Below are 144179 nucleotides of genomic sequence, written 5' to 3' on the forward strand. Positions count from 1 at the left end.
AATATGTTCTCTTTCTACAAACTGTCTAGATATAAAAGAATGAGAGGCACCAATATCAAAAAGTACTCTAATGGGTTCTTAAAAAAAAAAATTAAAGATACCTTCTAGCCATCACCTTCAAGTTAAACACACAAAAAGAATTTGTTCATAAATACTTAGAATAAATTCAGCCACCAACTTAAACCAGCTAACCCATGCCCCACAATCCAAGGATCACCTAAACTCTCACAAGTCTAGGGTAACCTAGAGCTCTGATACCAAACTGTCACGCCCCAAAATTTGGATAATTAAATATTAAATTAGGACTAAACCCCAATTAATATTCCATCATCCAAATCCTAGGGGTGAAACAGTAAAACTAAACGCCAACCAAACCATCCACCATAATCTCATAACTAACCAATACCTCAACATTAAGGTAGCAACAACTAGTCAAAACAACTTAAATAAAGTACGGTTACAAACCATGCCAAATTATTCCAATACTAAAGTCAAAAACAAATAAATAAATAACTAAGCTAATTTCAACCCTAACTCAAGAAAAAACAAAAGAAGTCCAAACGACAAGTCCAACAACTAAAGTAATTCCACGTCACAACCGTAGCCTCTACTAATCTTGCAAAGGAAGCTCGACAGCGCTCAAACAGAACGCACCCGAGTTACCAAGAGACAAAACGGGTCAATATACAGGTATACTGGTATGAGTACAAGATTTAACACCTACGTGTCCACCAGACACAAATAAAAATACATTTAATTCTTATTACGGGACAAGACAAGTAGTTCCAACTGCACCGAGACGAATGGATAGTTTCCCGAGATACGGTGGCATTTAGTTTCTTGTCTATACACAACGAAATATAAATTGATTATAAAATAAATAAAATAGAAATAAAAATATGGTGGGTTAGCCCTGCATAAAAAAGTTAGTAAGACCCAACATCCTGAAAAAAAAAAAATTAGTATAATTTAATCATAAGTAACTTGCTAAAGAAGTATAAACATATACCGTTTCATGCTTAAATAATTTGAATTGACCAAAACTCAAAGAACAAAAGTTGTACAGAATCAAATTTCATAAAAGACAACGCAAATGAATTTAACAAAAACTGAACAAGTTGAGAGAAAAACTTGATAGAAAAACATAGATGGAATTCAATCGAAAAATTTGAAGCTAAAAAAAAACAAAAAATGCCCTAAGATGATTTTTTCCAGAAAAGTTCAAAACACGAAAAGTGTGCAAAATAATGTTTTATTTCAGTTTACACGAAACCAATCAAAATAAGTTCATTTTGTGGGTTAAAACAGCCTCTAAAATCTATATTGCTAAAATGAATCAAAACTACAATAACCAAGGCCATCCGATTATAGGTTCTAATCAATCTTTTTAATAAAAAGTTAAAACACAAAAGTTGTCTAGAATCATGTATACATACCTCTGATCAAATTTCATAATTTATCGAGGTCGTTTACTATTTTTCAGCATATACAAATCAATACAATTCACACTATAATAATAAACTCATATTTAATTCTTTATGCCTTAACTCCACCACTTCGGCATCCACCTCCGGCCTACACATATATCTCATGTGTCTCCCGTATACCTAACACCGATCTAAAGCCAAACTTGCATGGGGATATCGTCCCGAGTTTGACCCACACTCCCCGGATGGTTAGCATATACGTACGCGCGTAAATCAAAGCACTCGTCTACTCGTGAGAACGAGGCAACAATATACATGTACAAAACATCTCACTTATGAGAATAAACATAACAATGTCAAGCCTAAGGCATTCAAATAAATCTCATAATCCTCATTTTTTTTATACACTCTTTCTTACCATCACTCAAATAAAATAATAATTCATGGAGTCATGATGGAGTATAAGGAATTTATTTATGAGTTCCTAATTAATTTTAATTTCATATAACCATGAGTGTGATTACAACCATAAAATAAATCCATATAAAAATCCTAAACCTGACATACACAACTAATCAGAATAATTAATATCAATCAATCAACTAAAAATCCTAAACCTTACATACACAACTAAACAAAATAATTAAAGTCAATCAATTATCTAAAAACCTTAAACCTTACATACACAACTAATCAAAATAATTAAAATCAATCTATTATCTTTATATAAATACAAAATCAACCTAATATCAAATAAATAAAAATAATGAATTAAACATAAATCAAGAGAAGTACTCATAATATTTTTTTTAAAGATCAAAAAAATATTTAAAGAATTAATGGAGTCACCAAAACAAAACCCTAACTCTTTCTTTTTCTTTCCTCTCCTCTTTCTCCCTCACGGTTTGCACTCTTACACAGCCGCAGACAGAGCTTCTCTTCTTTTTGATAAATCTCTCTCTCTCTTTCTCTCTCTCCTCTCCGAAACTACTATTAGATTGAATATTCTTTACACAAACTTTTGTGATTCAACCCTAATATATTATATAATAACCTATTCCTATTCTAACTTAATAAATTATTATAATATATTATATTATATAATACAACATAATTATAATATATATAAATATAAATATAAGATTAAATATATATATATATATATATATAACATCTCTTTTTTCTTTATATAAACAATATAAATATTTAAATATTTAGATTAATTATATATAATTAAATAACACATTAAATTAATTAATTACCACTTTAAATTCATTAAATATCACATTAAATTTTCATGTGACCACACAATTAATAAAGCCAAAAATAAAATAAGATAATAATAATCATAATAATAAATAAACGACTTAAGAAAATTAGGGTCGCTACAGAATTAATATTAAATACAATTGGAAAAAAAAGTTTACTCCTTACATGTAGCTCACCACATTTGGGATCAATCCATTCGTTTGTTTTTTTCGATTTGTGTGATTTGAAATAAATTCCGAAAAATCCAACTCCCCATTTTCATCTACATGTTACTTTCAAATAACAAAATTAATTTGTCACAATAGTGTAGACACCCCATTTTTGACCGACTTTAAGACTCAAACGTCATCGTTTGTGCACTTGATGATTATGCATGTTTGTGCTCGTTTTGAGTGCCCGAAGTTCTTGGCGGAGCGTCTTGTCTTTGGGCCTCTAAACCTCTTTGTTTTGTGCTTGTTTTTTGACCAAACCTTGGTGCCTCTTGCCTGGAGGGGTGGAAGGCCTTGTCGGCCACTTTTGGCACTTGTTGGCCACTTTTCCTCCTTGTCGGCCACTTGAAGTGGTCGGTCGTCTAGGGGAGGTGGTCGGCCGGCCACCTAAAGTGGTCGGCCGTCATTTTTCTCCTTTTTTAGATATTTTCTTTGCCAGTTGTGCCAGTTGTTGATCACTAAAGTCCTCTTCCATACACGTATATGGAGGGATGGAAGCAAGCTTTGGCTTGCATTTCTATATAAGGGGAGGTCTCTCCCCCATTTGGGGGGTTACAAAATTTTTGTGAGCAAAATTTTCCTCTCTCTCTCTCTCTATATATATATATATATATTGTGCTTGAAAGTGAGTTTTCTCTACACTTTTGTTCTAAGACCCTTAGCCAAACACCTTCACCTTAGAGTTGAGGTTCTTTGAGGCTCGGTTTGAGGTCATAAGTTGGGTTTTGGCTAAAAAATTGTGCTATTTGTAGCTGTGCTTCAAGGGTATTAAGCTTACCTCTTTAAAGCTTTGTTTTAGTTGCTTGTTTGGCCACCTTTGCATGCTAGTTTTAGGCTAGTTTTAACTTCTAAAAACCTCTATTTTTATGGTTAAAATAGTGGTTTGAAGTTTGTTTTGGAGTTAGGAGTGGTCCACCATCTTTTGTAGCTTGTTTGCTAAGTATTGTGCCATGTTTCAAAGCTTCAAAACAACTTTTTTTTGGCCTTTTAACCACTAAATTCCAGGGAAATTTCAGTGGCAAAAACTTGGTTTTGAGGTCCAAAATAGGAGGGGGTGGCCTCCCTCCTTGTGTCTTGTTTGCAAGTGTTAATGGCCTAAGATGTGACCATGTTTTTCTACCCTTTTGTAGCTTAATTCAGGCATGTTTTAGCTTCTAATTTGAAATGATTTAGCTCTATTTTGAGCTGGTTTGGCTACTTAGGGCTTGCCTTGTATGCTTGTAGTGTGCTTGCTAGTTGAGTTTGTGTTATGTATTAGCCTCTCATTCTAGCTCTTTCTAGCCTACTTCAAGCATGTTTTAGAACTTTATTTAAGTTATTTTAGGACTGTTTTGGACTGTTTGTCCCTTATGAGTCTTGTATTGTATAGTTATAGTGCAAATGCCTTCATTAGCTTAGTGTTTTAAGGCCTCTAACATGTTTTGCATGAGATGGTTGCATGCTACAGTATCTTTTAACATGTAATTTTAGTGCATATATCTCTATCACACTCTCATTTATTTCACTCTTTCATTGCTTTTGAGGGTTGTGTTTTGAGTCTTGCTTGCGAGCCAATATGTGAGCATGTTTTTCTTGCTTTCTATGCTTCAATTCCAGCATGACTTAGCCACTATTTTGGAATGTTTTAGCTCTTTCCAGAGCTGGTTTGGTCATTTGAGCTTGATATTGCATGCCTCTAGTGTAATGCTCTTCACTAGTTTAATGTTTTTGGCTCTTGACATGTTGTACATGAGTTGCTTGCATGTTGTAGTATTCTTTGGCATGCCATTTCAGCACTAAAAAGTCTGCAACCTCCCTCATTTCTTCATTTTTCTATTTGTTTTGAGGATTGGTTAACCTTATGATTGTGTTTAAGCTTGAGATAGAGCTTATGCTCAATGGCTTTAACCCTCTTTTGAGGGTTTCTCCTAGCCAAAGGCATAATCTCTCTCATGTCTTAAATCATCCTTTGGTTGACCCCTCTCTCATTAGAGGACTTTCACATTGGACTAAATTGATTAAAGGATTAATCGGTAATATAAAATGTGTAAACAAAATGAGCAAAGTAAAACATGAGCAAGATAAGCATTTGTGTTGCATTGCATGTGTTTCAATCGGACGTTAATCCAAGCACAAGAAATGTGGGACATTTCATACTCAAAGTGATGAAACGTGTCACGTTTCTTGGTCATCGACACCCTTGATCATGCGTGATAAGGTGGAGGCTCTTCGAGTCTTGTTTGTGCATTCATTAATATTGTACAAGCTTGGCTCTTTGGCTATCATGCATTGAAAATGCTTGATTTGTGGCTTGAGAGCCAAGTGCCACACTCCTTTGAGCTTGAGAAATGATAAGGAGGGTGGCAGTACACACATTCCCTAAAAAATGCATTGCTTTGCCTCTGTTGTTCTCTGTTGCAGCAAAAACAGAAACTGGAAAAATGGGTGGCCGACTGGCCACTTGCACTAGCCGACTGGCCAGGTGAGGTAGCTGACCGGCCACCAGTTCAAAGGTAATCCAATGTGTTCATGTGTTGGAGCAGAGGCAATTTGGAAGTTTGTACAGTGTTCAGAGATCATAGCAAGTGCAAACAAAGGCAACCGATGGCAAGGCGATGGATTTTTGGAAAGAAGCCAACCGAGCATGCATATATCCCTCGCCCGCGAGGCCACTTTATCGCTTTATGAGTTAGTTGTAGCTAATTAATACATGTGTTGTAATTAATTAGTTTAAATGTGTTGTAATATTTTAGCTAGCTTAGAATAGTTAGTTGATTTATTTCAATTGTGTTGTAATAATTAATTAGCTAGAATAGTTAATTAGTTTCGTTTTGTAATAATTAGCTTAGCTTATTTATTCAGACCCTCTTTCGAGAAGGCGCAACGTTGTAATAAGTGTGCATGTCTGTGTGCATGTCTTTCAACCCCACGTCTTTCTCCCTTTTATTTATCCGCTTTCGATGGTTAGATTATGGATCATTTTCAATTAGCATACCTTATGCTTGTATGTTTGCATCATCCATTTGTATTGCATGTACCGGGCTCGGCACATCATTCAAACTACATTATATTTCAATACTTTTTTGAATACGTGTTTCAAAGTATGTTATCAAATTGAATCATATGCCATCTTAGTAACCGAGCCTATTAATTTCATGTTACATATGTTGCATTAGGCATCTTGTATAGTTAGGATCATGCATATTTCTAACTAGTTTTTGTTTTGGCTTGGAGTACTCGGTAAAATTTTACGCTTTAGCATACTTGCATGAGTGTGAGTGTTGCCATGTTTAGCATGCTTGCCATGAGGCTATGTGCTTATTTGATTAACTGCATGAATGCCTATGGATGAAGGCTTTATTACTTAAATTGGAACAATTCATCAAATGTGAGTTTTAAGCCCACTTTGCGAAGTGGCAAAATCATGTTTTAAGCCCACTTGAAAGTGGCAAATCCGCGTTTTAGCCCACTTGAGGGTGGCACTGTCACGACCCAAACCCGCCCCTGTAGGTCTAGCATCGTAACTGGCCAGTAATCTTTGGATTACCAAAGGCCTCTTGACAGATTAGTAAATAATAAGGGGCTGCGGAAGCAAATATATAAATAGACAAGGTCCAATGAGCTGTGGTAACGTACATGAGATAGTAGATTTCAAAACTTATATATATATATGAGCATGCCAGTCAAAGGACGCCAATATTTACAAAGTATTTACAGAAGTGTACATCCCAAGACCTGACTTTACAAAACAGTCACATAGACTAGCATGAAAACAAAAATAGCCATGGCATTAGACTTCGATCGGAACCTCCTCAGGAGGCACAACGGTTGGCTGACAAAAACAGAACAGAAGGCCGTCAACTCTGGCCTTGGTCACATGCCGGCTTACCTACATACATAATATAAACTGTGAGCGAAAGCCCAGTGAATAATAACAGAGTAAAGGGGTTTCAATGAATGAGTCCGTACAGATTCAGAAATCATAATTCAGTTTCGTATCAAATCCATAATTGGTCCAGATCATATACAGAAATAATAAGTCATGCTTGAGTTTACGTGATACATCCATTAGCAATAACAGAGCAGATACAGAATAGAGGCAGACACGTGAGGGTTACAAGTAACCAGTTCCTTAAAGGAACCTCCGGATCCGGGTAACAGAACAGAAGCTGAGCCCCCATGACGGGGCCTCCGGTACGGGTAACAGAGTGCAGACGGATATAAGTTCAATAAAGGAACCTCCGATACCGGGTAACAACCAATAGATATCACATGATGCTAAGGATGTCACGAATACATATCAGAAATTGAACAATCATTCATTGTACAGAACATATCATTTCAGAAAACAGATCTTATTTTATCACACAGAAAATAGATACAGTTGAACATAACTTTACTAAGTTATTACTCACAGTTGGCCTCGAGACAAACAGACGGAGCAGATTAGTCAGACAGAACGCGGCACGTGACCTACATAACACATAACAGATACACACTTGAAACACACGTTCTAATAGTACAAAACTTACGTCATTGGCTCTTAGTGTGTTTCTAACCTTTAATCCTCATTAAAGGGTCTTAAATATGGCCTAGGAATGCCTAGGATGGAATGAGGATGCAAAAATGCCTTGAAAACCATTTCCTAAATTTTGCTGAAGATAAGGTCCATGCTCGAGCGTGGATTACCCCGCTCTAGCGGACATGCAGATATTGAAGCTCCATTCGAGCGTGAACTTCCTCACTCGAGCGGACTGTAAAATTGACAAAAGTACTGGATGCATGATTTTCACGCTCGACGGGCACTCGACCCCCGCTCGAGCGCGAGACTCAGAGTCTCGCTCGAGCGTGGGTTCCCCCGCTCGAGCGGACTGCAAAACACAAACTTCTGAGTATACGCATTTTATGCTCAAGCGTAACTCTCGACGCTCGAGCGGAAGTGCATGTACTCAGGATTCACGCTTGAGTGTGAAAGTCCCCGCTCGAGCGTGGGTCAAATTTCTGGAAAAATCCTGATTGACCTTCAAGCATGAAACTCAACCTTTAAGCCTTCAAAACTCATTTTTCTGGGCCAATATTTGAGGAAACATATAATAACTCATAAAACAACATGTATTAAAAATCATTTCAAGAAATCATGGCCCAAGAGCAAACTAATTTGTGCAAAATCAACATGAACTCTATGAACATGCCATTAATACAACATGCAAGAACCTCATTGAATCCAAACCCTCCAAAACATGATCAAACTTGATAATTTGATGGACAACAAGATGAATGACCGTAATGTGAGTGAAATTAACACATGCATGGAAGAAATCTTAGAATTCAAACTCAAAGCATGGAAATTTATGCATGCATGCATGGATGGACTCTCAAAACCACACTTTGAGCTAAATCTTGACTTTAAATACCAATTTCACCATGGACCTAGCAAGAACAACTCACATTCATAAGCTTAGTAGCCTAATCTTCCAAGTTGCCTTCAATTCTTCTAAGTTCAAGCAAAAATCTAGATGAATTCAATCTTGTTCTCCTACTCTCTCTCTCTCTCCTATGGTTTGGTCAAGAAAATGGCTGAGGAGAGATGCTTCTAAGTGTAATAAGGTGTGATAAAGTTGGTCTCAAATCAAGCCACTAAGTGGCATTTGTGTAATTAGGCAAACTAATGCAATTCAACATTATTTAATCTAATTTACACATTCCAAATCGAATTTTAATTAAGCCTACCATAAAATCACATAAAATCTAACTAGTATAACACACTAATCAATTTCTGAATCAGTCGCCGATAAAGCTTTGAATTCGCAGTTCAAAGTCAACACATAAACAGATCACTTTATAGCAAACAGATAGAAACACAGAATTAATGCAATACATATGCAAATTAATCCCAGATTCCTTCTAAATTACTATTAGGCATAATTAAGTGCGGATTAACATTAATCAGAGGTCGGGGTTATTATAGGCATTTTCAAACCATTTTCGAAACAAGCATGAGTTGTTTTGTTTCAATTCTTGCGATTTTAGTCTATACTTGTATGCTGTGCGCATCACATAGTAAATTAGCTAATAACCGGAATAAGAACACGTGTTTATAAAACAACATATCATGCTTAGTAGAGGCCGGTCTTTGATCGGGCGAGCGGGGGTGCTCATTTCAGGACCTTCCCTTCTCGTACCCAAGTTCTTGAGCCGAGGCAACTTTGGTGATGACGGACATGTGGGCTTTGGCACGAGTTAGGGTTTCCTAAATTTTCCAAAATAAAATATTTAGGTGGCGACTCTGTAATTTGGCAAAGCAGTCCAGTTTGGCATTATTTTATTTTAAAATCTGATTTTCCAAAATGACTTGCCGGATTTGACTCTTTAGTGTTTATCAGTCTCACATTGCATTTTGTGAGATTAGATTTAGAACCGTGACAAGAGTCCGAACTATAGGACCAATCTGCGCCTCTCCGGAAGGGGGGCACACGAAAAAAGTCGAGTTTACAAATAGTTACCATGACTTTAGGTTACATATATAAGTGATGAGAAATATGTTCCAAATGTATCTAGCTCACCATGAGCGGCATTGCTATTGGAAATGAGTGAGATCCACTTGTGTGATTGTATGGTAGCAAACTCCTGTTTGCTTTATCAGCTTTAGCGTTTCTAAAAAAGAGGAATTATTCAAGAATTAGTACATATCAATGCATAATACACAAATAAAGCAATAGAGTCGTTTATATTTGTTTGTTGCCAAATGAGACGCATCCTTCCAAGCCACATCAATCATATGTTTCCAATCATCCAAGCAAACTCCTGTAGGTGTATGACTATATGGGTCATCAACACCCTCTTCTACAAGTTTTTCGAAGTGTTGCTTCAAGGTGTATCTCCAATCCTTGTACAAGATATACGCCTTTGTATCATTGATCTCTTGAGCTTGTTGAACAATATGAAAATCCTCACCAATTTCAAACTTGTCCTACAAGCATAAATGTGTGACGTATTACACAAATTAAATGTAGCAATTGTAACTTTACATAATGAAGACATTTAGTTTAAGGTCAGAAATTACTAGCACAACTTGTATAACAGCATCTTTGATACTCTGATCAATTTTCTTCCATGACTTCACTTCCTTGAGAGGGCACAACTGCCTTATCTACAATCCCAACTCATTTGTTATAGGGGTGGCATTCCCTCCAGTGAGTGCATTCAACATGCGATTGACATAAACATGTAATTTCTCCCCTTTTTTGCTCGCAATCCTTTTTTGCACTCCTTTTCTGAGTGTAGGACCGCATACACAAGTTGACGTACTTTTCCCTGGTCAAGAAGGGGCAACACGTGTAAGGCCTTCAAATTATGAATAATGTCCCAAATGTAAAATCGACAATAATTAATATTAATTTTATATTTTATCAACAAATTTTCTTGGGGATTATAATTTTTTTATTCATGCAAGAAATTTTCTTTCTAGGTGAAGAAAAATCATTTGCTTAAGTTCAATAAATTGATCTTTATGGGCCAAAACACACTTACAAAACTACCAAGAAGAAGAATAAACATTGTAGTCCTCAGTCACTCAACCTTGAAGATGTAACAAAAAAGTACAACGGTCTTACCTACGCCATGCGTCTGTGTCTCTTCCACAAATGTTTGTGTGTCATTCGGTGGTTGTGTCTCATCGGATAAAGTCTGTGGGGTGACAATGACATGTGCAGATGTTCCTAAGGGTGATGCTATGGGGTCAGTTGTTGTTTTCTTACGTCGTCCTGTCTTCATCCCAGGAACCATGCTGGTAACTACAAAATAGTTGCAAACATGATATATTAAGTAAAAACATCATATGCATCATCGATATTATGACTAATATGAATTGTTTACAGAAGCTATAGTATTCACAAAATTACAACAAGACAACAATAGGAAAATAATTGATAATGATTGTCAAATAAAAGTGTTGTATATAAACCAATGTTAAGCATAAATGTCAAATGAGGAGGTTCATCAATTTAAGAGGTTCAACATTGCGAAAAAATTTACCATATAGCTCAGCATGATGACATGAAGAACAACATAAACAAAAGGGCAAAACTCTCATCTAATTACATGACACATAAAGAACAACAATCTCATTCATCATTTTCCCTATTACATCAACAAAAGGACCAAAAGACAAAAAAACAACTTCCAAGAACACACATCCAAATTTAGAACTCATGCATCAAGACTCTATCACACATCCAAATTTAGAACCCATACATCAACACTCGATGTCTATATTTATATCAAAATCACTGTCAAGCTCATCTTCTTCTTCATTGTCACCCTCCATTGTCGATTCATCTTCATCATCACAGATGAAGTCATCATCATCACAGATGAAATCATCATCCACACCAACCTTGGGTTGTACACGGTTATCAAACTCCAAAGCTTCCATTGGAATAATTTCAGCGTCAATATCATCTCGACGCAAAACCACATCATCATTCATAAGCTCAGTTGGTACAACATTAGTGCTTTCATCTTGTTGGAACACATCATCAGGTTGTGGCACATCTACCTTGGGCACATTCCAAATTCTTTGATGCTGAAACTTTTCTACCACTATCCAATTGGCACCTAACTTCGTATCATGCACGTAGAAAACTTGTTGCACTTGACTTGGTAACATAAACGGGTCATCTTTATACCATCGACTTCTTACATCAATAGTAATGAAATGTGGTTCGACATGCAAAGTTCTGTTACTACCGGTGTTATACCATTCACATTGGAATAAAACAACACGATGCCTAAACAAATATGTCATTTCCCAAACTTTGCAAATATTGTCATAGAACTTTATGAATTGGCCTTCATGGTCCCCTTCCACTACCAATCCATTATTTTGAGTTTTACGACGATTGTCACGGTCGCAAGCATGGAATTGGACGCCATTACAAACGCATCCCGAATATGTGTTCACTAAGCTGTTAGAACCATTTGCCAGTGACCACATCTCATCGGTTGCTTCGGGTGACTTTGTGCACCACAATTGGTTCATCTACATAAAATAAATAAAAAAACTGTCATGTTGTTTTTTACATAACTCAACTTCATGTGTAAACTACACTGTAAGGAATTTTAGCATACGCGATCTTTAAACCATTTAGGAAATTCTTTGTATTGTATCTTGGCAATGTCGCATGCATTTCCATGTTGTTGTTGCAACAACATCTTGTGTTCCTTACGTAGGACAATGCAATTCATAAGTAATTTGAAGAATGATTACTAAAAAAAAAGCATATAGATCACATATAGTACGTCACAGGTTCGAGTCGTACTCTAGATATTCTTTCACTTCTAAGATGTTGTGTAGGACAAACCAATGAGCCCTTCACGGTCGGCTACAGACACATCAGTTTCCCTTGTTAGTAGACCAAACGGACGAATATTTTGAGTGAAAACTGCCAACCCTGAGCCATTTTCACCCCCGTCATAGCTCATTTCTTCCTGATTAAACACCGTTTTAACGCCGTCTAAATACATTGAACAAAACGTCGTACACTCTTTTGAAATGTAAGCCTCCGCAATGGAACCTTCTGGCCGAGCTTTATTGCGAACAAATCCTTTCAGAAGTCCGAACATCCTACATGGTAATATGATTCAAATGTTAATGTTTACATTATCTACTATATATAAATAGGGATGTTCAGGAACTCATGGTATTACCTCTCAATGGGATACATCCATCGATATTGCACAGGCCCTCCAAGCATAGCCTTGTGAGGCAAATGAATTGCCAAGTGGACCATGACATAAAAAATGCAAGAGGAAAAATCTTCTCAAGCTTACAAAGTATAAGTACGATTTATTCCTCCATTTTCTCCAAATCATTCACCCTCAATGTCTTTGAGCACAACTGTTTGAAATAATTTACTAACTCAAAAAGTGTGGTCCCAATCTCCTTGGAAAGGTATCTACGCATCCCAATTGGAAATAGTCGTTAAAGAAAGACATGACAATCATGAGTTTTGAGGCCAGCTAATTTTCCACCATGAGCGGTGACACAGTTGGATATATTTGCTGCTTAGCCATCAGGGTACTTAATCAATTTCAAGAAATCACAAAAACCTTGTCGCTCTACCAGGGACAAAGTGTACGATGCCGGAGGCTTCTTCAAATAAGCCATTGGAATGCCTCTTCAAGTGTAACTCCTTTCGTATCTGCATATCTTTTAGATCTAAGCGTGCTTTATCTGTGTCCTTGTTCTTGCCATCAATGCTCAGTACTGTCCCAACCAGATTGTCACATATATTGTTCTCTATGTGCATGACATCAAGGTTATGTCAAAGTTTTAGCGTTTTCCAATAGGGTAGGTTGAATATAATGCTTCTTTTTGTCCAATTGGAAGGTTGATTTTCATTCCATTGTCTTTTTCGGTTGTTTGGATGCTTGTCATACGGCCTGTATGTCCCCGAATCAATTTTTTGTAGTTTTTGTTCTCCCAATAACTCCACAAGTTTGAACCGATGCTCATTTTGACCATTGAAGAGCTTACTTCTTCACCAAATATAGTTCTTGGGCAAGTGGCAGCGGGTACCCATATACCGTATCTTACTTCGCAGACACTGAGATAATGCATCCATGTTACAATTAGGGCAAGCCAAATAACCTTTTGTAGTCCAACTAGACATGGTACCATATGCGGGGAAGTCATTAATGGTCCACATGACTGCTACATGCATTTTAAATATTTGACCGTTTGAGCCATCATAGGTTTGCACACTGTGCTCCCACAAATTCATTAACTCCTCCACTAATGGTTGCAAGTAAACATCGATGTCTATTCCAGGGGTGGATGGACCGGGAATAAGCATTGACATCATCAGAAATGGCTCTTTCATACACTTCCACAGGGGAAGATTATAAGGCATTAAAAGTACGGGCCACATGCTGTACAATGTGCTTATATTTCTAAATGGATTGAAACCATCCGTGGCAAGCCCTAACCTTACATGCCGAGGTTCCACAGAAAACGTAGGATGCTTCATATCAAAGTCCTTCCATGCCTGACCATCAGCTAGATGCCTTAACATTCTATCATCCACACCCTTCTTTTTGTGCCATCTCATATCTGCGGCGATTTTTTTTGACATGTACAATCTCTTCAACCTCAGTGTCAAAGGAAAGTACTTCAATATTTTGTGAGGAATCTTTTTACCACTCTAATTGTTGAACTTGTATCTAGACTCCTTACATGTAAGGCAATTCTCCAATTTTGCGTTGTTCTTCCAAAACAAAATACAATCATTCTTGCATATATGAATGGCCTCGTATCCCAAACCCAATTCACGAAAGAACTTTTTTGCTTCATAAAGTGTCCATGAACAGTTTCATCACACTTTGGGAGAATGTCTTTGAAAACTTGCATAACCATATCGAAAGATTTGTTGCTCTATTTATTGTACACCTTAATATGAAGCATCTTAATAACGAAGGACAACACAGAAAACTTTTCACACTCCGAGTACACTTTGCATCGAGCATCATCAAACAACCTAATGAAATTCACTAAATTTTCTCTCTCTGAGCCATTAGGTTGTTCGTCGATATGATCATCCATGAGGCCACTCATGTAAATCTCTTCCAACATGGTAGGCAACTCACCCAAATTATCGTCAATGTCAAAAATTGTAGCTCCGTATCTTTCACCATCATCTTTTGACACACTAGGCTAATCATGACACAATGGAACATGTTCCCCATGGTGCACCCAAGTTCTATAAGAACACGTGATTCCTCTTCGAATCAAGTGCAGTCATACCACTTGTCGACTATGTTTTGTGCCATTTAAGCAATCGACACACGGACAACAAATGTCATCGTGTGAGCCTAAATCCTTCGTAGCAAAGTCAATAAATGACTTAACACCTTATTAGTACTCTTTACTTTTCAACCTATCTTTTATCATCATCCAACTCTTGTTCATCTTTTGAACCCTACAAGTCAAGCAAACATTAATGTAGGAATGGACAACAAATAAACAAAAATACTTAACAATGGAATTGTGTATCTTTTATCATCATCCAACTCTTGTACATATTTTTCGACAAAAGTTTTAGTTTTCACTTATTTGCAACATAGATTAAAATTTGGAAACACATGGTTTAAGGATTGTATTCAAAAGTTAGGGTGAAACAACTAACTATTTGGACTATACAAGTACAACGTAAACAAGGAGAGGTAAAAAAGAATGAGAAAATTCACCAAACACAACCATCGTAAGTAGAAGAAACAACTAAGCTATCATCAAAGATTACGAATTATTGTAAACAACCAAAGCTTAAATGCTTGTTCCACTGTGAGTGAAGTTGTACAATGTTCCTTAGGAGCAAATATGGTTTACCAGAAGCAAACTTACTTTTGTTGAAGAAGCAAACTTACAAAAGCGTGATGTTTGCAAGGGTTTGGTCTCATAAGCTAAAAATTGTGATAAGTTAAAGAATCCACATTGTGATAAGCTAAAAATTTATGTCATAACTCAAGCTAATGAAAGACCGACTAGGACTTTTGAGGATGGCCATAAAATATGACAATTTGGATGAAGTAGGATTATAAAGAAAATACAAAAAAAAAAAAAAAAAAAAAAAAAAAAAAAAAAACATAATGATGTATCTTATTTATATTATTTAATAAAAATTAATCTACCAATTTAGTTTATAATTATAAAAATAACATTATTTCATCAATTTTGCCTTTAATATCATTTTTGTTTTAATAATGGAGCATCAATCTCCTTGTATTGTCTTTCAAGTGTTAGATGAGACTTTTGCACTATATTTGGCAAAATTTATGAAAAGAATGATACAAGACATGAGCAATGTGGAGACCAAATATCTCCATTTATTTATGAATGGCACATAACTTGAGAATGGCACATAACTTGAGAAGTATATTTGGCGATTGCAATAATTGTCGATTATTCTTGAGGAAGCTAAGCTTGTGGCCATTTGCTCAGTTTACCTATATGTGGTTTACACCAAATATTTTAGCTACTTTCTGTGGGGACATATTTTGTGAATGCCAACACGTGGCCAAGGTGACGCCGAAGTGTCAGCTAAGGTGCCACGTGTCTTGGTCATGACGCCGAGGTGATCTCGACTAGGTCGGGGTTATCTGCGGAGATATCGAAATCCGAAATGGGCAAATGAGGGACAAGAGTCCTAGAATGGGGGAGGACCTCAGTCTAGATAAAGATAGAGCTTTTAGGAAGTTTATCTCTATCTAGCTGGGAGTCCAAGATGAGCATTGAGCCAAAGTCCATTGAAGCTAAGCTTCTACAGGGATCAGGTTAGTGCAAGTTATAAAAGTAAGGCACCTTCATGTGTCTGAGGTACTCTTTTTGTATTCTAGCTAGTGAGTGAAGCACTATTTGCTATCTTTGAGAGATAAGCGAGTTCTGACTTGATCGTTGAAGTGCTCCCGAGTGGACGAACCACCGCCGGAGTCTTATCTTTCTGTGACAGGTTGTTCGGGCAAGATCTATTCTGCTTGTGCTTTCCTACTGAGTTCCTATTTGGCAGTGTGGTTAGAAATCAACACCCATAATTTGGCGTCATCTGTGGGAACCGTAAGAAGAATAGATGGCCAACGACGGGCAAAAAGAAAAGATTGGGGGCGACATCCCTAGTGGGAGTGGTAAAAACGTCGATCCTAACGTTAAGGAGGACAATTGTAATGAAGAACCTCAGGATAAGAATCCCAAGGAAAAAGACATCGACCAAGACGGAGACGTATCGAAGAAAGCATATCAAGGCGGGTATTACAACGAAAGCGACCTTCAGGTATAGAAAAATAGATGCTTGAGAAGGGACAACGAGATGAAGGGAATGGCAAATAAGTTGGCAGACCTACAATCGGTTGTCAACTTCATGATGCAAAACAACGTCATGCAGTCGCCGTTTCCATTGGAGGACACGTCGATTCCAGCGGCCAAGAACGATGCCCAGAAAAGGGGGACAGAAAGCAATCCCTACAGTCCCTCAACATGACAAGGCAAAGGAGCATTCGTATCAGCCTTCACGGGAGGTCGAGCGAGGAGAATCGATGAGAGGAGAGTCTCAGAAGACACCTCATGCCAAGGAAACTTATGTCAGGGAACATCGGCATGTTCAAGGGAAGGAGCTTTGTTTTGACACGATGAATGAAAGGAGGTCCAAGAGGACTCATACCAACACCGAGAGCAACGCACCAAAAAGGCTGAAATCCATTGACAGCCGAGCTCCTGGCTGAACTAAGGAGGATTTTAGGGACTACCTCTAGAGGAAGCGACAAGATGCTGAGATCACATCCCCGGTCAAGCCGAGAACGCCGTTCTCAGTAGAGTTAGATAAGTTTGAGACCCCAAAATGGTTTCACATGCTGAGGTTTCAGATATATGACGGTAAGTCTAATCCAAACTTCCACATCAGCTTATATTTGAACTCAATGGCACTATATACCGGGAATGAACCGTTGCTCTGCAAGGTGTTCCCCTCATTCTTTGGGAAAATCGCATCAGATTGGTTTCACAAGTTGCTAAAAGGAACTGTGAAAAGTTAAGAGGGCCTGACCGAGATGTTTGTGGCCAGGTTTGTTACAAACAAACTGTAGTCGTTAAGGGTGGACTCCTTGATGGCTCTGAGAATTGGCAAGGATGAAAGCCTCAGGGCTTATGCCAAAAGGTATTATGAGGTTTTTAACCGAATACCAGGGTGCAACCAAGAGTTGGCGAATCTTTTAAGAATGGCCTGAACGATGACTGCCTACTTCGAAAGTCACTGGCAAAGACACAGCCAAAAAGTATAGAGGAACTCATAGGTAGGATCGAGAAATATGCGAGAGCTGAAGAAGACACACCATGGATAAAGGCGTCGAAACAGAAGAAGAGAAACGGCTCGTCGAAGCGAGGCCGAGGTAATACTAGATATAACAGACAAGAGACAGAACTAAGGGCCGCATAGGCAGTCACCACCATATTCCGGATTCCGATTTATAAAGTTCTGGAAAGAATCAGGAACCAGCCGTATTATAGAGCACTAGAAAAGATTCCTGGCGAATTCATGGGAAGAAGCTTGGGAAAGCACTGTGCCTACCACAATAAAGATGGGCACCTGACACAGGGTTGTAGAGCCCTAAAAGCACATTTGGAAGATCTGGTAAGACAAGGTCACTTAAGGAACCTAGTAGATGAGGCCAGAACAAGAGAAGAACAAGCAAGGCTACCCCAGACATCGACAACACCACCTCCACCAGTACCATAACCACAAGCAAACAGGCCTCGAGTGATCAATGTAATTCACTCGAATGTCAATGAAAATGAGGTACATGGGGAGACTTAGAGGTTAAAGCACTTACAGCATGTGTATCAGGCCCAACAAAAGAGGCCTAGGGCAGACGACTACCAGGGACCAATGTTGTCCTTTGTTGAAACCGACCTAGACATGGTGCAACATCCACACAATGATGCTCTGGTGATATCTCTCAAGATTGGAGAATGCCAGGTAAAGCGCATTCTGATTGACCAAGGCAACTCTTGTGACATCATGTATGTCAGATGTTACAAGGAGCTCGACCTTCACTGAGATGATCTGGAGCAGTCCAACAGTCTAATGGTCGGGTTCAATGGAATGCTGACATGGCCCTTAGGAGAAAAAAGTTTGAAGGTGCAGGCAGGCACCAAGAAGGTAAGTACAGAGTTTACAGTAATTGACACCCTCTCCCCTTACAATGTTATCTTGGGAAAGCCATGGTTGCACACAATGAGGGTTGCTCCCTTAACACTGCACCAGCTATTGCGGTTCCCAATAGAGCATGGAATTGAGGAGGTCAGATGGGATTAGGTCTCGGTAAAGAATTACTCCATGGCAGCAATGAAATCCATCTACAACGTACGAGAAGTAGAAACAGTAGAGACTGAGGACGAGGACATGGAGGTCTTGGATGACATCGGCAAAGAGTCGGCCGATAAAAACGGAGAAGTTTTAAAGAGGATCCTGGTCCAACAAAGGGATGAAGAGCGCTTCTTCCTTCTCAGCTCAAGTTTGGCCGAGGTAGAAGAGAAGGCGTTAGAGTCATTCTTACGAGCAAACATAGAGGTGTTTGCCTGGATGCCATACGAGATGCCTGGCATTGATCCGAGGTCACTTGCCACAGACTAAATGTAGATAGGTCGGCCAAACCTGTCATTCAACGAGCAAGGAGGCCGATGTTGGTCCATGTAGAGGCCATCAAAGAAGAAATAGGCAAATTGTTGGAGGCTAGAGCCATTCGTGAGGTAAACTACCCTATTTGGCTGTCTAACACTGTGGTTGTGAAAAAGAAGAATGGGAAGTGGAGGGTCTGTGTGGACTTCACTAGCCTGAATAAACTTGTCCCAAAGACAGTTTCTCACTCCCCAAGATCGATCAATTAGTGAATGCCACTTTAGGGTATGGAAGGATGAGCTTCTTGGACGCTTACAGGGGTTACCATTAGATAGCAATATACCCCCTAATGAAGAGAAGACTGCATTTATCACCCCAAAAGCGTTATATTGCTATAGAGTGATGCCTTTCGGGTTGAAAAATGCTGGAGCAACGTACCAAAGGTTAGTGACCAAGATGTTCAAACATTTGATTGGCAAAACAGTGGAAGTATACATTGATGACATGGTTGTGAAGACCAAAGAACCTGAGGATCATCAGGCCGACTTGAAAGTATTTTTCGACATCCTTAGAAAATATTAGCTCTGACTCAATACTTCGAAATGTGCATTTGAAGTTGGGTCTGGTAAGTTCTTGGGATACTTGGTTACTAGAAGAGGCATTGAGGCAAGCCCAGATCAAATCAAGGCCATCCTGGATTTGAAAAGCCTAACGTTGGCAAAACAAGTGCAGATGTTGACTAGAAGGGCCGCAACCCTGAACAGATTTATAAGCCGAAGTTCAAATAAGTGTAAACCATTTTTCAGTCTGTTGAAAAAGGCCATAGATTTCTTGTGGACAGAAGAATGTGAAGTCACCTTGGCCGACTTGAAAAGATACCTGGCCATAGCTTAAGTTCTCGCAAATCTAGTACCTGGAGAGGAACTATTCTTATACTTGGCGATTTCGGAGCATTCAGTGAGTGGAGTGGTAATCAGAGAAGAGAAGGGAGAATAAAAGGCAGTATACTATGTGAGTACAACCCTTGCAGGCGCAGAGACCAGGTATTTACCCCTGGAGAAATTGACATTGGCCTTAATGATGGCCTCTAAGCAAGCCTACAAGATTGTGGTATTAACTGAACACCCCTTGAAGTCCCTGCTACAACAAAGAGATCTGATAAGTAGGGTAGCCAAATGGGCAATAGTATTGGCCCAATACGACTTGGAATTTAGGCCCAAAACAGTAATCAAAGGCCGGGTCCTGGCTGACTTCGTGGCTGAGTTCACACCTGGTGCTATCCCACATCAGGCTCCAGTGAGCCACAGCTTAGGATGTCCAGGGGAACAAGAAGAGACCCAACTGGGAATCAAAAACCCCACAGCAAATCAAAAGAAAAAAAAAAAAAAAAAAAAACTCAAGCCCTGCGACATTTATATCGGCTACTCCTTCCGCCTATTTGTTTATGGGAGTTCAAACCTTCAAGGAACGGGGGCAGGAGTAATGCTAGTATCGCCAGTTGGGCGGATGTTAGAACAATCTATTCGATTAGGGTTTAAGACCTCAAACAATGAAGCAGAATATGAAGCACTGATAGTAGGATTGAAGTTGGCAGCAACAAGGGAAGCCGGCGAGGTGGTAGTGTTCTATGACTCCTAGCTTATTGTGAACCAAGCAACAAGCGAGTATGCAACCCGAGATAAAAGAATGATAGCCTATGTAAAAGAGGTTGTTAGAGTGTTAGCCTTGTTTCAAGATTGCCGACTACAACAAGTTAGCCGAGATGACAACAACCATGCTGATGGCTTGGCTAACCTAGCTAGTGCAATAAAATCAGGGGAGGCAAGGAAAATAATGATTGATTATTTGTCAGGCCCAAATGTGGAACTAATCATAGAGTATGAAGCAATGTATGTGGAGATGGGTCCAAGTTGGATGGATGCAATAGTAATGTTCCATAGAGATAGGAAGCTACCAGATGATCGTATAGAAGCACACAAGACCAGACTGAAGTCAGCTAGGTTTAGCCTGACAGCAAACGGACATCTCTACAGAAGGTCTTTTACTGGTCTCCTTTTGAGATGTGTGCATCCCTCCCAAGTTAAAGACTTCTTGTATGAAATACATGAAGGAGTATATGGAAGCCATGCTGGGGGCAAATCACTTGCCTATAGGGCCATTACTCAGGGGTACTGGTGGCCCCACATGCAGAAGGATGCTAAAACCTATGTCAGAAAGTGCAAGAAGTGTCAAAGGTTCACACCTTTGATACATCAACCAACAGTAGACTTGAACCCAGTGTCCAGTCCTTGGCCATTTGCCCAGTGGGGCATGGATCTTGTTGGATAACTACCTCAAACAACTGGACAAAGGAGGTTCCTGCTGGTAGCAACTGACTATTTCACAAAGTGGGTAGAAGCTGAACCCCTTGCAAAGATTCGGGATATTGATGTGAAGAACTTCATATGGAATAACATCATCACCAAGTTTGGGATCCCAAAGGCAATAATAGCAGATAATGGTACACAATTTGACAGTAAGCTAATCAAAAGCTTATGTGCAAAGTACAAAATCAAGAACTATTACTCTACTCGAAGTTTTCCTTAGAGTAATGGTCAGGCAGAAGCATCTAATAAAACTATCTTAGAACCCAGAGAGTAGAGAATGAAACTAACGAGGCATTCGTGGCCTGAGATTTGGACCTACTAGAAAAAAGAAAGGAGAGAACAGCAATTCGACTGAGGGCATACCAATAGGAGCTTGCTAGGGCTTATAATAAGAAGGTCAACCCAAAAGAGTTTCAAGTTAGAGACCTCGTCCTGAGAAAGGTCATCGATAACAAGAAGGATCCCAAAAAAGGAAAACTTGGCCCAAATTGGAAGGGGCCATATAGAATTTTCTCGATCGTCGGCAATAGGGCATCTCGGCTTAAGGATAGTGATGGCAAAGAGTTGCCAAGACCCTAGAACACTTGTAACCCAGTTTTTCTATCATTAGATTTTTGTTTTTCAAAGTTTATATCATAATTTTATTAGCTGAGGTAGTAATAAAATTTTAGCCTGATTTTTTAAGAATTTGAAATTTGTGTGGTTGAACTGACTAGTCCTATGGCGATATTTCTGATTGAAGCATGACGAATAGCTTAGACGTATTATATAGCAGAGTTGAATTGTACTTGCATATAATAGAGTTGAACTAAGTTGGCGATGTTTTTGATTGAAACATGACAAATAACTTAGACTTATTATATGGCAGAGTTAAATTGTACTTGCATATAATAGAGTTAAACTAAGTTTGTGAGATTTTTTATTGAAACATGACGAATAACTTAGACTTATTATATAGAATAGTTGAATTGTACTTTCATATAATAAAGTTGAATTAAGTTGGCGATATTTCTGATTGAAACATGACGAATAACTTAAACTTATTATATGGCAGAGTTAAATTATACTTGCATATAATAGAGTTGAACTAAGTTGATTAAAGCTAGACTTGTCATGTCGGCAGAATTGAACTTAGAATGGAACTAAGTGCATTTTAGTTAGATTAATAAAGAAACCAAGGTTGAGAACCTCGGCTAGTCTTTGTTTGAATTTGACTTCGGCGAAAGCTATTCATGCTTAATGTGAACATAAGTAAACTTAGGTTTACATTAGGAGGCAGAGAGCTGAAGAATGATGAATAAGCTCAAAGATTTGAAGTGCTTGGGACTTGTTGAAATTTTATAGACAAAATTTACAAGTCAGAATGGGCTTAACACTTGTTGAAATTTTAAAAAAATTGACAAGTTAAAATTAGCCGAGGTAATATCAAAAGAAGTATCCGAGATACATATTGGCTGAGATGGCCAACCAGGTTACCAAGCTTGGAAACGGTGAAGTCTTGAAAAAAGATAGCATATGAAAGTAAAAGAGCAATACTAAATAACACTTGTAAAAATATTTTGATATTTTTAAGTGTTAGCCGAGGAAAACATTCAAGATTTATATCCGAGGTATCACGTCCCGAAGGTATTATACAATTAAGGTATACTTTGATGAACTGCAAAAATATTCTAAGTATGGAAGCATGAAAGGCATGAAAGAAAGCAGTAAAACATATAAGCATACAACACTTGAAGGAAGAAATCAGACTTGCATTCAAAAGATAAACTTGTCCATGGGCAAAAAGGCACTTCAGCCTACTAAAAGATTACTTGTTCGAAGTACAAAAAGAAACGTCGGCCAAATTAGAGTTAAAACATTGTCCAAAAGGTTACAAAAACTACAAAGGAAAAAAGTACAAGGTACAAAAACAGAGAAAAGATTCTAAACAAGCTATTCTGCATCGGCGATTGGTTGTGTTTTGACCTCAGCAGACAGCTGGGCAAGCTTCTCGGCATCAATTTCTAGAAGAGTCTTGTGAAGGCAGTTCTCAGCAATCTCGACCTCGGCCTCAGTGGTGTTCTTGGGGACCTCATTCTCATCGTCCTGAGTCAAGTCAACAGCTTGCTCATTCAAAGTTGGGGACTTGGCCCCAGCAGAACACTCAGTTCCTGCTTCGACCTCGGCTTCTTCTTCTTCTTCTTCCCCCTCAACCTCACCCTAGAATTGGCTTGGAGCGGGGGGGAATGGCATGACAAGTCGGTTCTCATTTCAGAGGGGTGAGTCCTCGGGAATAGCCAGCTCTTTCAAAGCAGCCATCCAACCAAGGGTGTAACCCCTATTGCATGCCTATCTGACTTGCTTTTTGTATTCCTCGCGGACGTCGACTGCCCCCTCGATATAAGCCTTCTTGTTCACCTCCTTGATTTCGGCTGCCTTTGTGGACAGTGCCGTTTGGAGCTCAGTTTGGGCCTGGGCTTCTTTCTCTTTGTCCTCTTTTGCCTCGGCCTAAGCATCCTCAGCAACATTTTTTGCAACCTCGGAGTGGTCCTCGACTGTTTTTAGGGTTAACTCAGAAGCCTTGGCTTAATCAAGAAGACCTCGGATGCGACCCTCAACTTTGTTAAGCGAAGTGAGAAGTTTAACTACCTTCTTAGTCTTTTGGGTTAGTTTTTTCTTAAAACCCTCGGCCTTAACTGCGAAGGAGTGACCCTGCTAGATGGCCTACAAGAAAAGAGAACAGATTAGCAAAAGTTTGGCTAGGTGTTGAAAGACTTCAGAAAACAAGGTAAAAGACTTACCAAGACGCAATGTTGCATCATCAAGGCATAGTTTTCATACTCTGTTAGCTCAGCCATTCGGTTAATATCGGCTGGCAAGAGAACGACAGTGGAGATGGCGACGCCGACTTCAACACTGTCCAACGTGCTGTCACTAGCTAGCAGAGGTTGGTCACCCACCATGAATGTCAAGGCCCAAGGGGAGTTGGATTTAAAGATGCCAGGCTGATCTATACCCTCAAACCTTGGCCACTTCGAGGAGGGTGCCTCGGACGAACCAGCCTCGGCAAGCCTCTTCTCAATAGCAGAGGTGCTTTTCTCAACCTCGGCTAGTTTAGAGATCGACAAAGTGTCCTCAGAGTCGATCTGAGTCACTGTTGCCTTGGCTTTAGCTTTCTTCACCCTCTTTGGCTTAGCCTTGGGTTGGGATTGTGATGGGGAGGATTGAACTGTCACGACACCAGGGAGGTCGGCCAAGAGGTCTTCAACGACAACCTTGTTACGTCCCATTTCGTCAGTAGTAGAAACAACCATTACTTTGGTACCAAAATGGATTGCTAGAAGTGCGGTATGTGGGTTTGCAAGATCGTAAGCCGACGTCTTAGAGCCTTGACGTTTACGGCTATGAGTTCCACCTGCTGGCACGTTTGGCAGAGCTCTATGTCGGCGTTGGCGCTGTGATGTCGGGATAAGTTGGGAGTTAGACATTGATGCAACCTCAACTCGATCAAAAGATGAGGCCTAGTCTGGCCTTGGTAAGGAGGCGACTATTGGAGTTGTAGCAAAATGAGAAGTCCTGCTCCTTTTGGGAACATCGGGCAAGGTGGATTTGTAAGTTGGAATGTAGTTAAGCAGTAGAGGAGCTTTGCGCTGGTCAACCGGCAAGCCCAGTAGCTTTTTCAAGTCCTTGCTGGGAAAGAAAGACTAGTGAAAATCTTTTGAGGGTTGGGAGAGAGTTGCAAGAACAAAATTCATACATTAGAACATATAAGGAGAATAAAGTGATAAATCTTAAAGCAAAAAAGTTGACACTTGGTTCTTACCCTCATCCTCTTTAAACACCGATCAGCGCAGAGGATAGAGATGAAGGTCATCGTCAGGTGCAAATTCCCAGTTGCCTACGAAAATGAAGTAATCATCTCCAGCACCTTTGTTGGAGTCTGGGAGGTCGGCTATGAGTTTGTAGGCTGTGGATCTCTGCTTGAGGTAGTATGTGTAGCCTTTCTTAGATTTAAGGCCACACATGGTGTAGCAATATTGGATGTTGGCTAGTGTTATCCTAGCGTTTTCTCGGCTAGCTAGAGCAATTATGCCATTGATGACCCTATAGGAGTTAATGGCCAGTTGCATCGGGTTGAGCTTGTAATAATGAAGGATTTCTCGAAAAAGAGTGTCTAGAGGGAACCTATGTCCACACTCTATGAAAGCAACTACTAGGAAGGGCATGGAATCCCCATCAAGCACGATGGAGTCCTCCTCCCCAACCAGCCTAAGGTGAACATCGGCTACGATGGAGAACTTTCCACGGAAATACTCTATTTTTTCTGGGATATCTCCCCTCCACCTGAACATACCCATAATGTCGGCTAAAGGAAGAAAGTGCAAGATTTCGAAAGAGAATAGTTGGTGTGGGTTTGAAAGACCTTGGCTAAACCCTAAACAGGAACTGGGTCAAGGGTTTTTCAAGGTCTAGGGGAATTTGTTTCAATTTCCCTAAGGAATGTTGTTTCTATCAAATCCCAAACCTAAATCTATACGAAAAATAGGAAATCAAGGGAAAGATCTAGAAATAAACAAGAAAAAATAGAAAAGGACATGATTCAGACTCAAGAAAATAAACAGAAATTCAAGAACACTAAGTAAGTCTATACATGTGTGCAAAAGCCAAAGCTACGAATCACAAACAATGTAAATAAGACAGAGGGTCACATTGAATAGCATACAGTAATGATTCAAAAACACAAACAGAATTGCAATGGCATCAAACAACGTTTAAACAGGCAGTAGATTTTGAAATAAATCAGAGACTGAAAATGGAGGAAACTATGACTACTAGAAGTAATGAACACCGATATGAGGCTCGCCAAAGACAGACGACGGGAGTATTCAAAACCAAATAGCTAAAAGCTTGATGGAGGAGGTAATCGAAGCAGTTGCAGAAAGCTCGAAGAAACAGCAATGGAGGTTGGGGATTTATTAGAGAGAGAAAATCTTGAACATAGAGAGAAAGCAAGAATGTAAAGTGAAGAGGTGGAGAGAGAGGGAGATGTTTTGTTAAAATGCAAAAAGGCAGCAAACCATAATGATATGCCTTGGTCGACATGTCCATCAGGCAGCGTGCGCAAAAGCAGCACAGCCTGATGGCGCGTGTCAGGTACAAATCAATGAGGGAGTGACGCGTGGAGAAAACGGTTAAGTAAACCGTGCGTGACAGCTCATGCGCAGGTAAAACTCTTGGAGTTCTTGATTTAATGAAGCAAAACCTCGATTATAGGAGTGATCTTAGTTAAGGAACTTGAAGAACTTGGTTCTTGATTCTTGGTCACTGATAAAGTAGACTGCAGAGTCTTGGTCATGAGAAGCCGATGTGTGATGATATCGGCAATGAAGGATGGAGTAAGTCTTAGCCGACGTACTATGTGGAGAAACGGTGTAGGTCGCATCATCTCAGGATGCCGAGGTAATAGAACCTAGGGGGCAGTTGTGGGGACATATTTTGTGAATGACAACACATGGCCAAGGTGACGCCGAAATGTCAACTGAGGTGCTACTTGTCTTGGTCAGGACGCCGAGGTGATCTCGACTAGGCCGGGGTTATCTACGGAGATATTGGAATCCGAGATGGGCAGATAAGGGACGAGAGTCCTAGAATGATGAAGGACCTCAGTCTGGATAAAGATAGAGCTCTTAAGGAATTTATCTCTATCTAGCTAGGAGTCCAAGATGAGCATTGAGCCAAAGTCCATTGAAGCTAAGCTTCTACAGGGATCAGGTTAGTGCAAGTTATAAAAGTAAAGCACCCTCGTGGGTCTGAGGTACGCTTTTTGTATTCTGGCTAGTGAGTTAAGCACTATTTGCTATTTTTGAGAGATAATCAAATACTGACTTGATCGTCGGAGTGCCCCTAGGTAGACGAACCACCGTCGGAGTCTTATCTTTCTGTGACAGGTTATTTAGGCGAGATCTATTCTGCTTGTGCTCTTCTGCTGAGTTCTTGTTTGGCAGTGTGGTAAAAAATCAGCACCCACAATTTCCATATTATTTCATGCATCTCAGATTTGTTTTAAGACGGCATATCAATTTTATCATCCATCACCTTCTTATGGGAACTCTCTTCTTTTTTTATATTTTATTTTTTATAATTATATTTAATTTTTACTCCCTGTATATCACCAATCAACTTCCTATTTCTAAACTTTCTACATTGGAAAGTAATTCTTGAATACTCAGGTTGTCATTTGGAAGACTTAAGTTTTGGGAATGTTCATGTACACTTAAATGGATGGTGCTCCTTTTGTTATTTTTGATTTTATAATTTATGCTTCTAGTGTTTCTTTTATCACTGGTGTTCAGTAGCGAGATTCTATATTCAAGAGATAAAAAGAGACATCTCTATGAACTAAGACTAGGACCAGCGTAGGTTTCTAAGCATATCTCATCAAACTAGCTTCCCTAGTGATACACAAAAAGGGTTTGATTTAGAAATTCATCGAATGATAATATTCTAAAGTTAAGGCATAAGGAAATTTGTAGGGTGACGGGTGACAATACGTTTTTAAATTCATCTCATTGTACCACCTTCCCTGTAGAAGCACAATTAGAGATGGACTTGATGCAATAGTGGGACATACTGGGCTTCATGTTGTAGCTCACTATGATTTTATACAATAGTGAAAGTTTGAAGCTCGTATGATGATTGAGCCAAAACAGAAGTAGCTCTTATGACGGGGTTTTGTGCAAACCATTTAATAAGGAAAACAAAAAACCTTTGCCTGATAGGCTTTTTTTTTTTTTTTCCTTCATGTTTTAATAAATATTATTAAAACACAATAATACCCACTTCATAAAAAATTTCAGGATACAAACTCGGTACCTTATGTAGTGTAGGTTGAATGATCCAGCTGCTGTTGAGTGACAATAATTGTAGTGATTGAATCACCTGCATATGTAGGCAGAGCATTATATATATACACATTAAATTAGGGCCACATACATTATATATTAGACATCTACATATATCCACACAGCATTATATATACACACAAATTCACCTGCATATATTACACATCATCTTTGAAATTTATCATAAATTACAGAGGAAGAGAGAGACAGAGAGAGACTGTGTGAGAGAGCTCAAGTGACAGCGATATTTTAGTAGCGATATCTTGAACCAACACTGACAAATTTAAATTTTAGTCGCCAAAAAATGTACTTTCGGCGACCAAAAATTGTCTAGTCACCAAAAATGGTCACCAAAGGTGCGATTTCTTGTAGTGAATTAGTTCAATGAAATAAATTGACTTGGTCAAACAAGTGAACTGATGTCATAAAGCTAGATTCATATAAAGCTGAAGCAGAAGTCTAATAGTTTCAATACTAATGAAGTGACCTTTGAGAACCACTTGTTGGAATAAGAGCTGAAGTTCTTGTACCAGCTATAAAGACAACATGCCTCCAGTCCAACTTGAATTGAATCTAAACAATTTGCAGCCCATTAGCACCATTAGCACTAAAAAAAATTTTACACTTGAATAAAACCTAACTTCAATTAGATAAAGAAGTGATAGAGGTAGGGGTAGCAGTCAACATTTTCCATGCACCATTTCTACCATTCTGAGCTTCACTACTTATTATGAGAAATAATATATATGCAAGGAATAGTACAAGTATCAGAAAATGAAGAATGAACACAAGTACAGAACCAAAATGATGCACCAGTTTAAGAAGAAAATCATAATCATATTTGTTTATGATTCTAAGAAAAGAATTATCACCCTAAAATCCTTATTTCTAGCTAACTACAGATGGGTTATATTAAGAATGACATCAAATATAGCAACATATGTAAGCAAGAAATTGATGTGGTACTTTTGAATCTCTTGGTGTAACGCCAACTGCTTTGTCAATAAAAGATTTGACACCAATTAAAAAGAAGATCAGCACATTTACGCTACGTGTGACTGGATGGAAAACATTTTTTGGAAAAAAAAAAAAGGAAAATGTTATATATAAATGCATATTTTATCTCATTTTCTTATTATTGAAATAAAATAACCTAGGAAAGCTATCCTCCAAAGTCCATAGTTAGTCCCTCTGTTTTTCCAAAAAACAAAGCCCCAAGTCCAAAATATATATATATATATATATATAAAGGAAATCTTGACTCTTATCCATCAAATTAAACTTCATGAAATCCATACATTAATATGCAATAAATCAGGAATGAAGCCATCTACCAAGTGACATAACAAACTCCATTGCATATTACCTGGAAAACTTGGGCAATTTGCAATAGATATGGGTTTGGTGAGGGTTTTGTGGTTTGCCCATTTGAAGCCAATATTGATTTCCCTTCTCAAAGTGTTTTTTTTTTTTTAATGAACCTCTTCTTGAAGTTGAAAACCTAAAATTCACAACCAAAAAAAAAAATCACAAATCAAACAAATTACAATCTAACTTACTATACCTTAAACAAAATTAAACCCCAAACAACGAAGCATAACATGAAAACAAAATGGGAACCCATGGCTTACAATCTATCTAATCACTTTAACGGACTGAAATCAATCATTAATTGAACCACAAAGAGTCCAACAAAATCAAACAATTTACCTGAAAAAATTACATAAATTTGACCATCTTTATAAACACAAAGACACGAGTCTATGGATACATATATGCAACAAAGAAAAACTTACCCTAAAATGTGAAGGAAGATCAAGTCAAAACCTTATGGTGAAGAGATTAAGGGAGAACCAGAGTAGATCAGCGATGAATTGTTCATCATCGCGTTGTTGTTCGTCGATTTGGAGATACAACAAGCGAGAGAACGAGAGTGAAAGCGAGAGAGAGCGCGAGACCAAGAGGGAGAGCGAAAGATAACCTGGTATTGCGGCGATGGCGGTTGTGGTGGCAATATGCGATATCAAATGCTTCCCGGTGGTGAGCGCTGGCGATAAAGTGAGATGTGGTGGTGACTAATTGTGTGTGAGAGAGAGAAATGTTTTGTATTCCTAAACAAAGAAGAATACCTAGGCGAGTAACAATAGCTTTTTATTTTCCCACCAAAATTTTGGCACCTTTGGCGACTAATGTAAAATTTTGTCAGCAAAAATTTAAGTAATAACGACTAAATTATTTAGTAGCCAAACCAACTCTAACAACGACTAAAATGTTAGTCGCTAAAAGTAGACATTTGGCAACTAGTTTTTCTTTGATCGGAAAAAATGAATGTATCGTGACTAAAATTTTTTTTAGTCACCAAAACTATATATTTGCTGACCAATTTTTTTGTCGCCAAAGGGTAACAGTAAAGTTATGGCTATTATTTGCCGACTAAATTATTTTAGTCAACAAAACTTAGCATACCACAACTAAAACAGACTTTAGTAGCCTAAAAACCAGACTAACGCCGACTAATATTTATTTCGGTCACCTATTATGGTATATTTAGCGACCAAAATTTTTTTAGTCCCCAATAAATAATATATGCCGACCAATGCTTTTTTAGTCACCAAAAATTACACTTTTGGCAACTAAATTCCTTTTAGTCACCAAATTTAGTTGCCAAAAGTGTAAATTGTTGTAGTGGTGTATTTTTTCCAAATGTGACAATGTGACGGGTATGGTGTAACACTCTAAAAAAATTAAAAACTCTTTAGTGCACTTTTTTCAAATGTGACAACGTGATGGGTATGATGTGACACTCCCAAAAACTAAAAACTTATTAGTGTATTTTTTTTCTAAATGTGACAACGTGACGGATATGATATAACACTTCAAAAAAAACTAAATACTCATTAGTGATGTGACAACGTGACGGATATGATGCGACACTTCAAAAAAACTAAAAATTCATTAGTGTACTTTTTCCAAACGTGACATATAACACTCTAACATGGCGGGTATGATATGACACTACAAAAAATTAAAAACTTTTTAGTGTATTTTTTCCAAATGTGACACTCCAATATAGCAGGTATAATGTGACATTAAAAAACTCTTTAATATATTTTTTTCAAATATGACACTGCAATGTGATGAGTAAATGACTCATTACACATCAAAAAGGACTAAATGGATCACAAGAAAAAATATGGGACTATATGAATTATAAGTCCAAAATATGAGACTTATTGGTCAATCTCCTTTATTAAATAGGGTCAATATATAATTAATCAAACAATTTTGTTGTAGATAAGCTCAAAACCAAAGAAAAAAAAAATCTAGAAAGCACGTGACCAATACCACGTGACTAATGGCCATCCATCCTAATCCAATTGACTAGAGTATGAGCCCTAATCAAGAACTCCTATAAATAAGACATGTATTAGGAACACATATGAGTAAACAAATGAACAACAATGAGAGAAAGGAGGAAAGGCATAGCTAAAGAAAATAAGAATTAATGTTAAAGTGAATTATACAATATATCTTGAGTAATCATAAATTTTTTTATTGTTTTATAAATTATATTAACATTTTAACTATGTTGTTTATTTTATGAACCCTATTTACTTAAAAATAGAAATTCATGGATATAACAGTTTATTAAATGTGTTTTTGAACAATTATTTTATATGTACCATCACGGAGGTTCCATGCCTTGGGAGACTTAAATAACTATTGGCCCTCTGAATTGTCACTTTAATGACCCTATGGTGGTCTTATACCTTAAAGGACTTAAATAACTATTAGCCCTCTGATTAGTCACTTTATGTGACCTTCTGTTTGTCATGGATCCATTGACTCTCTGTTCTGTCTATTCTATTGTCACTTTTAACAATATAAAAATCACCATGGATTTATTTAAGCTAAATAGAGAATAGTTTGGTTCGAATAAATCATTTTAAATAATAGAAACAAAATGCAAAAATCATATAGCAAAATAATCATAACCACGGTATGGAATAGAACAGAATAGAGAGTCAATAGATATTTAAGTCCTCCAAACATGGAACCTTCAGAGGGCTAGACATTTAAGTCCTTGTTGATAAGTTGGAAGTAGCAGGACCAATGCGTGGGGCAGGCACAACGCACTTTGTAATTATAGTCTAGCTCTGGCAATGTGAATAAATAAAAGCTCCACTGTATATGTTTTAATTAAATAAATATTTGAGTACCCTTTTATTTTACTTCGTTGCATTATTAAATTGTTATAACCTCAGTTTTTGACTTGTCGCGCCAAACCTCTTGGTACCGGGTTTGGGTCGTGATAGATTTAATGCAACTAAATATATTTTTATATGTTAGACAACTAACTTAGATTTACAATTAGCGACTGGAAAAATTATACAATAGTCTCGGAGTATCACGTGGCTATGCCCTCATTTTTTAAAAATTACACTTTTACCTCTAATTAAAAATAAAAATAAAAATTCATTTAACCCCTTTTAATTTTTAAATATGTTTCAAAATATTTATATCTCATCTTTCTATGGGTGTTGATTTTTGACCACACAACCAATAGGGAAACTCAGCAGGAGAACACCGGCAAAATAGATTAAGCCCGAACAACCTGACACAGAAAGGTAAGAATCTGGCGGTGGTTCGTCCACCCGGGGGCACTCCAATGACCAAGTCAGTAATTATCTCTCAAAGATAGCCAATAGTGCTTAACTCACTAAACAGAGCATAAAAAACATACCTTAGACTCACGAGGGTACCTTACCTTTATAGCCAACACTAACCTGATCCCTGTAGAAGCCTAGCTTTGATGGACTTTGGTTCAATGCTCATCTTAGACTCCAAGCTAGATAGAGATAAACTCCCTAAGAGTTTTTTCCTTATCCAGACCGCTGTCCTCCCCCATTCTAAGACTCTTGTCCCTTATTCGCTCATCTCAAATTCCGATATCTCCAAAGATAACCTCGGCCTAGCCGAGATCATCTCGCACATGACCAAGCCACGTGGCACTCTGGCTGACACGTCGGCGTCACCTCGGCCACGTGATGTCATTCACAAAATATGCCCCCACAACTGCCCCCTAGGTTCTATTACCTCAGCATCCTGAGGTGATGGAACTTACATCGTTCATTCAAATACTATGTCGGCTAAGACTTACTCTATCCTTCATGACCGAGATCATCACAGGTCGGCTTCACATGACCAAGACTCTACAGTCTACTTTATCAATGACTAAGAACCAAGAACCAAGTTCTTCAAGTTCCTTAACCGAGATCGCTCCTCTAGCCGAGGTTTTTGTTTCATAAAATCAAGAACTCCAAGAGTTTTATCTTCGAATGAGCTGTTACGCACGGTTTACTTAACCGTTTTCTCCACGCGTCGCTCCCTCATTGGTTCATACTTGACATGCGCTATCAGGTTGTGTTGCTTCTGTGCACGCCGCCTGACAATCACGTCATCCAAGGCATTTTAATAATGTTTTGCCGCCTTTTCGTGTTTTAGCAAAAACTCTTTCTCTCTCTCTACCTCTTCACTTTGCATTCCTTCGTTCTCTCTTTGCTCGAGCTTTGTCTCTCTAAAGCGAAAGACAAACTCCCAAACCACCATTACCGCTTCTTCGAGCTTTCTGCAACTGCTCTGATCATCTCCTCCGGCACTCTCTTCATTGTTCCGCTCCCGTGTTTACTACCATCTTACTCCGGCGATCATTACTCCTGCTATGGTTCCTCGGCTCTATTTGGTAAGTTTTCAATTTTTGTCCTCTTTAAGTTCAGTCGCTGATTTATTTCAAAATCTATTGCCTGTTCACGCATTGTTTGCTGCCATTGTAAATCTGTTTGTGTTCTTGAATCTTTACTGTATGTCGAATCTCTCATTTGTCTATGATTCATGTTGTTCAATACACCCTTGTGTCTTGTTCACATCATTTGTGATCCTCGCACACACGTAGTGTTCATAAATTTGAAGTTTTACCAACTTTGCCACTGTTCTTGGCTTTTGCACATCCCACACACCTACTTAGTATTTCTTGAAAAAAAATGTTGTTTTCTTGATTCTGAATCATGTTCTTTCTTGTTTTTGTTTGACTTGTTTCCAGATTCTAGCCTTTGATTTCTTGTTTCCGCTTAGATTTAAGTTTAGGACTTGATAAAAATCACATTTCTTTAGGGAAATTGAAACAAATTCTCCTTAGATCTTGAAAAACCCTTGCCACAGTTCTTGTTTAGGGTTTAGCCGAGGTCTTTTAAACCCACACCAACCACTCTCTTCCGAAATTTTACACCTTCCTCTTTTAGCCAACATCATGGGTATGTTCAGGTGAAGGGTAGATACCCTAGAAAAATTAGGATACTTCCGTCGAGAGTTTTCTATCCCAGCCGATGTTCAACTCAGGTTGGCTAGGGAGGAGGACTTTAGCATGTCGGATGGGGATTCCATGCCTTTCCCAGTAATGGCCTTTATAGAGTGTGGACTTCGGTTTTCCCTAGACATTCTCTTTAAGGAGGTCCTTCATTACTATAAACTCAACCTGATGCAGTTAGCTATCAACTCCTACAGGGTTATTAATGGTATAATTGCCCTAGTTTGCCGAGAAAACACTAGGATAACATTGGCCAACATTCAGTATTGTTACACCATGTGTGGCCTGAAGTCTAAAAAAGGCTACATTTACTACCTGAAACCCAGATCTGCTACATACAAAATCATAACCGACCTCCCAGACTCCAACAAGGGTGCTGGAAATGATTACCTCATCGTCTCAGATAATTGGGAGTTTGCTTCTGATAATGATCTTTATCTTTTCCCTCTACGCCAAACGGTGTTTAAAGAGGGTGATGGTAATGACTGAATCATTCTTTTAATCACATTTCTGTTAGGACTTGTCAACTTCATATATCTTCGTTTGAATACCTTTTCTTATTCTTTTTTTACAGCTCTTCCCCAACTGGCAAAGGACTTCTAACAGACTTTTTTCCCTAGCAATGACTTGAAAAAGCTTCTCGGGCTGCCTATAGACAAGCGCAAGGCCCCTGTGTTACTCAATTACATCCCAACGTACAAGTCGGCTTTGTCCGACGTCCCTCAAAGAAGTCTAACTGCATCGTCTAACTCAACCCCTCCAACTAATTCCTCACCAAAAATTGATCAGGCTTCCTCTTCTAATCCAGTTGAATTGCCTTCGACATCTGCCCCCCAACTCATCCCAACATCATTACGCTGACGCTGACACCGAGCTCCACCAAACGTTCTTACGGGTAGAACCTGAAGTCGCAGACGACGAGATTCTAAAAAGCCGGCATTTGACCCAACAAACCCACCAATTGCCCTGCCAGCAATTCATTTTGGTTCCAAAGTCACCGTTGCTACAACCGCCAAAAAAATAAGCCGCAGCAAAGTCGTTGTAGAGGACTTCTTGGCCGACCTTCTAGGATTTGTCTCTATTCAGCCTTCTCCATCAGAATCCCAACCTAAGCAAAAACCAAAGAGGGTGAAAAGGGCTAAGGCAAAGGCCTCTGTCACCCAAGTGGAATCAGAGGATACCGTGTCGATCTCTAAACTTGCTAAGATCGAGAAGAATGCTTCTGTTGTCGAAAAGAGGCCTGCCGAGGCCGAGCTATCCAATACTGCTCAGCCGAAGAAGCCGAGGTCCGAAGAAGCAACTACCCCAAGTGCTTTCAGAGCTGATGAACCCTGGGGCCCTGCTATTATGATTGGTGATCGACCAATGAAGGCCGGCGACAGTGCTATCGACAGCATCGAGGTCGACGCTGCTCTCTCCACCGTTGTCCTCTTGCCAACAGATCTGAAACGCATGGCCGAGGTTACTGAGTACGAAAACTTTTCTTTAATGATGTAGCACTCCGTTCTGGTAAGTTTTCAACACTTTAGAACTTTCTAACTTGTCTTTTGAGTTCTTCATACGAATTTGTTAGTTTTTTTCCAAGCTATCCAGCATGCTCAATCCTTCGTCATGAAAGCCGAGAAATTCAAAGAAGAGTTGGTCTGCAAAACCAAAGAAGTTGTTGGCTTCCTCGCCTCCCTCAACAACGCCGAGGCAAAAATGAAGCTGCTGCTGGATCAAGCCAAGGCTACTAAACGGACTCAGGATCAAGCCGAGAAGAAGGCCGAGCCCGCTGAAGCGGTGGCCGATGTTCTTAGGGCCGAGGCAAAAGAGTCTAAGGCTAAAATCGCGAAAGTCGATGAGAAGTTACAAGAGGCCTTAGTGACCAAGGTAGCCGAAATAAAGGCAACTAATGAAAAGGCCTATGCTAAAGGCTAAGTCGACGTAGGTGATGCCTACAAGGAACAAGTAAACCAAGCCTGCAACCAAGGTTACTACCTCGGTTGGATGGCTGCACTAAACAAGCTCTCTATCCCACTAGATTCCGACCTTCGAGACATCACCAAACTTCAAGTGCCCTTCCCTCTGCCTCCCAAAGGATCGAGCAGCGAGGACGATGAAGAGGAGGCCGAATCAGAAGATGCTGAAGAAGAAGAAGAAGAAGAAGACGCTGCTAAAGGGGCTAAGTCCCCAACATTAAATGATAAAGTCCTGGACTTGATCGATGATGAAGAGGAAGACTTGGCTTCTAAGAGAGCCTCTCCAAAACAAACCATTTCTGAGGCTAAGGTCCAAACAGCTAAGAAGAGCTTGGACCAGACCTTGCTGGATATCGATACCGAGATAGCGGCGGAGAAGGAAGTCGTATCGCCAACCGAGGCTGACACACTGCCAATAGCCGAGGTTGAGCAATCTGAGACCAGTGCTCATAACTCCAATACTTAGGAATTTTTACTTTTTACCTTTGAACAATTTGTAATTTTTAGACAAGTAATCTCTTTCGCCAGGCCGAAGTACCTTTTGCAACTTTGAACAAGTTGTCATTTTGCCAGGTCGAAGTGTCGTTCTGTATCTGAACAATTTTCTTCCTTAAATTTATGATTTTCTTTTTAAGTGTTTAGATGTATGCCTTTTTTTCTTCTATGTATGTTTACCACCTCCGTACTTAGAATAATTTTGCAATTCTTCATAGTATACCTTAGCTGTATAATGACTCCCAGATATAATACTTCGGATATAAACGTTGAATGTTTTCCTCGACCAACCATTAGCATACCTTGGCTAACACTTCAAAAATATCAAAATATTTTTACAAGTGTTATTCAGGATTGCTTTTTTACCTTCATATGTTGTTTTCTATTAAGACTTCACCTTTTCCAGGTTTTATCAACCTGGGTGATCGCCTCGGGTAATATATATCTCGGATACTTTATTTGCAGTTACCTTGGCTAACTCCAATTTGTAAATTTCTGAGAAATTTCAACAAGTGTTAAGCCTATTCTAACTTGTAAATTTTTCCAAAAATTTCAACAAATCACAAGCACTTGCTCTCAAGTTTATTTTATCACTCCTACCTCCTACCCCCTAATGTGAACCTAAGTTTCACTTAAGTTCACATTATATAACCTTTCACCGAAGTCAGATTCGAACAAAGACTAGCCAAGGTGTTCAACCTGGGTTTCTCTGTTAATCCAACTGAAATGCACTTAGTTCCATTCTGAGTTTGACTCTGCCGACATGGCAAGTCCTGGTTATTTCAACGTAGTTTAACTCCATTACATGCAAGTATAATTCAACTTTGTCATATAATGAGTCTAAGTTATTCGTCATGTTTCATTCAGAAACATCACCAACTTAGTTCAACTCTATTATATGCAAGTATAATTCAACTCTGCCATATAATAAGTCTAAGTTACTCGTCATGTTTCACTCAGAAATATCGTCAACTTAGTTCAACTCTATTATATGCAAATTTAATTCAACTCTGTCATATAATAAGTCTAAATTATTCGTCATGTTTCACTCAGAAACATTGTCAACTTAGTTCAACTCTATTATATGCAAGTATAATTCAATTTTGCCATATAATAAGTCTAAGTTATTCGTCATGTTTTATTCAAAAACATCGGCATGGGACTGGTCAGTCCTATCACACAAATTTCAAACCAAACTAAAATTTTATTATTACTTCGGCTAATAAAATTATGACATAAACTTTTAAAAAATCAGAAAATCTAATGATAGAAAAATTTCAAGTTGCAAGTGTTCTAGAGTCTTGGCAACTCTTTGCCATCACTGTTCTCAAGCCGATATGCCCTATTGCCAGCATTCGAGATGATTCTATAAGGTCCCTCCCAATTTGAGCCTAGCTTTCCCTCTCTAGGATCTTTTTTGTTGCTGACCACTTTCCTCAACACAAGGTCCCCCATTTTGAACTCTCTTGGGTTGACCTTCTTGTTGTAAGCCCTAGCAAATTGTTGCTGGTATACCCCCAGCCAAATTGTTGTTCTCTCTCTTTTTTCCTCCAATAGGTCTATATCTCAAGCTAGAAATGCCTCATTAGTACCATTTTCCACTCCCTGGGTTCTGATCCCTAAAATGTCAACTTCTAGTGGGATAACCGCTTCAGTGCCATAGGTCATGGCAAGTGGAGACTCCCCAGTTGATCTTTTCAGCGTAGTCCAATATGCCCAGAGTACATTAGGCAACTCCTCCACCCACTTTCTCTTTGCTGCTTCCAGCCTCTTTTTGATCCCATCCAAGATAGTCTTATTGGATGCTTCTGCCTGACCATTACTCTGTGGGAAGCTTGGAGTAGAGTAATAGTTCTTGATTTTGTAATTTGCACAGAAGTTTTTGATTAACTACTGTCAAACTAAATACCATTGTCTGCTATTATTGCTCTTGGAATCCCAAACCTAGTGATGATGTTCTTTCATATGAAGTTCTTCACATTAATATCTCGAATCTTTGTAAGAGGTTCAGCTTCTACCCACTTTGTGATGTAATCAGTTGCTACCAGCAAAAACTTCCTTTGCCCAGTTGTTTGGGGCAGTTGTCCAACAAGATCCATGCCCCACTAGGCAAATGGCCAAGGGCTAGATGCTGGGTTAAAATCTGCTGCTGGTTGATATATCAAAGGTACAAACCTTTGACACTTCTCGCATTTTCTAACGTAGGCTTCAGCATCCTTTTACATGTAGGGCCACTAGTACCCCTGAGTAATGGCCCTATGAGCAAGTGATCTGCCCCTAGCATGGCATCCATATATCCCTTTATGTATTTCATACAAGAAGTCTTCAACCTGGGAGGGATGCACACGCCTCAAAATGGGGCCAGTAAAAGACCTTCTATAGAGATGTCCTTCTGCTATTAGGCTAAATCTAGCCGACTTTAATATGGTCTTGTGTGCTTCTTTGTGATCATCCGATAATTTGTCATCACTAAGAAACATTACTATTACATCCATCCAACTTGGACCCATCTCCACACACATTGCTTCATACTCTATGATTAGTGGTTCCACACTTCGGCCTGACAAATAATCAACCATTATTGTCCTTACCTTCCCTAATTTTATTACACTGGCCAGGTTAGCCAAGGCATTGGCATGGCTGTTGTCATCTCGGCTAACCTACTGTAATCGACAATCCTGAAATAAGGTTAGCAATCTAACAACTTCTTTGACATAGGCTATCATTCTTTCATCTCGGGCTGTATACTCGCATGTTGCTTGGTTCAAGATAAGTTGGAAGTCACAGAAGACTACCACCTCATCGGCTTCCATTGTTGCTGCTAATTTCAACCCTGCAATCAGTGTCTCATATTCTGCTTCATTGTTTAAGGTCTTGAACCTCAAACGAATTGATTGTTCTAACATCCGCCCATCTGACGATACTAGCACTACTCCTACCCCCGCTCCTTGACAGTTTGAACTCTCATCAACAAACAGGCGAAAAAAGTCACCAATGTAGATATCGCAGGGCTTCGGCTTTTCTTCTTTCTTCTGCTCTGCTGTGGAGTTTTTCATTCCCAACTGGGCCTCCTCTTGTTCCCCTAGACACCCCAAGCCTCGGCTCACCGGAGCCCGATGTGAGATGGCACCAGGTGTGAACTCGACCACAAAGTCGGCCAGAACCTGACCTTTGATTGCCGTCATGTGTCTAAACTCTAAATCATATTGGCCCAATACTACTGCCCATCTGGCTACCCTGCCTGTCAGATCTCCTTGTTGCAGCAGGGACTTCAAGGGGTGCCCAGTCAACACCACAATCTTATGGGCTTGGAAGTAATGATTTAGTTTTTTTAAAGCCATTACTAAGGCTAATGTCAATTTCTCTAGGGGCAAGTACCTGGTCTCTGCGCCTGCTAGGGTTTTACTTACATAGTATACTGCTCTTTGTTCTCTCTTCTCTTCTTTGATTACCACTGCACTCACTGCATGTTTCGAAACTGTCAAGTATAAGAACAGTTCCTTTCCAAGTATTGAATTTGAGAGAACCGGAGCTGTAGTCAGGTAATTTTTTCAAGTTAGCCAAGGTTTCGCACTCCTTTGTCCACAAAAAATCTATAGCCTTCTTCAACAAACTAAAAAATGGTTTACACTTATCTAAACTTCTGCTAATTAACCTATTCAGGGTTGCGGCCCTTCTTGTCAGTATCTATACTTGTTTTGCCAATGTCGAGCTCTTCAAGTCAAGGATGGCTTTGATTTGATCTAGACTTGCCTCAATGCCCCTTCTAGTAACCAAGTATCCCAGAAACTTACCAAACCCAACTCCAAATGTGCATTTTGAAGCATTGAGTCGGAGCTGATATTTTCTAAGAATATCGAACACTGCCTTCAAGTCGGCTAAGTGATTCTCAGGTTCTTTGGTCGTCATGACCATGTCATCAATGTATACTTCCACTATTTTGCCAATCAAATGTTTGAACATCTTGGTCACCAACCTCTGGTAAGTTGCTCCTGCATTCTTCAACCCGAAAGGCATCACTCTATAGCAATACAGCCCTTTTGGGGTGATAAATGCAGTCTTCTCCTCATCAGAGGGGTACATTGCTATTTGATGATACCCCCTATAAGCGTCCAGGAACCTCATCCTTCCATGCACTGAAGTGGCATCCACTAATTGATCGATCTTGGGGAGTAGGAAATTGTCTTTGGGAGAAGCCTTATTCAGGCTTGTGAAGTCCACGCAGACTCTCAACTTCTCATTCTTCTTTTTCACAACAACTGTGTTTGACAACCAAGTTGGGTAGTTTACCTTCCGAATGGCTCTGGCCTCTAACAATCTATATACTGCCTTCTCTACTGCCTCTATATGAACCAACGTCGGCCTCCTTGCTCGCTGAATGGCAGGTTTAGTCGACTTATCTACATTTAGTCTATGGAAAGTGACCTCGGGATCAATGCCAGGCATCTCGTATGGCGTCCAGGCAAACACCTCTGTGTTTGCTCGTAAAAATGACTCTAACTCCTTCTCCTCCTCGTTGGCCAAACCTGAGCCAAGAAAGAAAAAACACTCTTCATCCCCTTGTTGGACCAGGATCTTCTTTAAGGCTTCCTCGCTCTTGTCGGCAAGTTCTTTGCTAACGTCCTTTAGGACCTCCATGTCCTCGTCCTCAATCTCTATTGTTTCTGCTTCTCACACATTACAGGTGGATTTCATTGCTTCCATGGAGCAACTCTTTGCCTGCACCTGATCCCCTCTAACCTCCCCAATTCCATGCTCCGTTGGGAACCACAACAGCTAGTGCAGTGTTGAGGGAACAGCCTTTACTGCGTGCAACCATGGCCTTCCCAAGATAATATTGTAAAGGGAGGGAATGTCAATTACTATGAACTCTGTGCATACCTTCTTGGTGCCTGCCTACACCTCCAGATTTATTACTCCTAGGGGCCATGTCGGCGTTCTATTGAACCCGGTCATTGGGCTGTTGGACTGCTCCAAATCGTCTCAGTGGAGGCTGAGCTCCTTGTAACATCTGACATACATGATGTCACGAGAGCTGCCTTAGTCAATCAGAATGCGCCTTACCTGACATTCTCCAATCTTGAGGGTTACTACCAGAGCATCATTGTGTGGATGATGCATCATGCCTAGGTCAACTTCAATAAAGGACACTATTGGTCCCTGGTACTCGTTTGTCCTAGGCCTCTTTTGCTAGACTTGATATACATGTTGTAAGTGCTTCACCCTCTGAGTTTCCCCATGTACCTCATTCTCATTGACCCTTGAGTGAATTACATTGATCACTCGAGGTCCGTCTGCTTGCTGATGTAGTGTTAGTAGAGGTGGTGCTGCCGGTGCCTAAGGCAGCCTTACCAGCTCTTCCCTCGTTCTGGCCTCATCTACCAAGTCCCTCAAGTGGCCCTGTCTGACCAGATCCTCCAGATGTGTCTTCAGGGCTCTACACCCCTGAGTTAGATGCACCAAGGTTTTGAAAACCGGACCGGACCGGCCGGTTCGACTGGTTGAACGGTTGACCGGTCGGGGTTCCGGTCCGAACATACCCTCTGAATCGGCCAAAACTAAAAACCGGCGTATTTAGTGAGAACCGGGAAAACCGGCGATTGAATCGGTGAACCAGTCGACCCGGAGCCGGTTCTCTGGGTTGTCCGGCTCGATTTTTTTTTTTTTAGTTTTTCTTTCTTTGTTTTTTTATTTCTTTCTTTCTTTCTTATTTTATATATATATATATATATATAATATAAAATAAGAATATAAGAAAATTTTAATTTGAAACTCTTTTTCAAGGGTTTCCTCTTGTGAGGATTCCCATTAAGAGCTTGATGAAATTATTGTAAAAGCCTTCACCTATTTACAAGAAAAAAATTCTTTCAAAAAGACTCAAGAAATCCATATGGGATTCAAGCAAATGTATTGGAGGGAATATTGAAATTTTGATATCCCTCCAAAAATTTTGCTCTCATTTCAATCAAATTATTTGAATTAAAATCATATGGCGGGAATATTAAATATTTGATTTCATCTTCCAAAATTGAAATTAATAATATTTTAAAATATATTAATATATTTTTCAGTAAAAAAAATATTAGGACAAATATTTAAGATAATTTAATATTTTTAATTTATAATTTTATTGCTTATATTTTTATTTAAATATAATTTTAATATATTTATTACGTCACGATTCGATTCCGTCGGGTTGAACCGGTGACCCGTCCACCCGATCCATTTTTCGGTTCGCTCACCGGTCCAGTTTTTAAAACATTAAGATGCACATCCTCATTGTAGTAGGCACAGTGCTTCCCAAGACTTCTTCCCATGAATTCGCCAGGAATCTTTTCTAGCACTCTATAATACAGTTGGTTCCTGATTCTTTCCAGAACTTTATAAACTGGGATTCGGAATACGGTGGTGACTGCCTGTGCAGCCCTCAGTCCTGTTTCTTGTCTATTAAAATTTGTATTACCTCGGCCTCGCTTTGGCGAGCCATTTCTCTTCTCCTGCTTTGAAGCCTTCGTTCCTAGCGTGACTTCTTTAGCTTTCGGTAGAGTCTTTACTAGTGACTTTCAAAGCATACAGTCATCCTCCAGGCTGTTCTTAAAAGATATGACCGCCAGCTCCTGGTTGTACCCTGGTATTAGGTTGAACACCTCATAATACCTTTTGGCATAAGCCTTAAGGCTCTCACCTTCGCCGATTTTCAAAGGCATCGGGGAGTCTACCCTCAATGGCTGCAGTTTTTTGGGAACAACCTTGGCCACAAACATCTCGGCCAGGCCTTCCTAACTTTTCACAGTTCCTTTCAACAACTTGTGAAACCAATCTGATGCGATTTCCCCAAAGGATGAGAGGAACACCTTGCAGAGCAACGGTTCGTTCCCGGTATACAGTGCCATTGAGTTCAAATATAAGCCAACGTGAAAGTTCAGATCGGACTTACCGTCATATATATGGAACCTCGGCATATGGAACCTTTTTGGGGCCTCAAACTTATCCAACTATATTGAGAACAGCGTTCTCGGTTTGACCAGGGAGGTGACCTCGGCGTTCAGCCGCTTCCTCTGAAGGTAGTCACTCAAATCATCCTTAGTCCGGCCAGGAGCTCGACTGTCAACGGACTTTAGCCTTTTTGGTGCGCTGCTCCCAGTGTCGTTGTGAGTCCTCTTTTACTTCCTTTCATTCATCGTGTCAAAACAAAGCTCCTTCCTTTGAATATGCCGATGTTCCTTGACATAAGTTCTCTTGGTTCGAAGCGTCCTTTGAGACTCTCCTCTCATTGATTTTGCTCGTCCGGCGTCCCGTGAAGGCCGATGTGAGCGTTCTTTCACTTTGTCATGTTGAGGGACTGCTGGGATTGCTTTTTGCCCTCCTTTCTGGGCATCGTTCTTGACCTCTAGAATCGGCGTGTCCTCCAATAGAAACGGTGGCTTCATAACGTTGTTCTGCATCATAAAGTTGACAACTGATTGTAGGTCTGCCAACTTGTTTGTCATTCCCTTCATCTCGCCGTCCCTCCTCAAGCATCTGTCTTTCCACACTTAGAGGTCGTTTTCGTTGTAATACCCGCTTTGACGTGCTTTCTTCGGCGCGTCTCCCTCTTGGCAGAAGTCCTTTTCCCTGGGATTCTGATCCCGAGGTTCTTCATTATAGTTCTCTTCCTCCACATTAGGATCGGCGTTCTTGCCACTCCCACTAGGGATGTCGTCTCCGACCTTTTCTTTATGCCTCTCATTTGCCATATATTCTCCTTACATTCCCACAGACAACGCCAAATTATGGGTATTGATTTTTGACCACACAACCAAACAGGGAAACTTAGCAGGAAAGAACCGGCAAAATAGATTAAGCCCGAACAACCTGACACAAAAAGATAAGAATCCAGCGATGGTTCGTGCACCCGGGGACACTCCAATGATCAAGTCAGTAATTATCTCTCAAAGATAGCCAATAGTGCTTAACTCACTAGATAGAGCATAAAAATATACCTGAGACCCACGAGAGTACCTTACCTTTATAGCCAACACTAACCTGATTCCTATAGAAGCCTAGCTTCAATGGACTTTGGTTCAATGCTCATCTTGGACTCCCAGCTAGATAGAAGATAAACTCCCTAAGAGTTTTATCTTTATCCAGACTGAGGTCCTCCCCCATTCTAGGACTCTTGTCCCTTATCTGCTCATCTCGGATTCCGATATCTCCAAAGATAACCTCGGCCTAGCCGAGATCATCTTGCACATGACCAAGCCACATGGCACTAAGGCTGACACGTCGACGTCACCTCGACCACGTGCTGTCATTCACAAAATATGTTTCCATACTTTCTTTTCTCTTTCTTTTTAATAAATTCCTTATAATTTATCATTATAAATGTTTAAGTTCATCAAAATATTCTTTTATAATTGTTTCTATCTCTCTCATTTCTCTCTTATTTTTCTCAACATCTATCTTCTTCTTCTTTTTTTTCTTTTTTTTTTATGTATGCTATTACATTTTAAATTGTGATTATCATCATATTTAGTAACTAAAATAGCAAATAATAAAAAATATCAATTAATTAAAACATATCTAAGGCACATGATTTTCAACATCACGTTGATTTGTAGTCATTCTATCACCAAATAAAAATTAAATTTAATTAAATTTTATAATTAATATCACTAAAAATTAATAGTGTTCTCTATGAATCAAAATCCTAATCTCGTCACCATTTACAATAACTAAAGTAGAAATTAAAGCACCACAACTATCACTTGTCACGTTTGACGAATCGTGAATATGTTTGGTAGTATTGGTTAGGGGTGTTCGCGGATCGGTTTTATGCGGTTTGCAGTTTGATTTTGATCCGCCCGCATCTATGCAGTTTGGGAAAAAGTCAACCCGCAACCGCCCGCAGTGCGGTTTGCGGTTTGTGCGGATAGGGTTTGCAAATGTGCGGGCGGTTTGCGGTTTACACTTTACACTTTTTTTCTTTAAAAATTAATTTTCGAGTTTTTTTTTCCCAGCGAATTTAGGCATCAAATTCATTTTATATATTTGTGATAACAATTTTTTGGTGAGTTTACAAATAAAAGTTGAATATCAATCCATTAAATGAAAGTACCCAAAACAAAGAGACCCTACACTAGCATTTTTGCCATGAAAAAAATGTATATCAATGCATTAAAGGTTGTACTCAATTAGAATTGTCAGTTCAGTAATCAATAATCAAACTATAAGTTCCATCGACCATTAGAAGGAAAATTTTATTAGGAAAAAGTGGATGAATCACCAATGAAAATCATATAAGAAACCAAGTTTAGGACTTGATAATTCTACAACATTAAGAAAGTTGAGAAATACTTAAAAATAAGGATCCTATAGTGTCATAGATAATATAATAGTGCTCCTGTAAAAGTTACAAAGTTGGTATATAAAAAGTAAAAAAAATAAAATAAAATAAAATAATAATAATAATAATAATAATAATAATAATTAAAGTGCGGGCGGTTTTTGCGGGTTGCGGGTTTAAACCGTGACCCGCCCGCAACCCGCAAATTTGTCATATTTCAAACCGCATCCGCCCGCATTATGTTTGCGAAACCGCCCATTTATATGCGGGTTGGGCGGATTAGACGGTTTGAACGGTTCGGATAAACCGTTGCCCACCCCTAGTATTGGTTGTCATTGTTTTTATTTTATTTTATTTTTTAACTTTAATTGCGTGTACATAGAGATTTCTTTCTTTTATAAAAACTTTCTTTACGTGCGTAGATGTCTATTTTTTTTTTTTTTTTCTTACATGTAAAACGTATTAAGAGTTTTATTCAAAAAATTAATATAAATTATTATATTATTATCTTTATTTTTTTATACGTGTTTTGATAAAAGAGTTTTTCTTAAATCCACTCAACAATCGCCACTGCCATAAAAAAATATAAAACAAAATACATTTTGCTTTTAAGCTAAACTACTCTTTTTTCCAATTTCATATGCTTTAACATTCTATACTTTTCAAAATAGAATGTTTTTTAAAACATTTTCTCATCGTACAAGTAAATGTCCTTTATTTTTAAATAACATTTCACAGTTTTTTTAAAAAATTTAAATATTATTTATTTTCAATCATAATTAAATTATAGGGTAAATTACAAATACACCCTCTGAGATTTTCTTAAAATACGAATTACCCCTGTGGTTTGAAAAATTATAAATATCTCTCTGTCAAAATTTTTAATTTAACAGAATTAATTAAAAAAGTAAAATTTCTAACTGTTCACCTATATAATAATAAAATTATTTGAATTATTAATTGAAATAAAATTTTAACATTATTAAAAACTGTTAATTAACTTAATGATTTATTAATAAAAAGACCTATTTGTTATGAAATTAGAAACCTTAGGGGCATAATGTAATTTCTAAAATCATAAAGATAATTTGTAATTTAAGTAAATTTTAGGAGGTGTGTTTGTAATTTACCCTAAATTATATGATAAAAAAATAAATTTTAGAATTATAACAAATATATAAAATAAAATAAAAAATTATAAGATCAATCAATAAAGGACGATGAATTTATTTAAAAACCAAATGCTACAACATTGTCGTTCAATGTCACTATTGCATATTAAGATTCTAAGGATTCAAACTAAAGAATATTTAGGGAAAATAAAATTAGGAAATGGCATTTAAAAATAAAGGACATTTACCTTTATGACAAAAAAATATTTTAAAAAAATAGAGACTTATGTATAGATCCTAATAGGTGGATTTATTATTCAATAGGTCTTATGAAAATTAATGGCGTTTTTCATCAAATACTATTAAAAAACGTCGTTAATTGTTAATTTTTAACAACAGTTTGAAAATTTTGTCTTAAAAAAATCACTAATTATAAGTTTTAGCGACAGATTAAAAAAATCGTTACAAAAAAAGTCATTAATTTTTAACTTTTAGAGACAGTTTGAAAATTCATTATAGAAAAACGGTACTAATTGTAAATTTTAGCGATAATTTATAAAAATCGGAACAAAAAAAGTCACTAATTATCAATTTTTAATGACATATGTAAAAAATCATCACAAAAAATTATTTTTAACGATGATTTTATTTGGATTTATTTTCAATAGGATTTGATGAGAATTAAAGGGTTGTTTGAGATGTTCTAAATAAGTGCACTTTTTTATTTTTTATAAAATATGAGTTGGGTTTGAAGTGATGTGGTAGAAAGATGATGTGACTTAAATATGATAATGACTTTTGACTTTTTGACTTTTTTAGCATATGCCAAACAAGACCTAAGTCTAATTATTAGGATCTATTGATAATTTATCCTTAAAAAAAAAAAAATCTATTTTGAAAAATATATGAATTTAAAAGTGAATAATTTAGGGATTGTTTAGGATAATTTAAATAAGTATACTTTTTATTTTTTACGAAAAGATATACAAAAAAAAGAAAAATAATATAACTCAAATAAATACACTTATCTAAATAAGTATACTTATTTAGTTTATACCAAATAATGCATAATTTATAAGTTAGATGTATTTATAGTGTTTTATATTTTCTATGACAACGAAGGTTGTTAACAAAAATCCTTCATGAAAAGTTAATCAGTGTGTTTAGTTTCAATTTTTTGAATTCAGTTTTTTAAAAATTGATTTTTTTGTTTTTTTTCATATTTTTTGTTTTTAATGAATATTTTTTAAATTTTAAACAATTTTTTTACTTTTTTAGATACACCTTACTTAGATATATCTAAATAATAAAATATTTGTAAAAAATTAATAAATACACAAAAATATATTTAAAAAAATGTACTAAATTTTTATTTTTTTTGTATTTTTTGATATTTAATGTATATTTTAAATAATTTTTTCATAAATATTATAATTTTAAGTGTATTTATATTAAGTATGTTTAAAACATTACTTAAAATATTAAAAAAAATTATTAAAAACATTAAAATATCGAAAATTTAAAAAAAAAATCCGAAAATTGTTTTCTACAAACCAAATAATCAATTCTTTAAGTTTTGTGATTTTTTATAATAAAAAAATAAGTAATGAAAACAAAACTTAGGGCGCAAATGTCGCCAAGTGCGCACTCCACTCACATGTAAACAGTTTCGAACCAAATGGGTCCCAGTTCCACGCGTCAAACATCGGGAACACCAACGCTTACGTGGACCAATCAGATCGTTAAAATTGATCGTATTTCAACCCTCCCTCTCGTCCACGAATTCTCATACCCATCTTCTCTCCCCCATCATTACTTTGGTCTCCACGCCACGTGTCACGTCCTCCGTGACCTTCCTTTATTTTAACTTTAAAAAAAATTAATAAAATATTCGTTTTTTTTTTCTTCTTCTTCCAAAGCTCCCAAAGCCTATCCCTCTCTCTCTCTCCTCCTCAGTCACTCTCTCTCTCTCTCTCTCTCTCTCTAGAACTTTCTCGATTTCTCTCTCTAAAGCATCTGAATTAGGGTTTTTGTTCGCAGTTTCTTGATCTGAACTCTTGGGATACCTGCGAGGTATCCATTTTCCGGTGAGTTTTCAAACGAGATCTTAGTAGAAGTATTGATTTTAGCTGAAAAATTGAATCTTTAGTTGGGTGTTGTTTTACATTGTTCTTGTACTTTTGGTAAATTTGCGGTTTTAATTTCGTTTGTGCTTTGTTTGGATGTTGAGAAACCACGGGGAAAGGAGAAGAAAACTCGATTTTGAGTATTATTGGATTTCTATTTTTTGCAAGAAACTGAGAACTTGACTGAACAGAGCTTGATTGAATCTATTTTCAGTTCTGAAAAAAAAAAAAAAAATTGAATTTCTACACATGTTCTTTTGTTTCCTCAGCAGCCAAACGGGTATTTTTTTTTTTTGGGGGGGTAGTTGGAATTGACTGCCAGAGAAGAGATTCTTGATGTTGATTTCTAATACTTTTTGCTTTTATTGATTCAACAAATGGAGGCGAAGGGAAGATTCTTGTTTTAAATATGACATCTGATCAGGCAAGTGCAAGTGCTTTTAGTGCTGGATAGAGCGAATTGAAGGAATGTCTGAGTTGTGTATGTATGAGGTAGAAATCTCTTTTCTATTATCAAGAAAGGCAAGAAGACTCTTTTTGATCATTATTATTATTATTTTTCCCAGTGTGTTTTTATAATTTCTTGTTGGGTAAGTGGCTGATGGAATTCTGAATTCTTATCATTTGTTCATGCTCTTCTGGTAATTGCTTAAAGAATATTTTCATCGTAATTTGCTGCTACTGAATACAGTGATTGCAATATGATTCATGGTATCTGTCTTTGTCTATGACATAATTTGTCAAGGGTATTTTTCTGAACTCCTTATGAAGAATGATGAATAAAGCATACAATAAATGGATATTTAAACTATGCTGTAGTTCACGTATACAGTTTAAATAATTTGAATTATCCTTTCAGAAGCATCCAAATCATGATTACCCACAATTTGTTACATACATGAATGTGCATGAATAATTAGTCAACCAGGTAATATAAGGAGCCCTATAATATAGAATTAATTTTTACATATAAAAATATATAGATATATGGGATAAAATTTGTTATCTATCCATTAGTGTTTTGTATGCTTAATGATTAACAGATTTGAGAGAACAATGATGTCTGGCAATTTTAGTGAAGAAGTGACATAATTGGTAGTAAAGGCATTTTAAAATGCAAACTTTCCAATAGTTTGCTCTAAATATTTTGTTTCCTATCTTAGACTATAGGAAGCCAAGTCTGTCTCCTAGGATATATATATATATATATATTTCACCCTGAGGGGGAGGATGTCATTGTACTATTTTCCTATTTGATCTAAAATACTGATATTTACTGTACGGCATGGTATGGTAGGATATTTTATAGACGGTCCCAAATTTGGAAACATATCACTCACCTTGTAAGTTTGTAGATGTCTATGCTCAGGCATGCTGCTTATTAATTTGTCGAATAGCTCCAAAAGACTAAAACTGAGCCTTCACAGAAAGCCCTGTCATCGGGATTTCAGCAAGAACTTCGATACATCATGAATGAGGGAATGAAATAAATGCTAATGCATGAAAACATTTAATGAGGCAAATCAGTTGATTGGAACATGTAAAACCTGCCCAATTTGTCTCTTTGAAAAGCCATTCTTATCCAATCATTGGGCAGGTTTAAACTGCAAAAGTATTGTTACATTCAGGTATAGATCCTCCAGCATAATACTATGTTATTGGAGAACTTAAGTGTGTTATTGACATGTTCTAAGAAACATGGACACTCCTGCGGAGGAAGCTTGTTATGTCCGACACCGACACTCCTCGGTTTGGACACTCCTAAAGCATGTACAACACTTCTTCAATGTGTTTTCATTAAAAAATCAAATCCATAATATCAGACACTTTACTGGTAATTCGCCACTTCAGCAACACTTGTTGAGTCATCCGAACATATCCTATGTGATGTGATGAATCCCTTCATAATCACATTTTTTTTTGCATTCTTAAGAACACTACTTATAAAATCTAAGTATGTTTTGGGGGGAAAAAAAATTGCACCATGTATATTACAATGTTCTATAGTTGTTTTGCATTATGTAGTATGTAATTGTTACATAAATGATATCATTATGTTTAAATTATGAAATATATAACTTCCTTATGTGATTATTATTATTATGTTACATATTTTTCTTTATCTTTGATTAAATTATTCATATATGTGACATATAATAAATTTGTAAAAATATAAAATTTTGATGCGTCCCAAGTGTGGTATGTCCTGCATTTTGTGAAAATTGACATGTTGGTGTCGTGTCATGTCTATGCTACTTAGGCCATGTCTATAAGGGACGAGTGACACTATTTTAATGAACAAAATTTCATTTCATTTCCATGAAAAAAATTCAAACATTTTTTGTTTCCTACGAAACAACACTAAACATTAGTGGAAAACTGAAACTCAAATATTTCCATCAAAACATATGGAAACTCATCGAAATAATTAATTGTTTCGAAGATATCAGGATCCCAAGACAGAATAGTTTCTGTTTTCCTCATTTTGTGTGAAAAATAAAAAGATTTGAAAAAAAGGAGAACACTCCAAATTCGAAGGAGAATATGAGAAAGTGGAATGGAAAAATGAGAGATAAAGAAAAAAGAAAGAAGAGACAGTTGAACCACTTATTCTCTTTCATTGTTATAACAATTTTTTTTTTTTCTTGTTTTCATTATTACTTCTATAATCTAACCTTTATTAATTCTTTTTTTACAATAAAAAATCCCACACAATCTAGCCCTTTAAACCAATGTTTAGGGATCTTCTAATATTAACCTTTCTTAATATATATATATATATATACTATATATAATAAATAAAAAAATTCTGTCGCAAGACTTTTAGTGCCTCCAAATTGGAAGTCCAGAAATACTCCTTTGAGCTAGGTTTAAAATAATCATTATATTTACCTGTGTTATTTTGTTGGGTTGTTTTGGTAATTTAATTTGGATATATCATGATAAGCAAGGCCAGTTCTATAAACAGGTATGTCGAGATGGCTTGCCTTTTCACAATATGTGTAGAGTTCATTCTTTGGTCCTACCCATCAGGTTCAGGTGTGCTAAAGGTGCACTAGGGTACAAAATGGTGCAAGAAGATTTAGGGGATAAGTCTGGGACTTGGCATATGTCTTTATCAAGGCTTATAACACAATTAAGGCCTCATTTGGGAACAGGCTATTTTAGTAAAGTTGTGTCAATATGTGTTTGTTGACTTTTATTTTAACCTGTTCTCAAGCTCTTTCTATCACCATATTTGATGTAAGGCTAATAAATTTCTTAATTCTATTCTTTATTTGTTTTCCTAGATGTTTCATCTTGAAAGAAATGTGTGCTACCACAAACATAAATTTTGTTGGTTTGTTTGTATGTTCTGTAAAGTGTATGCTTGTCACATCTAAATTTTGGCTATGTTTGGCATGAACTTTTTGGGCTAAAATAGTCACAAAAAGACAAAATAGGCTAGAAAGCCAATAAAACCATACTCATTTCATTTTTTCTCTCACAAAAGTCAAAAAGCTCATCCCAAACGAGGCTTTTTAGCCCCAAGCTAAAATAGCCAAAAAGCCAACCCACATCCCAAATGAAAGCTTTGTTTGTCTGTTCGTATGGTCTGTAAAGTGTGTGTTTGTTTCATCTTCAGATGTACCTGTTTGACTATGGTTATTATTATCCAAAAAGTTGTTAACATTATCCTTCATTTATTTCTAAATAAAATTTGTACTTATACTATTATATTATTTATGAACCTTCATTCGCTCAAATCATTTTTTCATACCTTTTTCCTTAGCAAGTGGTCAACTTAATTGCTGAAGTATGGCTTTTTGCCTTGAATACTTTTGCTGCAGAGAAGCCTCTTATTTTACAAGCAGTGTAACTCTGTATTCTATAGTCGCACAGCTGTGCTATAGAGCATTTGGTGTGATATTAGATGTATCGTAATTGACCTATCCGCTTCATAGGTTGTTGTTCATGGCCAACTCCTATTTACATTTTTACTCTGCCATAAGGTAGTAGAACTCTTGCAGTTCCACTACCTTGCATCCAACATTTTCTTCATTTTCTAGCATATTAACTGAATCCCTTTTCTCTTCCCACATCCTCTCGGGGGCTGTTAAAATCCACCTACTCTCCACCTACTTCACCCACTTAAACCTACTCCACTAAACCTAACCCACTACACCACTACCACCTCACCTACTCCACTAAACCTAACCCACTACACCACTACCACCTCCACTTCACCTACTCCTTACCTACTACACACTCACCCTCTTCTATATATAGGAATCATGAATCATTGTAATAGATATGAATATATATCAATCAATAATACATCTATTTCTTACATGGTATCAGAGCAGGTTTAGAACCTAATATTTTTTCGCTTCACCGGCGGGCGGCAACCTCACCTTAGCCGTCCGCCGGACTTTCACCTAGTCTGCAAAAATTCTCTCTTGTTTTTGATGAAGGCTCTTTCTCTTCTCTCTGTCTGCTTTTTTGTTTGTTCAATTTTGGGGGCTAACTATTAGCAAAAAGAAAGAAGAAATGGGAGAGACGAAGCCAAAAGCCAGTGGTGTTTGGCCCACCGTGAAGCCTTTCGTCAATGGCGGAGCCTCTGGAATGCTCGCTACCTGTGTCATCCAACCTATCGACATGATCAAGGTCAGAATTCAATTAGGTCAGGGATCAGCCACTGATGTGACAAAGAACATGTTCAAGAATGAGGGTATTGGTGCCTTTTACAAGGGGCTGACTGCTGGGCTGCTTAGACAAGCTACATATACAACTGCCCGACTTGGATCATTTAGGATTCTGACAAATAAAGCAATTGAGGCCAATGATGGAAAGCCCCTACCTTTATATCAGAAGGCTTTGTGTGGCTTAACTGCTGGAGCAATTGGAGCATCAGTTGTTAGTCCAGCAGATTTAGCACTCATTCGTATGCAGGCAGATGCTACCTTACCTCTCGCACAGCGCCGGAACTACACGAATGCATTCCATGCCCTTTATCGTATTGTTGCAGATGAAGGAGTTTTGGCACTCTGGAAAGGTGCAGGCCCTACTGTAGTGAGAGCAATGGCACTGAATATGGGAATGCTTGCCTCATATGACCAGAGTGTGGAGTTCTTCAAGGATTCTGTGGGTTTTGGTGAGGCTGCTACAATATTAGGGGCGAGTAGTGTTTCAGGATTCTTTGCTGCAGCCTGCAGTTTACCATTTGATTATGTGAAAACCCAGATACAGAAGATGCAACCTGATGCTGAAGGCAAATTCCCATACACTGGTTTTTTAATATAAACAAGAGACCCACACACTCACACATGCACCTCTGGTTTTTTAATCTTTCAACCTTTTCCTTTTTTTTATTTTTTATTCTTCAACTCACGTGGCATGTCTCTTCATGTTTTTTATTTTCTTTTATCATCATCACATTACACTCATCATTTCTCCCACATTTCTTTTAATATTTCCCATCATTTCTTTTAAACTTTTCTTCTGCCAACCTGTTTCCCATTGATTTTATAATTTCATTTATTTTATCACATATCTATTTAAAAAAAAAAAAAAAAAAAATCATAAACCAAAACACACCGCACATCGTTTTATTCATGACAGATAATTAACCCCCATCACATTTCTACAAAAAAAAAAAAAAAAAAAAAAAAAAAAAAAAACAACAACAACAACAACAACTTTGTTTTCTTTTCTGCAGCGGCCACACATCGACCTCACTTCTTCTCTACTCTGCCGCCGGTCTTTTCTTTTTACCTCCGTCCTGGGCGGCCCTTGACGGTGCTGCCTCCGTGTTTCCCACTCCACTGGGCATGATCACTCCTCCCTGCTCCTCCACTACAGAATATGGCGGACCTCCAAAACGGAACATCACGGTGGCCTTCCGCTTCAGCTCCTTATTTTCCGCCTTTAGCACACTTATCTCTGCTCGCGCATCCTTATACATGCGTTGGAGCAGAGCCAGCTGGGAGTTTAACTGCTGCACCTCATTTGCCCTACTCTGCAGCCGGTTCGACAAGTTTGTAACCGCAGTCATGGTTTCCACACATGACTTCAATGTATACTGATTGGCTTCCACATCCGACTGCACTGCCATTCTTTGCTCCACAGACCGCATCGGAAAGTTCAACGGAGCAAACTCCGGGGCGCTTGGTTGAGGTTCCAGTGCCACCGCACCAGTTCTCTCTCTTGTTGACTCGTTGAGGTCGGGAAAGAGGGTGAGCAGACCGCGGGACGACAAAGCCATTTTCTGGGCAATAGCGTGTTACAGAATATTACCGAGTTTCTCTCTCCGACAACGAAGTGTTTGTTTTTCAGAGTTTTTTCTCAGTTTCTTGTCTCAGCCTCTGTCTCGGCCTCCGCCTCCGTCTTGGTTAAATAACCGGGGCAGCCACGCGTATCGTGCGCCACTTGACGCCAGACGACAAACGGGCGCGCCAGCCAAGGCACTCACGTGCCTCGCCATCATATCTGGCACACCTTTTTATGGATTGGGCACGTCTTTTGATGGCACGCCTTTTTATGGATTTGGCACGCCTTTTGACAGATTGGGCACACCTTTTGAGGGTGCGACTTTTTAGGGGTCCGACAAGACTCTGTAAACTGTCCCGACATTGATTCCGGTTAGCTCCTTTATGGGTCCGACAAGACTCTGTAAACTGTCCCGACATTGATTCCGGTTAGCTCCTTTATGGGTCCGACAAGACTCTGTACTCTGTCCCGACATTGATTCCGGTTAGCTCCTTCATGGGTCCGACAAGACTCTGTAAACTGTCCCGACATTGATTCCGGTTAGTTTCTACAAGGGTCCAGCAAGACTCCGTAAACTGTCACAACAACTGTCACAACATTGTCAGCTACAACGGTCCGACATGACCCCATAAACTGTCTTCTACATCGGTCTGACACCGCCATCCAGTGTCCTCTACAACGTTATGACACCACCATCCAGTGTCTTCACCAATGGTCTGACACGACCATACAGTGTCTCTTATCCTCTTTTATTTTTATGTATTTTCTTGTTTTGTTACTCTCTCCAAACTCAAGTTGGTTAGTTCCTATCCCCCTTGAGTTTGCGGGGGGCTGTTAAAATCCACCTACTCTCCACCTACTTCACCCACTTAAACCTACTCCACTAAACTTAACCCACTACACCACTACCACCTCACCTACTCCACTAAACCTAACCCACTACACCACTACCACCTCCACTTCACCTACTTCTTACCTACTACACACTCACCCTCTTCTATATATAGGAATCATGAATCATTGTAATAGATATGAATATATATCAATCAATAATACATCTATTTCTTACACTTTTTTTTCTCTGTTCCTTTTTTTTTTCTTTCTTTTCTTTCTTTCTTTTGTCTTTCTTTTTTTCCCTTTTCAGGTTCTCAAGATATAGAAGATAATTGGTGGAGGGCATGATTGGAATGACCTCTACTATCTTGATTGCAACCTAAGTGTCAGTTTGCAACTCTTGATTCAATGTTTCGGAAGTATTAACATTAAAATATCTAGAGTTAGTTACCTCATTTAGTCTTTCCTTTGTCTTAGGATGTGATTCTTGTTTATTTTATAGCATCATGGAGTCTCATTGACACTAAGGGTTTGTTGCGGGTTAGTTATCTTGTGTGTTTAGATAACAAGATGTGAAGAAGAAAGAAGAGGAGGAAAGGGCAGAATACATGAAGATTTCTTCTGCTATTATGAACCCTAGGTCACTCTGTGTAGGATTCCACTCTCATGTGAGTGTTATCAAATTCAATTGACTATGCAGAAATTGGGTGGCTAGTAGCTACTCAACCTAGATTTGCAAGGACGTAGAATTCCACTCTCATATAGCCAATTTAGGGAACCACTAAGTGGGTGTTTGGGAAGTGGCTATTTTAGAGGCTTTTTGGCTTTTTGACTTTTTTGGTAGGCTATTTTAGTTTTTGTGTTTGGGAAGATAGGATAGATTTTTATTGTGTTTGAGAAGATATGATAGATTTTTGTTTGAGTTGTTGTATTGAAAAATGTGTTTGAAATGGTGTTTGAAATGACAAATTTACCCCTAAGCTCACTTTGTCCAAAATTGGTCTACAAGGGCAAAATTGTCATTTTCGCCTATGGGAGTAGGCTGGCAAAACACTGTGCCTATACTGTCATTGACAGTGTAGGCTGCTGGCTGCTTTGTTTGTTGTGTTTTTTTTTTTTTTTTTTTTTTAAAATCAGTGGGTGCCTAGCTACTGTTGAGGCTAAAAGCTTTTTTGACACTTTGAGGCTAAAATAGCCTATAGTCCCACTTCCCAAACACCGCCTAAATCTTAATAGGATCAGGATTTGGCTATCTAAAATTACCTCAAGATGGGAATTCCTTCAATCATGTGCAAACTGGCTAAATTATAGTCAATGTCTGGAGGATGCAGGATAAGTAATTTTAATACCCTTTGGCAACTCCCATTGTCTGTGAAAGTATTCTCACTGTATTCCTTAATTAGTTAGTCGGATATAGTGTCAATAGGCCTGCACCAAAAAATCCAATTGCTGTTAAGGGATTGTAATATGATTTTTTTCTGAGGATCAAGATTCCATTTCAAGCTGGCCTACATTAATCTCAAGAAAACGTGTAGGTTTGCCCAATTCCTTTTTATCTTAAAACTTTGCAAAGACTGCCCAACAAGTTCTTAATTTTCATTTCTCCATCATCATGACATCATAAATCATCAACATAAACTGTAATGACAAAATTTCCCATGAATGGTTAATGAATAAATTTGTGTCAACTTGCTTACATTGGTACTTTTGAATGACTAGATTGGATCTTTTGGACTAGCTCTAGGAGCTTGCTTTAACCATACAAAGCTCTCATTGACCCAATAATTATGCTTTTCGTCTGGGGATATGTTGTGCAGAAGCATTTCTGCTGATGTCATCTACTATAGAAGTAACTCAAGAAAATACTTCTCTGCCTCTGGATAAACTTTCTTGTGCCATCTGTCTCTTTTGTTTATATGATGTTGGATTTTGTCTCATTTTACTTTCTCCTGTCGGAGGATTTATGTCATATTCGTGAATTTATTCTTATCTACTTAATTTCCTCTTTTAGTTCCACTATATTCTCTATTGTTACTGTTGTTTATGTTTTTGTAAGTTCCGTTATGGGTTGTAAAATTATGTTTTAGTCAGCACAGTTTTTATGTAGTTAGATAATTAGATTACTTACATCTTATTTAGTTGAATGCATTTTAAGGAATTTTTCTTTAGTATGTATGCAGTCATTACAGCTAAAATTGTGTTACAGGTGCTACAGCTTGAAGATATTGTTCTGGATGAATTTGATCAGACTGATGATCATATAGTACCTCACCCTGGTAATGAACATGGGATTGAACCTGCATTTCAGGGTAATAGCTGCAAGAAAGCTCGATGTGAAGTAATTGGCATTTCAAGTTCTGCCAATTATGCTAGTCAGGTCAAGGGGGAAGGAGGATTGCAACCTCTGAAGAACACAAGTGAAACAATGTTGGAAAAGGATTTGTGGTCTCACAGACCTGAAGCTGTGTTTACTGCTTCACATGATAGTGACGCAAACAAAGTGACAGCTTTAGAATCTGATAATACAAGGATGTCTAGTCATTGCTTAAAAAGAAGTAACATGGATACAATCAATACTGAGTTTTGTGCTGATGATCCTATCATTGGTGAGAGGTGTGCTGTGGTTGATAGTAACTCCTATAATTATCCTCTCAGCGACATTTCTGAAACAGAAAATGATTTCAGTCTTTTCCATAATGATAGTGAGGGCAAAGAATCTAATGACCTCTTATATTATGCGTGGCCTGATATTGGAAACCTTGAGGATGTTGACAGAATGTTTAGGTACTTTATTTCCTTATTATCCCCTCTTAGTGTGTGTGTGTGTGTGTGTGTGTATTTATACTTTATTGATGTTGGCAGAAGTTGTGAATCAACATTTGGGATTGGGGGCGCTGGCAACGAAGATGATTTATGTTGGTTTTCATCATCACACTCTATTGAAGGGCCTCAGGATGTGTTGAAGTCGGAGTTCAAGTTTTCTTGTCCCGAGTCAAGTCCATTTAATAATATACCAGAACAACATGAACCCTCTAAACTGAACAATGCAAGTTCTTCAGTCAACGATTCCAGCATGGAGAGTGCATCTATTAGCTATGAATCTGGTTTTCAGGCATCAGAAGGTGTTGAGATTGATGCTCTTGATAACTTGAAGTTCATGAATGGGTCTGGTACAACGTCTAAAAGCAAAGAGGAGGTCAGTAGAAGCTATTGTACTTTCAAATGCATTTATTATCTGTGCTACATTTTATACAACTGAGGAACCTTAAGTATTTGTTTTCCAGGTTAAAAGCATGTTAGGTTTGTATTTTTTTTTTTTTTTTTTGCAGGATGTTGAGTTTAATGGTGCCGTTCATTCCAACATTGCAACTGTCAACCACTCTGAAACTGTGAACAGTGGGATGGTATGTTACTGAACAAGAGGTTGCCCTATAATAAACGCATTTCCTTTTTATATTATGACTTTTGGTTAGCTCTGGTTGATTGAGCCATGCACAAAACTTTTTGGTGTTGCCTACGTAAATTTGTATTTAAAGTGCATTCATAGCTATTCACAGTCCATTTGATTTATTTTTCAAAATTCATGTACATTAGTGGCCCATTCGGTTTATTCTTTAAAATTATTATGCATTCATTTCACCTGATTTTGATTATGTATGAGGGGTAATTTGGTATAATTCTTCCAGTCTAACAAATCCTTCTGCCTGAATTTTTTTCAAGATTCAACAATTTACACCTTCTAATTGTTTAAACGTTTTTATTACATGGCAGATCAATTTTCAGAACCTGCAGGCAAAGCACCATAATCAATCAGAAGGAAAAAGAAAGGACCGACGCTTCAAAAATGGTGGCTTGTTCCATCAGACTGGAAACCTATGGTTTAAAGACACAAAGCTTCCTTCTGGGAACTCATCTCGTCAAATTTTCACCTCTTCAGGCATTCAGAAACCAAAGAAAAATGTAGGACCTGGTTCCTTTGGTTACTTGCAGACCCAAATACCTTATGTTCATTTGGACTACATCCATCCTTCAGATCAAATTCCAGTTTGTTCAACACCCTCTGGTATCAACTCCAAAAGTAATGGTCTCATATCTCTTACCCCAAAGGAGTCTTGTTGTGTATCGAATTGTTCATTTGAGGCCCCTGTCATAACAGTGGATGGCAAAAGAGGAAAGCTACAACGCCAACAAGGATATCATCCCCCATATACTAGCAATTCTAAACATGTGGATTTGGTGGTTCAGACCTGTGATCCAATTTCAGTCCCAAAGCAAGTCCACCATTCTCAAAATGAAATTGAAAATCACATTGAAGTCAAAGGAGTTGACATAAAAGTTCCAGCAGATTTAGATTCTTCAAACGTACAGGAAAGTTCTTGCATGAGCTCGGGGTTCGGTGAAATCTCACTGGAAGCATCTAGTTTTCGCCAGCTTCAACAAGTCATGGAACAGGTACAAAATGGTTTTCAAGCCTTGAATTATATTGTTGCTACTAAGAGCATCTAATTATCAGCTGTGGTCATCTAGTAAAAATATAGGAGTGTGTCCTTTGTGTGTAATAAAATGTTCACTGATAGTGTCTTATACTGTACACATAAATCGCTGAAACCATAGAGGTTCTATATGCAGGTCACCTTGTATTAAAACTCCAACATGTGCGAATGTAGTCATGTAGGCTGGTAAATATCTGGGATGGATGTAATTTTTTTATTGAATTGCTGTACATGGAAGGGAATTCAAAAACTCTCCTGTGCAATGCATGAAAGAATGCAACTGCCATGCTGTAGCATTCACACATGCTATGCTAAATTCCTCACACCAAAAGAAAAGTTTGATCTTGCACTATATTATTCTACGCGTATGCATTTAAGGAATTATACTCTGAAGGTTTTTATATCTATGATAATTTGTGTGAGCACTAGGCTGAATTGATTGTGATGTTGTATGGTTCTGTTTTACTTCTTAGAAATTGACTGTGCCGAACCTGCTTCATTTCAGCTGGATATGAAGACAAAATTATGCATAAGGGATAGTCTGTACCGCTTGGCTAGGAACGCTGAACAAAGACATCATCACATGAATTTGAATGATGGCAGCGTAGATGATGGAGACACCAGTGGAGCATTTATGGCTGAAGGAACAAAAAAGTATGCAATCATTGCTTGCTTTTTGCACTTCAATTAATTAATAAATTTTATAAAAAAAATGATCATACTGACAGGCTCTTGTTATAATTTTATTTTCCCATGCCTATGTAATAATCACATAACATAGGCTTTAGAAATGCTGCATATTTTTAGCGTGATAATACTGATGGATGATGATGATGATGATTTTTTCTGAACTATTTAACTGACGTGGAGGAAAATCAGGTTTGAATATAGTGAGTTTGCTGTCTGACCCAGTTCACACTATTAAAATTGACTGGTTTCTGACAATAACTTGCCAGCACAAAATGTAGGGGATTTTGTTAGCTTTAAACCTTGAAGGAGTCCAGAATTCCCCTCCCACTCTGATTAGAAGTGACCCAATCTGATTTGCATCAACTCTACTTCTTGTGAATTTTCCGCTTTTGACATTGCTAACTACACTGGTGCACCTCCTTTCTTTTTCCACATATGTTTAGCATGTTATTGAACAAATTTTATCAAAATCTTATATGATATACATATCTATCATCATTCTTTCTAACACTCGGAAGTGTTAACCCTCTGAAAGTCTATTGGAGTGTATATTTGTATGTTATTTTATGGTTGTTCACCCAAACACTCGGAAGAGTTAAGTTGATGTAGCATAAGCACTAAAACTTTCGCCAACAAGCAGTTATCTCAAAATTGATTTAAGGCAGCAGGGAAAGGCTTTATTAGGGTTGAATATCTTTGGATTTTGTGGTTGAAAGATTGATAACAATATAGGGTTAGGGTTTATATAGGGATAAAAAAAAAGGGGGGTAAGGCTTTGGGGCTATGGACAATAGCCTGAGAACAGTAACAAAAGGCTATTTTGTAGTTTTATATTGTTATGTTCAAGGAAGCAAAAGGGGTTGGGCCTAGGATCAAAGATGTTAGAGGGTCATCAAGGGGATTAAAATTAAGTATTGAGGGTAGAAAAGACCTATAAATTAGGAATCTCTTCTAGAAAGAATTAATGGAGTCTCACCATTTAAGAAAACACAAATCTTTAGAATTTTTTACAAGCTAGCTTATATAGGAGTACAAAACTTCTACTAGACTAGGCCTGTCTCAGTTCTTACTAGGAAATGGTTTTTAAAACATTTTACAAAAGAAGAAAAAGGAAACATTAACTTTGCTAAATAAACCCCTCGCTAACTTGAAAATGTAGGGGGTATTTGTGTGTCAAAGTCGAATTTCAATGGAGTGTCTTCAATAATGAGAAGCTACCATAATGAGAACCCACCCAACCCTCCCCATAACCAAGATGAAAATAAAATGATTTTTATGGGCAACTGGAATGGCGACGATAATGTGAAGATGGATTTTTTTTTGACAAGTAATAACGTAAAGATGGATTCATGTAAACATGCCGAGATGATATTTGACCCCAAGTACATGAAGAGACAATAGAGTGGAATTTGTTCCTTTGTTTAGGGTACATCAAGTCCCGCTTTCATATTAACCTTTATAAATCAATGACCTGCATATCATTAATTCTAGAAATGCTTCTGCTTAAATAAGATTGACAGGCGTTCAGCTATTTTTGTCCGAGTTTTGCTTAATCGTATGATTATTTCAGGTCCAATGGATTTATGGATTTGGAAACTGATACAAATCCTATAGATCGGTCCATAGCACACTTACTATTTCACCGGCCTTCATACTCGTCCATAATGCCAGCTCATGATAGTTTGTCTCTCAATTCACATACAATGGTAAGCTTTCATAAATGTTCATAAATTTGTAGTTAATGCTAGATGATTATAGACTATATGCTAGATAGAAACTCCATCCTTGTAAGTTTACTCTTATTGAACTGAATGAACAGATTCATGGGTCTAGCACCAGTCCACTTGTTATGGCTGAGAAACTCATTTGTGAAGAAACTGCCAGTGAAGAAGATAAAAAAGTAGTGGATCGACGACAATGACCAATGAAATCATTAGCTTCAATGCAGTTACAATGAAATATATCTATTATGGATTACTAAGCATGATCATGTGTATAAAATACATCGAGAGGCTGGCTACCATGAAACTGCCAGGTTTGATACCATGTTTTTTAGATATCACAACTGAAATTAGTTTTGGTCTCTGTCAGTGATTAGCCTTGTAATATAATCATCATGAAAACCTAATTATCTGCTTATTCTTTCACTCATAATTTAAGAGTTTGCTGCATCTAAATGTCTGCGTGTTAGTTATTATGCCAACCATTTAGGAGGAGACATTGTACAGTGGTTATGAGTCATTTGATTTAACTTTACTTTTTGCTTCACACCACATTTTTTTTTGGATGGGCTTTGCTTCTCACCTTGTTGAATAGCTCTAAGAATTTATTAAGGCAAGAGCTATTGTCTTTGTGATTTTTTGCTTCTGGTACTAGAAATTTTGCTTGCAAAATCTAGAGTTCTATTCTATCTATCTATATCTATATCTCTGTCTCTCTTGCATAAGTTGCACTGCACACATGATCATACAGACAGACATATTTGGAAGTGTGGCAGTCATTCTATTCTTTCTTGTCTTCCATGCAAAAACTGCTAAACACGTTACATGACTTCGCCTAATTTAGCTGGCTTGTGGCTATTGAACAATCAAATGGCAATTGAAATTTCATTTTCTGATATATGTGGATGGTGGTTGTTCATCAAGTCTCTTAGCTTTTAATTTTCATTATTTTGTTATTCCATGATGGTTATGCCTATATACGTATCCCTTTCTCTCGCATCACTGAACCCACAATACATGGATGGGGGTTGTGGATACAGCCATTAAAGCCTTGGATTCATCACTTTTCATTTTCAATATTTAAAGGAGATTATTTTTCTGTCCATAAATTTCAGTATGCTACCATCAACTTCAGTCTATCTCTAATTTCAAATTCGATTTTTTTTTTCTCAGACAAAACATGAAGGTGGTCTTTAATGTTGTCAACATTGTACAGCCACAAACATATGATTTTCCCATCATAATACAGCATTCCAGTATGGCAATCAAACTTTGTTTTGTTCTTTTTTTGTAGCCAATGAATGTGTTGCTGGAGAGTATTGAGTTTCTTCTGGTGTTTTGCATCAACAATGTGCAAAGCATTTCCATTTTGTAATTATATGTGAGGTTTTTGGTGCTAATGTGTACACACATTTTCATTATTCTCTCTTTTAACTTGATATTTTTTGCTACTAAAATGAATCAAGTTCTTCGAGCTTAGTGTAGTTGAGAAAGTTCGCTTGCGATCAATTTGAAAGGTCAAATTTAACTAAAACATTTTATCACCTAATTTATTTAGAGTTCTAACTACAACCCTCTTTTAATCCCAACCATTATGATGCCTTTTGTTGTAATTTCATTTTAAATCAGCGATTTCAAAAAAAAATTTAATTGAATCAGTTATTTCAAAATTTGTATAGATGTTGAACATAACAAACTTTAAATTCATTCAATTTTGGATTTATGTAATTCTATTTTTAAAAGAATTGGCCAGAGGCATCTAAATTTTTACATTGCATTTGCATTTATGAATTTGAAAGGAAAGGATTTAATACTTTATTCAACGAGAATCAATACCTGCAATTTTAAAAATTATATCTTGGCTTTTCAAATTTTTAATAAATAATTAATAGCATAATAAATTATCTCTTTTATTAACAAATTATGAAGTTAATTAATAGTTTTAAATGGTTTTATAAATATATTTCAATTAAATATGTTTAATTATATTTGTTTTTTTTTTTTTTTTTGCTGCTTGGAGGACGTTGAATACAATGTCACATTGGACATATATATAAAAGAGGATATATCCATTTTGGAACATAGATTATTGTTAAAGAAATCCATCTCAATCAATCCAAATTTTAAAATTCTTAATTCCATCTCAAATAAACGACAAGACAAATAAGCAATATGTAGAATGAATTTAGCATAAGAAAATTTTCATTTTGTAACTCCACAATAAAAGAGGAGGACATGTATCTTTTTATATCGATAAAAGTTAATGTTATAATTTATATTTAATTTTTTATTACAAAATATTCACTCTCTAAATTATAATCCTGAATCCATCCTGCAAGTCAGCCTCCATCATTTTACCATGAGAAGAAAAATGATTCTCTCTCAAGAAATTTGTTGAATTACAAAAGGACGTGAAAATATACAAGAATTTTTGAATCTCTATGATATATGGTTATCTTTCAATAAAAGTTTTAACAAGTTTTTTAGTTTTTATTTTTTATTCTCAACTTGATATACTTAGAGAATAGATCATTCATTTTTTTTGCCATATCAAAAATTAAATCAAGTCACGAGCATACAAACCGGTCGTAACCTACCTAAGAACAATGACCTTGTGTTCCAAACATAACCAATAAAAACAATGATGACTCCACAAAATTTATTCAAGTTTAGTTTGTTTATCTTTTAAACTGATTTCGAATTTTTATCAAGCTAAGCTCAATAAAGCCAAGCTTAAGTTGTATGTATAGTAATTGTTGAGCTTTAGAAACTGTTCAAGCTTAGCTGCTTCACTTATTCACAAGAGGTCAATTTCGAACACGTGTATAGAGAAATTGCCACCGATTATAGGACAATGGTTGTTACCTTGTCATACATAGAAAGCTCTCAACCAAACTCAGGTTAAAACTTACCAAGTGATAAAATAAGGTTTTGTCAAGTGATAAATTTACTTTCCCATTTTCATGGCTATTCGCAAATTTACTAAAAAAAATTTTAAATGTTGGGGAAGATGTGGAATGAAAAGATGTCATGCTACTATTGACATGAACAACCCTATAATAAAAAATATCAACCTGGGGCTCAACAATAAAAAAAAAAAAAAATGACCCGAAAATAAATGAAGAAGAAATTGAATATGATCATCCTCAGTTTGGCCGCAAATAAGGTACAAAAAAGACTATTTCACTGCTGTTGGGGCTTGAATTCCTTCGTCGTTGATTGAAATTTGGGAAAGCTTCGACTTGATGGTCTCAAACACTGAGTCCTGCATTTCTTCGTTTGTCAACCATGACGACAAGCAAAGATCAATCAAATCATTGTTGGTCTTAGTAAGTGAACCATTCTTGAAGATTCTAGTCTTCCCAAACTTCATGATCCTCTCTAACTTCAACTGAGATGGATCTTCAGTGTAATTTTCTAGAATGCCTCTAATGGCACCGCACCAGATCGGTCTGGCTGTCCTAAGGAATTCATGCACAGCCAAAACTGGAAGGTTCACACTTCCCAAATCGGACTCACTCTGCCCACCTCTCCCGTGAAAATCCGACCCTCCAAGCTTCATTAGATCATAGGCATCTGCTAGGTCACTGTATGCTGTTAACAAAGAAGTGAATTAAGATATGAACAGTAAAAAGTCTTTAAAATCTGAAGAAAAAAAGCTATAGGGTTGTCGAAGAAGTCATTTCCCAAGAAGTAGTCAGTGTCGTAAGCGTTTGATCAAGGGTCAGCATCAAGCCAAGCCAGCCCTCGAAAATGACGCCCAAGTCTGTCCATGGGGGCATTTTCTGAAATGTCAGGCTGGGCCGAACGGCAAGCCAAAACCATAGGCCCAAGCCCTACCTAGTGGGCTTGGACCAGATGAGTCAATGAGCTGGGAAACCATTGCCTCTCACAGGCTAATTGGCTGCCTCTCATGGGCTGGGCCAGGTTTCAAACACTAGGCCCAAGGCTATTCTAAGCGTAATTCAGGTCGGGTCAGCCCACCTAAGGTACAGACTTGGGGTTAAGATTGTGGTTGCACATTACATTTAATGTCAAAAACCACTAACGGATAAATTTTAACAGAATTTGTAACTAATTTAAATGCATCACATTTCAAAAAAACACTTCAAATCTCATTATCATCTGACGGTACTAATCATTTTCTATGCATACACTATACTCTATAAAACCCACATAGATTAAATTCTTAATAACACAAATTTCCAATTATTAAAGCAACCACTTAACATCCACTTCACTTTCAAATTCAGAACACAAACAAGTAAGCATTTATGGGAATAAATCATTCTCATACCTGCCAGTTTTCCATCACTTCTATAAACCTCTATTCCATGAAGGCCCGCATCTTTCAATCTCCTCACAATGGCAACAGGATTCTTTAATGCCCATGGATGAGCCAGCACTGCCACACCCCCTGTTTCACATATCAATTGCACTGCTTCCTCCGCAAGAGGCTCACTTCCTCTGGATCCAAACCAAATAAAAAATATTTTAATCATCGACCTTTCCAGATGGAAATGCATGAACTCTTACCATAGAAATCAACATGTCCAAAAATTATTACGTGGAATAAGCCGGTCCACCATCATAAAGATATCGAGCAAAAGCTTGCTTCAGATTCTCCACATAGCCCGCTTCAACCATAGCTCGAGCCACATGCAATCTCCCGGGAGCAACTCCCTTGCCGGCAATCTTTGCGACGTGCTCCCACTTAAGAGGGAATTTAAGTTTGTTCAATTTTGAAACCATGTTCTTTGCGCGAAGGTAACGTCCATCCCTAATGTTAGCCAAGAACGATTCCAGTTCCTCGGATCTTGTTGGCCCGCAGCTGCTGTAATATGCGAGGATGTGAACTGGCTCCTCTGTACCAGACTCGCCCCTATTTTATTTCCCAAACATCAGGGCATAACGATATAGAAGGGAAAGGAAATCGTACAAAATTTTCACCTTGTTTGGTTTATAACTCAAAATTTGTCTTCGAATTTTTTGTTGTTCATGCTTTCAAGCCTTAGCAATTTTTTTTCATATTTTAGCCTCTTTTTTTTTTTTTTTTTTTAGATGTACCTAAAATGTAAAATATTTATGAAGAAATCTAGGGGGGAAAAAAAAACTCACTCAAGACCAAACAAACCAACAAATATCCTCTTTTTTTTTTGGTCTAGAGCAAACTTTTTTCATATTTCTGCACAAATATTTTACTTTTAAAGTGCATTTAGTTTAGGTATATCTAAAAAGTTGTAAAAAAAAATTGACTAAAATATGAAAAAAAACAAAAAAAAAATTACTACAAAAAAAAAAAACTCAAAACAATTTTCAAAAACTAAATCAAACAATGAAAATAATGTTCCCCATCTGTTGCAATGACCAATCAAGACCATAAAAGCATAATTCAAAAGATGACCTTGGGGAGTAAAGTGTACTGATTTCAACACCCGGGATGATCCTGATGCCAAATCTGCGAGCTGCATCCAGTGCTTCAGGAATGCCAGACATTGTGTCATGATCTGTCAGAGCAAGAGCTTTCACCTGTTCTGAACATACTGTACTAGTTAACCACAATTACATCCGACCCAAAGTTGAAACAATTAGCTTGTAAGAAAAGTAGAATCAAGCTAACAAGAACTGCATGTTAAAGTTTTCCTCAATTTAGTTTAAGTTAATCATGCCATTTCTTATCATCTCATTTCATGTTCTCCTTGACCTTTCTCTATTACCACCACTCACGTGGATAACATCACTCATCTTTACCGGCACACTAACTGATCTACGTTTCGCATGTCCATGCCACCTCAAATGGCTTTCCCTCATTTTACTTCCATAATGTCATGAATTTTTCCATCTCATTTCTAAAACTTGATGAGAATTCAAATATCAAAACTATGCAAATTCAACATGAAATATTCCAAGACAAGGTTATTATTAGCTCTAAATAGCAAAAGATAAGGATTGAAATGTTTATGAAAAATGAAATTTTAATTATATTAGCAACGTTCCTTCACTTTTTTTATTATTTTTATATTTTTCATGTACCTTCTTAAAAAAAAAAAATAGCAAAATAGTTGCCCATACTTTGGACCAACTACAATAATTTTTGTTTTTTTTTTTTTTTTTTGATCGGCAAAGAAAAATATAATTTTTGTTTCTACTTCCCCCTCCCCTCCCCTCTTCTCAAATGAAGTGTCAAATTATAAGAGCCAACTTGGAGGGCTAAACTAACCTAAGCAGAATGAGCCTGATTTTTGGAGGTGAACAATACAACAAAGAGCAAGACAAAGATACGTAAGAGAAGGTAGAACGATATTTAAGAACTTTCAACATATAAAAGAACGAAGAAAATAGCAATACATTCTTAAAAAGGTAAGGTAAACTGGGAGGATAGACTATTTTTAGTGAAAAGACAAAGCTAGAACTCTGAGCTAATTCCTTCTGAGGTTTTGACAGAAAACATATAGGTCAGCTAAAGAATAAATTCCATCCTAGCTAAAAAAACAAAAACAAAAAGAAGAAGAAGAAGAAGAAGATCAGAAGATGCGAAAAAAATTGAAGGGAAAAATAAAGAAAACCCTTTTCCCACATGATTATCCCATAATTTGACAACGATTCCACTCCCACACACAGTGAAAAGAAAAAGATAAAGAGATATCATCACTTACAAGCAGGGTTTTTCTAGAAACATACATTGAAATCCCAACCATGTGAAAAGGTGTCCTAATTAACACAAGCAAATGGTTAATTTAAAACATGCACAATCACATATTTGGGAAAGCAACGTGCCCCATATTATAGCCATAACTACCTCTAAAAGTTGTAAGAGTTTGGCTTTGATTTGACAAGAAACCAAGCACTACATCTTTCTTCTGAAGTAGCATGAACTTTTCAATCACTGCCGATATAACTTCCATCAGGCACATTAGGGCCTTGACCAAGAATTAAACCATTATAAATCACAATCCATCTGAAAGTTCACAATTATCAAAGAGATATAACCCATACTTGAAAAAGAGGAATCAAAATGTTACACGGACTCTTTAATATAAATCAAATACCCGTGTCGGACACCCAACACTCGCACAAGGATATGGGATGTGTCGGATAATTTTCATCAGACACTTCTTATATAATTGTATTTAACACTATTATTATATGAACATATTGTTGTATAATTATTATAAATGTCTTTTTATCACTATAAATTACATATAATATCATTTTATCTCATATACTTTATTAAAAATATAAAAATATGATATTTTTTGCCAAATCCGCGTATCCTTAAATTTGTGGTTTGATAAATCCGACATCTAAATAGATACCCACATCCGACACCCATACCCAAGTCCATGTAACATTTCAAACTTTTCAGGTGACAGGTGGAGAGGAAACCAGCCAGCAAATTTTCATATTTGCTTCACAGATTGCTACTGATAAAGAAGCTATGGTCGCATCAGTTGCAAAGAGAGACAAAGATGGAAAATGAACTGGACTAGTTTTAAGTTCTGTTTTAATTTAGCATACTACCAAAACATATATTTGTCTGCTAAATCAACTAAATATTTTGATAAAAAAGCTATTACAATACACTCCACTTCCCAGAATTATTTCAATACAACCTACTTTGTTTTTTGTTAAAAAAAATTGTAATTGCATTTTGTATAATTGCGCTCTCTAGTACTATTTCTAAGATCCATTTTCCTTGAAGCCAAAAATAACTTTAGTTTTTTTTGTTTACATACTAGAAGCATGTGGTCTTTTCTATGCTTTAGCCTGTATAAAGTGTACTCTATACAGATTTGTTACTGAGCTGCTCCATATATAAGAGGCAGGAGTGAGTGTTTTATGTTGTGATATGCTATTTTAGCACTGCTAACATCTGTACTAATCCAGTACAGAATTCAAGCGTAGAAACCAATACTGAAATATAAACAGGACCACAAACAGCAAACTATGTGCAAATTGAACATTGAATAACTACCACCAAAAATAAATTTCTGTCAAAATTATCTGAATATGCCAAACCCAATACTTAAAAAAAAAAAAAAAAAAAAAAAAAAAAAACCAAGGGGCCATCCTAGTTGGCAAGGGAGTTTGCTCCTCTCCTTGCTGAACAAGTTCGAATCTCTGACTAATCAAGTAAAACTCTGACAGTTTAGGTGGAACAGCTAGCTTCCCACCCAGTTTGGTTTGTAAGGGTAGATCATAAGGGAGTGTTATGGGCATCAGAAAAAAAAAAAAAAAAAAAAAAAAGGTCTCAAACACTCCTCCAATGAATTAAACCACAGAAACCCATTTTTGGACAAAATCAGAAGAGACAAAGAAAATAGCTTCCTCTCATACACTGTTTCTCAACTTCAAAATTGCCAAACCATTACACAATCTGAACACTGAAACCCCAAAAATAAGCTTTGAGTAATAAAAAAAAATTAAGAAAACCCAATAATAAACAATGCAGAACCCAAGCCAAAACATACATATCCATCCATAAAAAGCATAACCCAATTCAGATATGCATTAAAAAACAAAAATTTAAACATTACAGTAAAGAAAAAACAGCTCACCCCCTTTTGATGGGCTCTCTCAACCAGCTTGGAAGGCGACAAGAACCCATCACTGCAAATCGAATGAGAGTGAAATTCAAACACCAACTTCTCCGAAAACTTCTTGTGGTTGAGGAACACCCCAAAATCATCATCCACAGCAGAGGAAGCAGCAGAGGAGTGGTCCAAGAAGACCCATTCACTGATCCATCGATAGGCAACGGTCTGGTCAAGGGTCATCTTTTTCTTGGAACCACCACGCTGCTTCTTCTTCTTCTTCTTGGTGGTGGTGCTGGAGTTGGGTTTCTTTGGGTTATTATTATCACCCATATATCAAATCAAATCAGGAGAGTGTTTTTGGGATTTTGGGAGCGAGTGAAAGAGAATGAATGAATGCTGTTTTGGGGGCAACAAAAATGAAGCGTGAAAAGGAGGAGCAGAAATAGAACCTATTTTGGGGGATTTCTTTGTTTGTGGGTTTCTACTAGGCCTATTTATTTAGGATCTAGGGTATTTTTTTATTTTTTTTGTTTATTTTTTTAATTTTTTTTTGCAGATGTAAACAAAGAGAGAGTAGACAGACAAGATAGAGCATTAGGATCAGGGGGTAAGCTTGTTTGTTTCTGATTTTTAGAAAATAATTTTTAAAAAAAATTATTTTTTTATTTTTTCATATTTTAATATTTTTAATGAATGCTTTTAACATTTTAAATAATTTTTTTAATTTTTAAATCCGCTAATATAAATATATTTAAAAAGTATAATATTTATAAAAAAAAATGTTTAACAAATACCCTAAATACCAAAAAATACAAAAATAAAAAAAAAATGAAAATTTAGTGTATTTTTATTATTTTGTGTATTTATTAATTTTTTAAAATATTTAATTATTTAGATAGATCTGAATAAGGTGTATCTAAAAAAGTTTAAAAAAAATTATTTAAAATTTTAAGGGAAAATCGGTCTAAGGTCCCTATCCAACTTTTAGTAATGGATTAGGTCCACAATCTGTTCTTTTGTAGTCTAAGGTCCCTCACCCCATTTCTTCTCTCTTTCTACTCACTTTTCTCTCTCTACATGGGCTCTCTGTTTCTGCTTCACATTCAAATGGCCAAGACCAACAAGGTCTCCACAGATCGTGACGCATGGCGGCGATGGAGAAGGGGAGGAAGAAGAAGTCGGCGTCGGAGGGATTAGTGGTGAGGAAGAGGAGGAAGAAGATCTTCAGAGAAACAGAGACACAGGAAGACGATTACTGGAGAAAGTCCAAACTTCCTCATGCTACTCTATTTAAGCCCCAGCATCCTTATGAAAGCTCTCTCTGGAAGACTTTCAAAGATTTACCAAAAACGGCTGTGAATCTGATAGAAACTTTACTCTCTGTGGAACCATACAAGCGTGGAACCGCATCTTCCGCTCTTGCATCTGAGGTATCATGCAGAAACTATTTGTAATTATTTGTGTTTTATCTTCAGTTGCATCATGAATATGCTTAATGTTCATCTTGTACTTGCTATCCTCAGTATTTCAAAACAAAGCCCTATGCATGTGACCCGTTGACCTTGCCAAAATATCCACCAAATAAAGAGATTGATGCCAAACATCGTGAGGAGGCACAAAGGTAAGATTTCTCGTCTCCTTTTTTTAGCGGTACATGGAAGAATTTGGCAGCAAAACATGTGCCGAATCCACTGTAGCCTAGCATCTAAAACAGAGGGAGCATTTAGGTAGTTTTTGCAATATTAAAAAAAAAAAAAAATCAATAATAATGATACAAGAAATATTTGAACAACAACAAAATTGCAAGCTACTATTGTGGAATTGAGGTCATTTATTAAAGGGAAATGCCAACCACCAGCCATTTGGTTAATTTATGTATAAAAAATGTAATGAAATATTTGAAAAGTATATAGAAATATATAAAAGTGTAGGGAAAATACATATTTTTGTTTAATCAAGTTGTCTTTTGAGAATTATAACCGACTTGCACCGGATTTGCTTTGTTTTACAATGCTTGTATAAATTGTTTGAGGCTTTTGAGTATTAATGTGTGATTCCATTAATATAGTTACTTACCGCGTCGTTTTTTTAATTTTTAATTTTTTTTTTTATTTTTAACTTCATTTACCCATCAACTCTATGAATAGATAGCCTTACCAGGCTTGTGGCTCAACCTTTTCAGCCACTATGGAAAGTTTTTCAGCCACTATGGAAAGTTTGGGAGGATTTGGGTTCAGTGAAATGGGCAGAACTATGAGGAAGAAGAGGATTTGGGTTCAGTGAAATGCGCACAATACATACCAAGTCCATGTCGGTTGGTGCTTCTTTGGGTGGATCTTCTTCTATGAAATATTCTCATTCTCCTGATGCCTCTCGTCCACGGAAGAAGCTGATTCTTCAGGTAATTAATTCCTGTGTGGATTTTTTTGTTTTATCTTTACTGTGGTAGCTGCTAATCAAGATATTAGTGAATTGGACTGAATTTTCTCTGGGTTGATCCAGAGAAATTCTCTGGTTTGAACTGAATTTTCTCTGGGTTGATCCAGAGAAATTCTCTGGTTTGGATTGAACTAGTCCTCAAGTGTTGTCCAGAGAAATTTGGCATTTTCTCTGTGAATTTTCTCTGGTTTGGAAATCATGTTTTTTGAATCTTTAGTATGTATAAAGGTGTAATGATGTCATGTTGAGAATTGAATTCATTTTATAACCCATAGATTTCTTCTCTCAGTGCTCTAATTCATTTGAATTTTTTTTTCTTTTTTTTTCCGTTGATTAAAATTTCTTTACAAACTTGCTCATTTTATTCCCCCAAAACGAAAACCACATGTGATTTAAGGCAATTATTGACAAGATATTCCAGTGTTTAAATCACCAGAAAATACTCTGATTTGCACCATTTTTGGGAATTGGATGAGACATTTGCAAAACATAGAAAATCAAAAAAATTGAACAAATCAGAGAAATTTCAAATTTCTCTGGTTTGAAATTTCTCTGGATGGAAATTTCTCTGGGTTGAAATTTCTCTGGATAGATTTTCTCTGGACCTGCAGAAATTTTTCAAAAAATATTACAAACCAGAGAAATTCTCAATTGTTATTTTTAATAAACCAAAGAAATTCTCAATTGATATTTCAATAACAAACTAGAGAAATACTCCGATTTTTCAAGAGTTTCTCTGGTTCTGGTAAGTTGCCATTGTTATCCCATTCTAATGTTGCTTACATATTACAATGTGAAATTTTTCGAGTTGAATTCAGTTGAACAATGTTACTTACCTAATGAATCACAATGATTTGGATGTGAGTGAGAAGAAAAGTAGAGAAACTCATCCAGAGAAATTTGGTCCAGAGAAATTTCTCTGAGCCAGAATTTCTCTGACCAATTTTCTCTGCACTGAAATTTCTCTGGACCAATTTTCTCTGGACTGAAATTTCTCTGGATCAAGGTTGAGGGACCTTAGATATTATGAAAATATTGTTGAGGGACCTTATACATTATGAAAATATTTGGTGTCCTTTATGCTATAAAATCATAATACCAGGGACCTTAAAAAAAAACCCCAAATTTTAAAAATATTCACTAAAAATAAAAAACTCAATTTTCAAAAAATTAAATTCAAAAAATTGAAATCAAACACACTATTTTTTTTTTTTTTGTATCTCTTGTAATATAATAATATCGTGTGCCTCCATTTCATTCAATCACGATAAATTTTGTCCAGAAATAAGAGGCGATTTGGATATGATTTATTTAGTGATTTTTTTATTTTTTATAAAAATATATGTAAAAAAATAAAAAGATGATGTGATAATTTATAACAAATAAACAGTTTATTTAGATGGTTGCTAATTAAAGATGTAAATTATTCTCAATGCTAATTATTAATTAGAATAAAAATTAAGCATTTTTTTTATCCAACCTTCTCTCATATGGGTTTGGAGTTAGCTTTTTATTGATTTTTTTGTTTTTTTTTTTTTTAACGTCAACAAAAATTAATGTATATGAAAAGTTGCTAAAATGTTGATTTTTTGTGAATGAAAAAATTAATACGACATGATTTTTTTAATTATAACATTTAAATTTTAACCTCAAATGTCTAATTTTTAACTTAGAGCGCTTCTATCTATACAATAAGTTGGTCTCATTATACAAAATAAATTGGTCTCATTGCAAATTAGGGAGAGAATTGAGGAATTAAGTGGAGGGGGACGACAAGGAGGGGAGACTTGTGGAGGGGATAGAATAGAGACAAGTTAGGATAGCAAAAAAAATGGTTGAGAAATAGGGGTTTGAGATGGGGGGATATAGAAGAAAGAGTTAGAAGAGTGTAGGGATTGAAGGATAGAGACAGTAGCTAACCATATAGAAAAAAGTGATAGTGAAGGGTCGGTGGCGAGAGACAATAGTAGCGATGGGCTCATGGAGGTATGGGGAATGGGATGGTAGATTGAGAAATTAGAATTTTAAAACTTTAAGATTTGAGTCTTTAATGACAATTTTACCTACAGATAAAATTTAAAAAAAAAATTTGAAAAATCAGAAGTATAATGAAATATTTTTGTTTGTGGCTACTTCGTGATGAAAAATAAGCTTCGGTTTATGGCAAAATGCAAATGGGAACAAGCCTATAAATCGAGCTATGGGCCTTCTACAAGGGCCTTACTGTCATACTATAAAAGGGACTAAACAATATGATGATAGAAACTGATGCGACCCAAATAGTACAGCTAATGGGAGAAGAAATAGGGGACAAATGTTCCTTCAAAAACTTGGTGAAAGATGTCAAAATACTTCTTAGATAATGTGAATGCACTATTCAACACGTTTGGAAAGAAAGCAACTTATGTGCGGATGCTTTGGCTAAATTAGGTGTAGAACAACCTAAAGAAAATGTTGGTGGTGAATGAACCACCAATTGAAATTAAGAGCTTGTTAGTTGCAAAAATGATAGGACTCTCTAATGAACAGGCTTAGCTCTTTGTTATAGTTCTCTTTCCGATGTAACTAAAAAAAAAAAAAAAAATCTAAGGTATTTTTTACAAGAAAATTGCTACATGTAGGGTTTAAGATTGATTTAATAATTAAATGGGTTTAAAATTATGTTCAAGTTTAATTTGTTTACCTAACAAATCAATTTTGAATAAATTTTTAACAAGTTGAACACAAATGAAGCTTGTGTAATTAATTCTTTATAGTGGATATAAGTTTGTTGAACCGAATAATAGATTATTACAGTTTGGCATAAAAATTTAACAAGTTTAAAATTATATTTAAATTTGACTTGTTTACATAATGAGTTGATCTTGAACAAACTTTTAACGAATCGAACACGAGTCGAGTTCGGCTAATTTTATTTGTTTAACAGCCCTAACTGTACAAACAACTTTTTTACATGATTTTTCTTACTACTGGTCACAAAGGTACAAGCCTCATGCGTATTTATTAATGGAGATTCTATTGCTTTTGTATCAAGTGTTAATTTTATTTTATTTTTTATGAGAAATCTGTCTATTCATAACATTAATCTTTTTACAAATAAATTTATATTATGAAATTATAAATGCCACATAATTTTCTCCCTTTGTTAATTCATCATTAGGCTAATTTGACTTCAAATACATGCTACTAGGTAAAAGCTGTGGGTAATTAAAGAATGTAGGTATAATACTATATTAAGGAAAATACTATATATATATATTTTTTTTTTCATTTTTTCATTTCAAAGAAATGGGTCTCGTATATATTTATAAATATAAATCTCATAAAAAAAATAAAGTAAAAAATAAAATAATATTATATAATTAAAAATTCATATGAAACTTGAAGGTAATATTTGGTAATGTTTACATTTTTGTTTTATGTTTATAAAAATTTTATAAACTGATTTTTGTTTATTTTTAAAAAAATATAAACTACAAACAAGTTTGTTTTGAACAAAATATTTTTAAAAAATTAAAAATATAAACTAAAAAATATGTTTATTCAGGCCTAAAATATTTATATTTATTTTTTATTTTTTATGACAATGAAATCATACACATTATAATTGAAAAAAATTAATTAAAAAAATAATTGGAAAAAAAAGTTTATTTTGGAAAAATATTATTTGAAAATAAAAATTTGTTAGTCAAACAAATTTTTAAATTTTTGTTTAAAAACTAATTTAAGTTTACATTTTTTCTTAAATTTATAAACTGAAACAATTATTTATAAATTAAAAAAAATTATCAAATAAATTTTTATGGTAATTTTTAATTTTTTATAAATATAAATTAAAAATTAAAAACAAAATGGTACCAAACAAGCTGGAAGCATTTGAATATCTCAGGAATAATTGGTAATGGACAAGTAGGGGCATCTGCAAAGTGTAAAGAGGTTGTACTGCGAACCAAAAATCGTAAGTTCGCATTCATTGTCAGCTGCTCTCTCTCTCTCTTTCTCTCAAAAAAAAAAAATAAAGAAAAATGTTTGGGAGCACTAATTAGTACTCCCACTAATTAGGTGGCAGTGGATTCCGTCATTAATGATATGATGTTTTGGTCTTGGAGTTGTGTTTTTTTTTTTTTTTTTTACTTTTTTAATGCATTAGTGCTATTAGTGGTGATGTTTTTAGTGGGATGAATCATTGTTGGAAAATAAATATGGCAAATTATGTTAATAGTTGTTATAGTTTGCCTGTGTTTGGCAAGTGGGTTTGCAGGCTTTTTTGGCTATTTTAGCCACAAAAAACAAAATAGGCTATTTTAGCCATAACAAACAAAACATCACATACAACCCATAATCATTACATTCTTCTCTCACAAAAAAACTCAAAAAAGCCAAAAAACCAAAAAACCCTTCCCAAACCAAGCTTTTAAGCCCAGGCTAAAATAGCCAAAAAAGCCAAAAAGCCAAAAAGCGAACCCACTTCTTTGAGATTTGTGTCATTTTAATTTTTGACTTTTAATTGTGACACAGTTGATCATGAATTTTAAATCTTATTCTAAATAAGAACAATTGGGCAAAATCGTCAATTTGATGAAATATAAATTAATTTGACAAAAATAAATGTTAAAAAAAATATTTTCAAATTTTTAAAAAATTATTTATACCCACCAAAAATAAAATTATGTAAAATTGATAAAAATTAATAAAAATTACATTATTAATTTTTAAAAATTAATTTTACATGATCATCATCTAAATACATAATAAAAATTAATTTGGTAAAAAAATAAATCAATGTCTAAAAGATTTATCAATTTTATATAATTTTATCTTTAGTAGTTAGAAATAATTTTTAAAAATTCAAAAATAATTTTTTGATTTTTATTTTTTCAAATTAATTTATATTTTATCAAATTGACGATTTTGCTCTTGAAAAATCCAATAGTATCTACAATTGTCCTTATTTGGAACAAGATTCAAAATTCAGGGTCAAATGTGTCACAATTGAAAAGTCAGGAACCAAAATGACACAAGCCCCAAACTATAGGGACCATTAGTGTAATTCACCCAAATAAATAATGTTATATGTATCAATTAATATATTAATTAATATATTAACGGATAATATGACATAATTTTAAAAGTTTTGATTATTTATAATCTATCTATACTATATATTAAGCAAAAGGAAATTTTTAATCTCAAGCCTTGTGGGAGCTCCAATCTCCCAATCTAAATTTCCTGATTTTTTGATTTAAAAAAAAAAAACCTTTGCATTTATTAATTTCTCCCAACTCCCAAGTCTTACTCTCATAATAACACTTTAATGCATTAAGAACAAGCATAAAAAAAAATTCTTTGAAATCCAACACATATGAATTCTTTGAAAAGTCCCAACACATATGATTATTATCCTTCATAATAACACTTTAATATATTAAAAACAAGCATAAAAAAAATTTCTTAAAAAGTCCAACACATATGATTATTATCAAAATACTAAACTTTAATATAATATAATAATAAAAAAAAGACATTTAATTCTTTGAAAAGTCCAACACATATGATTATTATTAAAATATTAAACTTTAATATAATATAAAAAAGGAAAAAAATAAGACATTTAAAAAAAAATTAAAAAATCACAATTCACATATATAGATAATTGTAAACACAATCCGTGCATAGCACGGGTGATATGCTAGCACGGGTAAAAAGCTAAAAGCTAACTTTTTACCGTCTTCCCAAAGCACCCCGTCTATCTATACTATATATTAAGTAAAAGGGGGTTTTTAACCCCAAGCCTTGTGAGAGCTCCAATCTCTCAATCTAAATTACCTGATTTTTTGATTTGAAAAAAAAAACTTAGCATTTATTAACTTCTCCTAACTCTCAAGTCTTACCCTCATAATAATACTTTAATGCATTAAGAATAAGCATAAAAAAAATGTTTTGAAATCCAACACATGAATTCCTTGAAAAGTCCCAACGCATATGATTATTATCCCTCATAATAACACTTTAATACATTAAAAACAAGTATAAAAAAAATTTCTTGAAAAGTCCAACACATATGATTATTATCAAAATATTAAACTTTAATATAATATAATATAAAAAAAGACATTTAATTCTTGAAAAGTCTAACACATATAATTATTACCAAAATATTAAACTTTAATATAATATAAAAAAGAAAAAAAAGAAAACATTTAAAAAGAAAAGAAAATAAGACATTTAAAAATCACAATTCACATATATAGATAATTATAAATACAATCCACGCATAACACGGATGATATGCTAGTTTATATAATAAGTGAGATCAGTAATAATGTCATAACACTAATTAGTACACTAATATGTACATTAATTAATACAAATAGTATCACCGCTTAAAAATACCGAAAGAGGAAGAGATGGGTTAAAAATTACTTCCTAACTTTTAACCTATTTTAGATCACATCATCTTTCACATTTTTACACGTTTTTTAAGAAATTCAAAATAAGTCAAAAAATTAACTTTTAATCATCTTTCCAAAACACTCAAATGTACACATGTTCAGTTACAATATTTGTAATATTTAATTATAATGTTAATTATGATTTAATTATAAATATTGTAGTGTTAATTTGATATGTTGATTATAATATTATTTTTATTATGATTTAAAAGATTTTTAATTATACCTATATGGCGTTTGGTTTCGTCCTTAAATTTAGTTGGGAAATATTTATGATAATCAATTTTACAAGTGTCATAATTTACATATAATACACACTTGATGTTTTTAATAATTAACACCAATTCACAATTGCCATTTACTATTACAAAAATATTTTATAAAAATTATTTTATCTCTTCCGTGATTTCTTATTGAGAAATTACAATTTAGAGTAGGTTTTTAAAAATAATATCAGATCTGTTATAATTTTTATGCACATTAATAATTAAAATTTTAAATTTATTTGTAAATTGCGTTTTTTTTTTTTTTTCAGTTATATATAGTTAGCGGTGACGCCATTCTCTTTGCCAATTTCAGGGTGTTAATTTCTAATTTGAGGGTGTTAAAATGTTACAATATTTATAATTTTAATACACTTTTATATATTTTTATTTTTTAATATAGTTTTTACATATTTTAGAACATCTCCAATGGACTCTTTAAGAGCTCGTTTGGGATGTGAGTTGTCTTTTTGACTATTTTAACTTGAGACTAAAAAGATTTTTTTGTTTTTTTTGACTTTTATGAAAGAAAAAACAAAATAATTAGAAGTTGGATGTGACATTTTGTCATATTTAACTAAAATAATCTATTTTGTTCTACATAACTATTTTAGCCAAAACTCGTTGCCCAAATGGAATCTAAAAAAAGTTTATTAGGTACTATAGTTAGTTTCATCCCATTTTACGTTTTTCAACAGGCCGGCAATTACACTAATTGTTTTAACAATTTTTTTCAAGTTCGTTACATTTGTAGAGTCTTAGAGCATCTGTATCAAAGTAGCTAAAATTATTTTTTAACTAAATTAGTGATACTGTTCATAAAAAATGGACGTGTATCAATCTCACTACTGTTTATCACTAATTTACAAGTGTTATAGCATCTCGCTATAACAAGCGAGATACTGTTCATCACCACAACACGGAGATTAGTGTTACCGGATGTCTGCTCGGTCAATGGGCTTTTTTTTTTTTTTTTGCATTTTTTAAGAATTATTTGGCAAGTAACTAATCAATTTAATAAAAAAAAAGAAAAATAACAAACCCAATAAGAAAAATAATATTTCAATAAGATTAAGTTAGAATAGAGAGTTTGATGTAGTAGGTACTAAAGAGGTGACTAACTAAAATAGTAAAATAGTTTTTTTAGCTATAATTTGACTAAATTTTTGAAAAAAACTAGTGTGGATGCTCTTGCAAGGTTTTTAATTAAATATGGATAGATAAAAAAAAAATAAAAAATTGCATGAAAATTAGAAAGTAGTGTTGGAATTGCTCTTACAACACTAACAACAATCTATTCAGGATGATTACCCACAAAAAAAAAAAAAAACAAAACAAAACAAAACAAAACAAAACAAAGTTTATCCTTATATCAAAATAAATCCTAAGCTTTTAACTCTGTCAATTTAAATCATAATTTTTTTTTTAATCTAAACCATTTATCTATTTTTATTAAGTAAAATTGATTGGGAAAAAAAAAAGTCATTAAATTCAATAAAAAGTATCTTTTAGACATTTTATGTATGTTTATATTAAGTTTAATGATTAAAATATTATTTTTCGAATAATTTTACTTAATAAAAATAGGTGAATGATTTAAATTGAAAATAAATCAAAAAATTAATATTTAAATTGATAAAATTAAAAATTCATGATTTATTTTGTTGAATGACTCTATTTTTTTTTTTTTTTAAGTAATTGTCCCAATCTAGCTTTAGCACTTTCCACCAATAATATTTCTTAAAATTGTGGTTGGGTCATAAATTTTCATAAGAATTTTAAAAAAAATAGAAAAAAAGACCAAAAATATTCAATTTATAATTCATTTATGTTTCTAAAATATTTTCTCAAAAATGGGTTGTCCCGTTTGGTGAGTTGGTTATTTTAATTGGTTTTTTAAATTTTTTAGCTTTTTTAACATGATTAAAAAGGCTATACTTGGGATGATAATTAACTTTTTTTTTTTTGTAGTTAATTTGATAGTTGTAAGGGAAAAAAGTAATTATGATTTGAATGTAACATTTCATCTTATTAATCATTTTACTCATTCCGTTCCTAAATATTAAATTTTTAATTTTTTTTGGAAATATCAATTGTTATAATTATAATTTTTATGTTATTAATAAATTTAAAAGAAGAGCAAAATAAAAAATTAATATTATTTTAGTCTTTAATTCTTGAAAATGGAATCACATTATGAAAGAAAAAAAAAACTATTATTTTAAGACAAAATGAGAGTAATTTATTTTATCTTTATTAATGGTAAAAAAAATAAAAAAACCTACATCCCGGACTGTCTATCGGCTTCTTGCTATGAGCATCATGCTGTTCTGTTCTCATGTTAAGATACAGCAGGCTACGCATATACATAGGGATATCTATCTATCTATCTATCTCTCTTTCTCTCATGGAGCTTTCTCTGTCTAACTTCAAAAAGGGTTTTGGTTCAACTGTCTCCTTCTTTCAGATTTTTGGAGCACCGACCCATGATGCAGCACTGAGTGAGTAGTAGTACTTTTTTCTCGAGAAAATATTTGGCAGGAAAGGAAAGTGTTGTGTGTGTGTGTGTGTTTGGTTTGAGTTTTTGAGATTAAATTTTTAAAAAAATTGAAATTTTTATTTTTCATATTTTTTTGTTTGGGTAAATTATAAATAAAACTCCAAGGTTTAGCATGTTTTACAATTTAAACCTCAGGTTTTTAATTTTGACAATTAAAACCCTAAAGTTCATTCCGTGTCACAATGTAAGCCTCCATCCATCTCCGTTTCATAATGTAACGGAGAACACCATTTCTAGTGGCAAAACCAATCCAAAATGACGCCGTTTAGAGAGAGTAACGGAAATATTTTTCTTTTGACACGTGTCATTTTCTTATTTGTTATTATTAATTAATATAAAATAGAAATATCCATTTTACCCTCCCTGACCCCTAACTTTTACAAACCCTAACCCTAATCTCCACCTTTTACCCAGCTCCAGCCACCACTCCTTCCATTTTTTTCAGCAATATCCCCGTTCTTTCCTACATCCGGGGCAACCACTGAACCACTTTCCTATCTCCGACACAATCCATTTCACCCTCACTCCTCTCTCGCTACTACCACAGCCCATATCATTTTTTCTACTACCCCATTTTTCCTGACCTGCAACCCCACTGCTTTCTCCTTCTGATCTGCAATTGCAACCTTCTTCTTCTTCTTCTTCTTCTACTATGTGCCGCGACGACCCCCTACAACTCTCTTGTCTCTCTCTTTCTCGCGCGTGTGCAAGTGTTCGGCGAAGGACAATCGAAGTGGTTCGGCAAGATGAATTTGGACTGTTGCTCTCTATTTGGCAAAATATAACTGAACGCAGGTCATTCGTTCAGTACTGGTTGTCCGAATGAAGAGAACGAGGCTGGACCTCGCCAAGGGAAGAGGAGGAGAAGGAACGAGGAAGGATGAGATAGGGTTGAGAGAGGAGATGAAGGGTTATGTCGGAGATAGAGGAGGATCTGAAGATGGCGTCAGAGGAGAAAGCCAGAGCTACAAAGATGGGTTGGGGTAAAAGTAGTAGGGTTAGGGTTTGAGAAGGTGGGGGTGATGTTGGTATTATGGTGAGGTGAAAGTGGTAGGATAAGGGTTTAATAATAACAAATAAGAAAATGATATGTGTCAAAAGAAAAATATTTCTGTTACTCTCTCTAAATGGTGTTGTTTTGGGTTGGTTTTGGCACTAGAAGTGGCTTTCTCCGTTATTTCACAAAACAGAGATGGACGAGGGGGCTTACATTGTGACACGGAATGAACTACGAGGTTTTAATTGTCAAAATTAAAAACATGGGGTTTAAATTGCAAAACATGCTAAACCTTGGGGTTTTATTTGTAATTGGTCCTTTTTGTCTTTAGTGAACATTTTTAAATTTTTAAACATTTTATTTTATTTTTTTAGATGTACCTTATTTAGATTTGTCTAAAAAATAGCAAATTTGTGAAAAAATATTTTAAAAAATTAATAAATACATAAAAATATGAAAAATATACTAAATTCTCGTATTTTTTTTTTATATGTTTGGTATTTAGTGAATTTTTAAAAGATTTTTTTCACAAAAATTATATTTTTATGTGTATTTATATTAGGTGTGTTTAAAAATTAAAACAATTGCTTAAAATATTTTTAAAAAATTCAGAAAAAATAAAAATAAATAAAAAATAAAAAAGTAGAATTTTCTAAAAAATATTTTTGGAAAACAAAAATCTTTTTTTTTTTTCTCTCTCTCCCAAACTGTGACCGTGTCACTAATTTTACCCTACGGAACGTACAATGACATGTAATGTGATGTACCAATTCCTGCGTATACACCGTACAATTGTACGCATTATTATATAATTGTACGATCACAGCAGAGAGAATACTAGAATCATTTACTATATATTAATTAATTGTTTTCTTCTCACTCAACCGTGCAACGGATTGTTCTTCTTCTTTCTTCTTTCTTTTTTTTATTTATTTATTTTTATTTTGTCTATCTATTTTAGGGTAAATTAGATTTTACTATCTTTATATTTCGTTATTTTTTTCATTTTAGTCTTTAAAACTTATTTTTTCTCACTTTGATTTTTCATGTTTTAAATTTTTTCTATTTTATTTTTAAAATTAATGTCTGTTAAAAAATAATAAAAAAATAATATATTAACAATCATTTCACATAAAAATAATTTATTATATATAGTTCACATCTCTAACAACAAAAATGATTCGTAACTCGAAATTCTTTTGGCTCAAATGGCCCGACTGCCCAAAACGATGTTGTTTTGGACATTTTTTTTTTCTTTTTCTTTCTTTCGAACACAGACAGTGGGAAAATAAGAGGAGAGAGTGTGTGAGAAAGAGAGAGAGAAGAGGTGACAGAAAAAAAGGAGAAAAGACGATCGACGGTGATGGTGGCGACACCGGTGGGTATCGTCGATCTCCTCTTTCAGACTCTGTTTTTTCTTTTTTTCCTTTTTTTTTAAGTAGATCTAGATCTAAAAAAAAAAAATTTGTTAATGATGATAATATATTGATGATGATGATGATGTTGATGAAGATATTCCTCACACTCCATTTTCTCATTTTTATTTTATTTTCCTAAGTAGATCTAGATCTGAAAAAAATAAAAATATAAATAAATAAATAAATTGTTGATGATGATGATGATGTTGATGAAGATGTTGTCCAGCTCCCTCTTTGTATTCTCCAGCTCCAGCTCCAGCTCCAGCTCCAGCTCCCTCTTCTCTCTTATTTTCTTCTTTACTTTCACGTTCTTCATCCTCAGAAAAAATGAGAAAGAAAAAAAAATAAAAAATTCAAAACGTTGTCGTTTTGGACTCGGGCATTCAAGCCTCATAATTTTCGAGCTACAAAACCGGGTTCTCTAATAATAGCCAATTGTACAATAATAACATTGTTAATGATAAACAGATTAGATCAAATAATTACTCTATTCCTTTATACTCTTATGCAGTCAATCCTCTGTTTTAATTTTTTTTTTTTTTTCAAACGTATCCAAAAATAAAGAGATAATGTTACTCAAAAAAATTAAAAAGTCAAAAAATTAGCGTTTAATTGTATTGCCAAAATACTAATAAATTTTAATTTGGGAAGAGAGGCTTGTAATAAAACAAAAAAACAAAAAAATCACTATAAATTATTGTATGACTCTCTACTTTTTGCATATTTTTTTTTATACAAAGTCAAAAAAATTAACTAATGTAACTAATTCTCAAATCGGACTTAATTATTAGCTCAATTAAAGGCTATGTTTGGCATAAGCTAATTTGGTTATTTTAGTCACAAAAAGACAAAATAAACTAAAAAGTCAATAAAATAAAATATCACATTCAAATTATAATCATTTTTCTTTTCACAAAAGTCAAAAAACTCATCACAAACGAGTTAGCCTCGGGCTAAAATAATCAAAAAAAATTAAAAAGTCAAAAAATCAGCCCACATCCAAACGAAAGCTTAGAGACTAATTTATAATTTAATTTTTATAACAATGTGTATAATTAATTAAAATAAATAAATTACTAAATATATATAAATTATGTATATAATAATCTTGATTTTTTTATTATGTATGCAATTAGCTTTCTATAATGCATTGTTAGTGAGATAATTATCTAAGTCAGGTCGCCTATGATGTAAATAGATAAGGTTGTATGTTACGGAGGTCAAAGTGTAATTTTGAAATCCACTCTTCTCTCGTGTAAATGGACAATTTTGCATTTAGTAATACACAAGTAAAATCTTACAATCACTTCTCTAACTTTGTCCAACTCCGTAAATATCATAAATATTAGCTCCCGTTTGGCAAGTGAGTTGGAGTTGTTGGAATTAAAAAAGAATGAAAAGAAAAAAAAAGTTAAATAAATTAATAAAATAAAATATCACATCTAAATTATAATTATTTAATTTTTTCTCTCATAAAAAAATAAAAAAGTTAAAAAGATCAAAAAATTATTTTCAAACAAAATTAATTTAACCTGACTAAATTAACTAAAAATAATTAAAAAATCAAACTAAAAATTTTTTCCCAAACCAACCCTTACGCTTTGTTTGGTTGGGAGATTTAGGGAGGGATTTGGAAAGGGAAAGGAAAAAGGTGTGTGAAACTAGGTGAAATATAGGTATGTTTTATTCACATTTCACTTACCTTTTCCATTTTCCTTTCCAAATCCCTTCTCAAATCTCCCAACCAAACACACATTAGTATAGCTTTTATTTATTTTTTATTTATTTTTTTTGGCACGTAGGCAAAGTTACATATTAGGCATGAAGGAGGTGAAAGACATTTTTGTCTTTTTGTTTTCAAATTTGCCTTCTGGATTATTTCACTGCAACTGTGTATCTGTATATATTCATTAGAGTACTTGTGAAAAAAAGACATCTTTATTGATTTTATTATTTAAAATAAATTTATGATGATTCAATATAAATTTTAGATGAATGATTTACTAATTTGTAATAAGATAAATTATTAATAAATCTTAATAGTTAGATTTAATTTTTATCAAATCTTATTAAAAATAAGTTATAGTAAAATCGTCACTAAAAATAATTTTTTGACATTTTTTTTGCATATATAATTAAAAATTGACAATTAGTGCTTTTTTTTAGTCACGATTTTTTTAAATTACGACTAAATCTTATAATTAGTGACGTTTTTTAATGACAAATTTTTAAACTATCACTGAAAGTTGAAAATTAGTGACTTGTTTTTATGATGATTTTTTTTTAAACTGTTACTAAAATTATAATTAGTGACATTTTTTAATAGTGTGATGAAAAATGTCATTAATTATCATAAGACTTATTAAACAATAAATTCATCTATTAAAACTTACATATAAGTTCTCATTTTGTTTTTATTTTTTTGAGCGGCAAGCAAATCAAATTTTATTAATTAAAAGATACAAAAGTTTAGGAGAAGTTGCATCATTGTTAAATAAGTTCCCATTTTTAATAAACTAAAATTGTGATTTCAACTCAAGCTACATCAAATTGATCTGTTTGCCAATGGCTTATTGGCTAAAAAAAATATATATATATATATAAAAGATAAAACAGACTAAATAAGTTAATAAAATAAAATATTATATTTAAATTATAATCATTTCACTTTTTCTCTTACAAAAGTCAAAAAAGTCAAATCAAACAAACTTTTAGTTCTAAGCTAAAATAGTAATTAAAAAAAACCGAGTTATGCTAGGGACTCCAAACAAATAACTAAATTTTCTATCAAATCTCTCACGTGAATGTGAAACTCACAAGTGATTTGTGTAGGTCTCACACCCATGTGAGAGGTTTAGTAAAAATTCTGATCATTTATTTAAAATCCATAGCATTTTCCAAAACGAAAAAACTAACTAAAAAAAAATCAATTACCAAACAACAGCTTAGATTTCAATAGATGATAAGTTTGATTTTAGATCAAAACTTTAAAATCAATTATGATTGATCCAATTTTGAATTTAAGATTGTTTTGAAAAGATGATTAAAAGTTGATTTTTTAGTTTTTATTTTTTTAAAAAAAATATGTAAAAAATATGAAAGATAATGTGACCCAAAATAAATTAAAAAGTTGAGTTTTAATTTTTTTTTTTCCGCCTCTTCCAAAAGAGCCCTTAGTGTTAATTCAAACCAAATCAACCGATGCACACCGCAGGGTGGTGGCGGCTAGAGTGATGATGATAGTGATATGATGATGATAACATTATTAGCTATAGTAGTGTTGATTGTTAAAAAAAACAAAAAAACAAAAAATGCTACGTAATTCAAATTTGAGTTTGTCTTGAATGGTTTGAATTTTATTTTGTCAGTCGTCTGGCCGGTCATTCGGCAAAAACACTAACAATTGTAGTCAACAAGATAACAACTGCAATAGACAAGTGTTTCATTTGATCGTCCGGCCGGTCGACTGGTGAACACAAATTTGAGCTATTCAAGACAACTCAATTCGAGGCACCAAAAATTTCTCAAAAAGTAAGTAGTGATAAAATAAAAAAGAGTTACGATGGTCATAACAACGACGATGATAGCAATAGTAACATTTATAAGTCTACTATGTTTCATAAGTTTGAAAAACATTTTCACATTTAACATTGTTTAACAATATTAGCTCATTTTCTGACCACAAAAAATAAATAAAATCAGTACTTTAGTTTTTTAAATTGCTTATTTTTTCAAATGCTTCTTTAGTAGAAACTCCAAAAAATTGAGCCAAAAAATATATATGTTAAAAATTAAAAAGTCAACTATTACATAAGAAATGCTTATCAAGAGGGTCTAATCTAACTTTGCATATTTATACATCAAGTGGCTCCACTACACAACTATATTTGCACAAACATTGGAAAAGTTCGTTAAAATTGACATCAACAACCTTTGATCAATCTAACCAAGATCTCAGCCACAATGGCATTGGCGTTATCCTTACCATTATTGAACTCCTTTCTCACAAGGCTCTCCAGAGAGATGCCTGTTTTGGCAGTATAAGCCCTACTCACCTCCTTCACATCCAAGTCGCACCGAGTGATCACTATTCGGATCAGAAGCTCCCGAGCATCTCCATTCTTCATCCTCAGTTGCTTCGCAAAGAACCTCGCAGGGTATTGTATGCATCGGATAACAATCCGAAGCTCCTTACCAAACTGCCCGCACTTGCTTCGCTTGAGTGACTTGGCAAACTCATGACCATAGAGTTGTTTGTAGGCGACTAGAATTGCCCGGACTTGGCTAGTGTTTCTTTGACTAATCAGTGAAACGATGGTCTTTTGATCGATAATTTTCCCACTCTCCATTGCTTCGTAGAGTGTCTTGGCATCACACATGGCCATACTCGGGTTGGCTTTAACACCGTAGTTGCGGCAAGACTTCAATATCGCTAGCAAAATCTAATGAGAGCACCAAGAAAGTATAAGATTTCAAATATCACAGCCTATGATTCCATAAGCGCAATACAAACCCATAATTTTTTGCAAAAAGGTGTCCAGAACGCATATGTCAAATTTTCTGGGCTGCAGCATTACAGCAATAACATACCTCTTTGAATCCACCATTAACCTTTAGCGCAACATCTTGGTCAATGTTGGAATTGTATAGGGAACTATATGCCTGCTTAATCGCTTGTAGCTCTGATGATGATCGGGTGCATGCAATCTCAATGAGAGTGTTGAGATTCACACTTCCTCCATAAAGCGAATTCCTCATCATCTCCGCATCACGCTCTTGCGGTTCACTTATGCGAAAATAAGCTGCCCTCTGTTCATACAACAATTTAACATTTTCATACTAACAAAAATACAGTGAAAAGCAACTTTGACTTAAAGAGCGAAAATGCTTACAAAATAAAGGTTGCTCCTCTGAGCCTTTGAGGTGACACGAAGATCTTGGTTGTACAGAGCCCTATAGGTCTGGCAAAGAAGCTTCAACTCTTGTGAGTTCCTCAGAAGGATCTCTGCAAGGCTTTGTTTGTTGCTTGCAACATTGCCTGTACAGTAATGAAATGAGTTTCCAAATAATGAACAGTAGCTAAACCAAAAGAAGATGAAAGAAGGTAACTAACTACCCGAAATGTAACGATGAATGAGTTGGCAATCCAATTCGAGCTTTTTCAAGTTTTGAACAGAGTTGCTGCCCATCTCGTCCCTTTTTGCCTGTTTTCTGCTTTCGATTCCTGGATACAAATAACAAAAACTATGATACCCAATTTATAAGCTAGAAAAAGACTGTTGTGTGTACCAATGGAATACTTCACTATGGTTTGGCTTTTCATTCACAAAAAATGAAGCAAGCACAGGGGAAACAACAGCCACGTCCAAAGTGGAAGAATATATATAAAGGAACATATCCTCAGTTCCAATATCAACCATACCCTTTCCACCACACTTCACTTTCTCTTGCCAGCTTATTTGCTTGTTGTAACTCAGAATAAACATTACATCATTACAAATATATAGATAAACAACACAATAATAAAGCATCTCTTCTACAGCATATAACTCGAAAAGATGTCAACATACAGTATGAAGATTGTCCCACCAGGTACTAGAAAGGGATTTTTCATATCTCAGAGAGTTGTCAGTCGTTACAAAATTGTGGCTTATTTCAAATTTTAACCACTTGAGCAAATCTGATCAGAAAACATACCAAGGGGTTCAAGAATACAGTATACTTATAAATAAGATACACAACCTTGCAAGGACATCTCGTTGAGCGATTATACCATAAGATACACAATGCTTTCCCAGTAGATCCATAAAAATTTTAATCACATATTCAGCTGCATTGCTTCTTGCAAAATGATTCAAGGGTATTAAATCAATCCAACTACGATACATATGGTTTATTCCAAATTTCAATGTGATATCTACTAATGAGGCCAAGGATACAAAGAAGATATCGGTAACCACTGATTCCACTGCCCACAATAACAAACAAATTTACGAAGTTGATAGATGAAGCATTGTCTTCTATCCTCTAATTGGCTGCAGTTGGTGGAAGCAGTGTTCTCTCAAAGCTACCTTTCGCTTGTGAACCATTTCATAGAAGGAGCATACATATCACATGTTCCAAACTCTCTTTGTCATTTCACTATGCCACATTGAACCAACAGTCATCTACTTCACGGTAGTCACCATAATATTGATTGCGACAGCCACGGAAAACTTGAGGGTTCCTGGCAATTAATTCCTGAAAAACAAATAGATAAACCATAAAGTAAGACAGGATATATAAACTCTATACAACATATAATTAGACTAATTCTTTAGAAATATTTCTTTCAACAACAGAGAGGTTTGAAGAAGATTATACATATTACCAATCAATGACAATTGACACCATCTTACAAATTGAACTTTTGTACTAATGATTGCATAGTGGTTTGGTCCATCCATCATGGATTCCACTAATACAAATATCTGGTAAAAGTATTCCATAGAAAACGTTTTAAACGTTAGAAAATGTTGTCTGCCAAAACAAATACAGTGTTAGTGAGAAAACTTTGAATAAAAATATACGACCTTCCACATCTATAAGCAATGAATGTTTTGAATACTCAACTAAATGCAACTAGCCTTTGTCTCATTTACTTGGGGGTTGGCTACATGAATATTTTTCCTCCAGTTGACTCTATTACAAGCCATGTCCTCGATTAAGTCTATGACAGTAGGTGTAGAATCCATGTTCATAAGGTATAACCAAAGTTTTATGTTATGACACACAGAGTTAATAAATGTTTTGAATTGTGAATAATACTAATAATAAATAAATGTTTTAAATACTATGAGAAATAAAAGGTCATAATTAAGAGTCGCTTGGAGTTTCTTATAGAAATAGACATGGGCCTAATCTGGTCCATTTTCTAGATTACCCAAACAATTCCTGAAGACCTGTGTGAATATAATCCCACCACCAAACAAATTGTAACAGTGAATTCTAAGTTTCACCAAACCAAATTTTCATTTTTCAACAGATCTTGTTTTACATTAAATTTCCCAAAGGGATAACTAAACCACACTGATATGACTACTTTCTCGTTATATAGAACTGCCTTCTGGTTTATTTATTCTGTTGATGAGAGCTTTCCATTCCTTCATTTATTCATTTGAAATGAAATATATACCTAAAACACATAAAAATGCCCACCCTGTTTCCCATTTCTTGACAGATACCTTCTTTACGAGAATATTCTTTTTCCAAGTAGCAAAAGGCAAAGTTGTACAGGACGAAATAGGTGAGCATCCAACTGTTCTGCCAGACCAAAATTGTCCCACAACAAAAAGTTGATTGTCAGACAAGCATTTGTTTTTGCTCAGTAGAATAGGAGACAAGTAACAAGAAGCAAATATTAGTTCAATGTTAACAGCATAGCAATAATAACTATGAAGAAGAAAAAAAAGACGTAAAATTACCAGTGGAATATTAATGAATCATCCACCCGCTGCCAAATGCAAAACCTGAAATAAGAAATTATAAATAAAAACAAAGGTATTAATTAGCAATCATTTAGTTTCATAAAATAATCAATTTTCTTTAAGAAAGATAAAGTAACAGATTGGCACCATTAAGTGTCAACCACTGATCTTGTGGTGCATTCTCTTTCCTTCCCTTTCCTATACCGAGCAAGGTGCTTATGATATTCTTCCAGCTCTTTCTCCAGTTTTTCAATGAACTGACTCGTATGCTCTAGGGACTGCTCAAACCTGTACTTTTCCAGGGCCTACAAATTGGAAGTGGAAAGGCAAATTTATCCAGACGTTAATGCATCTATAATAAGTGAAAGGAGATATAAGACACATCAAAAAAAACACCCAAAATTTACATGGCACTAGATGAGTGAGTTGTAATTGAAAATTTTGAAGAATCTCACAGATGTAAGGCACAAGAATAAGCTGAACTACAATGCAACCAGCTTCAAATAGTTGCGACACTCGCAGAATGAACATTCAATAATATAAAGCACTAACAAGGACCGCCCATTCTGGCATTTTAGGGGCATGGAATTCATCACTATCTCAATATATGGCCATCCATTGTGTAAGGGTGGATTGAATCCCGTCCCATCCAGCATAGGCATGTAGTCATGTTGTTAAGAATCTTACGATTCCTAATTTTAATCTTGCAATTCATTTTATTCAACCGTGCTTGGTATGAATTACTAGGTCAAACCTCATATAATAAAAAATAAAAAATAAAATTAATGAATCTTTGTAATCACAAGTGAATCTCACAATTCGGAATTCACGTGATTTAGCAGTCGATAGCTTTTCAATTGTAACTATCACAAAAGTTCCTTTTTTTCTTCTCTTCTTCAAATATCTCCTTCTATCTTCCAAAATAAGCTTCTAAAAGACCTTTTTTGCTCTTTAGGGTTAAAATAATTTTGGAACTAGTAAAAGTGCTTCTGGCTCTTTAAAAGTTTTAGAAAACATTAAAAACTGCCTTCACACAATTTTAGAAGAAACATAAAAGGAGAAAAACAGAGGTAATGGCTATTATGTGAGTTGTTTTGTAGAAGATCAAAATTTCTGGTGGTTACACAAATGGAAAAGGGAAAGAAAGAAATTGCAGAAAATGTCAAATAAAAAGACCTATCTAAGACACAATAAAGAAGTAGGAACTGGTTATTCAAACTTTATTCTTTTTATGGCCATAATCAGATTAAATACCATTTGTTTTCTACAATGATGAAAAGGCAATGAATAATGTAAAATAAATTGATAGAGAGAGAATAAACTGTATGTATTATTGATTGATATATTTATGTTATTTATTACAAATGGTGAGGGGCTCCTTATATAGGAGATGTAGTGGAGTAGGTGGTAGTGGTAGGTGTGTAGTAGGTGGTAGTAGGTGGTGGTAGGTGTAGTAGGTGGAGTAGGTGATGGTAGGTTTTTAACAGGCCCCCGCAAACTCAAGGGGGATAGGAACTAACCAACTTGAATTTGGAGAGAGTAACAAAACAAGAAAAATAAAATAAAATAAAAATGGATAGGAGACACTGTATGGTCGTGTCAGACCGTTGTAGAAGACTGCATGGTTATGGCAGACCGATGTAGAAGACACTGGCTCGTGTCGGACCGATGTAGAAGACAGTTTATGGGGTCATGTCGGACCGTTGTAGCAGACAATGTTGTGACAGTTGTTGTGACAGTTTACGGAGTCTTGCTGGACCCTTGTAGAAACTAACCGGAATCAATGTCGGGACCGTTGTAGAAGACTGTATGGTTATGGCAGACCGTTGTAGAAGACACTGGCTCGTGTCGGACCAATGTAGAAGACAATTTATGGGGTCATGTCGGACCGTTGTAGCAGACAATGTTGTGACAGTTGTTGTGACAATTTACAGAGTCTTGCTGGACCCTTGTAGAAACTAACCGGAATCAATGTCGGGACAGTTTACAGAGTCTTGTCGGACCCATAAAAAGTCGCACCCTCAAAAGGTGTGCCCAATCTGTCAAAAAGTGTGCCATCAAAAGACGTGCCCAATCCATAAAAAGGCATGCCATCAAAAGGCGTGCCATCAAAAGACGGGCCATCAAAAGGCGCGCCCATGTTGTCGTCGAGCGCCGAGCGGCGCATGATGCGCGTGTCGGCCTCTTCGTCAGGGTCTTTATAAACTGAGGCGGAGGCTGTGCTTACCAGTCTGAAACCGCCGAACATTTGCATTCTGAAATACTTTGTAAACACTCTGTAACCAATCCTTCTCTGAAAGTACCAGTCGGAAATCGCTGCGTCGCTGAAACACTCAGCAACCCAAAAAACATGGCCTCTTCTTCCCGTCCAGCTACCCAGAACATGGCCTCCTCTTCCCGTGGTCTGCTCACGCTCTTTCCAGACCTGAACGAGTTCACAAGAGAAATAACTGGTGCGGTGGCCAGTGAACCTCAACCAAACACCTCTAGTTTTGCTCCGTTGAACTTTCCGATGCGGTCTGTGGAGCAAAAAATGGCGGTGCAAACTGATATTGAGGCCAATCAGTATACTTTGAAGTCATGTGTGGAGACCATGACGGCGGTCACAAACTTGTCGCACCGGCTTCAGAGTAGGACAAATGAGGTGCAACAGTTAAACGCCCAACTGGCTCTGCTCCAGCGCATGTATAAGGATGCGCGAGCAGAGATAAGTGTGCTAAAGGCGGAAAATAAGGATCTGAAGCGGAAGGCCACCGTGATGTTCCGATTTGGAGGTCCGCCATATGCTGCAGTGGAGGAGCAGGAGGGAGTGAACGTGCTTGGCGGCGCGGGAAACACAGAGGCAGCACCGTCAAGGGCCGCCCAGGATGGAGGCAAGAAGAAGCGACCCGCAGCAGAGTAGAGAAGAAAAAATCCCACTGTGAGTGTGGTTGTTTTGTTGTGGTTTTGTTTGTTTGTTTGTTTGTTTGTTTTTTTTTTTTTTTTTTTTTTTTTTTTTTTTTTTTGATGTAGAATGGTGAGCGGGGTGAATCCCTGATATGAATAAAACAAGTGTGTTTTGAAAACTCGAATGGGAGGTGTGGTAAGGCAGAAAAATCAACTGGAATGAATGTAGTTTTTGTTTTTTTCTTCTTTTTTTTTTTTTTTTTTTTGGTGAAAATAATAATAATAATAATAAATAAAATGAAGTGTTGGAAGCCAGTGGAATCAATGAAGGCTAGTATAATATATTTGAGTGGGGAAAAGAATGATGGGTATGTTGATTATATAATAAAATAAAAGTGGGTATTTGAAAGAGATTAAAAGTGGTTTGGAGAAAATAAATAAAAATAATAGATTTTGAAATCAAACGTGGAGCAGACAGAGGGACAAGCCCATATGAGAAAGTGGAGAGAGGGCTGGGTATGCATATGAGCATGTTTGGTGCTGGTGGAACTGGGTTTGATATATGGAGGAGGTAGTGGAGAATTATTTTATTGGAGAGGGGCAGGAAGTGGGAATAAAGAGAATAAAAAGGAGAGCACTCAGCTCCAACTGCTTGTGCAAGGTCAGTCTTGTTTATTACAAGGAGGTCAGCTTGTGTAATTCCCGGGCCTCCTTTTCGAGGTATTTTATCACCACCAGATACATCAATTATATCAATGATATAGTCAGCCAGTTCTCTGCTGAAGTTGGCAGCCAAATTATCTCTCCCCCAGATTCACAGAGAAGTATATCCGCTTTATACAAGTTAGAGAGCTCCTCAAGGGGGCCAAGATTCATGCTGATGTCTTCACGAATGGCAGCGTGTGGGCAGCCCCCAGTTTCCACAGCTCGTATCCTTTCCTCTGGAAGTGCTCCATGCTTCACCAAGAATTCACCATCCTCTTTTGTGAATATATCATTTGTTACTGCCTCAAGACTGTACTTGTCCCGCAAGAATTGACACAAAGCCAACATTAAAGCAGTTTTCCCAGTACCGACAGGTCCACCAATACCAACAGTGAAAGCTCTTTCCCTGAAATCCCTAGTCACAAGAGGCGGTGCCCTTCTGCTGAAGTACCCAGGTGAGTAAATGGGTTCATGTGAGTGTGGTGCCAGTCCATCATGGCTGTGGTACACCTTACCATCTGGGCCCACCCATGATGTTGTTTCTGTTGAATCCCCATGAGAGTGGTCGTGGGTTTGATGATGGTGATCATGATGATGATGATGATGATGATGATGATGATCGTGTTTATGATCATCATCATGATGGTCTTGCGCTTGGTGATTTTGTGACGCCATTGATTCTAAGCTTGCAAGATTTTAGCAGAGTGAGAGAGAATTAGGGAAGGCTTTAAAGTTTGGTGAATGAATCCATCATGATGAGTTGTTGAAGAATCTGCCATGAAAGAAGAAATTAAGGAAATTTGGGTTTGTCCGGCGGACGGCCAAGGCAAGATTGCCGCCCGCCGGTGGAACGAAATTACTAGGTTCTTAACCTAGCTCTGATACCATGTAAAATAAATTGATAGAGAGAGAATAAACTGTATGTATTATTGATTGATATATTTATGTTATTTATTACAAATGGTGAGGGGCTCCTTATATAGGAGATGTAGTGGAGTAGGTGGTAGTAGATGGTAGTGGTAGGTGTGTAGTAGGTGGTAGTAGGTGGTGGTAGGTGTAGTAGGTGGAGTAGGTGATGGTAGGTTTTTAACAAATAATAACTCCTTTCTTATCATAGTACTAAAGGTAACTTTCTTAACAAAGAAATTAACAAACAAGCACAAAAGAAGAATTAAAAAGAATGCTCCAGATAAGCATTTTTCCCATTATATTACATGATCATGCACTAGCATAGTATCCTTATACGAAGTCTCAACATGTAGCCTATAGAAACTACCTGAAGGACCACACGTAAAATTATAGAGCCAATTAGAATGTGAAACATATAAAATTGTTGAATACAATTACAACCAAAAAAAAAAAGGTGGGGGGGCCAGAACACATGCACTCGATGTTGCCAGAAATGCACTCACGCCAGTTGATTAAAATTCAAAAAATAAAAAAAATCATACTTTCGCAGGAAATTAAGTTGTAGGAGGGAAGCATGTTACCACAAAAGGGTGAAATAACTAACATCTTCTACAAAATTGTTTCAGAAACACTGAAAATTTTAGTAAATATTTTCCAAAATGATTGTAGAGAACGTATGCGTTGTTGTCTATCCAGGGCCATCAACCTACATCTTACCCGTAGCCCTTATCCTTACATTTTCTTTCTGGAAACCTGTTAGTTCCCAACACAATCTCCCAAAATTTAATCTCATTCAATAATGAAAAAGCTGGAAAATTGTATGATGGTAAAAGAAAATTATATCCAAAATGATATCGATTGATCATAATAGTCAGAAGTTAGACTACTGAAGTGTCCAGAAATAGAATGCGAAAAATCAACCAGATAGTTGTTTCTAAAATAACTCCAAAATAGTTTAAGTGCTATACCAGGACCAAAATAGTTTGGAAATCCCAGCTTGCTAGTTAGGCAGTTGGTAGTAATAGCGCATGCTCTTGGCTACTTAAAATATAGTAAATATGATGACGATTGCGGGTTAGATCTAAAACTAACCTTAGACTTGATTTCAACATCATATACCGCTAATAACTAACCCTAGATCAGAGTGATATGGCTAAATGCCTTCAGAAAAAGAAAAAAAGGAAAGTCCATCTGATACTACTTTTTTTTTTTCTGACAAATAATCGGCACATGATCAACAAGGAGATACATTACCTTGGCTTTAGATAAGGTATCCGGAGGTGACATCACTTTTGGCTGTACATAATTCTTTCCACGATAGAATATTATAGTATTGTTAGGTTTTATATCAATCACAATGCCTTTGCTCAGCCGTGCAAGATCTTCAGCATACTCATGAACCTGTCCGGGCTTACAAGGCTTGCAAATAACCTTAACAGTCTCATGCTTTTTCCAGTGAAGATGCATATTGAGGACAACACCTCCAAATACTCCTCGCCTCCCAACTGGAACATAATTCTTCTTTTTCTCACCAGTACGCTTTAGGTAAAATTTCTCTTCCTCGGTTAGAATTTCGGGATCATATGTTTCAGCTGGGGCTTTAGGTACCTCAAAATTCCTAAGTTTCTCAATCAACCATGCTTCTTTTCGTTTAGCCTGAACAAATATCATAAAGAATTAGAGTAAAATTAAGAGGCTATCAAGCTCAGAAATATCAATCATCCCATTGAAACACAAAATCTCAAAAATCCTCGGCAATTTAAATAAACAAAATTTTCCTTTCTCAATAAGAAACAGTTAAGACTTCCTTTTATCAATGAGGTCAGGAATGAAGGAGCTTCTCATAGTTTTTAAAATTTTAGAGAATGCAGTAACATTATGGAAATTGTTGTGTGGTTCTTACGGAAAATTTCCAGCCAAAAACATAAGTTAAGTAATGGCAGCTAAAACAACAAAATCATAAAACCCACTCTTCTAGTTTCAAAAACAGCAAATAAAATAAAAGGACAAGACAAAAGCAAAAGCTTCGGTGCATATGATTTTCCCATACAAATAACACGAAAAATAAAATAAAATTAGACAAGGTCAATTTTAAAATAAATAAATCAATAAAAAAGAATCTGACAAGGCTCCCTACCTTTTCAAGTTTGTATCTAATCCTAACTTCTGGATTTGGAGATTTCATCTTTTTCTTCGCTTTCAGACGATATAACCTGAGTTCATTTAATTTGGCCTTCTTAGACATTTTAACCCGTTTGACTCTTTTCTGCCCTTTTGTTGGAGACCCCTTTTTCTCAAGCAGCTTGCCCAAACTAAACCTAACAACATCATTCTCCATCTTCAGCTCAATTGAGGTACTGCTCATACATCTAGCATGTAGCCATTTTACAAGAGTATTATGATACCCAGGCATCAATGATCCCTGCATCATTGACGTATTTAATTGAGAGGAAATACATAATGCTCCTAAATGAGGTCCCTCTGACGTGTAGCTTCTCTGGTTTGCAAACGTGATGCAAGTAAGAGACTCTGTAAATCTGTCCCCAGGAAACAATGAGAGACATGAAACGTTTGGATCTATATAAGAGTACCAGACTAGAGAATCCCTGCATACAGGATAGATAAATATTCATCACCATAGACCTCCTCTAACAGGAAAATGCTACTTGAATAGAAAACTTTTAACCACTTACATATGTTGATGATATCTTGTAAACTACAAGTGAAAGTAGAAAAAATTCCAGAAAAAGTTAAATCAGAATTCAGAACTACTCTTGATTTGCCTAATTATTTGGATTGTAATGGCAATTAAAATACAAGCATACATTCAACCTCTACGTGTTTAATCTGTGAATTCATCACATATTTATAGTATTAACTTGAAGGATATACCAAATAATGATAAGAAACATATCAAAGCCAATTGTTAGCCTGATGTGCTATGATGCATATTGCATAGCAATTGGATGAATAGAAGTCTTCTAAAAAAACTATACATCTGATTCATAAAATGGTCGGTCCTGGTCATTCTAACCGCACATGGAAAATACTTACCTACTAAAAATAATGGTAAAGATTTTACCATCACTAATCCATACTGGAGATGATTCCTGGAATGGAATTATTCCCATATTTGTGCTCTAGACAACCCTATTTGAAACCCGGGTATCCAGAAAAGTCTCTAAGGATCAATTGATGTAGTAGTACTAAATCTAATCATGGAACATCATGTTGATTAATTCATATTCACATAAGTTTTAATTAATATAATATCACATGTGTTTTTACCACTAGCAGTGTGATTTGAGTTCAAATTCATTACAATCTATTAGACCATGATTAAATTTCAGAACCATCGTGAAGCAACAATTCAAAAGAATGATAAATTTAAAGACCTAAACTGGAAACAAAGCAAAAATAAGAATCCGATATATTTTTTTCTTCTACATTCCTAAATTTTAGCAGCAACCAAACGGTGATCAGAATGTAAGACGGAGAGAGGCAGTGAAACCCTAAAACCCTAGAAAATTATCATAAACTAAAATGTTCGAATGAAATTCATGAAAAAAATATACCTCTTGATAGTGGGGAGATTAGGAGATTTGCAGTAGAGGATGCTGGAAAACCCGCGTCTCATACCTTTGATTGAAACTCTAGTCCACACCATCTTCACTTCACCCCTCCCTCTCTCTCTCTCTCTCTCGCTCGCTCTACGTTATGGGTGGGGTGGGTGATTTTGAGAACTAACTATTAAAAAATACATCACTAATAATACTGATGCATTGAGAAGGGTAATGCTAGGGAAACTAAATTTTCTACCAAACAAATGATCAAATATCTCATATGGGTGTGGGGTTCGCAATTTTGTGGGCCTCATATCCATGTGAGATATTTGATCATTTATTTGATAGAAAATTTGGGACCTCTAGCATTTTCTCATTGAGAATGACCAAAAAAAAGCAAAACAAAAGCAAAAACAAAGCATAGAAGGTGAGCGGACCTATTATCGCATCATTATTAGTGTTTACCTAGTACTTTATTTTTAGTGTTTCCAAGTATTTTTATTTTAAGAATAGGTAAAATGATTCATAGCATTTGGTAATTTTGTGTTTCTGGTTTATGTTTACAAAAAAGAAAAAAAAAAAAAAAAGTTATAAATTAATTTTTTGTTTATTTTTTAAAAAATATAAATTATAAATGTATTTGGTTTAAATAAAATATTTGAAATTTTTTTAAAATATAAACTAAAAATATATTTGTCTATGCGTAAAATATTTATATTCATTATTTATGACAATGGGATCATGCACATTATAATTAGAAAAAAAATATTTGAAAAAAAAATTGTTAATTAAATTTTAAAATTTCAGTTTAAAAACTAACGTAAACTCATTTTTTGAGTTTACATTTTTTTTCTCAAATTTACGAACTGAGACAATCATTTATAAACTAAAAAAAAATATCAAACAAATTTTTATAACAATTTTTAAAAATTTTATAAATATAAATTGAAAAGGAAATGGTTACCAAACATGCCCTATAAATTTGAAATTATTATTTTTTTTAATAAATTATTTTATCTTTGATTTTTAATTGATATTATTAATTGAATGAAGTGACACAATATGAAATTCTAACAGATAAATTAATATAATTAAAAATATAAAAAATAAAAAAATTACAAAGACTACGTGGCCCCGTTTGTTTTCAGAGGTAGAATGGAGGGGATTGTTAGTGAGGGGATTGATAGTGAGTGGATTAAGTAAAATTGTGTTTATTTTGATAATAGTTGTTAGTGTAGAGATTGTTAAATTATTTTTATATAAAATAAATAATAAACAAATACAAAAATACAAAAACATTAAACATTAATGTTTTTAAAAAAATTCCCAACATGTAAAAAATTTAAATAAAATAAAAAATTTCCAGAAAAAAATAAAACATATAAAAATAATGATTTTTACTTAACAAAAAATACAAAAAATTAAACATTAATGTTCAAAAAAAAAAATGCCTGACATGTAAAACATAAAATAAAAAATAAATAAAAATAAAAATTTCTAGTCCACCAGATTATTTTTCTAATACCAAGTCCTGGAGGCCCATCCGAATCCCCTTGGAGAGGCCTATCCTAATCCGGAGCTCACTATCAATCACATCTCTATCTCTCAAAACAAACACAATATCAGTAGATCTCACTTCACTACCAATCCCAATCTCCCCTCTAACTCTCCAAACAAACGGGGCCTGTGGTCTGGCTCACGTTATGTTTGACATGGATTTTTTTTTTGTTACTTTAGTTACAAAGGAAAAAATAAGTTAAAACATTAATAAGATAAAATATTGTGTTCAAATCATAATTCATTTTTTTTTTCTCACAAAAATCAAAAAATCTATTACAAATAAGACTTTTTAACCCCAAACTAAAATTTTTAAAAAGTCAAAACCCAATCTCCATTCCAAATGAAGGCTCAATTTGCCCATTTTTGAAAATTGAATTAATGCATCTATGTTTCGTAAGTACTTATAAAATATACAATAGGATTGTCACTTAATTGTTTGAAAATTATTTTATTAACCCTATTTTATTAAATTTTCACAATCTATAATGAGATATTTTTCAACTATTTCGGATGATACTTAACATATAATCAATTCATATTGAAAAAAACTAAAATTTTGGAAGTATTAATTAATGATTATTTATCAATTTTAACTAGTAAATAATAATCTCAATCAAACAATTAAAGACAAATCGACACGACGATTTTAACGTGAAAAAATCACAATTGGAGAACCTCCAATTGTGATAAAAAAAAAAACCATGAGCCAAAGCCACAAAACAATCCACTAAGAAGATAAAAAAGAATTACATAAGTGTATTCTTAATTACCTAACGAATCCACGCCCAAATTAAGCTGACCCCAATGTGCTTCTTCCATCTCTGTCTTCACCTCGAAATTGTCTTATTCAATGTTAAATCCATAACATTGATGTTGAATCCACGATGATGAGCCACTTCGGAATCCACCAAAGCCTTAGGTCCAAATTCTACGGAATCCATCGAAGAACAACTCTCTTTTTTTTGAATAAAAAAAAATAAACAAACCCTTTGATATAATCCATTCCTCTTACAGATATCAAAGGAAACAAGCAAAGAAGCCCTAGATGAAAACCCTAATACCCAAGAAGAAGATCTAAAAGTCGTACCTTAGAAACTAAATTAATCGCAGATTTATAGAAAATAGAATCGCGATCTCTGCTCGAGCTCAGGAATGGACGCTCAAGCAGTCTAACTAAAATGCGTGTTTTAGAACAAGGATCTATGCTCAAGTGCAGGAAAGGCTGCTTGAGCGTAAAAATACAACTCTCAGTACTTTTGCAGGCGAGTGAAACTTCTGAAAGGATTACATCTTCACTCGAGCGGTCAAATAATTTCGATTGTAATTTTACTTTTTGCTTCGGGGGCGCTGTCCTTTAACCTCACCTGAGCGCTGCCTCTTGGACCCCTGCGAGCTGATCGAGCAACTTAGTCCTGGACATAGTCAGCGGAGTGGCAAACATGATAGGATTGAGATCACAAACTCCTCTGCATAGGCACAATTCGGGTTGTATTCGTATCTAAATACTCATAGTCTCACTTAAATAAAAGATCGAATAAAATTACAATTAAAAAGAATTTTATTAAACAGGATTGTCAAATACAAAAACTTAACACATATAATCAATTTTATTTTATAGAAGAGGTGAATGTCACTTCTTCTTGTGTTTTCCATTTTTTTTTTCATTTTTTATCAAAGAGTTATGTATATTTTTTATTTACAAAAATGATTTAGACCCCCACAGGGGAGGCACCCCCACAACCCTCTCTGGGTATGATTGGCCAGTTTTCTTTTTTTTTTCTTCTCCAATCACCAATCCCTACATATGTGTAGGGATGGTGAGAGTGATGATTGGAGAGGGTCCCAATCACTTCTCTTTTATTTATTAGATATTGTCAACAGGGGCAACTACATGAAGCCGGTAGGGGTAAGGTTCCACCCATCGACTCATCACTTTACCAAAAACCTTGACTTTTTTTTTTTTTTTCTTTTGTATAAAAGAAAAAAATTTAATTGATAATTAATTGATCCCATTAAAAAATTAAGAGATCACATTCGTTATAAATCAAAACTCATTAGCAACCTAATTATTTTTTATTACATTCTCTTTTCAATGGTTAAACCAAATAAGAGATTAATGATTGAATAGTTACTTGATTATACTTATAAAAAAAATATAAAAAATGAATGTGTCTGACACTATTGATAATGTAATTATCATGTAACAATTAAAAAAAAGAAGATAAATTATAAATATACCTCCTGAGATTTATTTAAAGTACATATTGTCCCTTTTGATTTTAAAAATTATAAATATCCCCTTGTTAGAAATTTTTTATTTAATATAATTAATTAAAAAATAAAATTCATAATTGCCTTCTAATATAATAATAAAATTACCTAAATTATTAATTGTAACATATTTCTAATATCGTTAAAAACTATTAATTGACCTAATGATTTATTAATAAAATGGGCAATTTGTTACGAAATTAAAAACCTCAGGGTGTGAAATGTAATTTTCAAAATCACTGGAGATGATTCGTATTTTAATCAAATCTCTGAGGGTGTATTTATAATTTATTCTAAAGAAAATGACACCTTGTCGAATACGATTGCAAAGTTTATGTATTTTTTTTTATTTTTTATTGAGACAATAGTATTTTATTAAAAGTTTATTTCATTTAAAGAATGAGAAATCCATATAATAATTAGCTTAATTTTTTTAATAAAATTTGTGGAGCTTAAATTTTTTGAGTGACCCTATCTATAAAATTTTATGGAGTCGCCACTTATTGTCAACCAATAAAATGACTTCATTAATAATTCAAAACTTTAGAAAATAAAAAAAAAATGTTAAATTTATATTTTTTACTCATAAATTACTTTTTTTTTTGTAACTCTTATATGATAAATTATATTCGATTAGTAATATATCAAACTTTCATTATTATTATTTTTTCTTACACACACTTGTCCTCTCCTAAACAAATTTTCTAGTTAAACATTAGGTTTTCCTTATTAAAGGGAGCAGCTTGCCTCCAGTCCTTAATTGGATTGGATGGTACTGTTCAGCTCGTGGAGGCCCACCACGAGTTCCATTTTGATAATCCGAACCGTTCAATGTATAGAATTCTTCGAGTGCTCTATGTGTATAAAAAATCGCGCCGATCGAATATCGATAGCTATCTCATTTTATCATTTTTTTGTAAACCATTAATTTGTTCACTGTCCCTTTTTTTTATTATACAAAACTGATTTGATCACATAGCTGTCAATATCCAATCAAAGTGATTTTTTACAAGCATATAGTACTTGACGAGTTCTATATATTAACGGTTCGGATTATCAAAACAGGACCCGTGGTGGGCCCACACGGGCCGAACAACATTATCCAATCCAATTAAGGAGTGGAGGCAAGCTACTCCCTTTATGAAATACTATTTTTAGACAATCCCAAAGTAAGTTCTGACACGATTACAAAATCTGTTAACATGTTTTATTTTCTCATAACACGGGCATTTCCAATGGTGCATTACTTTTTTCATTAAATTTGAGTAAAAACTCGGTTTGATATCACTTGCTCCAACAGAGGGATTTGACATTTTGTCAAACCACCGATTGACCGACTGATCGACCAGTCAATGCAAAAAAACAAAAAAACAACAGTTGAACTGTAGGTGCCCTGAAGACACTATACCCATTAGAAGAACAAAGGAGGAAGAAGTGCTGAGAGCAAGCTTCGTGAAATTATATGGAAAGAAGCAACATAGAAGCGTCCCTCAGCCCAGGTTTGCAGATCCTGACCTCATCAACCAAAGTGGTCATTAGGTAAATCAATAAAACGGAACCTAATCCTCACCACACCACACACACACACACACACACACACACACACACACAAAACAAAACAAAACAAAAAAAAAAAAAAAAACAAAACCAAACAAGTTTAGAGCTGACATTTTTGTTGATTTGGTGGTGCTGATTTCTTTGAACTAATATTTTTTGATTTTTTTGGTTAATTTAGGAGGTAATCAGCATGCAATAGCTTATGTTGAAGGAGACAAGTACTATGGAGTAAAAGCAACCTTAAATGTGTGGGAACCCAAAATACAGTAGCCTAATGAGCTCAGCTTGTCTCAGATTTGAATATTGGGTGGTTCTTCTGGTGAAGATCTCAATAGCATTGAAGCTGGTTGGTAGGTGTGTTTTTCTAACTCAAATTCTAAATTTACTCACCACCTTAAAATGAAAATGCATTCTTCTGATTTGATTGCTTTTTTTGTTCCACAATTGAATTGTAGTCTGATTGTAGAGTGAATATGATTTCAAGTCAGCCTAGATCTTTACAGTGATAACAACACAAGATTGTTCACTTACTAGACTGTAAGCTTTCAAAAAATTCCCACTCTGGTTTTGGATTTTTGTCACAAATTCCCACATCTGTCACTTTTAATTTTAGTATAAATGCCCTCATCAGCTCTAAGTAATGTGAAATCTTTTATTACAATATATTGTTGTTTCATATAATTGAATTTCCATTAGAACACTTCAGAGTTTGTAGACGAAACCAAAGACGAATTGAATTTGAATTCGTTTAACTACCGTGTCGTCGAAGCCTCTTTTGGAGTTAATTTCGCATTTACTTATAAAATGGTTTGAACAACCAAATATACGAAGTGAATCACCATCCAACAAAGAATGCGTTTCCACCCGGACACACCTCAATTGGTGTCCGAAGCCCATTTGAATTTAGGCTCAAAGTTAGCTAAAAGTCATGGTTGCACAAACAATTTTTTCAACACTCTGTGTTACCTATTTTTGTGGGAATTGTTCATAAAAGAGGACGACCGAGGGGGACATCCGGCTGGACGTCTGGTGGGTCCTATCCTTAATGGTCATGCACAATAAAATGGTGAAAGGTGGCCCAGATCCTCAGTTTAGTGAAACATTTGCTATATTCTTAATTTGATACAGGTTTGATAAAACCATTGGAGTACAAAAACAAAGACTTTTTCACCAAATTTGGATTTGGTGATGGATTTGGTGTAACGTTGGAATGGCCTAGCAAACAACAATTTGTTGCAAAAACAAACAAATAAATAAAAGATAAAAAGTTTAAACGTGAGAGAAAATTTTCAGAGATACGTGAAGATAAAGAAATAAGATTCATATGTGATACTTATCATTTTGTATTACTTCCTCCGTCTTAAAATAATAGTTCTTTTTAAGAAATTCAACTTTTTTTGATAATACAATTATTATATTTGAAAAATATTAATTTTCTAAAATTATCCTTTGATAATATATTTTTTTGAGAATATCAATTGTCATAATTGTACTTTTTGTGTTATTAATGAATTTGAAAGAAAGGCGAAATAGTAAATTTATATTATTTTATTCCTTAATTTTTGAAAAGGGACTTATAATTTGGGATAATAAAAAATAGAATAAGGGACTAATATTTTAATATAGAATGAATACATTTGTATAACAAGTTTTTTATGTACTCTAAAAGGTAAATTATTCTTACCAAAAAATTTAAAAAAAAGATAAATTATTACACTCGTTCTTTTTAAAATTTTGAAAAGTAAAGTTTTATAATTTTAGCATAATTATATTAAACTATTTTAAAATTTTAATTCACATGATACTTAATTATTTTTTTTTTATCAATGATTAATTAGTTATAATGATGAAAAAATAATGTTTTATCTTTTATATTTATATATATATATATATATATATATCCTTTATTTATCATTATGATTTCACCTTATTTATATTAATTTTAACAATTTTAACTTTATTAAGAAATGTTATTATACTTATGGCAAAATTATTAAATTATTTATGTTTTATCCATATGTCAGGCGGGGTCAAAAAAAATATATATATTTACCTCATTATTGAAAACATCACCATGTAACAAGGGTCAACGTGCAAAAGCAAATTTTAGCGCCATTGGAATAATAACTACTGAAATGTTATTTTCTCAAAAAAAAGCAAATAGTAATTTGTTTCAAAATATAAGAATAATGCTATATATATATATATATATTAATTAGTGTATTAATAAATAATGTGACATAATTTTAGATATTTTGAGTATTTATAATTTGTAGGGTAAATTACACTGACGTCCCCTGAGATTTCTAACAAATACAAAGATCTTTCCTATGATTTCAATAATTACAGTAATCTTTCATATTTTTGCTGACAATATATACCAACCACCCTTCTGTTAACTAGCCGTTAGACAGGTGATGAAAATTTCTTATATCAACATATTATGGTGATTGAATATCAAAATTACCCTTTGTTTCTAACAATTAAGCACTACAAATCCTTATAACCAAACAGCCCACAACATCACAAACAAACATTTCTCTTCTTCCTTTCCCTCCTCTCATCCTCACCCACTCCTCCACTGGTAGCATCACTGCCATCACCTCATATTCTCTCTGTCTCTCTCTCTATAATCCTTACCACTTCTATCTCCTTATTATCCATTTCAGACCCACATTAAATTTATACAAAAATTGCAGGCACACAATCATTCCATTCAACGAAATTAGAATAACGTAGGCTCCGTTTGTTTCAACTTAAAATATTTTACACAAAAAAAAAATTTCATTTTTATTTTTGTATTTCAGCGTTTGATTTACACTTAAAACAAAAATATTTTATTATCTAAAAGAAAAATTTTGATTCAATAAAATATCATTTATTATTTTTTAGTGAGCTATAATCCTTACCACTTCCATCTCTTTATTATCCATAGACTTTGTTTTTTTTTTTTTTTGTAGGCATAACTTCCCTCTCTCTCTCTCTCTCTATATATATATATATATATCACTACATATATATATATCCATAGTAGACTTTTTTTTTTTCCGTGAGCATAGCTTCTCTCTCTATATATATATATATATATATTATATATATATATATATATATATCACTACATATACACATAAAGATCCAAGACTCTGTTTTTTTTTTTCTCGTGAGCATAGCTTCTCTCTTTATATATATATTATATATATATATATATAAATATAGCACTACATATACATATAAAGATCAAATTTTAGTCTTTTGATGAAATTGAACATCCCTCTCTCTCTCTCTCTCTTTCTCTCTATCAGGCTTGTCCATCTCTCTCCTTCAACAATTGTGTGTGTTTGGGTTAGACTTTATTTGATCTGGGTTTGTTCGAATCCACCAAGAGCCAACGGGAGGCAGGAGTTCATTCGATCCATCAAGGTTTGTTCGAATCTCCATCATCTTGGTTCATCTCCATTATCTCAAAAGTTTAACAAAATCACAATGTAGAGAAGATGAAGACAACGAAATTGAGTGAAGAAGATGAAGAAATTTCTGTGAAATTACATATGAGTTCATCTTCATCATTTGGGTTCATCTCTTTTATCTTATCTGAGTTCATCTTCATCATCTCAGTTCATCTCTTTCATCCATGTATTTATTTTTGTGAAATTACATTTTTGAAATTGCTTGAAATTAGTCGAGATTCCTTTTGCTTTGTTTGAGATTGCTTGAAGTTTGTAAGAAATTGCTTGAAATTTCTCTGAAATTGTTTGATTATTGTTGTTGTGATTTTTATTTGCAATTATTGTCTTTGTTGTGATTATTGTCTTTGTAGAAACTTCTCTAAAATTACTGTGTTTGAACGAAGGGCACTTTTGTCTTTTTGCATGCAAGATTAAGGGTAATATGGTCATTTTGTATAGGCTACTAACGCCGTTTGTGCAAAATTGACAGAATGGGAAATCTTGATATTATCAGGTAAAGTAGGGGATGTTACTGTAATTATTGAAACCACATGGGAGGTCTTTGTATTTGTTAGAAATCTCAAGGGAGGTAAGTATAATTTACCCTAATTTGTATAATGAGTAAAGTCAGTAATAATGTTATAATATATATTGATGTACTAAATTATGGACCCCACACCTATGTGAGACGTTTGACCATTAATTTATGCTGTGTTTAGTTGGGATATTTGAAGAGAGATTTGGAAAGATAAAGGGAAAAGATAGGTGAAATTAGGTAAAATATAGGTATGTTTTATTCACATTTCACCTATATTTTTTATTTTTCTTTCAAAATTCCTCATCAAATTTCCTAATTAAACACAACATAAGTAAAAAAAATTAGAGACTATAGCATTTTCTAATTCATGCATGTAACACCATCAAAAATATAAATAAAAAGAAAATTTAAGTGCATTTTCCCTGAAGCTACTATTAAGGTGCTCCTTCGAACATACTCGGATCACTCCCATCTCATGGTCTATACCCAAGGTATGCATCCTCTAAACCTCCTTAGTAGACCTTTTAGATTTGAAGCTGCTTGGATGTCCTATCCAGGCCTTATTGATGTTATTAAATCTGCTTGGAGTTCTATGAATGATAACATCTTTGATGCTACTTCTGAGTTCACATGTAGAGTTACAGACTGGAATAAGGAGACCTTTGAGAATATCTTTAAAAGGAAAAGACAACTCCTGGCCAGGATTGAGGGCACTCAAAAAGCCCTTGCTGATAAATTCACCCATAGTCTTCAAACTCTTAAAAAATATCTTATCAAATAGTATGATGAGACTTTGTTTCAAGAAGAAATGCTTTGGTTTCAGAAATCTAGATCTAAGTACCTTACTCTCGGTGATAAAAATACCAGATACTTTCATATATCCACCATAACTTAGAGGAGAAAACTTAAGATCAATACCCTCAAGGATGAGGAGGGTAACTGGATATCTGATTCTATTGGAGTGAAAAATATCATCATTGACTATTTTCATTGCCGCTTTAGCAAGGAGACCACTTCCAAATTAGATAACTAGTATAACATATCCCCTGTTAAATTCTCTGGAGAAGATAATAAGGGTTTCACGAGACTAATATCCAACCTTGAAATTCACCAAGCTGTTAAATATATTGGGGCCTTTAAGTCCCTAGGAAGAGATGGTATTCAAGCAGTTTTTTATCATAAATACTGGGACATTGTTGCAAATTCTGTGTGTAATTTTGTTAAACATTGCTTTCATAACAAACTTGTGCCCAAAGCTATTAATGAGACCCTCATTGTTCTTATTCCTGAGATTGATAGCCCTGAAAACATTAAATAGTTTAGGCCCATCAGTCTCTATAATGTTACTTAAAAGATTATCCTCTTCTTGCTAATTTAGTGAGCCCTAACCAGTGTAGTTTAATTTCGGGGAGAAACGCCATAGATAACATCATCATAACCCAAGAGATTCTCCATACTTTGAGGAACAAAAAGGGCAAAAGTGGTGGCAAGATATTCAAAATTGACCTGGAAAAGGCTTATGATAGACTTTCTTGGGATTTCATAAGTGACACTCTGCTTGATCTGAACATGAATGATGGTTGGGTAGACCTTATAATGAGTTGTGTTACTAACGGTAACTCCACTATCCTTTGGAATGGGGAAATGCTTGATGGAATAAAAAATGAGAGAGGCCTAAGACAGGGAGATCCCCTATCTCCCTATCTCTTTGTGTTGTGTATAGAGAGACTTTCTAACATAATCAATAAAAAGGTTGAGAAGGGCATATGAAAGGGGATCAAAGCAGGTCATAATAGTCCATCCATATCACACTTGTTCTTTGCTGATGATCTCATTTTATTTGCCAAGGCTAATCAACATCATTGTCAAGTTATCATGGAAGTGTTGTCTGAATTCTGCGATGTGTCTGGGTAGAAAGTTAACTACTTGAAATCAAAACTTTTTGTCTCACCTAATTTGCCTCATAACAGAGCTTTATCCCTTAGTTTCAAAAGTGGAATTCCCTCAACTTAAGACCTTGGTAAATATCTGGGCTCCCTTATGATTCATGGCAGAGTTAATAAGAATATGTTTAGGGAAATAATTGAGAAACTAAAGAATAGACTATCAAGTTGGAAGGCCAAAACCCTCACCCTTGCTGGCAGAATCACTCTTATTTAGTCTATAACCTCTGCCATACCTAGTTACAACATGCAGACAATGGAATTTCCTAGAAGTTTATGTGATGATATTGATCGAATTAATAGAAACTTCCTCTGGGGAAAGATTGACAACACTAAGAAGGTTCATCTGGTTAATTGGGATAATGTTTGTAGAAGTAAAGCTGTGGGCTGGCTGGGAATTAGAAGACTAGGGACCAGAATACAGCCCTCTTAACCAAACTTGAGTGGAAAATGTTGAGTGAGAAAGACAAGCTTTGGTGTAAAGTGCTCCAATCTAGGTATTTGGGTAACAATAGCATTTTTAATTGGCCTCTTAAAAGAAGATCCTCTCATGTTTGGAAGAGTATCTGTCACAATAGAGATACCTTGAGGAAATGTGTGAAGTGGATTGTTGGAAATGGTGAGAATATCTTTCTGTGGAATGATTGGTGGTGTGGAGAACAACCTCTATACCTTATTCATGGCCTCAATAAGATCAATGATCAGCTGAAAGTTAGTGATGTCCTTGATGAAGAGAATAACTGGGATACTACTAAATTGATTGCCCTTGTCAATTCTCAGGCCATGCAAGAGATTCTTAAAATTCACAAGCCTAGATTTGTGACCTTCACTGATACTCCTTCTTGGGTTGGATCAACCTATGGTATCTACACTACTGCTTCTACTTATAAGATTATCTCCAACCAGACTACTGCTAGAGGAGATTAGAATTGGCTCTGGAAAATTAAAGTCCCTAAAAAACTGAAGAGTTTTATCTGGCTGGTCCTCAAGTGTAACAACCCACATTTATGTCTTAGTCATGTTCATGAGCATTTGTATGATTATGACTCGTTAAGCTTGCATTTGCATGTTTATGACTTGTTTTGCCTAAGTAAGGTCCATGCCTTGTTTTGTGTTTATGTGATTTGCCTAAGTGTTGTGTACATGTTTTGTTCCTTCCCTGCTATGCCAAGCCTAGGTCATGTTAAGCCTAGATCATTCCAAGCCGAGGTCATCTTCAGTCCAGAATTGTCTTGGAACCACTTTGTTTGACCTCCACATTCGCCCAGACATATTGGCCGAGATGTCATTATCTAGGCTAAGGTGTTCATCACCAAGGCCGAGATGTGTACTATCTAGGCCGAGATGCTACCTTTGCACCTATGTGATCTTATCCTGGAGTGGTATAACCTAGACTGAGGTGTGGCACATCTAGGCCAAGGTGTGGCACAGCTTAGTCAAGTGTTGTCCTTCCTAGCCGAGGTCATTGTCACCTTAGTTGCCGAAGCTTTGTCCTTAGCCGATGCCATCACTTGCCGGAGTGCCTTACCGGGTAGCTTGTTAGATACACTTTGTCATAGTCTTGTCTTGTTAATCTATCACCTTTTTTAGAAGAACCAACCAGCCATTGCCACGTGTCCGAGCTGAGTGTTAAGTCAGCCGGCAGAGGGAGAAAACCTATCATTTGTTATATCCTTGTTTTGAAGAAGAGAGAGAAGCTCTAGAAGAGGGAGAGGAGTTCTTGAGGGAGAGTAGATTTCCAAGCTTGATCCCTAGAGATCGAACCGTTAGATCCGTGTTTTAAGGTTAGATTCTTGATCTGCTCATGTTGTTCTTTATGTTCATGTTATTGCATTGCATGATTGAATATGATTTGTAAGCCATGCATTGCTTTGAAGTTCGGTTTTAGAAAGAGAAAATAGTATTCATGTATTCTTCAAGAAAAGTCATGTTTTGATCCGAAAGCTCATGCCTAGATCTATGTTTTTTGTGTTTGTTTTCATATGATTTTCAAGTATGGGTACCCAGGTCCATGTTTTCGAACTCATAGCATGAAATTCCAGATTTTTGTAATAAAGAAGTTATGATTTTAGCATTCATATTCTTCATGATCTTCATGTTCATGTTCTTCATGTTCTTCACGGGTGGAAACCCAGATCTCCAGAACTCACTTCCCTAAGTGTAGTCGCCGAGATCACTCTTACCTAGACCTCTCACTTAGGCCAAGCATCGTATCTCACCTTGGCCTACCTTGCATGATCACTTACACCTTTAGTTTGTCTTGTGCGCACCTCGGCATGCAGCCGCACGCCGAAGCCTAGGTAGCCACACCTCGGCTAGGAGGTGTGGGACCTCGGCAAAGACCTGGTTGGTACCCAGCATGTCTTCCTGACATGTAAAACAGTGTTTTGACTTCCAACATGTTTTTTTTCGAGATCATTTGCATGCATATAAGACTTGTTTTGAGAAGTGCATTCAGTAGACTTTGCCGTGTGTTTGTAGGACTTGGACCCTTGCCTTGATCCCGACGTCCCAAGAACTATGTGAGTGGTATTTTTAATAAAGTTATGTTATTAAGTTTTGATAAAGTTTTGCCTTGCTTGTTTTGAAAAGTATTTGTTAAGCATGAATGATGATCCCTATTTTGTATATCAAGTATTATTTTGTTTTGATGACATTCCTGGAAAGTCCCTTGTGTTTGAGGACTCTAAACTTTCGCAGTACTAAGTATGAGAGATCTCTGCCATCAACGGTCTATGAACGGATGGCCCCACCGACGGTCTGGGATACGGGTGGATTTGTCTAATCGATTTCGGGTCGATTATTCCCTTGTTTTGTCTTGTTTTGCCATCGACGGTCTATGAACGGGTGGGTTTGTTTTGTCCGAAATGTTATCCTTTGTATTATGTAGATGTTATTAACATCCAAAGTAAGTAAGTAAGTTTTGTAAGGTCAAGGTTGATGAACTAGATTCATCTCATGTTTTGTACAAGCTATGATATGTATGTTTTGAAAGGATCTCGGATGTCATTCATTTAACCCCTTTATTATTTATACCATTCACTGAGTATCCAAGCTCACCCTCCCTATGTATATATGTAGGTAACAAGCAAGAAGTCGGCTACGCCGAGATGTGTGTTTTGTATACATGTTATGTCGGCAGTGAGGATGTCGGCAATCTTGAAGCTTATGTATTTTGAACATGTCAGCTCGAGAAGCTTTTTACCAAGATGTAATATGTATTTTTGTACTTCATTTTATTTGTATTCAAGTTGTAAAGCTATGTAAAGTTGTATGCCATTCCATTTGACTTATGCACAGCTCTTATGGACTAACTAGATTTGTATATATTGTTTCCGCACTTGTGAGCCCCATATATTTATACTTTGATTGTGTGTGAATTTTGAAAGTTAGCCTTCGGTAATCTCAGATTACTGGCCATCACGGCACCATCCTACTAGGGGCTGTTTGGGGTCGTGACAGAATGGTATCAGAGCCCAAGTTCCTTATAGTACGTTATTCACACACTTTGAGTCCTAAAGAGCATATGATTTCCCTTAGAGTGATCTTAGGATTGCATCATATTGCTTGCTACTTGATAAGGTGTGCATCATCTCGGCATGAGCATTTGTTACATCGGCATGATCATGTTCACTTGGATACATGTTTATTTGTTTGTTTTGTTCTAAGAGTCACATCCTGTATACTCCTAGCATCATGAGAAGATGTAGACCCCCAGTTGGCCGAGATCAGTCCGAAGACAGGTTGGACAGATTAGAAAGGATTGTTGAAAGTTTGGCCGATGAGTTAAGGCAAGCAAGGCAGCAGAACACCGGTACCACCTCCACCCAGCCCGAGCAGACAGATGGCTGATATGCAGTCCCACCACCGCCAGTACCACAAGTGCTCCCACAACCAACTTTATATGGGGATGGCACTATAACTTTGATCAAAGAATTCAAGAAGATGAAGCCGCCGAAGTTCCATGGAGGTATAGAGCCGATGAAAGCAGAAACATGGGTTTTTGAAATGAAGAAGTTGTTCGAGGTTTTTCCTAGCACCGACGCTGAGAAGGTGTCATTGGCAGCCTTTACATTGGAAGACGACGCTTGTAGATGGTGGATGATGATCCGGGAAGGTAATCCAGACTTGACTTGGGCCAGATTTTTGGAGCTGTTCTATGACAAGCATTTTCCACTCAGTGTCCGAGATCGCAAGACCACAGAATTCCAGATGTTTCACAGAGTAGCAAAACAGTGGCAGAGTATGATCGTGCTTTCACCGAGTTGGCAAGGTATGCACCTCACATGGTCGACAACGAATACAGAAAAGCTAGGAAGTTTGAGAGTGGACTTCGAGGGCCAATACAAGACCAGGTTAATTTGCTCAACATACCGACGTATGCTGGAGTGTTAGATAAAGCCATCCTTGCAGAAGCCAACCTGAACAGAAGTCAAAGTTCGGGGAAGAATCAGAAGAAGATGCAGACCTATGACAATCGCGAAGAAGAGGCAGACCCGAATGATGCCGAGGAGAAGACAAATGAGGATAGTCCCAACAACGCGAATCCGGAAGGTGGCACTTGGCCGACATGTGCAAGTTGCGGGAGGCGACATTTTGGAGTTTGTCATCGGACAACTGGGGGCATGTTTTGGATGCGGTGAGATAGGTTATCGTATTAAGGATTGTTCCAAGGTAAAGGCTAGAGATGATAAGAAGAGATGAGAACTCGACATCCGGAGTTGTTTTGGGAACAAGGTAAGTAAAGTTTGGGGACCAAACTTCTTTAAGGGGAGAAGGATGTAACAACCCACATTTATGTCTTAGTCATGTTCATGAGCATTTGTATGATTATGACTCGTTAAGCTTGCATTTGCATGTTTATGACTTGTTTTGCCTAAGTAAGGTCCATGCCTTGTTTTGTGTTTATGTGATTTGCCTAAGTGTTGTGTACATGTTTTGTTCCTTCCCTGCTATGCCAAGCCTAGGTCATGTTAAGCCTAGATCATTCCAAGCCGAGGTCATCTTCAGTCCAGAATTGTCTTGGAACCACTTTGTTTGACCTCCACATTCGCCCAGACATATTGGCCGAGATGTCATTATCTAGGCTAAGGTGTTCATCACCAAGGCCGAGATGTGTACTATCTAGGCCGAGATGCTACCTTTGCACCTATGTGATCTTATCCTGGAGTGGTATAACCTAGACTGAGGTGTGGCACATCTAGGCCAAGGTGTGGCACAGCTTAGTCAAGTGTTGTCCTTCCTAGCCGAGGTCATTGTCACCTTAGTTGCCGAAGCTTTGTCCTTAGCCGATGTCATCACTTGCTGGAGTGCCTTACCGGGTAGCTTGTTAGATACACTTTGTCATAGTCTTGTCTTGTCAATCTATCACGTTTTTCAGGAGAACCAACCAGCCATTGCCACGTGTCCGAGCTGAGTGTTAAGTCAGCTGGCAGAGGGAGAAAACCTATCATTTGTTATATCCTTGTTTTGAAGAAGAGAGAGAAGCTCTAGAAGAGAGAGAGGAGTTCTTGAGGGAGAGTAGATTTCCAAGCTTGATCCCTAGAGATCGAACTGTTAGATCCGTGTTTTAAGGTTAGATTCTTGATCTGCCCATGTTGTTCTTTATATTCATGTTATTGCATTGCATGATTGAATATGATTTGTAAGCCATGCATTGCTTTGAAGTTCGGTTTTAGAAAGAGAAAATAGTATTCATGTATTCTTCAAGAAAAGTCATGTTTTGATCCGAAAGCTCATGCCTAGATCCATGTTTTTTGTGTTTGTTTTCATATGATTTTCAAGTATGGGTACCCAGGTCCATGTTTTCGAACTCATAGCATGAAATCCCAGATTTTTGTAATAAAGAAGTTATGATTTTAGCATTCATATTCTTCATGATCTTCATGTTCATGTTCTTCATGTTCTTCACGGGTGGAAACCCAGATCTCCAGACCTCACTTCCCTAAGTGTAGTCGCCGAGATCACTCTTACCTAGACCTCTCACTTAGGCCAAGCATCGTATCTCACCTTGGCCTACCTTGCATGATCACTTACACCTTTAGTTTGTCTTGTGCGCACCTCGGCATGCAGCCGCACGCCGAAGCCTAGGTAGCCACACCTCGGCCAGGAGGTGTGGGACCTCGGCAAAGACCTGGTTGGTACCCAGCATGTCTTCCTGACATGTAAAACAGTGTTTTGACTTCCAGCATGTTTTTTTCCGAGATCATTTGCATGCATGTAAGACTTGTTTTGAGAAATGCATTCAGTAGACTTTGCCATGTGTTTGTAGGACTTGGACCCTTGCCTTGATCCCGACGTCCCAAGAACTATGTGAGTGGTATTTTTAATAAAGTTATGTTATTAAGTTTTGATAAAGTTTTGCCTTGCTTGTTTTGAAAAGTATTTGTTAAGCATGAATGATGATCCCTATTTTGTATATCAAGTATTATTTTGTTTTGATGACATTCCTGGAAAGTCCCTTGTGCTAGAGGACTCTAAACTTTCGCAGTACTAAGTATGAGAGATCTCTGCCATCAACGGTCTATGAACGGATGACCCCACCAACGGTCTGGGATACGGGTGGATTTGTCTAATCGATTTCGGGTCGATTATTCCCTTGTTTTGTCTTGTTTTGCCATCGACGGTCTATGAACGGGTGGGTTAGTTTTGTCCGAAATGTCATCCTTTGTATTATGTAGATGTTATTAACATCCAAAGTAAGTAAGTAAGTTTTGTAAGGTCAAGGTTGATGAACTAGATTCATCTCATGTTTTGTACAAGCTATGATATGTATGTTTTGAAAGGATCTCGGATGTCATTCATTTAACCGCTTTATTATTTATACCATTCACTGAGTATCCAAGCTCACCCTCCCTATGTATATATGTAGGTAACAAGTAAGAAGTCGGTTACGCCGAGATGTGTGTTTTGTATGCATGTTATGTCGGCAGTGAGGATGTCGGCAATTTTGAAGCTTATGTATTTTGAACATCTCGGCTCGAGAAGCCTTTTACCAAGATGTAATATGTATTTTTGTACTTCATTTTATTTGTATTCAAGTTGTAAAGCTATGTAAAGTTGTATGCCATTCCATTTGACTTATGCACAGCTCTTATGGACTAACTAGATTTGTATATATTGCTTCCGCACTTGTGAGCCCCATATATTTATACTCTGATTGTGTGTGAATTTTGAAAGTTGGCCTTCGGTAATCTCGGATTACTGGCCATCACGGCACCATCCTACTAGGGGCGGTTTGGGGTTGTGACATCAAGGGTGGATTGCTTATTAATCACATGAGATTGGTGAGAAATATGGCAGTCTTAGATATGTGTCCCAGATGCGGTTCAGACAGTGAAGACATGGATCATCTTCTCAGAAAATGTAATTTCTCCAAAATTGTTTGGTTTGAAATTAAAGACACTAACTGGTGGGAGGAGGGCGGCTGTCAGCCTTTTCTTGAATGGGATACTTCCAATTTGAAAAATAAAAGTCTGTTTTTTGGTCAAAAATGGCATGCTGTCGTTATCTTTACACTTTGGCAGATCTGGAAAGACCAAAACCAACTTGTTTTTGAAAACCAATCCACTCCCATTCAAGTTTGTCTTAAGAGCATAAGAAATTATGCTCATAAGATTAATGAGGCATTTTAGTCTGCCCTTCACCCAAGGTTCTCTCGACCTATACTAATTAAATGGAACTCTCCTTCTGCAGGTAAACTGAAACTAAATGTTGATGGCTGTTTAAAAGGGGATCCAAGTCAAGCTGGATATGGTGGCCTTTTGCAGGATGAAATTGGCATATGGCTACGGGGATTCTATGGAAAATTAGGCCATTGTTCAAGTCTTGAAGCCGAACTATGGGCGATATACAAGAGCCTCACCATCCTCTTCCAAAAAGGCATAAAGGAGGTTGAAATTGAGTCAGATTCTAAACTAGCAATTAGCCAGATCAGAGATGGACCAAGCCACAATTCACCATATCGAGCCCTCATTGAATATGCAAAATTTCTCCTATCAAGGTGTAACTGCTCACTGCATCACACTCTTAGAGAAGGCAACAAATGTGCAGATAAACTTGCCAACATAGGAGTTACACATGACGAACATATTGTGGTGCTTGACGATCGTCCTGAGGAACTGAAGGCCCTACTTATAGATGATCTAACTGGTGCTAGTGAGATGAGGGACTAATCTATCTGTTTTGTGTATTAGTTTTCCCTGTCCCCCGTTATTATTGTTTTTTGATCTTTTAATGAATCAAAAAATAAAAATAAAAATAAAAATAAATTGAGAGAATCGAGCGTGACCTACGAGTGTATACCCCAAGTACATGAAATTGGAAATGAATTCTCTTCCGTCAACATTTGACCGTATTATTGGATATTTGGAGTCCATTGTACATCTCATTTTAATAGTTTAAATAATTTAATAAGTAAACTTCATCAAATATTTTATCTTTATAGAAAAAAAGAGATAAATTATAAATACATCTCTTAAGATTTGATTAAAATACGAATTATCCCTGTAGTTTTGAAAATGACATTCCACCCCTTGAGGTTTCTAATTTCGTAACAAATTGCCCATTTTATTAATAAATCACGAAATCAATTAACAATTTTTAATGATATTAGAAATATGTTTCAATTGATAATTTAGGTAATTTTATTATTGTATTAGAGATCAATTATGAATTTTATTTTTTTAGTTAATTCTGTTAAATAAAAATTTTTAACAAGGGAGTATTTGTAATTTTTGAAATCACAAGGGACAATCTGTACTTTAAGCAAACCTCAGGAATGTATTTGTAATTTGTCCAAAAAAATTAAGTTGATCATATATTAATAATTCCTTAATCAGAATATTTTTTTGTTAATAATTTATTTTTAAAATATGATATGATTAAAAAATTATTAATATTCAAAATAAAATACTCAATAAACTCTACACATTAAATAATTTAAATTATCAAAATAAAATTCATACTCCCTCCGTCCCAAAATATTAGTCCCTTATTTCATTTTTCATTGTTTCAAAATATTAGTCTCATTTTAAAAATCAAGGACTAAAATAATATAAATTTTTTATTGTGCCATTATTTTAAATTCATTAATAATATAAAAGGTACAATTATGACATTGATATTTTCAAAAACAATGGTATTACATGCACTAATTAGTGTTACAGTAGTTATGACATTATTATTGACCCCATTCATTAATGACATTACAAATATAAAAAAAAAAAAAAATTATATCACATCATCAATTGATAAATTAATTAACATCCTAATTTGGTACATATAACATTATTCTTTTATAAAAATATACCATCAAAAAATAAATTTAAAATATTAATATTTTTAAAATATAATAATTATATTATTAAAAAAAAAAAATGTTGAAATTTTGAGAGAGAGGAAGTAGTAAATCCAACAAACCCAACCGTACGGTCCAGTCCACGAACACAAACACAGTAACAAATCAAAATCATCTCTCATAATCACCATCACCACCTCCATTCGCGATAATCACCGGAGTCGCCGGAACAGAATAATCAGTCACCGACGAAAACTCACCATCACCATCATCATCTTCCTCGACCATCTCGATCACATCCTCAATCTCCCTCACCACCTCCCCCATCTCCGGCCTCTTCTCCGGCGACTTCTCACAACACTTTATCGCCACCTCCAACAACCTCACCATCCCACTATTCGCCCCTCTCTCCGCCGCAATCTCCCCATCGAAGATCTCCGCCGTCCATTCCTCCCTCACCGCCCTATGCACCCAGCTTCCCAGATCTACACAGTTCACTCCCACCGGAGCCCCATGGGTCGATACCCGACCCGTCAGGAGCTCCAAAACGAAGCACCCGAAGCTCCAGACATCGGATTTGGGGGAGACTCGCTTGTGGATCTGGTACTCCGGCGATTTATAGGAGACCATGCGTTGGGAGGCGATGGGGAGAGCGATGAGGGAGGTGAGACCGTAGTCGGAGACGAGGACGGCGTCGTTTTGGTCGAGGAGGACGTTGGAGGATTTTAGGTTTCCGTGAGCAGCGGTGATGTGTGGCTGTGATGAGATGGGGTTGAGGTGGAGGTAGTGTAGAGCTCGAGCGACTGCGTGGGCTACTGATAGTCTGGCGCTCCACCGGAATGGGATTCGGTTCTTTGTTCCTCTTTCTCCTGTGTATAATATTTGCCATTAATGTTATTATTAGTGAGAGTGGAAAAAGAAAATGTGAAAGATTGTTCAATAAAGTTACAAAGTTCAGAAAATTTGCCATGAATTTTAATCAAATAAAGAGGTGGGGGTGAAAATTCGATCCATGTTTTGTGAGTGTTTGGGTTTATTTTATTTATTTTTTACTTATTTTCATTTTTGGTGATTTTTTTTTTTAAAAAGTTTTAGGCTTGTAAATTTTACTTGATGAGACAGAATGGAAAAATTAAGGCTCTGTTCGGTAGATTCTACCATTATATTTGAGTGTAGTGTTTGTTTACGGTTTTTAAAAATTAATTTCATACTCACTTTTGAAAATTCTGTTCAAGGTAGAAAAATTTGTGCTAAACCAGTTGTCTTTCCGGACGTCCAGCCAGTTGATCGGAATAGTGCATTTTTTTTTTTTTTTTTTTTAACAAATGACACATGTTATTTTTTATATTTTAAATAAAAAAATTTGGAATTTTTAAAATTTTTTTGAGTTTTGAATAAAATTTTGAGTTGTGTGTTTGGTTATGAGTTGTAAATTTTTGTATCAAATATGATATGTCACATCAAAAAATTCTATTCAATACAAAACTCTTTTTAAAATTCATTCACTAAATAAATTTTTTACACTCAAATCATAATTTTAAAACTCACAAACTCAAAATAAAACTCTATTTTCAAATCATATTTAAAAAATTCTATCAATCGCAACCTATAAGTTTTTTTTATTAAGTTTTCCAAAAAAAAGTGTTTTTTTTGTGTGTGCTTATTTTGACTTTTTCAAATGTGTTTTTGAAATTTTGATTTGGCAGTACGAAATTTTCGTCTTGATATATTCATAATTTCTTCAGAATGTTTCATTCAATGATTTTTACGTAACTTTTCCAATAATATGATCGAAAAGAAGTTAATGTTTTGAAGCACATCAACAACCATAATCACAATATTAAGGAATGGTAAAATTCCACCTCAAGATTATCTATTCGTACATATGTCATATTCATTTTACAATGCATTCTCAACTATTAAATTATGTAAATATTTTAAAATGTATAATTGTGTAGACATAATTTAATAGTTAAAAATACATTAAAATAAAAGGATAAATAAATTTAAAAATAAAATATAATTCCAGTGGATGTTTACAAAAATATTTTCAAAATCAGTGATATTCATTATAGATATTAATATGTAAAATTATAAATTTTATCATATTTTTTATAATTAATTTTTTAAAAGATCACTGGCAAGTAATTGTCCCTAAAAAATTCCATGCTGCAGAATACAATGTTTCATCTTTTTAGTTCTTTTCCTTGCAAATAAAAAGATGGCAATAAAGGTAGTTGAAGAAGGGTCAAGCAAACTTACCATGAATGCGATTATAAACGTTCCCATTCGAAGCAAATCTATAAATCAACAACTTTTCATTTGTGGAATAGTAGTAAGCAAGGAGAGGTAACAAGTTTGGGTGCGTTAGGCCAACCATTGCTTGCAAGTTCTTCTCAAATTCATTGCTACTCAGAGGCTTCAAATCCCTTAGTCGCTTCACCACCATGGTTACTGCCTCACATAGCCTAATTTTATAACAACTCCCAAAATTCCCTTTTCCTAAACCTTCCGCGGACGCTGTTAGAAGATCATCAAGTTCAAAACCCATTTCCTTATCCATGAATTTGAGCTTGCCTTTCTCTTCTACATCCATGTTCTTGTCAACCTTCTCTTCCTCCTCTTGATCAACAAGCTTCCTTTTCTTCTCTTTCTTCATCTTCCTGGACTTTCTACAGTAGATTATGAAAAGGGCAACAACTAGAATAAGGAAAATAATATCAACAACAATGAAAATGGAAGCGAAGTGAGAATGGTGAGTGTTGGTTGAATTGGGTGTATTATTAGTAATGGTGCAAGGAATGGGAGAGGGTGGGCCGCAGAGTCCAGGATTGTCAGAAAACGATGAGGAGTTGAGGGATTGGAGAACTATAGTGTTTGGTATCGGCCCAGAGAGCCTGTTGTTTGATACATTGACTTCTCTCAAGCTAATTTGATTGAATGCAGGGACTGAGTCAGTTAACATGTTGTCTTGAAGTTGCAATGACTCTAAAAAATCAAGTGTTAGAAGTGAATCTGGGATAGGCCCATCAAACATGTTCCCTGACAAGTCAATTTGAGTCAGCTTGTGATTGTATGAGAAGCCCATCACATTCCCCGATATTGAATTGTTCCTGAAGCTCAAGACTGACAGTTGAGTGAGGTTGACAAGCGCGTCGGGCTTGATATTTCCAGCCAGGCCCATGTTTTCTAGTACAATCCCCGTGACTCGGCCATCGACACATTGTATGCCAAACCAATATGGGGGTTTGTTCTTGTAGCACATGATGCTTGTCCAGTTACTTTTGAGAAAGGGGTTGTTGAATTCAGACAAGAGAGCCAAAAGGGCATTCCTTTCCGTTCCATCGAAGTCATTTGGAAGATCATCCTGTGCATTAACAGGGTTGTACATTAATGCAAGAAGAGCCATAACAAGAATGGAGGTGAAGAATTGAGGACAGCTCATTGTGGAATTCAAAGTGTGAAATTTTGTGTGGGTTTAGCTAAGAAAAGGCATCATACGGATAGAAATATGGGAGATATATGTAATTATTAGAGCCATTGTTGTTCATTGTTGAAGAGGAAAACGAGAACAATTGTGACTGTGTAGTTGTCTGTGTTAGAGTCTCAGCTGAGATTCCTAGGAGTGCTTTGCTGTACTAAACATTGTTTGAAGATTTTCCTATCCCAGCTCTGACGGTTCTGTCAACTACCAATGCATATATATAATTTAATAATGTGCCTTGTTAACAAGTGTTTTTAGGACACAAGTAAAAGATAAAATATTTATAAAATACAATACATTTTTTACTAACCTCAATATACTTTTATTGAAATCAATATACTCTTTAATATTTTTACATGTTTTGAAGACACTTTTTCTCAACATTAAACACTTAAAAAGCACTTGTTGGCATTTGCCTTTAATTAAGGGTTAACTATATTATGAGCCTTGTCTAATTTTGATTCCCATGTTTAAATTGTGTCAATTTGATCTCAATGTATAAAAGTATGTTTCAATTGGCTAAATTAAAATACTTTTATACATTAGGAATTAAAATGACACAAAACTCATACTTTATGGACAAAATATATAATTAATCCTTTAATTAATTGTTAAGTTTATCTCCAGGCTAAAAATTGTTTTAGAGGGTCTAGTTTGAGTTGTTGTCACTTTTTATTTAAGTGATTACAACTGTTCAATTTATAGAGCATGTCAAATGAATCATTAATATAAAATATCAAATTCATCATCCGCATGAGTTGTTTATGTTTCTGTGTAATATATATATATATATATATATATATGTATAAATTTATTATCAAAATTATACTTGCTGTGTGGGTAATTTTCTTACCACACTGCCCGCCTAGTAATCAGCTGGAGAGCACTGGCAGAATAGATGGCTTTAGTAAACCTGTAACAGTAAGAAAAAGGCTCCGGCGGTGGCTCTTCCACCCGGGACCACTCCGACGATCAAGTCAGTATGTCTCTCAAAGATAATCAAGTGTTAAACTCACAAGCTTGAGTATAAAAGTGTGTACCTTAGACCCATGGGGGTGCCTCTCTTTTATAGTTAACTCAATCCAAGTCCCACTAGAAGCATGGCTTCTATAGACTTTAATTCAGTGCTTACTTAGGATTTCTCAAGAGATAAAGATAAACTCCCTAAGAGCTTTATCCTTATCTTGGCTAAGTCCCCTCTTTGTCCTAGGACTCTTGTCCATTATCCGCTTATCTCGGATTCCGATATCTTTGGAGGTAACCTCGAAAATTCCGCGATCACCTCGGCGTGACTTCCACGACACGTGGCACTTTGGCTGATACGTCGGCGTCACCATGCTATGTGTTGGTACTTAGAAAATATATCCCCACAACTGCCCCCTAGGTTCTATTACCTCGGCATTCTGAGGTGATGGAACCTATATCGATATATATTTTTTTCTGCATAGTGGCTCAAAAACTGTTTGGCCAAGATAATTCATTTTCAAGCCGATGTGTTCTCTTCGGAGAACAAGAATTCAAATGAACTCCACCACGCGCATGAGCTGTCATGCACATCTAACTGTTGCTTTCACGTGCTTTGTCTTCATTGGCCCGTGTCAGTGACGCAGCTGAAAGTTGTCTTTCACTCGTCTGCGCCGTCTGACGTGTGCGTTGCTCCAGGCGTAATAAATGCCCTGCTTTTGCCGCCGTTTCAAGTTTTTTGATAAAACTTTTCTTACCCTCTTCCTTTCTCCACTTTTTGCATTTTGATTTCTTGCTTTCTCTCTCTCTAAAAGCTCTAGCATTCTTCGAATCTGCCATTGCTCTAAGCCCCAAACTCTGCGATCGTCTTTATTCTTCCATTCCCGCGAAGCTTTTACCACTGTTACAACTATCGTCTGATCTCGGCGAATATCGCTCCGACTTCATTTTATTTGGTAAGCAACTGGCCCCTTACCCTCTTTTTCTAATTCTTGATTTTTTCTGAAGTTTCTTGCCATTACTGTTCTGTTTAAGCATTATTTGTGAATTATTCACCTGAATGCGTCTTATTTCATGATTTTTCACATGCCATGAACACTTTGCACTGTTTCACCACTGTTCTTGGCCCTTAACCCTTTGTTTTCTTCGTGTTCTTGATAGCCCATCCCTGTTCTTGTTTCTGAAACTTCGCCTTTGTTCTTTGTTTTCTGTTTTTCCTTTCCAGATCTATGCCTTTGATCTTGATCTTCATAGTTCTTAGGCTTGGGATTTGTTTGTAGAACCTTTAATTTAGGGAAAACTGAAACAAACCGTATCAATACTTACTTAGGTTGTTGCCGAGGTTCCAATAACTTTTTAAGAACACCTCCTTGCTGAAACCTAGCCCTCTGACTTTAGGCCGACGTTATGGGTATGTGGAGACATCGGGTAAATACCCCAACAAAACTCGAATACTTTAGGCAGGAGTTCTCCATCCCAGCCGATGTTCACCTTAGGCTAGCTGAGGATGGTGATTCCATCATGCCCACAGATCATACGATGCCCTTTCCTATTGTAGCCTTTACTGAATGTGGACTCCGGCTTCCACTCAATCCCCTCTTTCGCGAGGTTCTCCACTACTATAGGTTGAACCCTATGCAACTTACCATCAACTCTTATCGAGTGATTAATGGAATCATAGCCCTAGCTAGGCAAGAGAACGTTAGGATCACCCTTGCTGATATCCAATTTTGTTATACCATGTGCCCCCTTAACCTGAAGGAAAGAGGTTATGTCTACTACCTCAAGCCGAGGTCCACCGAGTTCAAAATTGTAGCCGACCTCCTGGATTCCAACAAGGGAGCCAGGGATGACTTTGTCATTGCTTCGGAAAATTGGGAATTTGGCCCAGACGAAGATGTTCATCTCTACCCTCTTCCTCGAACAGTTAAAGAGGGCAAGGGTAAGAGCCCAGCATTAATACTTAGTTATTTCTAAGTCTTTAAAACTTTGTCTGTTTCTAATGTCTGTTTGTTCTGCAGATCTTCATCAGCCACCAAAAAACTTTCGCCAATCGTACTTCCCAAGAAAAGATTTAAAGAAGCTCCTTGATCTTTCAATCCACAAGCGCAAGGCTCCCCTGTTACTGAATTTTATTCCGACATACAAATCCACACTACCCGACGTCCCAAAAAGGAAGAAAAAGAGTCTTTCTCCACCTTCTGCCACAACTCCTCCCATTGTTTCCACATCACGAGCAGACGAAGGATCCACTTCTGACCCAGTCGATCTGCCATCTACTTCAGCCCCATACTTAGTCCCAATTCCAGAAAGAAAACGTCGGCGTCGACTTGTCAAGACTGCTGAGATGGGTCGCCCGAAGCCTATTGCAGTAGATCTTTTAGCCGACCTTCCAGCTGATGTCAATGCTGCACCGACCCAATCCATGCCTCCACCGAAGGCAAAAAGAATCAAGAAGGCTCAGCCCAAGGCCAAAGCTACTGAGGTTGAGGCTGAGGATGCTCTGCCCATCTCACAACTGGCTGAGAGCAAGAAGAGTGCTTCTACTTTTGCCAAGAGGTCTGCTGAGGCCCAACCATCAGGTTCCACTCAATCGAAGAAGCCGAGGTCATCGTCTGCGACGACCTCAGGTTCAAAAGTACCAAGAGTCCCCTGGAGACCAGAAATTACTCTGGAAGATAAGCCAGTCCTAGCCAACGACAGTGCCGATGACATAAACGTCGGCGTGGCCCTAAGTACTGCTCTACTCCTCCCAAGCGATCTTGAGCGAAACGCCAAGATGAGTGAGTATGAGAATTACGCCTTTATGCTGCAACACTCTGTCCAAGTAAGTGCCTTGCTTGGAGTTTTCTACTTTCTTTCTGTTTCACACTTAAAATTTTTTTTGTAACACTTCTGTTTTCTTTCAGGCCATCTAGCATGCCCACTCTTTCTCCATGCAAGCTTTCGAAACAAGGGAGAAGTAGGCCGACATGAAGAGGGAGGTTTCTGCCCTCAGAAAGGAGAACAAAGCTATTCTGACAAAGATGAGGAAGCTGGAAGATCAGGCCGAGGTTGCCACTAAGGCCCAACAGATGGCCGAAGAAAAAGCGGAATCTGCTGAAGCCATCAAAAAAGTTGCCGAGGCGGAGAAGAAAGATGCCGAGGTAAAAAAGGCTCAAGTCGAAAAAGAGCTCGAGCAGGCCCTGGCCACTAAAAACGCCGAAATTACTAAAGCCGATGAAAAAGCTTACGCCTAAGGAATGGCCGATGTTGCTGAGGACTACAAACTGTAAGTTAGGCAGGTATGCAACAGAGGCTTTTCCCTTGGTTGGATGTCCCTGGCCAAAAAGCTCAATGTTCCTGAAGATTCTCCTCTGCACAAGGCTGAAGCTATTCCTCTCCCATTCCCTCATCCTGCTCCATCTTCAAGTCAAGCTGAAGATGAGGCAGAATCTGAGGCTGATGATGAAGATAATAATGAAGATGAGGCCTTGGTGAGGAAATCCAAGGATACTACTGAGGCCAAGTCCCCTCCTTCAACTGAGCAAGTCATGGACTTAACTTTGGATGAAGAGGGTGACGAGGTTGTGGAAGCGCCTAGGGAGGCTGTTACAGGGATATTATCATCCGACCTCCTTTTAGCTGAAAGAAGTCTTGACAAAACACTTGCAGAGATTGATGCCGAGCTGGCTGCAGAGATGGCTGCCGAAGTAGTTCCCCAGGAATCTGCCGAGGTCCAGACCCAAATTGCTCCTGAAGCTGAAGAATCATAACTTTCATGTCTTTTGTACTTTTTTGTTTTTTTTTTTTGGACAATATAAGTTTCTTTGTATGGCCGATGTGCCTTCTTCTGAACAGTTATTCTTGGATTTTTCCCTCTTTTATAAAGGACTACAACTGTATTGTCTGAATGCTTCAATCTTTTAATTTCTGTTTGATTTGCTTCTGCATGGTTCTGTACTTAGAATATTTTGCATGCCTTTCCCTTTTGCCTCATTTGTGCAATCTTCTCGGGGTTACGTACTGTCACGACCCAAACCCGGCCCTATGGGTTTAGCACCGTAACCGGCCAGTAATCCGAGATTACCGAAGGCCTGCTTAATAGTAGTACAGTATAACAGAGTTCAGGTCCCGCGTGGAAGCCAATACAGTAAATAAATAATGTACATTGAGCTGTGACAGTCTGAATGCCAAAAAGATTTTTCATGCATTCATACACACAAACTGTACAGTCTATACAAAATTTACAGTCACACAGTACAGGGACTTAATCCCTTAATAACAGTACAGTTAGTAGCTGACAGTCTATACAGTAATCCAAACAGTATGGAGACAGACGGGGGGAAAAACAAAACACCCCAAAGCCATAGCATGGCAACTCGGAACCTCGCAGTGAGGCACAAAGGCTGGCCTGACAAAACTGGAGTCTAACCCACGCTCCTAGCTCTGATCTGGTGGCTGAGCACCTACATATATATATAAAAACAGTGAGCTAAAGCCCAGTGAATAACATAATGCGTAAAGAGGTTAAGAATGAATGTCCTTACAGTATGAAAACAGTTCATTTAAACAGTATTTCAGTTGTTCAGTCAGTACAGTCATATGCGGTACATCCGTTAGCATAACAGTACAGTAAACAGTAGGTCTTAAAAGACCGAGCAGTAATGATGGCCATCAGTCAGTAACAGTAGTGGTTCCAACAAGGGAACCGACAGAGATTTCTGTCATAGTAACAGTAAACAGTGGGTGCTAAGGATGTCACAATACAGTTCAGAATATAGGACATACATTCATTCAGTTAACAGTAATCAGTTCAGAAAACAGTACAGTTCAGTTGTTCAGAAGATAATCATTTGTGAACATATCTTTACACAATCGTTACTCACAGAGTTTGGGCTGCAGTATGCTAGAGCGTGCCTCCCCAGTCGCCAACCCTACACAGTTAACAGATTGAACACACTAAGCTACACAGCTGGGAAAGATAATAACTTAACCCTTAATTTGCCTCGGTGTGTTCTACATCTATGTCCTCAATAAGATGTCTTAAACTAGGTCTAAGAATGCCTAGAATGAGATGAGGATGCAAAGATGCACTTTTAAAAGCAGTTTCAGATTTTTCAGAAAACAGAGTCCCGCTCGAGCGTAGGTCACTCCGCTCGATCGGACATGCAGACAAAGGTACCCGCTCGAGCGTTCTGCAAAAACAGTCAAAAGTGCTAGATGGGTGGAATCTCCGCTCGACGGACGCTCGACGCCCGCTCGAGCTTGAGACACGTGATTCCGCTCGAGCGCCCAATCCTCCGCTCGAGTGGACTGTAAAATAGTTGCAAGATGCTGGATGCTCGGATTCCACGCTCGAGCGCTAATTTCCCCGCTCGAGCGGAAGTGCAAAATCTGGAAAATCCAGATTGCACCTCCAAGCTCTAAAACCAAATTCAAAAGCATCAAAACCGATCCTCTTGGGCTAATTTCTGGAAAAACACTTGTAAACACATGGAATAACATGATTCAAAACTCAATTTGAGAAATCAAAGCTCAAGGGTGTTTAATTCAAACCCAATTTCAAACCAATTTCATGAACATAAAGGACATGCAAACATGCATGAATTCAAATCATTTTGAAGCTCCAATTTGATGCTCTAAGGAGTCAATTGATCCAAAAACAAGTTGAAAACATGGACCATTACAAAGTTATGGACATGCATGCACCATTTTACCATGAAATCAACTCAACAATTCAAACATGCAAACATGAATTATGCTCTATATCAACATGTATGAACTAAAACATGACTTAGCTCTACAATTTAACATGGACAATGCAAGAATTAGTTCAAACACAAGAATGAGAAGATGAAATCCTTACCTAGGTTCCTTGAATGCAAGTCTAGAGGTTCAATTATGCACTTAAGCTTTTAATTCCTCAAATTCCAAGCAATTCTAAAGATGAATCAAGTTGAATCACTCTTTTCCTCTTACTCTCTCTCTCTAGTCGGCAATGACAAGGGAAATGGCTGATGAAGTTATGTTGTTCAAGTGCAATGAGCTCAAAGGTGTATAGGTAGTGGGCACTTAAGGCTAGTTTGGTAAATAAGGCCAACCTATGCAATTAACTCATTTTAATCTAATTTAATCATACCTAATCAGTTTTCAGATAAATATATCATAAAATCATATTAATTATGAGGGTCATAAAACATCAGTCAATTTCCGGTTCGGCCGCCGATAAGGCCTTCAATTAGCAGTTTAAACATAAAACGTGAACAGATCAAATAATCAATCAAACAGATAGAATACAAATTACCATACACACTCAGTCAATTCAGTTCCAGTTTTCAGTCAGTCAGTTCAGTACTTTAATCAGTCCAATTATCAGTCATAATCAGTTCAGTTTAACGGTAATCAATGGTTATCGATAAACAGTAACGAGGGTTGTTACAGTCTCCCCTCCTTAAAAAGAGTTTAGTCCTCTAAACTCGAGTTACCTTCATTCTGGAAGAAGACAGGGTTCAGTGGAAACAATTCATGATATCTTTTAGCCATGTCATCTTCCCTTTCCCAGGTGGCAAACACACCACCATGGTTCTGCCAGTCAACTTTCACTAGCGGGATCTCTTTGTTTTTCAGTTTCTTGATTCGTCTGTTTACAATCTGTATAGGCCGTTCCTCGTAAGTGTAGTCATCACTCAACACTACCCGAGTAGGCTCAATTACATGGAAGGGATCCCGGAGATAATCTCTTAACATCGAAATGTGGAAAACATTATGCATGTGCTCCATTTCAGAAGGGAGCGCAACTTGATACGCCACCGGATTAATTTTCTCAATAATCTCATACGGTCCGACGTATCTTGGCGCTAACTTGCCCTTGACTCCAAAACGAGTCTGGCCCTTCATTGGTGTCACTTTCACAAAAACGTGATCACCCACTTCATACTCTCTGTCCCGTCTTCTGACATCCGCATAACTTTTCTGTCAGCTCTGTGCGGTTTTCAATCTCTGTTGTATCAGTTTCACTTTTTCAATTGTTTCATAAACAATCTCGGGCCCGAGCAAAGGCCCATCTCCAACTTCTGCCCAGCAAATCGGAGATCTACATTTTCTGCCATACAATGCCTCGAAAGGCGCCATACCAATACTAGAATGGTAGCTGTTGTTGTAGGCGAATTCAACTAATGGTAGATGACTTTCCCAGTCTCCCTGAAAATCAAGGACACACATTCTCAGTAAATCCTCCAGAGTTTGGATGGTCCTTTCTGACTGTCCATCTGTCTGAGGATGATAGGCACTACTCAGCCTCAATTCAGTACCCAATGCAGTCTGTAGACTTTGCCAAAACCTCGATGTAAACTTCGAATCCCTATCAGAAACAATAGACACAGGCACTCCATGCAGTCTCACAATTTCATCAATATAGATAACAGCCAATTTGTCCGCATTATAAATTGTCTTGACAGGTAAGAAGTGAGCAGATTTGGTTAGTCTATCAACAATAACCCAAATTGAATCCATACCTTTTCTGGAGCGAGGTAACCCAACGATAAAATCCATCGTGATATGCTCCCATTTCCACTCTGGTATGGGTAGGGGTTGCAATAATCCGGCAGGTCGTTGATGTTCAGCTTTGACTTGTTGGCAATGAAGACATTTGGACACAAAGTCGGCAATTTCTTTCTTCATTCCCGGCCACCAGAAATTCTGTTTCAGATCTTGGTACATTTTTGTATTCCCCGGGTGGATAGACAATTTTGAATTATGGCCCTCTTGCAGAACTCTTCTCTTTAGTTCAGTGTCATTCGGCACACAAAGTTTTTCTTGAAATTTCAGTACATTATTCTCAAATTTGAATCCCGGTCTCGGTTTAGATTCTCTTTTTTCGATGATCTTCTTCAAGAAGTCATCCAGTCGCTGTTTTTCTTTAATCTCTTCAATCAGTACCGGTTGAGCAGAAATAGCAGCTAAGGTTCCACCTTGTTGTCGTAAAACAATTTCAATTTCAGATTTTTCAAGGTCACAAAGCAACTCCTTCTGTCCGGTAAGTAAACATGCTAAGTTTCCAATTGATTTCTGGCTCAATGTATCGGCAACGGTATTGGCTTTTCCCGGATGGTACAATATCTGTAGGTCATAATCTTTAATCAGTTGTAGCCATCTCCGCTGTCTCATGTTCAGTTCTTTCTGTGTGAAGAAATATTTCAAACTCTTGTGATCGGTGTATACTTCACATGTCACCCCGTACAGATAGTGACGCCAGATTTTCAGTGCAAATACTACTGCAGCAAGTTCCAGGTCATGGGTCGGGTAATTCTTTTCATGTGGTCTCAACTGTCGGGAAGCATAAGCAATAACTCTCCCATTCTGCATTAAAACACACCCCAAACCCTTATGAGAAGCATCACTAAATACAGTATAACCATCCGTACCTGAAGGTAAAGTCAGAACCGGTGCAGTCACAAGTCGAGTTTTCAACTCTTGGAATGCTGATTCCCTTTGGTCAGTCCAGTCAAATGATATCCCCTTCTGTGTCAGTTGAGTTAATGGCAAGGCAATTTTGGAGAAATCTTTGACAAATCTTCTGTAATATCCAGCCAATCCCAAAAAGTTTCGGACTTCAGTCACATTTGTTGGTCTAGGCCAATTCACTACAGCTTCAATTTTCTGCGGGTCAACAGAAATTCCATTTTTGCTAACAACATGCCCCAAAAACATAACATGGTCAAGCCAAAATTCACATTTAGACAGTTTAGCATACAGTTTCTGTTCTCTTAGGGTCTGCAGGACAAGTCTCAGATGATGTTCATGTTGTTCTATACTTTTGGAGTAAATCAATATGTCATCAATAAATACTACGATGAAATCATCAAGGTATGGTTTAAAAATTCTGTTCATGAGGTCCATAAAAGCAGCAGGGGCATTCGTGACTCCGAATGGCATAACTAAAAATTCATAATGGCCATACCTCGTTCTAAAGGCAGTTTTATCAATGTCTTCCGGTTTAACCTTCAGTTGATGATACCCCGATCTGAGATCAATCTTAGAAAACACTTGTGCACCCTGTAACTGATCAAATAAATCATCAATACGTGGCAATGGGTATTTATTTTTCACAGTTACCTTGTTCAATTCACGGTAATCAATGCACAGTCTCAGCGAGCCATCTTTCTTCTTTACAAACAAAACCGGTGCACCCCACGGTGAAGTACTGGGCCTGATAAACTTCTTGTCTAACAGTTCTTGCAATTGCACTTTCAACTCCTTCAGTTCAGTTGGGGCCATTCTGTAAGGAGCTTTCGATATCGGCTGTGTACCCGGAATCACATCAACGGTAAATTCAATCTCCCTGTCAATCAAATCCCCTGGCAGATCATCTGGAAATACATCTGGGAATTCCCTGACTATAGGAATACAATTCACATCAGTTTTAATACTATCATCAGTAGACACAGTCAGCACAGAACACAGATATCCTTTACACCCCTTTCTAATTAATTTAACGGCTTTCACTGACGAAATCAAATACGGAGGAGGTACTACTCCACTCCCATTAAACACAAATTCAGGCAAACCAGGTGGACGGAAAATAACTTGCTTGGTCACACAATCAATAGTGGCATGATATTTTTGTAACCAATCCATCCCCAATATTACATCAAAATGATCAATGTTCAATGGTAATAAATCAATAAACAGATGCATATCCCCAACAATGATTTCACATGCAGGGTACATATAAGCACATGTCATGGATCCTCCTACGGGTGATGATACGGCTAGCAGATAGTTCATGGGTTCTAAGGGTCTATTCAATTTCCGTGAGAAAGCATGCGATACATAAGAATGTGTAGACCCCGAATCAATCAATACATATGCGTTTTGTGTACAAATAGAGAGGATACCTGACACAACGGTTTCAGTATTTTTCACGTCTCCCGGTACTAGGGCGAACACTCGGCCCTGCCTCATAGGCTCTTTCCCGGTAGCTTTGGGGTTAGGCTTTGGTGCTACAGTTGATGCTGCCACGCTTGGTGCAGCTTTACTACTAGCTTGTGGAGCAGAGGGGCAGTCTTTAACCATGTGACCCACCTTGCCACACCGGTAACAGGCTCCAGATATTTTGTAGCAGACCCCTTTGTGCTTCTTGCCACACTCAGAACAGGGTGGTATGAACCCACTCCCTTGGCTGGGGCTAGTTGTCGACCCCGTATTCTGTTTCTTGTTGGCCGGGTTGTGCTTGCCTTTCTTGAATTTAAAACCCTGCCTCTTACCACGCCATTCCGACGTTGGTGTTTCAGTTTTCAGTGCTTCAATGTTTGACTCGGCCATCAATGCCCGGTCGAGAACACCCACAAAAGTCGGTAGTTTCAAAACATTTGTTCGGTCAAGTATTGCAACATTAAGGCCACCCTCAAATTTTCTGGCCTTCTTGTAGTCAGTGTCCACCATGTGTGGTGCATATCTGGCAATTTCAGTAAATTTTGTTTCATATTCCGCAACGGACATCGTGCCCTGCTTCAGCTGTTCAAATTCAGTCACTTCTCTATCCCTGACACACTGAGGGAAATACTTTTCGAAGAAGGCTCCTTTGAACTGAGCCCAAGTCATAACTGTATTTTCATTACGGATAAGCATCCACCACCTTCTAGCTTCTTCTTGTAAGGTGAAGGTAGCTAATAATACTTTATTCGCTTCGGAGCACGGAAACACTTCAAATAGTTTTTCTGTTTCAAGCACCCAAGCTTCAGCCTTTAGCGGTTCCAGTCCTCCCTGAAAGGATGGCGGTTTCATCTTGCTGAATTTATGGGTGAGAGCAATAATATCCCTATCATTCACATTCGCATTAGGTTCCGGCTGTACCGGAGGAGGAGGAGGTAGGGGCTGTTGGTTCTGTTGTTGTTCAAGTCTAGCAGTTATCAGTTCCATCATTCTTTCCATTCTTTCCATTCTTGCCTCGGTAGATGAGGATTCAGGTTCATTTGCATTGTCCATTTCACTATAAGCAGTTATAACAGTTATAGCAATTGTAACATAAACAGTTGCATATTTAGACAGTTATCACATCAACATGTATTCAGTCATAACATAGCCACACACTTTTCAAGTCCATGAAATGCCCTAATCACTTTTCTAGGACACCCTATAGCTCATTTGGACACGTGTGTGCGGTATGACTCGTGGTTAAGTATCGCTCTGATACCACTCTGTCACGACCCAAACCCGGCCCTATGGGTTTAGCACCGTAATCGGCCAGTAATCCGAGATTACCGAAGGCCTGCTTAACAGTAGTACAGTATAACAGAGTTCAGGGCCCGGCGGAAGCCAATACAGTAAATAAATAATGTCCATTGAGCTGTGACAGTCTGAATGCCAAAAAGATTTTTCATGCATTCATACACACAAACTGTACAGTCTATACAAAATTTACAGTCACACAGTACAGGGACCTAATCCCTTAATAACAGTACAGTTAGTAGCTGACAGTCTATACAGTAATCCAAACAGTATGGAGATAGACGGGGGGAAAAACAAAACACCCCAAAGCCATAGCATGGCAACTCGGAACCTCGCAGTGAGGCACAAAGGCTGGCTTGACAAAACTGGAGTCTAACCCACGCTCCTAGCTCTGATCTGGTGGCTGAGCACCTACATATATATATAAAAACAGTGAGCTAAAGCCCAGTGAATAACATAATGCGTAAAGAGGTTAAGAATGAATGTCCTTACAGTATGAAAACAGTTCATTTAAACAGTATTTCAGTTGTTCAGTCAGTACAGTCATATGCGGTACATCCGTTAGCATAACAGTACAGTAAACAGTAGGTCTTAAAAGACCGAGCAGTAATGATGGCCATCAGTCAGTAACAGTAGTGGTTCCAACAAGGGAACCGACATAGATTTCTGTCATAGTAACAGTAAACAGTGGGTGCTAAGGATGCCACAATACAGTTCAGAATATAGGACATACATTCATTCAGTTAACAGTAATCAGTTCAGAAAACAGTACAGTTCAGTTGTTCAGAAGATAATCATTTGTGAACATATCTTTACACAATCGTTACTCACAGAGTTTGGGCTGCAGTATGCTAGAGCGTGCCTCCCCAGTCGCCAACCCTACACAGTTAACAGATTGAACACACTAAGCTACACAGCTGGGAAAGATAATAACTTAACCCTTAATTTGCCTCGGTGTGTTCTACATCTATGTCCTCAATAAGATGTCTTAAACTAGGTCTAAGAATGCCTAGAATGAGATGAGGATGCAAAGATGCACTTTTAAAAGCAGTTTCAGATTTTTCAGAAAACAGAGTCCCGCTCGAGCGTAGGTCACTCCGCTCGAGCGGACATGCAGACAAAGGTACCCGCTCGAGCGTTCTGCAAAAACAGTCAAAAGTGCTAGATGGGTGGAATCTCCGCTCGACGGACGCTCGACGCCCGCTCGAGCTTGAGACACGTGATTCCGCTCGAGCGCCCAATCCTCCGCTCGAGCGGACTGTAAAATAGTTGTAAGATGCTGGATGCTCGGATTCCACGCTCGAGCGCCAATTTCCCCGCTCGAGCGGAAGTGCAAAATCTGGAAAATCCAGATTGCACCTCCAAGCTCTAAAACCAAATTCAAAAGCATCAAAACCGATCCTCTTGGGCTAATTTCTGGAAAAACACTTGTAAACACATGGAATAACATGATTCAAAACTCAATTTGAGAAATCAAAGCCCAAGGGTGTTTAATTCAAACCCAATTTCAAACCAATTTCATGAACATGAAGGACATGCAAACATGCATGAATTCAAATCATTTTGAAGCTCCAATTTGATGCTCTAAGGAGTCAATTGATCCAAAAACAAGTTGAAAACATGGACCATTACAAAGTTATGGACATGCATGCACCATTTTACCATGAAATCAACTCAACAATTCAAACATGCAAGCATGAATTATGCTCTATATCAACATGTATGAACTAAAACACGACTTAGCTCTACAATTTAACATGGACCATGCAAGAATTAGTTCAAACACAAGAATGAGAAGATGAAATCCTTACCTAGGTTCCTTGAATGCAAGTCTAGAGGTTCAATTATGCACTTAAGCTTTTAATTCCTCAAATTCCAAGCAATTCTAAAGATGAATCAAGTTGAATCACTCTTTTCCTCTTACTCTCTCTCTCTAGTCGGCAATGACAAGGGAAATGGCTGATGAAGTTATGTTGTTCAAGTGCAATGAGCTCAAAGGTGTATAGGTAGTGGGCACTTAAGGCTAGTTTGGTAAATAAGGCCAACCTATGCAATTAACTCATTTTAATCTAATTTAATCATACCTAATCAGTTTTCAGATAAATATATCATAAAATCACATTAATTATGAGGGTCATAAAACATCAGTCAATTCCCGGTTCGGCCGCCGATAAGGCCTTCAATTAGCAGTTTAAACATAAAACGTGAACAAATCAAATAATTAATCAAACAGATAGAATACAAATTACCATACACACTCAGTCAATTCAGTTCCAGTTTTCAGTCAGTCAGTTCAGTACTTTAATCAGTCCAATTATCAGTCATAATCAGTTCAATTTAACGGTAATCAATGGTTATCGGTAAACAGTAACGAGGGTTGTTACACGTACCTCGGCTCCAAGAACGTTTTACTTCGGCAAGATACATACCTGTAAACTTTTCATAAATTCTAACAAGTGTGAAACATATACTACTCAATGTTAACTTTGCAAACTTTTTCTCAAGTTTCAACAAGTGTTTGAACGGTGATCTCGGTCTAGCCTACTTGTAAATTGCTACAAATTTCAACAAGGATTAACATATACTGTAAATTTTTCTCAAGTTATAACAATGATCTGCTTGTAAATTGCTACAAATTTCAACAAGTGTTTAAACAATATACTTAGCTTTTACCTTAACCTGTAAATTGCTGCAAATTTTAACAGATGATCACATGTCGGCTTAACATTATCTTGTAAATTGCTACAAATTTCAACAAGTGTTAAGCATCTTCTCTGGTTTAACCAACCTGTAGATTGCTACAAGTGTTCAGCAATAACCTCGGCTTCACTTCGACTTGTAAATTGCTACAAATTTCAACAAGTGAAGAGAAACAGTAATCTCGGCTTAACTTCAACTTGTAAATTGCTACAAATTTCAACAAGTGAATTAAGGAATCAGCTTGACTCCAACTTGTAAATTGCTACAAATTTCAACAAGTGAAGACAAGGAATCAGCTTGACTCCAACTTGTAAATTGCTACAAATTTCAACAAGTGAAGACAAGGAATCAGCTTAATTCCAACTTGTAAATTGCTACAAATTTTAACAAGTGAATTAAGGAATCAGCTTGACTCCAACTTGTAAATTACTACAAATTTCAACAAGTGAAGATAAGGAATCAGCTTGACTCCAACTTGTAAATTGCTACAAATTTCAACAAGTGAAGACAAGGAATCAGCTTAATTCCAACTTGTAAATTGCTACAAATTTCAACAAGTGAATTAAGGAATCATCTCGGCTTAACTTCGGTTAAGCATCATCTCGGTCTAATTTCAATTTTAAACATTATCTTGGTTTAACCAACTTGTAAATTGCTACAAATTTCAACAAGTGGTAAACGCATTCTTCTTCTTTCTGCTCCCAATGTGAACCTGAGTTCTACTTGGATTCTCATTATTCATGTCTCCAAAAACATCAGTATGTAATTTTATCAGTCATATGTGTTGAAAGAATTCTTGAAAAAACTTTATTAAAGACATCGGCAAAAAATACTGCACATCTAATGATAGAAGAATTTCAAATTACAAGTGTTCCAAGGTCTTGGCAGTGCTTTGCCCTCGTTATCTTCAAGCCGATAGGCTCCATTGCCTAATACCAAAGTAATTCTGTAGAGTCCTTCCCAGTTTGGGCCAAGCTTGCCCTCTCTGGGATCTTTTTTGTTGCCGACGACTTTTCTCAAGACTAGGTCGCCGATTTGAAAATCTCTTGGATTGACCTTTTTGTTGTAAGCTCTAGCAACTTGTTGCTGGTATACTGCTAGCTGAATTGTAGCCTTTTCTCTTCATTCTTCTAAAAGGTCCAGATCTCGGGCTAAGAGGATGTCGTTAGTGTCATTCTCTACTCCCTGGGTCCTGATCCCTGGGATGCCGATCTCCAATGGGATGACAGCTTCTGTGCCATAAGCCATGGCAAAGGGGGATTCCCCAGTTGATCTTTTCGGCGTAGTCCGATATGCCCAAAGCACGTTGGGCAATTCGTCTACCCACTTTCCTTTTGCTGCCTGCAGCCTCTTCTTTATTCCATCCAGAATTACTTTGTTGGATGCTTCTGCTTGCCCATTACTTTGGGAAAAACTTGGTGTTGAAAAGTAATTTTTGATCTTGAATTTTGCACAAAAGTTCTTGATGAATTTGCTGTCAAACTGTGTTCCGTTGTCGGCAACTATTGCTCTTGGAATCCCAAATCTGGTGATGATGTTTTTCCATATAAAGTTCTTGACGTCCACATCTCGGATTTTGGCAAGAGGTTCTGCCTCTATCCATTTGGTAAAGTAATCTGTTGCCACCAGCAGGTATTTTCTCTGCCCAGTTGCCTGGGGAAGTTGCCCGACAAGATCCATGCCCCATTGGGCAAACAGCCAAGGGCTGGATACTGGGTTCAGGTCAGCAGCTGGCTGATGTATTAAAGGTGCAAACCTTTGGCATTGTTCACACTTCTTCACGTAGGCTTCAGCATCCTTTTGCATATAGGACCACCAATACCCCTAGGTAATGGCCCTGTGGGCTAATGATCTGCCCCCAGCGTGGCTTCCACAGATTCCTTCATGAATTTCATATAGGAAATCTTCAACCTGCAAAGGCTGTACGCACCTTAAAAGGGGTCCAGTGAAGGATCTTCTGTAAATATGTCCATCTTCTGTCAGACAGAATCTCGCAGATTTTAATCTGACTTTGTGTGCCTCCTTACGATCTTCTGGCAACTTCCCTTCTTTCAGGAATGCAATAATTGCATCCATCCAGCTTGGCCCCATGTCCACACACATTGCTTGCTGCTTTGTGCTCTGTGGTTCTATGCTCGGGCCCGACATGTAGTCGATCATAATTGTTCTTGTTTTTCCAGTCTGAATTGAACTTGCCAGGTAAGCCAACGCGTCGGCGTGGGTATTGTCATCTCGGCTAACTTGGAGTAGTCGGCAGTTCTAGAATAGGGCTGCCAATCTGATGACCTCTTTTGCATATGCCGACATCCTTTCGTCCCTGGCTGCAAATTCTCCTGTTGACTGGTTAACAATAAGTTGTGAATCACAAAAAATAATTACCTCATCTGCTTCTGCTGCTGCTGCCAGTTTTAGCCCTGCAATTAATGCTTCGTACTCCGCTTCATTGTTTGAGGCCTTGAACCCCAAACGGATGGACTGTTCTATTATGTCTCCATCTGGAGATATCAGCAGTACTCATGCCCCCGCTCCTTAACGGTTTGAACTTCCATCGACGAACAGTCTGAATAAATCGCCGATGTAGATGCTGCAGGGTCTGAGCTTTTCTTTCCTTTGCTCTTTTGCCTTTGGCTGGGCTTCTCCTTGCTTGCTGGGATACTGCTCATCTCGGCTCAACAGAGCCTGATGTTCGATGGTTTCAGGTGTGAATTCTGCCACGAAGTCAGCCAAAACTTGGCCCTTTATTGCTGTTCTCGGCCTGAACTCCAGGTCATATTGGCCCAGGGCCACTGCCCATCTTGCTATCCTTCTTGTTAAGTCTCCTTGTTGCAACAAGGACTTCAATGGGTGCTCTGTTAGGACCACAATCTTGTGCGCCTGAAAATAATGGTTCAACTTCTTTGAAGCCATTACTAAGGCTAGCATTAATTTTTTCAGTGGTAGATACCTTGTTTCTGCATCGGCCAAGGTTTTACTTACACAATAAACAGCTTTTTGCTCCCCATTTTCTTCTCGGATTAATACTGCACTTACTGCGTGTTCTGAAACTGCCAAGTACAAAAACAGTTCTTCCCTTGGTTCTGAATTGAAAAGAACCGGAGTTGTGGTCAAGTACATCTTTAGGTTGGTTAGAGCGGCTTCGCATTCTTCTGTCCACAGAAAGTCTGTGGCTTTTTTCACCAAGTTGAAAAAGGGTCTGCATTTATCTGAGCTTTTGCTGATGAATCTGTTTAGGGCTGCGGCCCTTCCAGTAAGCATCTGAACCTGTTTTGCCGACGTCGGGCTCTGCAGCTCTAGGATGGCCTTGATTTGGTCTGGGCTGACCTCAATGCCCTTTCTTATTACCAGATAC

At 36.3% G+C, this 144179-nt stretch overlaps 6 protein-coding genes and 2 pseudogenes across 42 annotated transcripts; 4 read left to right on the plus strand and 4 right to left on the minus strand.

The window, feature by feature from the left end:
• Positions 1–20733: 20733 nt before the first annotated feature.
• On the plus strand, positions 20734–21375 carry LOC145813589 (uncharacterized). The gene is made up of 2 exons (XM_082909215.1): positions 20734–21083; positions 21201–21375. Exons 1-2 carry the CDS (start codon positions 20734–20736, stop codon positions 21373–21375), a joined length of 525 nt encoding a protein of 174 aa, XP_082765341.1.
• A 27964-nt stretch (positions 21376–49339) lies between these two features.
• Positions 49340–65121, plus strand: LOC114260012 (protein LNK1). 8 transcript variants are annotated; one of them, XM_082914318.1, is made up of 11 exons: positions 49489–49638; positions 50061–50169; positions 57071–57145; positions 58967–59544; positions 59623–59956; positions 60045–60164; positions 60532–61212; positions 61759–61907; positions 63514–63649; positions 63763–63978; positions 64838–65121. In XM_082914318.1, exons 4-10 carry the CDS (start codon positions 59186–59188, stop codon positions 63862–63864), a joined length of 1881 nt encoding a protein of 626 aa, XP_082770444.1. In that variant the 5' UTR covers positions 49489–49638; positions 50061–50169; positions 57071–57145; positions 58967–59185; the 3' UTR covers positions 63865–63978; positions 64838–65121. The 8 variants fall into 8 exon arrangements, with proteins under 8 accessions (XP_028055845.2, XP_082770443.1, XP_082770445.1 ...); XM_082914320.1 differs by having other exon boundaries at positions 49490–49638; positions 60090–60164; XM_028200044.2 differs by lacking the exon at positions 57071–57145 and having other exon boundaries at positions 49340–49638.
• Positions 52806–55042, plus strand: LOC145820026 (mitochondrial dicarboxylate/tricarboxylate transporter DTC pseudogene; annotated as a pseudogene). The gene has a single exon (XR_014360924.1). The product of XR_014360924.1 is annotated as a mitochondrial dicarboxylate/tricarboxylate transporter DTC pseudogene (transcript).
• A 1472-nt stretch (positions 65122–66593) lies between the features above and the next one.
• On the minus strand, positions 66594–72531 carry LOC114260013 (Polymerase/histidinol phosphatase-like protein). The gene is made up of 5 exons (XM_028200048.2): positions 72223–72531; positions 69069–69193; positions 68232–68546; positions 67962–68131; positions 66594–67258 (listed from the first exon to the last, which is right to left on the minus strand). Exons 1-5 carry the CDS (start codon positions 72529–72531, stop codon positions 66843–66845), a joined length of 1335 nt encoding a protein of 444 aa, XP_028055849.2. The 3' UTR covers positions 66594–66842.
• Positions 72532–72648: 117 nt separating this feature from the next.
• On the plus strand, positions 72649–73917 carry LOC114305060 (cyclin-dependent kinase C-2 C-like). Its single transcript, XM_082914322.1, has 2 exons — positions 72649–73631; positions 73725–73917. The coding sequence occupies exons 1-2, from the start codon at positions 73347–73349 to the stop codon at positions 73824–73826; spliced, it is 387 nt and encodes a 128-aa protein (XP_082770448.1). The 5' UTR covers positions 72649–73346; the 3' UTR covers positions 73827–73917.
• A 16176-nt stretch (positions 73918–90093) lies between these two features.
• On the minus strand, positions 90094–102036 carry LOC114319659 (putative CRM domain-containing protein At3g25440, chloroplastic). Of its 28 annotated transcripts, none has more exons than XM_082914327.1 (8): positions 93944–94096; positions 93794–93838; positions 93554–93632; positions 92701–92849; positions 91447–92570; positions 91223–91368; positions 90921–91139; positions 90094–90772 (listed from the first exon to the last, which is right to left on the minus strand). In XM_082914327.1, exons 5-8 carry the CDS (start codon positions 91517–91519, stop codon positions 90254–90256), a joined length of 957 nt encoding a protein of 318 aa, XP_082770453.1. In that variant the 5' UTR covers positions 91520–92570; positions 92701–92849; positions 93554–93632; positions 93794–93838; positions 93944–94096; the 3' UTR covers positions 90094–90253. The 28 variants fall into 28 exon arrangements, 9 of the variants coding, with proteins under 9 accessions (XP_082770453.1, XP_082770456.1, XP_028122494.2 ...); XR_003649497.2 differs by lacking the exons at positions 90094–90772; positions 90921–91139; positions 91223–91368 and adding exons at positions 99551–99952; positions 100434–100902; positions 101872–102036 and having other exon boundaries at positions 91924–92570; positions 93554–93627; positions 93944–94101; XR_003649493.2 differs by lacking the exons at positions 90094–90772; positions 90921–91139; positions 91223–91368 and adding exons at positions 99551–99952; positions 100434–100902; positions 101872–102036 and having other exon boundaries at positions 91924–92570; positions 92701–92800; positions 93944–94101.
• On the minus strand, positions 96845–98166 carry LOC145820027 (urease accessory protein G pseudogene; annotated as a pseudogene). Its single transcript, XR_014360933.1, has one exon. The product of XR_014360933.1 is annotated as an urease accessory protein G pseudogene (transcript).
• A 20241-nt stretch (positions 102037–122277) lies between the features above and the next one.
• LOC114291238 (pollen receptor-like kinase 2) lies at positions 122278–125932 on the minus strand. Its single transcript, XM_028235279.2, has 2 exons — positions 124735–125932; positions 122278–123341 (listed from the first exon to the last, which is right to left on the minus strand). The coding sequence occupies exons 1-2, from the start codon at positions 125915–125917 to the stop codon at positions 122644–122646; spliced, it is 1881 nt and encodes a 626-aa protein (XP_028091080.1). The 5' UTR covers positions 125918–125932; the 3' UTR covers positions 122278–122643.
• Positions 125933–144179: the final 18247 nt, after the last annotated feature.

Source organism: Camellia sinensis, chromosome 2 (genome assembly GCF_055761805.1).
Source record: "Camellia sinensis isolate YWXY chromosome 2, ASM5576180v1, whole genome shotgun sequence".
Taxonomy (NCBI): Eukaryota; Viridiplantae; Streptophyta; class Magnoliopsida; order Ericales; family Theaceae; genus Camellia; species Camellia sinensis.

Excerpts from the sequence above, each read along its gene's own strand:
- LOC145813589 (XM_082909215.1), top strand. The coding sequence starts at position 20,734 with ATGATAGCCTATGTAAAAGAGGTTGTTAGAGTGTTAGCCTTGTTTCAA. Across the intron at positions 21,084-21,200 it reads AACGGACATCTCTACAGAAG|GGCCATTACTCAGGGGTACT; the intron begins GTCTTTTACTGG and ends ACTTGCCTATAG.
- LOC114260012 (XM_082914316.1), top strand. The coding sequence starts at position 50,146 with ATGTCTGAGTTGTGTATGTATGAGGTAGAAATCTCTTTTCTATTATCA. Across the intron at positions 50,200-58,966 it reads CTTTTCTATTATCAAGAAAG|GTGCTACAGCTTGAAGATAT; the intron begins GCAAGAAGACTC and ends ATTGTGTTACAG. Across the intron at positions 61,908-63,513 it reads ATGGCTGAAGGAACAAAAAA|GTCCAATGGATTTATGGATT; the intron begins GTATGCAATCAT and ends TGATTATTTCAG.
- LOC114260013 (XM_028200048.2), bottom strand. The coding sequence starts at position 72,531 with ATGGGTGATAATAATAACCCAAAGAAACCCAACTCCAGCACCACCACC. Across the intron at positions 68,132-68,231 it reads GGTGGACCGGCTTATTCCAC|AGGAAGTGAGCCTCTTGCGG; the intron begins GTAATAATTTTT and ends GTTTGGATCCAG. Across the intron at positions 67,259-67,961 it reads AAGTGATGGAAAACTGGCAG|CATACAGTGACCTAGCAGAT; the intron begins GTATGAGAATGA and ends CTTTGTTAACAG.
- LOC114305060 (XM_082914322.1), top strand. The coding sequence starts at position 73,347 with ATGGCGGCGATGGAGAAGGGGAGGAAGAAGAAGTCGGCGTCGGAGGGA. Across the intron at positions 73,632-73,724 it reads CTTCCGCTCTTGCATCTGAG|TATTTCAAAACAAAGCCCTA; the intron begins GTATCATGCAGA and ends TGCTATCCTCAG.
- LOC114319659 (XM_082914323.1), bottom strand. The coding sequence starts at position 101,963 with ATGGTGTGGACTAGAGTTTCAATCAAAGGTATGAGACGCGGGTTTTCC. Across the intron at positions 100,903-101,871 it reads AATCTCCCCACTATCAAGAG|GGATTCTCTAGTCTGGTACT; the intron begins GTATATTTTTTT and ends TCCTGTATGCAG. Across the intron at positions 94,102-99,550 it reads ATACCTTATCTAAAGCCAAG|GCCCTGGAAAAGTACAGGTT; the intron begins GTAATGTATCTC and ends TCCAATTTGTAG.
- LOC114291238 (XM_028235279.2), bottom strand. The coding sequence starts at position 125,917 with ATGAGCTGTCCTCAATTCTTCACCTCCATTCTTGTTATGGCTCTTCTT. Across the intron at positions 123,342-124,734 it reads CGTTTATAATCGCATTCATG|GAGAAAGAGGAACAAAGAAC; the intron begins GTAAGTTTGCTT and ends TATTATACACAG.